Source organism: Esox lucius, chromosome 18, assembly GCF_011004845.1.
Source record: "Esox lucius isolate fEsoLuc1 chromosome 18, fEsoLuc1.pri, whole genome shotgun sequence".
Lineage (NCBI taxonomy): Eukaryota > Metazoa > Chordata > Actinopteri > Esociformes > Esocidae > Esox > Esox lucius.
Genome location: NC_047586.1, coordinates 27,177,534 through 27,321,712, shown reverse-complemented (window position 1 = coordinate 27,321,712; position 144,179 = coordinate 27,177,534). Strand labels below are relative to the sequence as shown.

Here is a 144,179-nt window from a genome sequence, read left to right as displayed (position 1 = left end):
GTATTTAATGCACAGTGGGTCAAAAAAGTATTTAGTCAGCTACCAATTGTGCAAGTTCTCCCACTCAAAAAGATGAGCGAGGACTGTAATAAAAAAAATATAATCAAAACAATCCAGAAAATCACATTGTAGGATTTTTAATGAATTTATTGGTAAATTATGGTGGAAAATAATATTTGGTCAATAACAAAAGTTCATCTCAATACTTTGTTATATACCCTTTGTTGGCAATGACAGAGGTGAAACGTTTTCTGTAAGTCTTCACAAGGTTTTCACACACTGTTGCTGGTATTTGCTTGTTTGTAGGTGACCAAATACTTATTTTACTGAGGAATTTACCAATAAATTCATAAGAATTCCTACAATGTGATTTTCTGGATTATTTTTTCTCATTTTGTCTCTCATAGTTGAAGTGTACCTATGATGAAAATGACAGGCCTCTCATCTTTTTAAGTGGGAGAACTTGCACAATTGGTGGCTGACTAAATACCTTTTTGCCCCACTGTATGAGCGCAAAATTATGTTTTGCCGTGCTGACACTCAGAGGCGGTGCAAGATTTTGGGAAGGCCTTTGAGTTTTATATGTAGGAAAATACCTGCTAATAGTTCTGTTCTCACAATGTTATAATATATCATCATCTGAATATAAAATTGGAGTTGTTATATTTCCGGTTTTCAGATACATAGTGTGTCGCGGTCTAAAGCCTGGTTCAGATCCAGTCAAAGAATATATGTTCACGGTCAATCTGAAACTCAACCACCTGAAGAACTCAGAGTCGGACGTCAACGAGGTGGTGCCCATTGAAGTCATCAAAGGAGACACTGAATTCTACAACCACATGATCAACTCCAACGAGAGGTAGAAAGACTGAGGCACGCACGCACGCACGCACGCACACACACCACAATATAGGCTTTAATAGTTCATGTCTTTCTTCAGCCACTGTGTAGTACAGATCAAAGCCCTGGCAAAGATCCATGCCTACGTCTTAGACACGTGAGTTACCGTTCCCTATGCTGTTCAAATTGATGTAGACGTGCCTGTGTGCACAAGTGCAATGAAAATCTGTTGTTTCATCAGGACCCTGTCAGAGGCCAGGCAGGCTGATATTCGTAAGGAATGCCTGAAGCTTTGGGGGGTGAGTAATAGTGAGGAATAGGGGATAACTGGTCACTATGTACCGCTAGTTTTGAGTATGTGAGCTGTTCAATCATGCAGCTTGATGGCCGTAGCTAGCTCCCTTTGACACTTTTTATCTTCCTTATTAGATCCCTGATAAGGCCAGAGTCACTCCTGCCTCCTCAGACCCCAAGTCCAAATTCTACGAGCTGATGAAGGTCAGATTGTGGCCCTCCTTTCCTTTTCTAGTATGAAGGAATAGATGTGCTTTTTACATTAGAGGATGCGGTACATGGTAACACTGAATTGTGTGCCCATCTAATTGTCTGGATGGTCACAAAACCATTTTGAGTCGTCTAGTTGCAGCAGCTGTGTGTGATCATGTATTACCAGAATTAGATTTTCCCTTTCTGTCTCTCAGGGTTCTGACATTGAGTCATTGAACTCCAAGCCCACGCCTCTGAGTTCCACCACCCTGGATAAGGTGCATCACGTCCTTGATTACCGGTGCATTGTGGGAGGAGGGGAGCAACTCTTCCTTTTAGGTCTTGGGGTAAGAGAGAACTCAAACCATTATGCAACTGAGGCCATGATGCTCTCAGCAGATCTCCACGATGCTCTCAGCAGTAGAACTTATTCAAAATAATCTATAGCTTTCCCACTCTTATCGTGCCTCTCTCTCACTCTCCAGAAGTCACAGATCTACACGTGGGATGGCAAGCAGCCTCTGCGCTGGAGGAAGCTGGAGAACTTCAAGCTGGAGCTGCCCAGAGATACCCTACTCAGCGTAGAGATCGTCCAGGAGCTGAAGGGAGAGGTGAGGAAGGGAACTAGTGGATAGTGAAGAGGGAAACAAATTGGGCTTAAGAAAATAAAGTGGTCAAAGAGGGTTTAAAAGAGAGGCTAAAGATGGCACAGGAAAACAAGAAACCAGGCAAGCCTAGTTCAGCCGGCCCGCAATAAAAAACGCCCTCTCGAGATTCTAACCTGGATCGCCCGCATGAAAGGCTGTGTCTTTAACTACTACTCCACGAAGCTATGCATCTGCCAAGTGTCGGTATAGCCTCTTGACATTATATCATTCTGTCACGCATTGCCTTATACATTTCAATAATGGCTTTTATTGTGATAAAGAAAATCTGAATGGTGCCAGAATAATATCCTGCTGCTAAAATAATGCTTATGAAGCCTCGAATGGCCATCACTAGGTGACGATAAATTACTTTTTCGTCAAGTGAAAAGACGAGAGAATCGTGGAATCCACCGGAAATGGTCGCAATATTGTATAACCGTAAACAGTTTTAGTTGAGGCTTACTACAGTGGATATAAAAAGTCTATACACCCCTTAAAATGCCAGGTTTTTGTGATGTAAAAGAATGAGACAAAGATAAATCATGTCAGACCCTTTTCCACTTTTAATGTGACCTATAATGTGAACAATTCAATTGAAAAACAAACTGAAATGTTCAAGGAGGAAAAATGATAAATAAAAACTGGTTGCATAATACTGGGGATTTGGCTGTGTTCATAATTAACCACATTCAATTAAATCACATTCAAACTCCTGTTAAATAGAAGTCATTACACACCTTCCATCATTTAAAGTGACTCTAATTAATCACAAATAAAGTTCAGCTGTTCTAGTAGGATTTTCCTGACATTTTCTTAGTTGCATCTCAGAGCAAAAGCCATGGCCCGCAGAGAGCATCCAAAGCATCAGAGGGATCTCATTGTTGAAAGATAGCAGTCAAGAGAAGGGTACAAAATAATTTTAGTAAGGAACAGAGACTAGGTTCTCTTGGCACATTCTAACAGTTTTATTAACTATTATGCAAATATGAGAGACGCGTCAACCGCTTACACACATAATCGTCACATAATAAGAGTCTCTGACTTGATACATCATTTCAACAGTATATAAGGGAAGAAAAGGGGTGTGGTAAGATGCTGCCCTGTCTCAAGTAATTAAAACACATTCCCTTTGTTCTATCACACAAGCCAAATGCTGTCCTCCCCCACCTTATCCTTCCTGCCATAATGTTTACTGTTGTGTTTACCTAAGCTTCACACAAAGGACAGCTCTCCTTCCTGCCATAAATAACTTCTTCAATTCTAAGAGTTCTTACAGCATCTGGACAGACAATAGATGCCCCCTATGCAAATACCAGATCCCCCACATTCCTGAGGAACAAAAGACTGACACCCTTCTTCTAGGCAGGAAGACATGGCCCAAATACCTGTTAATCCTCTGATATTATACAGACATGTGTGTCACAATCAAAGTAAAGATTTACATATCAGCCAATGACAGACATTTCTCAAATGCACCTTAGTCAAAAAGTTCCATAACACAAGCCAGAGCCCAGACCTGAATTCAATTGAACATCTGTGGGGTGATCTGAAGAGGGCTGTGCACAGGAGATGTCCTCACAATCTGACAGATTTGGAGCACTTTTACAAAGAAGAGTGGGCAAATATTGCCACATCAAGATGTGCCATGCTATTTGACTCCTACCTAAAAAGACTGAGTGCTGTAATAAAATCAAAAGGTACTTCATCAAAGTATTAGCTTAAGGGTGTACACACCCTTTAGTTTGTTTTTCAATTGAATTGTTCACGTTATAGGTCACATTAAAGGTGGAAAAAGTTCTGACATGATTTATCTTTGTCTCGTTCTTTTACATCACAAGAACCTGGCATTTTAACAGGCGTGTGTAGACTTTTATATGCACTGTATATAACGTAGCTACTGAATGTAGTAGCCAGCTGGGTTTTTGTCTGTCCTGAACCAAAAAGCATGCATGGAGGCGTACTTTGAAAATCTACCAGATATAACTGTTACGTTTTATTTTAGGTTTGCTATAAAGTAGATACTGAAGGTTATAGCCAGCGAAGTTTTTGTCTATTCGGAAATAAATCTAAATACATGCTTTGTTTTGACTGTGAGGAGACTCAGTCACAGAACCTATAGCTTGCAGGTCTGCTTCTCTAACCACTATGCTATTTAGGTCGGTTGGTCATATTCGCTCTTCTAGGCTGGCTCTGCTCACGCGTTTTGGCAATCAATTCCTGATTTGGTAGGAGAAAGGTGGTAGTAGTAAAAGGGTAGTAAATTTTATGTTCAACTTTTTTCTGTAATTTTTGTTGAACGCAGGGTAAAGCCCAGCGCAGGATTAATGCAGTTCATGTGCTGGATGCCCTGGTCCTCAATGGCACAGATGTACGCATACAGCACTTCAACCAACGGTGAGGCATCAACCTCAGAATTCACCGGGAAGAAACATACTCTTTTAGCAGAAGCTCTGAGCTTCTCTGAAATTTGTATAATTCTAACAAGAGAATATTGTTTTTAATTTTTTTTTTGGTTACATTGCTTATTTTTAAAATAACTATTAGAACAATATGGAATGTTTTTTTGTTTTATGACAGCTATTAACCTTCATATAGAACATTGAACAGATGTGCCCACTAATTAATTCCAAGCAGGGATGGAAAGTAACAGCCCACTTATCTGGCAGTGAAAAACAGAAATGTCTATTATCTGTCAGATAACAGTTCAGCTCTCTTAACAATTCAGTTGGAAAGGAAAAATCTGTCCTGATGTCAGCTTGAGCTAGGAATTAATGTTATTAGCACAAGGAGGTTGTGGCAACAAAACAACCTGTCCCTTGCAATACTCACAGTCCAAATGTATTAAGTAAGGTATTTAATGGTTTAGTTATAATGGATTAGCTTGGTCATCCATTCAGCTGTGAACTCCTGTAACTTAATAGAAAGTTAGAGTGGACCAAGGACCCAATGGCCACTCTAACAGAGCTTCAGTTTTCTTCAGAGATTACTTACCAGAAGTTAAACCATCTCCACAGCACTCCATCAATCAGGCCTTTATGGTGGAGTGGCTAGACAGAAGTTACTCCTGAGGAAAAGGCATGTTGCTCAGTTATGGCTGCCTCTTTGAAGGATTTAGAGAATGGGGGGGAAGATTATCTGGTCTGATGAGGCCAAAATTGAACTGTTATACCTGAATGTCAACTGTTACATTTGGCGAAAACAAGGTACTAATCATTTAACTAATACCATCCCTATAGTGAAGCGTGGTGATTGTAGTATCATGCTATCGGGATGCTTCTCAGTTGCAGGGACTGGAAGACTGGTCAGGATTGAGGGTAGAACAAAATGCAGAAAGCTCCGTAAACAAAAACCCTGATCCACAGAGTGTGGGGCAAAGATTCAACTTTTCAGCACAACAACGACCCATGGCACACAGCCAAGACAATGTTGAAGTGGCTTCAAGATAAGTCTGTGAATGTCTTTGAGTAGCCCAGCCAAAGCTCGGACTTGAAACCCATTGAACATCTGTGGGGAGACCTGAAGAGTTCACAGTTCACCGACACTCCCCATCCAAACTGACAGTGCCTGAGAGGATCAACTAGGAGCAATATCTGCAAAGCTAGTATAGGCATACCCAAAAAGACTTGAAAGCTGTGATCACTGCCAAAGGTGCTTCTACAAATGACAGAATTAAGAGTCTGAATACTTATGTAAATTAAATATTCCAGTCTTTATTTTCAATACATTTGCAAACATTTCATTTTGCTTTTCACTTTGTTATTATAGGGTGTTGTGGCAAAAAAATATTTAATTAAAAACTATTTTACATGAAAGCAGGGTAATATAGAGGGGTCATCCTGCTCATCAAATATATTGTTCCTAAACTGTGGTCATGATGTCTTCAGAATCCAGATGGCAGAGAAGTTTGTGAGAGCAGTTTCAAAGCCAAGCCGACCAGACATGAATCCTATCAGGTAACAACAGTACAGTCTTTACATTTTTCTTCTCAAGACTAGATATAAAGGGAAGATCTGGATATTTTTGGACTCTTATTTAATTTTTTTCCAATTTTGAATTTTTCTCTGCTTTCCTCAGAGTGAAGGAGGTATACAGGCTGGAGGAGATGGAGAAGATCTTCGTCAGGTGTGAGATTTTCAAGTCAGATTTCGCTATTGTTAGTCAACATTTTAGACAGAAAACAAAAATGTATGGGTTAATAAATGAATAAATATTCCTGAAACACCTAGACTGGAGATGAAGGTGACTAAGAGTTCAGGCGGCGTCCCCCGTCTGTCCTACACTGGCCGTGACGACCGCCACTTTTTGCCCAACGGACTCTACATTATCAAAACTGTCAACGGTACAAAAAGATGGATTTTAGGAGCATGAATGACAATATTAGAAAACCACAATGTTCATATACAGTGGGGAGAACAAGTATTTGATACACTGCCGATTTTGCAGGTTTTCCTACTTACAAAGCATGTAGAGGTCTGTAATTTTTATCATAGTCTACATGCTTCAACTGTGAGAGACAGAATCTAAAACAAAAATCCAGAAAATCACATTGTATGATTTTTAAATAATGAATTTGCATTTTATGGCATGACATAAGTATTTGATCACCTACCAACCAGTAAGAATTCCAGCTCTCACAGACCTGTTCGTTATTCTTTAAGAAGCCCTCCTGTTCTCCACTCATTTCATGTATAAACTGCACCTGTTTGAACTCGTTACCTGTATAAAAGACACCTGTCCACACACTCAATCAAACAGACTCCAACCTCTCCACAATGGCCAAGACCAGAGAGATGTGTAAGGACATCAGGGATAAAATTGTAGACCTGCACAAGGCTGGGATGGGCTACAGGACAATAGGCAAGCAGCTTGGTGAGAAGGCAACAACTGTTGGCGCTACTATTAAAAAATGGAAGAAGTTCAAGATGATGGACAATCTCCCTCGGTCTGGGGCTCCATGCAAGATCTCACATCGTGGGGCATCAATGATCATGAGGACAGTGAGGGATCAGCCCAGAACTACACAGCAGGACCTGGTCAATGACCTGAAGAGAGCTGGGACCACAGTCTCAAAGAAAACCATTAGTAACACACTATGCCGTCATGGATTAAAATCCTGCAGCGCACGCAAGGCCCCCCTGCTCAAGCCAGCGCATATCCAGGCCCGTCTGAAGTTTGCCAATGACCATCTGGATGATCCAGAGGAGGAATGGAAGATGGTCATGTGGTCTGATGAGACAAAAATTTTGCTTTTTGGTCTAAACTCCACTCACAGTGTTTGGAGGAAGAAGAAGGATGAGTACAACCCCAAGAACACAATCCCAACTGTGAAGCATGGAAGTGGAAACATCAGATGCTTTTCTGCAAAGGGGACAGGTTGACTGCACCGTATTGAGGGGAGGATGGATGGGGCCATGTATCGCGAGATCTTGGCCAACAACCTCCTTCCCTCAGTAAGAGCATTGAAGATGGGTCGTGGCTGGGTCTTCCAGCATGACAACGACCCGAAACACACAGCCAGGGCAACTAAGGAGTGGCTCCGTAAGAAGAATCTCAAGGTCCTGAAGTGGCCTAGCCAGTCTCCAGACCTGAACCCAATAGAAAATCTTTGGAGGTAGCTGAAAGTCCATATTGCCCAGCAATAGCCCCGAAACCTGAAGGATCTGGAGATGGTCTGTATGGAGGTGTGGGCCACAATCCCTGCTGCAGTGTGTGCAAACCTGGTCAAGAACTACAGAAAACGTATGATCTCTGTAATTGCAAACAAAGGTTTCTGTACCAAATATTAAGTTCTGCTTTTCTGATGTATCAAATACTTATGTCATGCAATAAAATGCAAATGATTTACTTAAAAATAATACAATGTGATTTTCTGGATTTTTGTTTTAGATTCCGTCACTCACAGTTGAAGAGTACCTATGATCAAAACGATAGACTTCTACATGCTTTGTAAGTGGGGAAAACCTGCAGAATCGGCAGTTTATCAGAAACTTGTTCTCCCCACTGTATGTATGCATGAGAGATAGGTGGAGGATATCTGCTCTAGGGTGCAGGGCTAGGAATGTTTTCTCACTCATCTTCCTTGCTCTGACATGCAGACCCTTGGACGATGGCCTACAGTAAGAACTCCAAGAGAAAGTTTTTCTTCAACAAGACAACAAAAGAGTCCACCTACGACCTGCCAGCCAACTGTGTAGCACCCTTCCAGTGTGTAATGCTACCATGCATTTGTAATGTGTGGTACATTTATGTTGTTTGTCTTAAAGGGAAATTTCACTGCTGTTCAATTAACCTATTGGACTGGAACTAAGAGGCCTATTCCAAACCCTGAAACACAGTCCAGACCATTATACCTCCTCCACCAAACATTACAGTAGGCACAATGTATTCTGGTAGGTAGCGTTCTCCTAGCATCCGCCACGCCCAGTTTCTTCTATCCAGACAACCAGATTCATCCCTCCAGAGAACATGTTTCCAGTGCTTTACACCACTCCAGCCAACACTTGGCGTTGCGCATGTTGATGTGAGGCTTGTGTATAGCTGCTTGGCCATGGAAACCCATGGACTTATTCTGCAGTGGTAGAAAAGGCTTTCTACATCTCCTGGTTGTAAACATAACATAGTATAGTATTAAAAAATACTGTTTTAGTGCATAATGTCTGAAACACATCCAATCATAATTACACTACCGTTCAAAACATTTGGGATCACTTTCCTTTTTGAAAGAAAAGCAGTATTTGTCAATTTAAATAACATCAAATTGATTAGAAATACAGTGTAGACATTGTTAATGTTGTAAATGACTTATGTAGCTCAACGGCAGTTTTTTTATGGAATATCTACATAGGCATACAGAGGCCCATTGTCTCCAACCATCACGCCTGTGTTCCAATGGCAAGATTGGATGATTGAAAAAAGTGTTATGAACAGACGAATTTGAGGTGTTCGGATCACAAAGAAGAACATTCGTCAGATGCAGAGAATGAAAAGATGCTGGAGGAGTGCTTGATGCCATCTGTCAAGCATGGTGGAGGCAATGTAATGTTCTGGGGGTGCTTTGGTGGTGGTAAAGTGGGAGATTAGTACAGGGTAAAGATCCTGAAAAAGCAAGGCTATCACTTAATTTTGCAACGCCATGTCATACCAGGTGGATGGCGCTTGATGGGAGACTTTCCTCCTACATCAAGACAATGATCCAAAACATCTCCAAACTATGCAAGAACTATTTAGGGAAGAAGCTGTCAGTTGGTAAGCTGTCTATAATCGAGTGGCCTGCACAGTCACAGGATCTCAACCCTATTGAGCTGTTGTGGGAGCAGCATGACCACATGGTATGCAAGAAGTGACCATCAAGCCAATCCAACTTGTGTGAGGTGCTTCAGGAAGCATGGGGTGAAATCTCTTCAGATAACCACAACAAATTAACATGCCAAAGGTCTGCAAGGCTATAATTGCTGCAGTTGTAGGATTCTTTGACAAAAGCTAATTTTGAAGGACATAGTTATTATTTCAATTAAAAATCATTATTTCTAACTTTGTCAATGACTATTTCCTATTCATTTTGCTATTCAAACTCATTTCATGTATGTATTCATGATAAAACAAGGACATTTCTAAGTGACCCCAAACTTTTGAATGGTAGTGTATCTATTGTGACTGAAAGAAAACATCAAACAGGTTCTAGCGGTGGATTTTCCCTTTAAACAAAAAAAACCAAAAACTAAGAGTAGCATCTACACCTATTCTATGTTGCAAGATAGTGGTTCAACAGGATCTTGTGTTTCTAATTTGTGTCCTCAGCGTCTGCCATATGGAGCGTCTGTTCTGGGCATGGGAGGACGGGGTCAGAGTTCACGACTCTCAGAAGCGAGTAGACCCTGAGAAGCTGTCTAAGGATGAAGTAGTCTCCTTCATCCACCAGCACTACCAACCCTGAACCATTAGAGGGAGACCTCTGACAATATCACCAGGAGCAGGCATCCATGTTCCAGGAAAGTGGAAGGGTATGCAGGATTTTGCTTTAACTGAGCTGGAAGACAAATTATGTTGAATTCTGTGAATCATTGAACTGAGTCAATTGTTCAGTTCAGTGATTGAAAAAATCCATTATAGCTGGTCTTTCAGGTAATTTAAAGCAAAATACTACACTCCTTTTAACTCCCAGAACCAGGGTTGAATATACCTGCAGTAGACAATTACAATTTCCTGTGTACAGTGTTTGACAAACTGCCATTTACAAGAATGTGTGTGGAAATAATGTTGGCTTAAAAAATATAGAATAGATAGTGATAAAACGATTGGTGCCAACATGGAAGACAGTTTGCCCAACTCTTGTTGTCACATGTAGACAGACCACTCTAATGCTCTAAGCTCCTGATCCGATTAACTGTACAGAATGTGGCTAAGATAAGATTTTAATACTTTATGAAGAAAAATAACAGTGAAAAGCTGTCACGTTACAAGTGCTTTGCATGCTCCTATTTTTCTATTGAGTTAATGACCCCCCCCCCCCCCCAAAAAACACACCCCATTGGCTTGAATTCTTGCAGTCTCCACGATTTGCAGTGTTCGTGAACAAGATGCAGTAGTGTATCCTGACCTAAAATCTCCAAAACTCTACATACCAGAAAGCTTTCTTCTTGAACTAAAAGCCTTGAATTGTGCCTTTTAAAGGCACTGCACCAAACGTCCCTGTATGTTTGACAAAACTTTGCATCAGCAGTCTAAATCCATCCATCTCACACACCCACTTTGTTTTTTGTTTTTTTACACTTTAAGCTCTACACTCCCAGGCTTCAAGCAAACAACCAAACCTTTGTACAAATGGGAAGTGATGTAATATAGAAAAACAAAGGCCCTGAGTATTCTGGTCAGGAAAAAAATATGGTTCTAATTAAAACACTAGCTAATATGAAATTCAGCCTCTACTTCCTTGCATTCTAGACTGGGGATTTAACAATTAGGAGTGTTTCTATCACTCATCTTCCTGTGTTTATTTTGTTTCATCTTATTGCCTTGCTCCCCTTATCCCAGTTGTTTTATTTGTGAAATATTAAGGATGGGGTGTACTTTGTTTGGTCCCTGTTGAAAATAATGTAATAAAAAGTAGACTGTGTTCTCCCCAGAAACCATTCCCTTAGGCCTAGTTGTTCTTTGCACAATCACTTCAGAAGCGGTGCAACTATGGTATCCCACAAAAAAACAACATGATAGCAACAGAATACTGAGTAGCAATGTTCAGCAAGAAAACAGATTGAGAGACATTCTTTATTTACACTTCTTAGTTAAGACAAAAGGAGAATGGTTATAAATGCCAAGCATGTCATATTTATCAATTTGCTGCAAATATGTAATTGTATTGTTGCCTTAGGTTAACTATCAAAAATGACGCAAAACTTGCAGGTAGGCCTTCATATGTGCATTAGTATCAAACTTTTTATTGTAAATGGTTTAAGCCGGAACACAATCCAAATTGCAGGCCATACGCATTGCCATTTCTTTTAAAGACAAATCATAAATGAGTTAAAACTTGCTGAATTTACAGTCCATTACCCATCTGCAGCATATAACAAGAATTGTCATATCACAATTATAGCCTATAACCTGCGTATGGATTTAATATATTTGGATCCACAGGCTGTCAGACAATAAGAAAATGCAATTCCTGGAGAACAAAAGTGAGAATGATTTTAGCACCAAATACTTGAACGAATTAAGACATGGATAACAACATTATACACCCCATACATAAGCTATAAGTTGGGATTTATGACCAAAATACTACAGTAAGGGGTGTTTGGTGGTATGACGCAGTGCTATGCTCTACTGGGAATACAACACAAACCCTAAGATGCGTATTGCTATTATAAACCGGTCATTAACACAATTACAACTGTAAAAAATGTTGGTTACAAATCAGGTGGTTTTAACCCTGAATACTGCCGTGGTATTAGACATACTATGGGTAAGACTAAAATAAACTGTTCTAATTGCGTTGGTAACCAGTTAATAATAGTAATAAGGCACCCCTGAGATTGGTAGTAAATTGCCAAGGGTTATATCAGGGTTAATGTCTGTATCCAGCCAGTCTATTATGTGTCATGGTTATAGAGCACACAATCTTAAATTCCACTTAATCATTTGGAATTAGGCAATCCCAAATGAGCATAATTCTTAAGTCCTAAAAGAGTAATGCTGATATTTAAATAAATTATACAACTCGGTGCCGTTTTAAACACACTAGTTCTTTTACAAGAACACTTTCTCAAAATAAAAGGGCAGATGTCAGTATGACAGAAAGACAAAGCTTAGACTCAGTGTTGAGAATTGTGTGGATGAATTCCTACCTCCAAGTTGTGGTTGCTCAACAAATTAGGCAATTTTAGCTCAAAAGCTTGACTGAGCATAGGTACCCATGAGCATAGATATCTTTAGCGCATTCTTTAATGCCTTTGTGAAGTAGTTTTTTAGTCCTTAGCTGCCAAAGCAGTCTTTGGTCCTGATTAAGATATAAAATCACAGTCAAATATGCTAAGACAAGCTACATTGCTCATTGATCAAGTAAGTATATCCCCTGAGAAGTTATACATAGGTATGTTTTACCTTGTTCAGTACTTCAGATAATGTAAACCTAATAATGAAAGCTTCAAATTATGAAAACAAATTTAGTGAAGTATTATTCAACTGTTCAGATTGTGCATGTTTACTGCAGAGATTCTATTAGATTTGGTCTTGAGCTTTGACTGCAATTCCATTACTGTCAACTGCTCATTTGTCAAGCCATTCTGTTGTAAAATTGCACTACTATTTCAGTTTGAACTTTTTAACAGCCTCCTGTTCTACTCTAGTAAAATCCGGATTTCAGGGTTGACTTATGGCAAGCTAGTCAGGACCAGAGGCAGTGAAACAGCCTCAAACCATAAAACTCCCTCCACAATGCTTAACAGTATGTATGAGATTCTGTTTAGAGGCACAGAGTTGTTTTTGCCATGTTTTACATAGCGGCCAAAACACTCCATTTTCGACTCAAATTCCCAGAGCCGTTTGGTGAATGAAATGTAATTTCTGTAGTGTTACTTGGTGAATGAGGTTACCTTTATCTGTAAATAGTGATGAAATGAAAATCAAATATCCATATATGCACATATTGTTTTTAAAATACAAAATCTTTCAAGGGGTATACTTGTTTACAGAGTTGATTCTTCAGTAGTGCATAAAGGCGTAGTAGAAAAGCGCACTGACAGCAAATACAGCCACAGAGAGCATCATGTTCCTCCTGTTCTCCCCTCTCAACATCTCCAGCTCTTTATCTAGGTGAGAAAGAATAAGGGTTTGTCCAACACAAACCGGTATCTGAGCAGAAGCCAGGAGACAAAAGTAAGCTAGGTTCTCATTTTCCTGAGACAACTGTATTATTTCATTCTCAAAAAAACTGGTAAGTTGCCTGAAAACCAAATTTTCTGAACCTGGGAATAAGTAGGGGTTAGTTGCCTTACTCAGAGTTTGTACAGAATACTTTTAACCTTGCCAGGTCTAAGAATTGGTCTCAACCTTATGCTTTATGGTTAGATGCTCTATCTGCTAGGCTACCCGCAACCCCAAATGTTATACTGTAATTACCAAATATTGAGTTTTGCTCTGCAACTATTTACAGCCACAAGCCCCCGTATTTACTTACAAAGAACAATTGTTTTACAATTGTTTTTTTGTGTGATAAATGTTTTTACATCCTGATTACTGCTATGCATGCTTGCTTCTAAATTATTTTGTGTGTATTAGAAGTACACGCCCGGGGTAATGTACAGCACTGTGCTAAAGTCTTGGGCACCTGAAAGTTGAACTATGTCCATTTATTTTGTAGTGTTTTTATAAACAAACATAAAACAGTAATTTATTTGTAACAAATAAATTACTTTAGCTCGACTTTCAGGTGCCTAAGCTGCAACAATGCTTGCAGAATTTCTTAATGACAAGAGTAAAGTTGACTTCCAGGCCAGAATCATCTTCTGGCAAGATATTGGTTCATGTTCCACAAAGTCACCATCATTTAGGATTAAGCTTCGAACGGAATTCTACTGCATTGTGTGTAATTTACTATAAAACGTGAAAATGCTTCCTTACCATATTTCTGCACCCTCTCATTCATTATCGTCATTTCATCCTCCAGTGCTTGTCTGTTGAGCAGAGGTATAAATAAGAGGTATACTGTAATAGATCATGAATAATAGCATCACATTATCCTGTTTTATATAGTAGCAAAAGTACAGGGAGAAAGGGGATTGCGCATTCCCATTTTATTTTACTGTTATTTTACCAGGTAAGTTAATTTTGAACCAATTTCAAACTACCAGAGGAATGACAAAATATAATGAAAACAGATTAAAAATGTATATGGTTTTGGTGACATAATCCACGATATTTCGGGTGGGGGGGCTGCACAGGTTGGTGTAGCCCCTGGATGGACTATCACCTGTCCGGATCTGAGAGATCCTCGCGCCGCCGTCGGAACTCGGCCTTCTCCATACTGCCCTGACATTGTAACCGTCGCTCCTCAACACGATCAATCTGTGCAAAGAATATTATTCAGTATTTCTCTAAAAATACCATAAAAGATGTGGCCAATATTTCGCAGTTAAGGAAGGTGTGCTCTTAAGTAGTACGTTAGCTAGCCATATGCTAGCTAACTCCCATGGAGAATGCAGTTTAAGGTTTTCGAGAGAACAGTTACTAAACCGTCTTTGGCTTTTGTAACGTTAGTAATGTAAATACACGCTGGATAATTAGCTTGAGCGACTCCCAAAGCCTCGTATCTTTTATTGCAGCTGCTGTAGATACTACACTTGTCAGTCCAATAGGCCCGAGCATTAAAATGTCTTACTTCTCTAGCAACGCTGACTTTCTCTCTCCTGTCTTTGGATTTGGTCATTTTTTTGTGCCAAAACCATAGATGTTGAAATATGTATAGCTAAATAATGATTCATATAAATTAATATAAAACACACCCAAACGACTTGCGTCTAACAAGCTCAGCGTTTTGTGAGCGACATCAAAGAAACACTTCCGGGTCACGAAAATTAGGAAATTTTCGAAATGAATTAGATTTACGTCACTTAAAAACTGACATAATTTATTAATTGTAAAAAAAAATGTACCTCAAAACATTGACAACAATTAAAATATGATCATATTTAAGAGTCAATCCAAATAAAAAGATTGGGTATTAAAATACGTTCCAAGGGCAAAATTCATACAATGGCAATGGGATACATATTCACTCATAGCTCATAAACTAATGAATATTCCACAGAGAAAGCTAGGTAGGAAATGTTCAGGAGAGTGTGTAGAGTAAGACAAACCTGTGTAATCATGGGGAATGATGTGCTACATCTAGCCACCCAATATTTTCCACAACCTTATTAGCCCCCAATGCAAAACACCATAATAGACTGTTCACGTATATATTGCCCTGTACAGAAAAAAACTATTCTGTTGTTGCTGGCATTATACTCAGACTACCATTTGCCACATTCACTGCGGCGTATACAATCGTTTTTTCTGTGTGAGTCAATATGCATTTCATATCCACAGTTACATTGTGGCCAACGGTATGGGTGGAGTAAAATGCAAGCAACAGCTGCAAATATATAGTGCCCCTTGATTTTTTTTTTTACATATTGTCCCTCTATCCACTCTCCTGAACATTTACTACAATATGGTTTTACCATATACACTAAGCAAAGTGGCAAAATAGAATAATTTAATATTATTTATATTGTGTTTTACCGCAGATATTTACGGCTTTATTTTGAAGGCAAAATCTGAAAAACGGAAGTCTTATTGTTGCTACGGGGCTGGGTGAGTTCCTGAGTGGAAGCTGTAACCTTAGGAAATGCGTCTCCTATCTCTGTGGATTTAAAGGGATAGTTCGTCCAAAATTCAGATTTCAGTGACATTCCCCTTACCGAGAGGGGTCTGGCATTAGCGTCATGCAGGCAACATTAGAGATTCCGTAGCAACAATAAGACTTCCGGTTTTCGGATTTTGCCTTCAAAATAGAAGTCCGCGGTAAAACGCGATTTTAATAATATTAAATGTATCTATTTTGACACTTTGCTTAGTGTATATTGTAAAAATGTACTCTAGGAAATGTTCAGGAGACTCTATAGAATAATTATATGCAAAGAAATCAAGGGGCACTATGTATTTGCAATTGTTGCTGGTGTTTTACTCCACCCATCCTAGATCTTATTGGCCACAATGTAACTCAATGGATATGAAATATATATTGGCCTATAAAAAAAAACTGTTCTATACGCCGCGGTGAATGTATTGTAGGAAATGTTCAGGAGACTCTATAGAATGATTATATGTAAAGAAATCAAGGGGCACTCTGTATTTGCAATTGTTGCTGGTGTTTTACTCCACCCATTCCATTGGCCACAATGCAACTCAATGGATATGAAATACATATTGGCCAATGGAATGGGTGGAGTAAAACACCAGCAACAATTGCAAATACAGAGTGCCCCTTGATTTCTTTGCATATAATCATTCTATAGAGTCTCCTGAACATTTCCTACAATACATTCACCGCGGCGTATAGAACAGTTTTTTTTTATAGGCCAATATATATTTCATATCCATTGAGTTACATTGTGGAAAAAGAGGGTGTGGAAATATTGTGTTGCTAGATGTAGCACACTGTTCCCCATGATTAGACAGGTTTGTCTTACTCTACACATTCTCCTGGACATTTCCTACACTGCTTTCTCTGTGGAATATTCAATAGTTTATTAGTTATGAGGCAATATGTATTCCATATTCTGTCATTGGCATTGTCTGAATTTTACACTTGGAACGTGTTTTAACACCCACTAACACCCACTTTTTATCGAAATTACTCTTAAATATGATCATATGTGAATTGTTGTCAATGTTTTGAGAGGTACATGTTCTCAAACAATTAATAAACTCAATTTATCTCCGTTTTTAAGTAATTCGTTGGTCTCTTTTATTTTGAAAAATTCCAGATTTTCGTGACCCGGAAGTGTTTATTTAATGTTGCTCACAAGACGCAGATGGGTCTGGCTGCTGGACTCGCTTCAGGCTCCACTGTGGGTTGCCTCCGGTTGCAGGCTCTGTTCTCAGCAGAGCTCCACTGTGTTGCTTCCGAAACAGATTTTTTTTGTTTACGTCCCATTCTCTGTTATATTCACTACACATGACAACGATATACATCAATATGTGACTGATTAGCATTATCCAAAACATAGAAACATTTCTGAAGGCATGGGTATGTGCGCTGTCAAAAAAGCTACTGCTATCAATATGTGTAAATTTAAATCATGCAAATGACCGAATGTTACACATAGGCTATATGTCATTGTAAAGGTAGGTGGCTAGCGTTAGCTCCTGAAGTGTTATGGTAGTATTAACTATTTTCTGTGGATAACGTAAGCTAACCGTTTATATATAACTCTGTTTGGGTTTATTGAGTGTTTATGAAAAGAGGTTAGCAAGGGCATAGGTCTGCATTTGTTTTAAGATGTTGACTAAGACTGAAGATGGAGAAAGTGGAACTGGCAGAGGCTACACAGCTATATGGAAAGTTTTGGGTTGAGGAATCAAGTGAGGGCCTGGATGAAAATGAGAGGGAATCAATCTTGGAGACATTCAAGTTTGTATTTCACAGCATTGAAGACCTGGACTTTTGTGAGCAAATAACAGATAAATAAAGGATATCCTATTTGGCGTATTATGAATACCGAAAATGACACTTAGTACAAGTGGTAGCACACTACTATTGTGATATGCTGTGTTGAATAAAGCACAACAGAACGTTTGATAATTTGGTCAGTTTGTGTGTTTTTCGCTTTGTTTTGTTTTTTAATGAACCTCTTAATAATTAACTTTGTCCTATGAAGAACACAAAGTTAAGTTAGTGTACTTTAAGATAAGCCTTTTATTGACCCCCGCCCTGCAGGGGCAAATGTAGGTGTTCCAGCAACAAAAGGACAGAAAATAGCTTAGACAATTAGAACCAAATGTGAAATGTTGGTTTTATTTTCATATTCAATTCAGCTAATTGCAGTAAAATGCCATAGTATATTATTCTGCCTGTTGGTGCCCCGTGGTGGGCTATCAATTAGGGGCCTTTCTGTTCACATAAAAACATGCAGAACCCTCTCCAGTACCGTTCCTGACCATAACTTGACAACCACCTGAAACTGGTCCCTGAGCGCCGATAGAAGAGGAGGCTGCTCACTGCTCCTGGCTTCCCCCAGAGGAAAGACAGCCCGGATGGGGTGTCCTTCCTCCGAAAAAAACGTTTCTTTTTCGTTTTTACAAAAAAAAAAACGCAGGCTCAATTTCACAGTCACACACTCCCTGTGTGTGTGTGTGTGTGTGTGTATTCGCTGCTGCTAGCGCTTCCATGAGTTACATGTGACGATTAAACACTCCTAAAGAGTTCAAAGGGGAATTATGAATGAGAAGTGTGAGTTTTTTAAGAAAGACAGGAAGTGAGGCTTAAGTTCCAATTGTTCAATCAGCAAGCTTTATGTTTTTCTATTAATTGATATCGCTAGGCTTATGGACGGAGTTTATATTCTGTTTTGACAGAATAAATCAATAGCGCATATAAATATGATACTGTTAGGCTACTAGTTAATTATTGAACTGATGTACAGTATTTTGCTACACTGGTATAAATACCCACGTTACGTGCTACATAGACAGAATAAAAAAGTATATGTTTCAGAAGTGACCCAGAGTGGAGTCCGACTGAATGCAGAGCCTGCATCCGGGAAGCGACCCACAGTAGAACCCAGCAGGCAGGTTCTCTTGCCCTTACACCAAGTTTGTCCTTCAGACACTAGTCATTTCTTAAAACAATCCATTATTGAATCCTCTGTATTAAAATGTTTCTTGCAAAAATTGTCTTGTTGGTGAAGTTGTTCCATTGATTCTCCCACAATATGACTCAGTAGAGGCATAGGTATTGTCCCAAATGCAGAGTGTGTAGAATTTAATTAACTTAAGAAAAAATATAGCAATAATATACATTAGTGAAAACTAGCAGACATTTTAAAAAGCTAGGTGAAGCAAGATTAAAGTTCACAATCACCTCAATGACATAACTGCGAAAGAACAGAAGCTGTTGTCCACCACTGGCCTGAGGAGAGACACGTGAAAGTTCGGGTTAATGCGGTAATCGACCGGGAGCCACAGACGGTACGTCACATCATTAACCCTCCTCAGGATCAGAAATGGGCTCACAGGTGGAGAGCCAGACCCGGTCCCCTGGAGAGTAAACAGGCGCCGCGCGCGCTGGAGACTCGTGTGGGCAGCGTTCCAAACATGCTCTGCACACCCGAACCATTCATCCACCACCAGAGCCTCTGTCTGGCTTAGATGCCAGGGTGCCAGGGACGGCTGATACCCCAACACACACTGAAACGGGGTGAGGCCAGTGGAGGAGTGACGGAGGGAGTTCTGGGCATAGTCTGCCCACTCCCCTGGCCGGTCCCGACAGTAACACCTCAGGAATCTGCCCACCTCCTGATAGACTCTCCACTTGCCCATTAGCTTGAGGATGGTACCCAGAAGTGAGACTGGCCGTGGTCCCCAGACGTTCCATGAATGCTTTCCATATGCGGGAGGTGAATATGGCCTTCGCAGTCTGCAGGGCTGATGGAAGCCCAGGCAGAGGGAGGAGGCAACAGGCTTTGGAGAACCGATCCACGATGACAAGGACAGTGGGTGCATCCCCTGGAAGGGGGGAGGTCAGTGACAAAGTCCACCGAGAGATGAGACCAGGGTCATTGTGGAACAACGTAGAGGCGCGATAGGGTATCAGCTTTCACGTTCTTCAAACCTGGCCGGTAGGACAGTGTGAACTGGAACCTGGTGAAGAACAGAGCCCACCAGGCCTGTCTTGGGTTTAGCCTCTTCGCTGCCCAGGTGTACTCCAGGTTCTGGTGGTGAAGGGATTTCCTGATCTCCCTTTTCTGGTGTGGACGGAGTTCCCAGTCTCCAACATCATAGTTCCTCTGGGCGAGGTTCAGCTGTTTGGAATAGAAAGCGCCTGGCCACAGCTTAGGCCCTCCTGTCAGTAGGGAGGTGAACGGCGCAACTACCACGCTGAAACTTCGAATGAACCTACGGAAGTAGTTGGCGAACCCCAGGAATCGCTGCACGGCTTTCACAGAGGTGAGAGTGGGCCACAACCTGACTGCGCTGACTTGGTGGTCTTCCATCTCCACGCCCTTGGTGGATATGAGAGATCCCAGAAAGGACACAGACAGCTGCAAAAAAAGGCTATGTTTCAACAGCCTTCCCAGCACAGACCGGACCAACAACATGTACTGTGCGCGATCAACGGAATAGATTAGGATGTCGTCTATATAGACCACTACATGTCCCACAAGACCTCACAAGACCTCGTTAATGAAGGCCTGGAAGACTGAAGGAGATATTCATAGTGCCCCGTGGTCATGGAAAAGGCTGTTTTCCATTCATCGCCTGCACGAATGCGCACCAGATTATAGGCGCTCCTCAAGTCCAGTTTTGTGAAGTACTGCGCCCCGTGCGTCTGCTTAATGATGGTAGGGATAAGGGGTAATCCCCTGTCTTTCTTCTTCACGAAAAAGAAGCTTGAAGAGGCTGGCGATGCGGAGGAACGGATAAACCCCTGCCGAAGGCTCTCTTGCACGTAGGTCTCCATAGCCTTGGTCTCCGCGTAGGAGAACGGGTAGACGTGCCCTCTCGGGAGAACTGCATCTGACAGCAGGTCAATGGCACAATCCCCAGGACAATGAGGAGGTAGTAGTGTAGCCAGGGATCTGGAGAACACCCAGTGTAAATCTCGGTACTCCTCTGGTAAATCCATTTGAGGGGCATGGTCTGGACTTTCCACCGTAGTGGCGTTGGCAGACACTGCGAGACCCCTCCCAGCAACACTCTGGCGAACAGCCCAGCAATCTCCTCTCTGACCAGCAAATCACGGGGTTATGTAGGGGAGACCTAGCACGACGGGTGTGTGGGGATGTCCAATAACAGAAAAGTAACCTGTTCTAAATGAGCGTTGTGGGCAAGCAGAGAGACAGGAACTGCTGTGTATGGTGGCTCTCAAAAATAGTTTGCTAGTACCAGTTTGGAGCAACATTTGCAGCTATCCAGTCAAGGTCTTTTTCAGGGAAGGCCTTACTTATTTCAGCAAGACAATGCCAAACCACATTATGCACGTATTACTACAGAACATTGCTGTTGTAATACATGTAGAATGTGGTTTATGTATCATCCAATATTAAATTAAAGCTGCAAGCAGCGTTTCAGGGGGCCAAGCGGGGCACAGGAAGCATCTCACTGTATGCTCTCACTAGAGAAATGTTTCGCTATTTAAAAATGCCCAATGTCGCTAGTAGTCAGAATGTCCAATCAAAGAAGAGGAAATCAAAACAAAACAAAAAGAACTTGAAACCAGAAAAAGAACCAGGCAATCCTAGTTCAGCCGATTAAGAGGGATGAATATTGTTGTCGCTGGCAGGTTTCATTCCCTGGTTTTCTATGTGGCAGACTGTCTTTAATCATTACGCTATTTAAACAGCAGAATGCAACTTTTACCTCAGCCATTACATTTTTGCTGAAATAACGTGGACAAAATAACATTTATTAACAGAACTAAAGAGTAGTCTTGCACAAAGACAAATAGCTAATAGCTATACATCCTACTTATAACGAAAACCATGACTCCAATCACTCCATGGCTGATTTGTGTCTTTGGAAAACAATAACAGTATATAAGGGTTACGTAAAACAATTATTCTCCTAAACATGAGAATCATGGTATTACAGAGGGGATATATATTGTTGTGTGAAGAGTGAAAAGTACCGAGTGGATATACTTTTCTGAAATAAAAAATTTGGAACAGGTCAGAGGGGAATCAAACCAGGGGCAGAATATTGAAGAACAGGGATGTCCCCACTACACCACAGGGACTACTGGTTGTCCCTTCAACCCTCTATGTTCTTCAAATGGACATTTTACCCCATCCATTACAATTTTGCTGAGATAAAGTGGGCAACAAAACGTTTGTTAATGGAACTGAAGTGTATTGTTGTACAAAGACTACTATAGATGGCTAGCTGATAGCTATGCAGCCTACTTATAACGAAATCAATGACTCCAATCACTCCATGGCTGGTTCTTTTCTTTGGAAAACAATAACAGTATAAAACGGTCACATAATACCATTATTCTCTCAAATACACTGAACAAAATTATAAACGCAACACTTTTGTTTTTGCAACCATTTATCATGAGCTGAACTCAAATATCTAAGACTTTCTTTATGTACACAAAAGGCCTATTTCTCTCAAATATTGTTCACAAATCTGTCTAAATCTGTGTTAGTTATCACTTCTTCTTGGCAGAGATAATCCATCCACCTCACAGGTGTGGCATATCAAGATGCTGATTATACAGCATGATTATTGCACAGGTGTGCCTTAGGCTGGCCACAATAAAAGGCCACTCTAAAATGTGCAGTTTCACAGTATTGGGGGGGTCCAGTCAGTATCTGGTGTGACCACTATTTGCCTCACGCAGTGCAACACATCTACCTCACTCCATGGCCTACTTATAACGAAATCAATCACTCCATGGCTGGTTCATTTCTTTGGATAACAATAACAGTATAAAAGGGGTCATGTAATACAAATATTCTCGTAAATAAATGAAAACCATGGTATTTCAGATATGTATTTTTGTGTGAAGTCTAAAAAGCACCTAGTTGATTAACATTTATGAGATACAGAATTTAGAATGTCTGAGATGGGAATCAAACTGGGGTCATAATATTGAAGGACCAGGATGTTCCCACTACACCACAGGGCCAGCTGACATTCTGAATAGTCTCATCGGGTTGTGATCTATAATACCCTAAATAGCACACACATTTTTTTTTAAATACACCAGAAACATTTACAATAATATAACTTTTAAAGACAATGGTCCAGTCGTCCTTCACACCAATTGTCATCCAAATCCATTCAGCTGTTGCGGAGGAGATACTGGAGAGACTGGTCCCAGGGTCCATCTCAGCGAAGAGTTTTTCACAAAAGTTCAAATAGAGGCCATATTGTTTGAGATATCAACTTTTCTTATATAACTTTTAAAGACAATGGTCCAATGGTCCTTTACACCGATTGTCAACCAAATCTGTTCAGCGGTCTCGGAGGAGATGTTGTTTAAGTGTGTTTTTATCAACGGCAAAATCATGAGAAACATCGGTTATCTGTATAGCGCCCCCAAGCGGTATTTCTGTATGGGGGTTTTCCTGTCCATTCCTTCGGACTTTGGCTGTCTACAATCAGTCAAAGTTTGGAGCGTTTTGAACCAGAGGGACCAAGTTATGGACCTCTGAAAATGGCCCTGGAGAATATAATAATAATAATAAAACGTACAAACATAAGAGGGCCAGCAACTTTGTTGCTTGGCCACCTAATAATAATGAATGTATATTGTTGTGTGAAAGCTGAAAACTACTGAGTGGATATTCATTTCTGAAATACAAGATATCCTGTTATCTTAGGTGCAAATAAAGTCAATTTCCGCCTAAAATGATGTACCCAAATCTAAATGCTTGTAGCTCATGACCTGAGTATAGTAGAAACATTTATTTGGTACCATTTGAAAGGAGACACTCTGTAGTTTGCAGGAATTATAAATTAATGCAGGAAAGTATAACACAATAGATTTGGCAGAAGATAAAACAAACCAAAAACATACGTTTTTTGTTTTTTTTATTTTTATCATCATGTTTGAAATGCAGTGGGAAGGCCATGCATTGAGATAGGAGGCTGGAGACACTTCAAGTAGTGTCCCTTAGAAGGCAGGAGACTGTAGGTAAAGTTTTAGGCAGCTACATTGAATGACCATAGAGCTGCAGAATATTCTGTAAGAGGACTCCCAAGTGTCCTTCCCGAGTGTCCCCAAATCTACCCAAGTGGCCAAATTGGATAAATGATTAAATTCCAAGCATATGACAACAGAGATTATTCAAAAATACAAGTGTAATAACAAATAAGGTTTACACACTCCCAGAAATGTCATACATGGTGGATCATTGGTTTCTCTTCATAAAGGTACTGACAGGAGGCCCAACGAGAACGCTGATCCAATGCCCCCCAAAATAAGTGAACGATTTACAATAAGGGCTAAGTTAGAAGCCAACACTGATCTAATGTCAAAAGTGCAAACAGCAAACCACAGCAAACAAAAAGTGAAAAAAAAACTTTGTACACATTGAGGGTCCAGATCACCCAAGTCAACCCTCTACATAATGTTATGCTGCTGATGCCAAGTACCATAAAAGTATCTTTCTGTTGTAAAGCACAGGGTGACACCACAAGTTGTGCAGGTAATAGGTGACTTTTTATGGCACAGGGTACAACGGCGCCTTCCAACTGTACCCTTTTGGCCTTGAGGCACATTCAGGTCTGCAACCAGATACTTTGGTATGTGCGCACCACTGGAGGCAGGTCCTGGGGCAGGAGTGCTAGAGGAGGCAGGAATGCTAGAGGAGCACAATCCCCATGTAAATGACCAGTGATATGTAGGAGTACATGTCATTGATGGAAATGGTCTTCCATGCCTCTTTTTTTCCAGCTTGCTTTTTAGTCCCATACTTGTTGGTGTTCGACACCAGCGTCGCAAGAACAGAGGTAGTAATAAACAGCTGGAACAGATGGAGGGGGCTGTATGTCCCAGTCATGTCCAGCTGAGGTCCAGGCTGCCTTTTAGGCCTGAATGTGGGTGGACGTGGCTCCACATCTTCCTCCAGTACTGTGTGCCAACGGTCCTCTCCCTCAGTGGGGGTGTCAGCTGGTGCACTGGCCCGTCTTTGTCTCTGGGCTGGTCTCTTCACACCTCTGGATGGCCGGACGGGGGTAGGTGTGGATGACATCGGACCTGGAGTGATTTTGGAGACAAAAGGTGTGCTTGTTGTAGACCCAGAAACAATGGCAGATGTAGATGCTCCTGAAGTAGTGAGGACAGGACTGCTTGATTGTGGTTGTCTCTTTCAGCCGGCTCCCAGAGATCATCCGAGTCTGAGTCGCTTCCACTGTTAAAAAAATAAAATTTAGATTTGACTAGAATTAAATATGGGGACAAATACTACAATTATATATTGGGACAACAACATGTTATAGCCATATAACAAATGTGTGTGTGTGTGTGTGTATATATATATATATATATATATATTCTAATTTAAACTTTATTTCAACAAGGCATGCAGACTGAGACTAAGATCTCTTTTACAACTGGGCCCAAAACAGGACGGAAAAAACCCCAGACAAAACAAGACGCTCACATATAGCACAGGACAAAGAACAGTTCTTTCAATCTGTATTTATATAACTTTTTATATGAAAGTTTAGCTGAAATATATATTTGTGTATGTGTTTATTTGTACTGTAATTGTATATTTGTAATATATACATATTACTACACTTACTACCCAAATAAAAATATTTTTCAGGTGTACACAAGCATATACACGTACACACATACATATGAACATACATATAAAGAACAATAATTTATTTTACTCACCAATCTAAAACGGGATCCTTTCCTTCCAAGAACAATTCTTCCTCGCCAGAATCAAAACTTTGTTCACTAAGAGAGTCCTTGTCTAGCTCTCGGTCACTCTCTCGCTGAATCTCCTCAAAAATCTCCTCCAAGTATGTGTACTTGGTCTTGGATTTCGCTTTCCCACTTTTAGGAGCCATGTTCAAATTCGAAATGTTTAAAATTATCGAAATAACAAGAAGAAGTAACTACTAAGTACTAGCAACAATGTGCGTAACGAAAATACTAGCGCGCTCTGATGCTCTCTCAATTCGAAATGATGCAGGGGTGTCTGGTTGAGCACACCTCTAGATTCCAGCCCATTCTTCCCACAGTGCACATTCCCACATCACAAGAAAGGCCAGCTCGTTGGCTATCTAGCTAGCTATGTTTCAAATTAATTGGTCGTCATTGGAGGAAGATATTGTCCTTCAAGTTTGTCTTGGTCCATCTTATTGGTGCGTAACGTGAGGCGCGCTACTAGGGTTTACTGAGGTATTGCGCAGCCAATTCGCTGTGTAGAATCTCGGAATAAGGCTAGTTATCTTCCTGAGTGTCTAATCATTACAGACATACCAAATGTCACGGGGAAAATACTTGTGTTACGGTCTGGATAGCATGAATAGTTTGGTTGCATGTTGATCGAGTCATTTTTCATTCTGTGACGCATGGATACTATGAAAATTAAAACGGATTTTACCAAGCAAAAATATGCTTCCCGTCCTCTCTGGGAACAGAGGGATAAGAAATCTGCGGAGGTTCAGTAATGTAAGTACAATATTTTCCGTGATACATGAAAAATGAAACCGAGTGCCTACAGTAAAGTATTTTGTTCTTGTTGACTGTCCTGAAACAATTGCACCGTGTTTGGTCGTCGTAATAGCTTTTTTAAATTGCATATTATAATTAGTTTAACGAGATTTCTGGCGATATAAGACATGCCTATGACAAAAAAAATATATTTTACGAATCGTCGCAGTTTTTACCACATGCCGCAAATGAGTATGAACCGTCCCGTAGACGGGACGCCGGTATGGTTCAGGATATGGAACACCACAGAGGAGAATCAAAACAGGGTCAGAATATTTAAAGAAAGGGATGTTACCTCTAGTCCACCGGAGCTGCGGGCTGTTCTTGCAGCTCTCTAACCTCTCCAAATGTATATTTTAGCCCAGCCATTACACTTTTGCTGAGATAAAGTGGGTGACAAAATGTTTGTTAACGGAACTAAAGTGTACTGTTATACAAAGATTACTTTAGATGGCTAGCTAACAGCTATACAGCCTACTTATAACGAAAGCAATGACTCCAATCACTCCATTGCTGGTTAATTTCTTTAGAAAACAATAACAGTATAAAAGGGTCACATAATACAATTATTCTCTCAAATATATGAATATCATGGTATTACAGATATGCATTGTTGTGTGAAGGCTGAAAAGCACCAAGTGGAGGAACATTTCTGAGATACAAAATTTGGAATGACTGAGAAGGGAATTGAAGTGGGATCACACTGTTGAAGAACCAGGATGTTCCCACTACACCAATACCCCAAATAGCATACACAGATGCATACTTTGAAAATACCCCAGAAACATTCCCAATATAACCGTAAACCGTTTTGTTTTAGGCATACTATAACACAGCTGCTGAAGGTTGCAGCCAGCAAAGTTGTTGTCTATTCTGAACAAATCTTAATACATAATTAGTTTTGTCTGCAGTGAGGCTGAAACAATGGTCAGCTGCATGGCAGTCCGCATCTCTAACCACTATGCTATTTAACAAGGGATGGCCTATCACTCCCTCACTTACTCAGTAAGAGACATTTGCTCTTCTTAGCCGGCTTCCCTTACGCGGTCTGGCAAAAACCATGTGTGTATAGAGTGGAAAATGTGTGTTTGTGTTATGTGTACAGATATGGGACATAGTGTTTGTGGGGGAGGAGTTGGGTTTCTTGAGTGAAAATAGGAATGTCTTTATGCTGAGTGATAGGAGAATGTGTGTGTGATTTTAAGTGGAGATATAAGAGAGTGTGTAGAGAGAGACGAGAGAAAGTGTATTTGGAGGGAGTAGAGGGTAGGGTAGGAACGTGTGTGGAGCAAAGAGTGTGTCTTGTTGAGGAGTGGGAGGAGGAGAGTGTGTATTGTGTGTGAAGAGAGAATATAATGTGCGTGTGATAGTGTGGAGGGAGGAGTGCGTATATTAGCCATCTTATGTTAGCCACCCAGCGTTACCCACCTTGCTTTAGCCACCTTGCATTAGCCACCTATCGTTAGCCACCTGGTGTTAGCCACCCTGCGTTAGCCACATCACATTAGCCACCTAGGGTTAGTCACCCTGCATTAGCCACCTTGCCTTGAGCTTGCTAGCCACCTGAGTGACAGCTAAAATCCTCTTCCTCTAGCACCACATGCACACGCAGTGGCCAAAATGGGCCAAAATGATATGGTTGAATTCCTAATACCATTGACTTTGAAGAATGTTTGGCTTAGTTACCTCATTTAGTGATTAACTTTTAAAGATAATGGTTCAAAGGTCCTTCACACCAAACGGCATGCAAATCCATTCTGCTGTTTCCGAGGAGATGTCGCTAACGAGTTCTTCACAAAAGTAAAATGGAGGCCATATTGTCTGAGATATCAACTTTTCTTATATAACTTTTAAAGACAATGGTCCAGTGGTCCTTTAAAGTGTGTTTTTGATAACAGCAAAATCGTGAGAAACATCAGTTATGTTTATAGTGTTTATAGCAAGGTATATCTGTATACTATCAACATTAGCATAGCATCATCTTCCGCTTATCCGGGGCCGGGTCGCGGGGGAAGCAGTCTAAGCAGGGATGCCCAGACTTCCCTCTCCCCAGACACTTCCTCCAGCTCTTCCAGGGGGACACCGAGGCGTTCCCAGGCCAGCCGGGAGACATAGTCCCTCCAGCGTGTCCTAGGTCTTCCCCGGGGTCTCTTCCCGTTGGGACGGGACCGGAACACCTTCCCAGGAAGGCGTTCCGGAGGCATCCGAAACAGATGCCCAAGCCACCTCAGCTGACCCCTCTCGATGTGGAGGAGCAGCAGCTCTACTCTGAGCTCCTCCCGGGTGACCGAGCTTCTCACCCTATCTCTAAGGGATCGCCCAGCCACCCTGCGGAGAAAGCTCATTTCGGCCGCCTGTATCCGGGATCTTGTCCTTTCGGTCATGACCCAAAGCTCATGACCATAGGTGAGAGTAGGAACGTAGATTGACCGGTAAATCGAGAGCTTCGCCTTGTGGCTCAGCTCTTTCTTCACCACGACAGACCGATACATCGACCGCATTACTGCAGAAGCTGCACCGATCCGTCTGTCAATCTCCCGTTCCATCCTTCCCTCACTCGTGAACAGGACCCCTAGATACTTAAACTCCTCCACTTGAGGCAGGCACTCTCCACCAACCTGAAGTGGGCAAGCCACCCTTTTCCGACTGAGGACCATGGCCTCGGATTTGGAGTTACTGATTTTCATCCCCACCGCTTCACACTGGGCTGCACCGTCCAAGTGCATGCTGAAGGTCCTGGCTTGAAGGGGCCAACACGACAACATCATCCGCAAAGAGCAGAGACGAAATCGTGTGGTCCCCAAACCTGACACCCTCCGGCCCCTGGCTGCGCCTAGAAATTCTGTCCATAAAAATTACGAACAGAACCGGTGACAAAGGGCAGCCCTGCCGGAGTCCAACATGCACAGGGAACAAGTCTGACTTACTGCCGGCAATGCGGACCAAGCTCCTGCTTCGGTCATACAGGGACCTGACAGCCCTTAGCAAAGGACCCAGGACCCCATATTCCCGAAGCACTCTCCACAGGATGCCGCGAGGGACACAGTCGAATGCCTTCTCCAAATCCACAAAACACATGTGGACTGGTTGGGCAAACTCCCATGAACCCTCCATCACCCTGTAGAGGGTATAGAGCTGGTCCAGTGTTCCACGGCCTGGACGAAAACCACACTGTTCCTCCTGAATCCGAGGTTCTACTATCGGCCGTATTCTCTTCTCCAGAACCCTGGCATAGACTTTCCCGGGGAGGCTGAGAAGTGTGATCCCCCTATAGTTGGAACACACCCTCCGGTCCCCCTTCTTAAAAAGAGGGACCACCACCCCGGTCTGCCATCCCAGAGGCACTGTCCCCGACTGCCACGCGATGTTGCACAGGCGTGTCAACCAAGACAGCCCCACAACATCCAGAGACTTGAGGTACTCAGGGCGGATCTCATCCACCCCCGGTGCCTTGCCACCGAGGAGTTTCTTAACCACCTCGGTGACTTCAGCCCGGGTGATGGACGAGTCCACCTCTGAGCCCTCATCCTCTGCTTCCTCAATGGAAGAAGTGACGGCGGGATTGAGGAGATCCTCGAAGTACTCCTTCCACCGCCCGACGACATCCCCAGTTGAGGTCAACAGCTGCCCACCTCTACTGTAAACAGCGTTGGTAGGGCACTGTTTCCCTCTCCTGAGGCGCCGGATGGTTTGCCAGAATCTCTTCGAGGCCAGCCGATAGTCCTTCTCCATGGCCTCACCGAACTCCTCCCAGGCCCGAGTTTTTGCCTCCACAACCACCCGGGCTGCAGTCCGCTTGGCCTGTCGGTACCCGTCAGCTGCCTCTGGAGTCCCACAAGCCAACCAGGCCTGATAGGACTCCTTCTTCAGCTTGACAGCATCCCTTACTTCCGGTGTCCACCACCGGGTTCAGGGATTGCCGCCTCGACAGGCACCGGAGACCTTACGGCCACAGCTCCGAGCGGCCGCTTCGACAATGGCGGTGGAGAACATGGTCCACTCGGACTCAATATCTCCAGCCTCCCTCGGGATCCAGTCAAAGCTCTGCCGGAGGTGGGAGTTAAAGATCTCTCTGACAGGAGACTCGGCCAGACGTTCCCAGCAGACCCTTACAGTACGCTTGGGCCTGCCGAGTCCGTCCAGCTTCCTCCCCCGCCATCGGATCCAACTCACAACCAGGTGGTGATCAGTTGACAGCTCCGCCCCTCTCTTCACCCGAGTGTCCAAGACATGTGGCCGCAGGTCAGATGAAACGACAACAAAGTCGATCATCGACCTGCGGCCTAGGGTGTCCTGGTGCCACGTGCACTGATGGACACCCTTATGCTTGAACATGGTGTTCGTAATGGACAAACTGTGACTAGCACAGAAGTCCAATAACTGAACACCGCTCGGGTTCAGATCAGGGGGGCCGTTCCTCCCAATCACGCCCCTCCAGGTGTCACTGTCGTTGCCCACGTGGGCGTTGAAGTCCCCCAGTAGAACGATAGAGTCCCCAGTCGGAGCACTTTCCAGCACCCCTCCCAGAGACTCCAAGAAGGTCGGGTACTCTGCACTGCCGTTCGGCCCGTAGGCACAAACAACAGTGAGAGACCTATCCCCGACCCGTAGGCGCAGGGAAACGACCCTCTCGTTCACCGGGGTAAACTCCAACACATGGCGGCAGAGCTGGGGAGCTATAAGCAAACCCACACCAGCCCGCCGCCTCTCACCATGGGCAACTCCAGAGTGGTGAAGAGTCCATCCTCTCTCAAGGAGTGTGGTTCCAGAGCCCAAGCCGTGCGTAGAGGTGATCCCGACTACCTCTAGTCGGAACCTCTCAACCTCACGCACGATCTCAGGCTCCTTCACCGCCAGCAAGGTGACATTCCACGTCCCTAGAGCTAGTTTCCGTGTCCGGGGATCGGGTTGTCTAGGCCCCCGCCTTCGACTGCCGCCCGATCCTCTCTGCACCGGCCCCTTATGGTCCCTCCTGTGGGTGGTGAGCCCACGGGAGGGCGGCCCCATGTCGCTCGTTCAGGCTGGGCCCGGCCGGGCCCCATGGGGAAAGGCCCGGCCACCAGGCGCTCGCGAACGAGCCCCAACCCCGGGCCTGGCTCCAGGGTGGGGCCCCGGCTGCGCCATGCCGGGCGACGTCACAGAACACACAATTTTTTTCTTCATTAAGGGGTTTTTGAACCGCTCTTAGTCTGACCCGTCGCCTAGGACCTGTTTGCCTTGGGAGACCCTACCAGGGGCATATAGCCCCACACAACATAGCTCCTAGGGTCACTCGGGTACTCAAACCCCTCCACCACGTTAAGGTGGCAGTTCAAGGAGAGGGACTATCAACATTTCTTATATAACTTTTAAAGATAATGGTTCAAAGGTCCTTCACACCAAACGGACATTCAAAATGAAGGAAAACCCAAGGGGCGAATTTGAAAGACCCCAGAGATTTATTTGGTCAGCATGAGAAGGGGCATTTATGGAACTTGGCTGCATGACTCTACGACATTCAGTTCATGAGATATGCATGCTTAAACCTTCAACATTTGACTAAGTGCTACAGCACCACCATGGGGTGTATAGGTATGGTAATGGCCAAGGCCCTGGTGATTTGCAAATTGAACCACATATGGCCGAGCCTCTGAAAATGGGGCTGGAGAAAAAGAATAATAATAATAATAAAACCAACAAAAACAGTAGGGGACCATACCTACGGTACTTGGTCCCCTAATAATAATAAAACGTACATAAGAGGAAGAGGAACCCGAACTTCGTTGCTTGGCCCCCTAAAAAGAGGTGACAGTGCTAAACATACCCCTGTTCCAGGGGTGGAGCTGAAATGGGTTGCTGGGTTCAAATTCAAAATGGGCATTATTCTTCCAAAGAAATACCAATTCGAAGTTTCAACATTTAATATTTTGTCTTTGTACTATTTTCAATTATATATAGGGATAAATGATTTACAAATATTTGTGTTCTCTTTTTATTAGCATTTTATGCAGCGTCACAACTTTTTTGGAAACAGTGTTGTAGTATTCTTTAGGGGTGTAAATTTTTTTGAAACCAATGTTTTGCAGAAGAAATCGGACTGCTCAATGAAATGTTTTGTGTTTGAGAAATTATTCTTTTGAAATAAATGTATACAGCTCCCCCTTATGTTTGACCCCAAAATAAGAGTCTTGTATATCTCATACAGTGGATAAATGTTTTTATAAGAAAAAATAAATGTAGGCAATTAAACTATTAGCCTCACTGTTATAAAAGTTATTTACATTTTCAATTTAACAAATGTGCTTCTGTGTTACCAAATTCCCTGACACAGTAAAACTGCAATATGAATAAGTAAGTATAGTCTAAAAGCTTCCAAAAGATATGTTAATCCTGACACCTAGTTCTGGAAATGCTTTCCAAAGCTTTTTGTTTTGTCTCAGCTTTTGGTTTCACACATTACTAAAATCAGTAAGGGAGTAGTTTAAATATGTAATACCAAGATATATCCACATAAGGGAGGCATAAACTTAAACTGTAAATACATAAACGTAGGTTGTATATTTTACATTGTGTATAGGTTCACTTGGGAACGGGACTCCCTTAGGTTCTGCAGGATTCTATCAGGAATGGGAGTGAAATTTGTGTTAAGTGTTGGGACAGGACTGGACATGATCAACAGTCCACAGGAATGGTCAGTACAGAAATTATAAAATTTTAATAAATGGGATGACCAAATCCCATGACCCTTAATCATGTGTGGTCCTTGCCCAGTCATTGTGTCAGAGCATAATGCAATGTAACATCAAACGTACACAGCACGCTGGTGCCGTGACCTCTAGAATTCAACATAATCTTAAAGCAAGCATCGACATCAGTTCAATCACTGTGGGTTGATACATTGTCTGCTGTCCAGTAGGTCACATATAGCCATGTGCATTTGAACCATCTACCTTGCAGTGTGTATGGCCCCCACGTGCCTGTAAGTACTCCTGAAAACTTCTGGGAATGCTCCTGATGAGACAGTGGATGGTGTCCTGGTGGATCTCCTCCCAGACCTGGACCTGTGAGCTCCTGGACAGTCTGTGATGCTACTTGACGGCGTCGGATGCACTGATACATAACATCCCAGAGGTTCTCAATTTGGATTCAGGTCTAGGGAATGTGGGAGCCAGGCAGTGGCATCAATGCCTACGTTATCCAGGAACTTGCTACAAACTCTTTGAGGAGCACATAATATGGCTCCCCTGGTTTTGGGAGAGGGTGTTTTAAAAGAAAAAATGGCATTGTAGACAACTGAAGTGGGTATGTGGACTTCCCCTTACATGTGTTCCACTCATGTCTAACATAGTGTACCTCAGAGTGTTAAGCCTGCTCCTTTGCCTTTTAGTAATGTAGATCTGGGTAACCTTATTACACAGCCAATCAGATTCGGCAGTACATCTCATGCCAGCTGCAGAGTGATATGCATGAAAATAGTATGGACAATGAGTCAGTGTCTGCTGAGACACTACTTAGTTAAACCTACCAGACTGGTGATGCAGTCTGACATTAAAGAGCCTCCATGATTTAGAGGAGATGGCAGACAGGCACACAGTATATGAGTGGGAGGATATAGGGGGGGTGTTTATTTTCTGAAGAGGAGGTTAACAATCCATCCCCTGACAACAATCAGCCTGCATGACTCGATGGAACCGAGGCTAGGTGCCAGGCAAAGTGGGCACAGTTCATCTCAAGCTGCACGAAGAGACATTATCATTGGCAGGGTGATTACACACCTGTGGGAGATTGGTGGATCCTTATGAAGGGCCATCATCCTGAAATGCAACAGCAAGTTAGAAGATGTTTCACCTAGTTTCAGTGTTGAAGACTTCAACGTAGTCCAAGCTTTCTGCAAAAAAGATGGAAGTGCGGAACCGCAGTCCTTAGTGAATGCCACCTTTGCAGACTAAGCATCATACATGTCAGGCCAGTCTTTCTTCCAAGCAGCAGCTCTTGGAGTTCATAACATAGTACAATTACTTATTTTCCAGACATTATCTTGTTTAGAGGCCAAAAGGGTTTGTGCACTGCATTCCACTGACTTATGACTGGCCATTCTGTATGCCATAAATGAGACTTCCTCAAGCCCACCACCACCTGACGCAGGTTCTCTTAGAGATGGCAGTGAATAAGATAATATGCATGTCCATCAGCAAATATGCCTTGCATAGGTCATGGTGTGGAAAGAAAAATTATAATTTTTCCTGAACATTTCTAGGTAAGGATGGATGACACCTCGATGTAACTCTGGGTTAGTGATTGGATGGGGCTCGGTAGATATTTAAGGAGTGTATAAGCAAAATACACTTCTAAGCTTCCTCTCCATTGCCTTTGCGTTTTGTTTGAGGATTTAGAACGTTCTGTATATTCACAGCCTATTACCTCAGTGGTGGTAGTTCATGGAGTGAGGGCCTTTGTCAATAGCATACAGCTGCAGCCCCGCAAACTCGGCTAGTTAAAACTCGGCTGGCTAATGTCAAGTTCCATTTGTACTCAGAATTTGAGGTCGGAATTTCTTAGTTCCAAGCCGGAGGTTTCAAATGGCACACCCCCTCAAGTCGGAATTCCAACTCGGAAAGTCGGAATGATCCCACTAGCCCAGAGTTCGTAATCTAACATGGCAGCAACTTGCATCAACAGTAAGTGAAAGCTGTAATTTTACTATTTTAGTAATTCTGTTTATGTGTTTCTCATAAAAATTGTTGTACACTTTTAGTACTGTCCAACTGCTGTATGTTGCTATGGGGTTTTATGCGTGAAATACCACTTAATCCGTTTTGATCAAAAGAAAGGGCAAGCGAAACAAAGGCCTTTCTGGGGCATCCATTTTGTTTTCCAACTTTTTATCCTGTTTTTATTCTTTTTATATTTTATTATTAAATTTTTTATTATTATGATGTTATTTTGATGTTTTCATTTGAGTATTTGTTTTTATGTTATTGTATTTTTATATTTTTTTCTTTTTCTTTGTAAAGCACATCGAATTGCTTTTATGTTCTGAGTTTCACATATTATTATTATTTAATTTCAATTTTTTCTCCCAGCCCTACTGTACAACCACCTACCAGCATTATAACAGTCCCTGCGGAGTCAGGAGAGTTGTAGATCGCCACAGGCTTCCTCCAAAACCTGTCTGATCAGCCTGTAAATTCACTGCAATTGAAAATGTCAGATATACTCTTGAAAAGGAAGCTCAGTGAACAAAATGCAAGTGGTTTTACTGGTCAATATCATCTGGATTGGAAGCTATTAAAAAAGTTCAAGTTATTGTCATGGAAAAATGTGTCTTCTCACCAAAAAGGATGCAACAACTCAAAAAGATGCAATAACTCAGGAGTTTGTGGATACAAATGTGACTTTTAATGAGCAATCATAAAAGTTGAGTTGACCTGCAGGAACAACTGTCTTGCCAACTCGGGACACACACATTTATACAGTGATATCTTGCATAACTTTCCTGGCCATCCCTTTATGCTAATTCCTGGGCGGATCTCTCTGCCCATCAGCCACCATTGTTTCGCAACCTTCCAAGATCCATTCCCTGTTAAATATTAGTGGCGCAGGCTTCAGAAATTTGTATACAAATAATAGAGCCATTAGGGCCCTTTGTGTTACTTGATTATTATATTAGATTTACCCATGCATTATCATTACACTTGATTACCTTTCATTGATATATTAATGATCCATGATCCGGTGATGATTACACTGATACATATACATTCATAAAGTGTGAGTTCAGAAACATCCTATGACAAACCTCTTATGTTTTATATTCTATATAGGACAAACCTACACTCACCTAAAGGATTATTAGGAACACCATACTAATACTGTGTTTGACCCCCTTTCGCCTTCAGAACTGCCTTAATTCTACGTGGCATTGATTCAACAAGGTGCTGAAAGCATTCTTTAGAAATGTTGGCCCATATTGATAGGATAGCATCTTGCAGTTGATGGAGATTTGTGGGATGCACATCCAGGGCACGAAGCTCCCGTTCCACCACATCCCAAAGATGCTCTATTGGGTTGAGATCTGGTGACTGTGGGGGCCATTTCAGTAGCAGTGAACTCACTGTCATGTTCAAGAAACCAATTTGAAATGATTCGAGCTTTGTGACATGGTGCATTATCCTGCTGGAAGTAGCCATCAGAGGATGGGTACATGGTGGTCATAAAGGGATGGACATGGTCAGAAACAATGCTCAGGTAGGCCGTGGCATTTAAACAATGCCCAATTGGCACTAGGGGCCAAATTCTGACTCTACCATCTGAATGTCTCAACAGAAATCGAGACTCATCAGACCAGGCAACATTCTTCCAGTCTTCAACTGTCCAATTTTGGTGAGCTCGTGCAAATTGTAGCCCCTTTTTCCTATTTTTTTGTGGAGATGAGTGGTACCCGGTGGGGTCTTCTGCTGTTGTAGCCCATCCGCCTCATGGTTGTGCGTGTTGTGGCTTCACAAATGCTTTGCTGCATACCTCGGTTGTAACGAGTGGTTATTTCAGTCAAAGTTGCTCTTCTATCAGCTTGAATCAGTCGTCCCATTCTCCTCTGACCTCAAGCATCAACAAGGCATTTTTGCCCACAGGACTGCCGCATACTGGATGTTTTTCCCTTTTCACACCATTCTTTGTAAACCCTAGAAATGGTTGTGCGTGAAAATCCCAGTAACTGAGCAGATTGTGAAATACTCAGACCGGCCCGTCTGGCATCAACAACCATGCTACGCACAAAATTGCTTAAATCACCTTTCTTTCCCAAGCAACTGCCATGTGATTGGTTGATTAGATAATTGCATTAATGAGAAATTGAACAGGTGTTCCTAATAATCCTTTTGGTGAGTGTATATGGCAAACCTCTTATGTTTTATATTCTATATAATCCCCCCTTTGGGGCTCCCCAAGTCCCATAATCTAGGCCTGGGAATAGTAAATTAGGAGGGGGACTCAGTCCTGGGAAGAAGAGCTGAAATCAGCTCCATCAGCTAAAACAATCCCCTCTGTCAATCACCATCCCAGAGGGCAGGAAGCCAAACCTCTCCCTCCCAATTGACAGAGAGGAAATAAAAGACCTCCCAGCCCTGATGATCAATTAATTAAACATGAGTGTAAGAATGTGCTACGTATTCTCAAAGCCTTGCAATTGTGTTGTCTCAAATGATTATGCATATAAATGGTGTATACAATGAAAAAATAACACATTAATCACTTGTAATCAGGAAAATACAGAGTATATAAGAACAAAAAGTAAATAATAAAACCATCAACAACCATGAATATCCCTGTACTAAGTTGGCTACCAGCCACCTAGGTGTCTTTAACCTTCTTTACAATCTTTTTCAGCACATAAGAGACAATCCCCCTTTGACATAACGCACAATCAAAAGGTTCTGGGTAATGATCATGGCCATCCGAGAATACTTTTCCGGTAATCTTCCTTCGATACCCCTTACTACAATATCAACACCAGGTTTCTCTGTAGGGGCAGGGGTAATGCTTTGGACCTAGTCAGGACTGAAGTTCCATTTCCTCATAGCCCTGGTTAATCACACTACCATCCATCATAGAATCATTACACATGTTACCGTCCATGACTGGGGCTACCACAGAAATGTTACTTGGCAAAATAGAATTGCCAATCCCATGTGTGAGCATCTGAGCCTGCATTATCTTTCACTTCCTTCCTCCACTGCTTGAGTTTGATCATGGCTTGCGTAAAGGAACCATCTGGGGCAGTGTTGTTTGGAATGGAAGTACAACACTGTTCCCCAAACATCACGCAAACTCCACCTTTTTCTGCTAAAATACAGTCTAATGCCTGCCTAATTTGCCATGTCATTTTACTTGTAGCTTGTAATTGCTCACCCAGGGCTGTCAGGGCTGCATATGTATAGTTGATAAATCGCTGTTGATTATAGTATATGTAATTGATCCACTCCGCATTCTTGGCTGATGCTATCCATGGAACTATACACTCGAAACCTGCACTAATTTCACTTCTTGCCTTAAACTCATTGGGGATCCCTCTTGGCTGACCTATTGCATCAATGATAACTTGATCTGGCTTGATAACTTGCGGATCGTTACTTTACTGCCTTCTCCTCTGGGTGCTGTATAGCATTTGTTTGTACCTGGACGTGAGGTATTATGGTCACATCTTGGGCTACCCTAACTCTGGCACATGTGCCTGACCAACTGCTCGGTAACACTGAGCGCAGCTGTCTTCCTCACCACATCCAAAATACATCTGCAGTAGCCTGATCTAGCTCCAAATAGATGCTTTGAGTTCCTGCCCCCTGGAACAAAGTAAAGCCATTACCCATTTGAACTATTGATATCTCACCTCTATCCAAGGCAATAGTCGTTTTACATTTTGGAAAATGTCCAACGTCAACAGTTCCTTTTGCTTGAAAACATTGTCTACCCAGTATTCTCAAACCTGCCTCTGGAAGGGTAACTTCGACCTTTTCTAAACGTATCCTTACGTCCAATCCCTCGCACTCCGCTGTTATGGAGGAATTATCCTTCTTAATTTCCGTTTGAATCCGCAAGCTTCCCAGCCAGACTAGACAAGTTACAAAACATGGATCATGGTAGGGATTAACGTCGATTCCCTCACGCCATAGGCTACATTTTTCATCTAGACACTCTTCCCAGCCTTTCTGGATTGGTACTACCACCATACCTCCATGTCCTGCTCTTGAACACACTAAACAATTATCCACCTCATGTTGATTAGCTGTATAATGAGGCCATCTATACCAGTCATATTTTTCAGCTGCTTCCATATGGCCTCTTTCTACTTCTTCTGCCGATTCTACAGTGGTAACCAGGTATGGTACCGTCATTTCTGTGACTGTGATTAAGGCTTGTGCTGGTACTGGAACCTCATCTTCATTCATGGGCACTGACATATGCGGTTGTACTATTGTAGGCACTTGAGTCGACATCTGCTGTACCTCTCTCGGAGTTTGGGTCATCATAATTGCTACTTCCACGCTTCCTGACCCTGTGTCATTGTGCCACCAATCTATCCGTTGTATCTTACTTCCACTCACATAGTCAGTGATAACTAGTTCAAGAAATAATCCTTCTTTACTTTTGTCATGTTCAACCACTATTCTCCACATTCCCCTTGTTTTTATAACCTTGATCTGGCAGGTACCTCCTGACCAGATAGCCTGACCATATTGAGCATCATCTGTCCAACTACACAGGTTGTTCTCACTCTGAGTTCGTGCCATGATGGACCTTTGTGTCTCATATCTAGTTTTCCTCGGAACTGCCACTCCTCTTGCCTCGAGTATAGCTTTAGAGCTTACAGATCTTGTCCTGCGCTTCCTCTCTCTCTCTTGGTCCCATGGTATGTGGGTATCCAATTCCTTGCTGTCTATGTCTCTATCCCATAGCGGCCCCCATGTTTCTCCTTTAATCTCCACTGTGCCTCTCTCTCTTACTGTTGCTGAAGGAGCTATTTCTTCAAAAAGTTCCCTGAGTTGTGTTTTGTTTACTTTTGGTCCTGCTCTGACTTTACACTTCAGTTGTTTACACAGCACCTGATATTCCCCAATTTGCACCTGTTTTCTTCCAGGTGGGCCACAACCGCCTGTCTCACTGCGACCCTCTATCTCTAATCACCGTTTTCCCCCTTCTATATTTCCCAACCAGAGTGTTTGGTTTCGATCCCCAAGGTTGTCCGTGCTAATGAAAACCATTATCCTAAATCTTTTAGTGATTAGCCGATATGGCATTATCCATGCTATCCCTGCTGCCGTGCATACATTATTCCTTCTGTCCAGGTCAACGTCTGAGTCATTTAAATCAAGTAGAAGTTCAGTCACATTACTCCCAGTCCAGGTCTGCAAGGTTGATGGTGGCAAAGTCTTGTTCAGGAATGGGGGCATCTGGTTCTCCTTGTGCACCTTCTGCAGGCACCACCCCTGGGCTTTGTGGGTTACCGGGTTCCAAGGCGTCGGGAGCTTCCCCATCACCTTCCGCCACATCTCTCCTTGGGCTAACAGAATCGGCCATAGCGCGCAACTGAGCAATAGCAGTCAGACCACCATCAATGAAAACAGTTATCCTAAATCTTTTAGTGATTAGCCGATATGGCATTATCCATGCTATCCCTGCTGCTGTGCATACCTTATTCCTTCTGTCCAGGTCAATGTCTGAGTCATTTATATCAAGTAGAAGTTCAGTTTGTGGGCTACCGGGTTCCAAGTTGTCGGGAGCGTCCCCATCACTTTCCGCCGCATCTCTCCTTGGGCTAATAGCGCGCAACCGAGCAATAGCAGACAGACAACCATCATGCCCCATGCCCATGCTTGACGTGCCGGTTATTCCGCTCCAGCAGGCGATGGTGTCCCAGCGGGTAAAGCAGGATGTCCCTGGTCTCCTTCATCTTCTGCTGGTTCGGGTCCATGTGAGTTATCTGCATCGTCACCTTCTCCTTCTTCTCCCTGTGGCCTTTGACCTGCTCCTTGTGGAACCTTGGTGCAGTGGTTAAGGTGGTACCAAGTGTTGCTGCCCTCAACTCGTGTTGCTGTGGGTGTAGCTTGGACCACCTGGTATGGTCCTTCTCGTCTTGGCTCGTTCCATCTCCTCCTGAAGACTCTTATGTAGACTTGATCTCCTGGTTCCACTGCCCTGGGTTGGATGTCCACTGGCTCTGGCGCCTGTGCACTTTCCTGTCGATAAATAACATCATGTATACCAAACTTTATCACTGTTCATGCTCCTTGGTCTTTTGAGGGCACAGCTTCCACCCATCGCCTGAATCTATCCATCACTACAACCATGTACCCTTTTCCATTGACAGGTCTCAGCATATACATGTAGTCTACTACTAAATACCTAAACGGTCCTTCTGGAGTTGGGATGTTGCCCAACGGTGTTGTTATTCCTTTTCTAACATTGTTTTGTGCACATACTTCACATTCTGCCAGAGCTGCGTCCACCGTTGCATGCATGTACGGCGACCAAAAACCATGTTCCTTAATCTTCCTCATTACTTTGCCTCGTGCACAATGGTCGAAACCATGTGCATTTGTGATCAGGATTCGTAATAGAGCAGCTGGTGCCACTTAGTGTCCCGTATGAGCTCTCCAGAGGCATCATCTCTGGTTGCTCCCCGCTTAAACCATAAGTTGCGCTCATAGACACTAGCTCTCTCCTGCATCCTGATAACATCATCCGTCCCGGTGGCCGCCTCTACTAGTATGGCTGGTGCCATTATAGCACTGTGACACTTTGATGCCAATTTAGCTGCTTCGTGTGCTGCATTATTACCTTGAATGATATAGTCATTTCCCTTCTTATGTGCTTGACACTTAATAATGTTTACTTTCAAAGGGAGTAGTTTCCCCTACTTGCATTTGTTGGCCTGTAGTGATTTCCACTTCCTGTGGTTCTCCAATCATTTCTGCAAAACAGAGAACCTTGATTAAATAGTTTTCAGGAGAGCAAAAGATTAAAGGGTTATCTATTTTTTCTCACTGCTCCTCCCTAGATCATTTCATCATTGGGCCCAAATCCTTAGTTTCGAAACCCTTATTTATCAACAAAGTGATTTGCGGGTCTGACCTGGATACATCAAATCTGGAAATTAAATCTGATCCCTGTGAATCACATGCTGCCATCACTTGTTTACCTATCACAAAATATTGTGATGTAATAGGAGCTGGTTTCCCATTTACACAGCTGTTCTAAAAATATATCCTGATATGGGTCATATCTTAATGTACAATGGTAATCCATCGAGGGCCTCCTGGCCTCCAGTTTTTGTGCCACAGTATACTTCCCCCATTTGGAAATATCTTTGCTGACTCCCTCTTCTATGTCCCCTATCCAGTAGACATTTGATAATGATGCCTGTTGTATCATCATCTGTCTTTTAACCCCTGTTTCCTCTATTATTATTCCATCTGGTGAGCCTTGAATCTGTAGTCCCAATTGAAACAATGCATCTCTTCCCAGTAAGTTCATTGGGGTATGTGCTGAAACTAAAATAGGAAGTTTTGCAGAGCGTCCGCTCATAGCTAGGTGTACTGGAGCAGTCAAGGGTATCAGCTGCGTTTGTCCCGAAAACCCTACCCTCTTAGTATATTTTATATAATTTTTCCTGTATCGTTCCACAGCGTGAACAAAATAGTCTCTGAATTCCTTGTGTGGCTTGGATTTCATCAGTGCCACTTCATCTTCCAACTTAGTCTTTACTGGTGTGGGCAGCACATCCACCAGCGCATTTCTGAACCTGAAGGATACCAGATCATCAGCCTCTGGGTCTTTCTCAGTCTCCAGCTGCTTCTGTAAATATAAATTTCTGTTTCCCCCAGGGGTGTTCATTTACAGCCGGGTTCCCCATAGCTGTTGTCGGAAGGGCTCAAAAGACTGTCCATCTCCCACAACTGTCCCTATCATTTCATCCCTTAGCATTGCCTCGATTTTGGTCGTCCCCATCACTCTGGCCAACAGGGCCTTCAGGTCCCCCACCACCCAGCAGTTTCCCCATGGTCTGTCCTTCCAACGTCCTTATCCATTTCCCAGCCGCATTATGAAGGGTGGGTAATTTAGCTATCAGCCACTCTAGGTCCTGAGTGGCCCAAGGCAGGTACTGGGCATTATCCCCTTTTATCAGAATTGGGAACTGCGCAGCTGCCTCATCCTCTGAGGCCTGTGTCTGCGCTTTACTTCGTAATTAATAGCTTTTTTGGACCATTTCCACTCCTTCTGCCCCTTCTTCTGACCGCATTTCTTCATCTGCCTTTTGCAGTAACCTCTTTGCCCAGTCTGTTGTTTTTCTTCATTTCTCTGTTCGCGCGTGGCTCTTAGTTCATCACTAAGTTGTCTGATCACTTTTTCGTAACGGTAACTTTCCTCATCCCTTTGTTGTTGCAGCCGCAATTCCTGCTCCTTATTCTGAGGGGACCAATCCATGTCTAACACCTCCTTTCCCTTTGACTTTCGTTCCCCTTTTTCTTGCCCTTTTGGTTTTAACAATTCAAAACACCCCTTATAGCAGTCCACATCTAGTGTAGGTCCTTTCTTTTCTTCTCTGTCTTTGCCTGGGGTGGAGGCTTTGGCAGATCTTTTTTCCTCTTCTATCTCGATTTCTCCTTTGACTTTTACCAACCCTCTTACCATGGGACACTGTATTCCTCTATATGACGGGGGATTGTCAGTCCATTTCACCTTTTCCTCTGACTTCTCGTCTTTCTTTAGCATACCCCTGGCCCTGGCTATACTAGCCAGCTGACCTTTTCCCTCTTCTAGGAACAATTTAATCACCTCTCTCTCCTTACCTCGCTTTCGTTTCCGCTTTTGTGTGACATCAGTGTTCTTATTATTTTTTACGATAGTGTCTACTTCTTCACATAACGACACATCAAATGTCCCTTCTTTTGGCCACTTTGTTGCCATTTTCCTGGTCCTTTTCTCTAGGGCCTCAGAAAGTGTCTTAATCTCTTCTCCACACAGGTTAAACTGTCAGGGAAATTTCTTTAACTGATGCATTCTTACTGATTAAAGAACTGAGTCCCATTGTTTAGATAAGTAGAGGAATGTGGGAGAGGAGAATCTGGTATTTGTCTAAGGGGCCATTCTTGATTGGTATCATCAGATTATAGGGTTAATCGTAAATCTGCCTATCTGTAGTTTGTCTAGATGCTTTAAGTCCTCAAGGGTTGAGAAGGTTACCCAGGTGGGGGAGGACAACATGTGACTTGTGTGAAGCCTAGGATATGTGATAGAACAAAGGGAATGAGTTGTATTGACATAAGACAGATGGGCAGCATCTGCATCTTACCACACCCCTTTGTCTCCCTTAAATACTGACGATTGTCCTGTGTTAATTTAGAGATTATTCATTGTTACTTTGTAACCTGTGTATTTTCTCCTTGCAAGAATAAACTGTTTATTGTGCATTTGAGTTTTCCTCTGTCTTACCTACCATTTTCTTAAAATTGTTTGGACTTTAGAAATTGCCATCACAAAACCTCTTCATTAAAAACTCAACTGGTGTCCCCGCTATTTTACTTTTTACCTCTATGTTCTAGATTGGAATGCTAGATACTGTTTTCTGCTCTGCAAAACTCCCTTCTCCTTGGGACTCCCTTCCATTGGCTAGTTCTTTTACTGGGACGTCTGACACTTAACTTGGCACCTTCTCTCCTCTGGGACCACTGCCTAGAGCCCCCCTTATCTATCTGAGTGTTTCCAATCAAATCTAACAGTACCACTACTCACCAATAACTACAATAAGGCAAACAGAAGAACTATTGTCGGCTGAAATCTCATTTATTTAACTTTTGCCACATTACAATACACAAACTCAAAATGAGACACTCATCATCACTTCTTAAAACCATACACACTCTCTTGGTCTTTGCATCTGCCTAACGAGGGGTTCAACCAAGTCTAGGTGACTGGACCACACTCACCTACCCCGGTAAGACAACCAAATCCCCTCTCGATCCTGCAAATCCGTGACCACCTTCTTGCTATTATTTCACCTGTATCCTCATACTGTTGTACATACACCTCTTCCTTATATATCTTCGACATAAACAGGGTGATCAAAACATCCTCTCTCCAAGTTTTGTATGTTCTTTGAACCCATCTATCTTGGAGCCTCCTCCTTTCCAACACCTTTCTATATGAGTATGGTCTGATCATGTGTTTTCTCCAAAGTCAATCAAAACCACACTTCTTCTGAAGGCCTCTGCCGTTGTCTAATTATGGGTATGTTTAGGTCAGGATTACTAGACCAGACTCTTCCTCCTGCTACTTCTATCCATGTTACCTGCTTGTCTATTGTGTGTGCAGATTGCAACCTAACTAATACATCACCAGTGTCTGGATCATGGCAGACAGCCTCTTCCTTTTTAAATATTGTTACCGAGATAGTGGTAGCAGTTATGTTGTCTCTCAAGGGGTATGTATTTACAATAATTGGCAGACAAAGTCTTTGTTTTTCTGGCAGTACCTCAAGTAGTACTGGATGGCTAGACCAGACTTGGATGGCTAGACCAGATTCTGATCTCTCCTACCTCTATCCAAACAGCCTCTACTTTTGTCATCCAAGCTGTTTTATACCTTTGTAACTCTTTTGCTGTAGATATACGCCTAACTACGTTCTCTCTTTCCCTTAGTATAGTTAGGGAAAATGTGGTGACTGCAATATTGCTATCACTTCTCTTATACTTCTGTGAAACTATATTCCTGTATTTTCCCTTTCCCTTAGTATGGTTACTTCAAACGTTATGACAGTGATGTTGCCTATACGAACTGCTTACCTCTTTGGGGCCAAACGCCCATATATCCTCAATATATCCTTCTTATAGTGCCTTGTTCTCTTTTCTCGTTTTCTAACAGCCAAACCACTCATTCCTCACACATACACTCAAACATATACTTCAGTGTGCTTCGCAGCCCTCAACACACACTCCTTACGACCTTGGGCAATTCTCTAACAACAACTGTCCACACTCACTCTGCATCCATCAGCAGACCAGCTTCCCAATCCTTTATTTCATGCTCTCTCACACTTGTATTACAGTTTGTTGACCCTGTCTCTTCCTGGTCCGCAGGTAGTCGTCACTCCCCTGGTTTGCAGGTAGCCGTCATCAATACAGAACTGTCCAACACTCCCAAATCGCATCCAAACCCTCAGCAGCCCTCTCTACTATGCTGGGTTGGCATCCACTGTGCCCTGCAATCCCTGTCCCTTGTGGCTTTCCTTCTATCAAGGTGGATTGGGGGATTTCCTGTCAAAAGCAGACCCTTCTAGACGGCCAAACCTAAGGCGGTTGTTAGTGCCAGTGTCAATGTATATGTATTTCGGGTTGTCAACAGGTGGGGGCAGTATGTGCACAGAGTGTTTTTAAACCAGTGTTTTACACATAGAGGGACAGGGGCTTGGTGTGGGAACGCATACAGTTTTTACCACACACTAAGTTGGATATTCACGGTCTCTCAAGTATGTTTAATGTTTGCATTTTGTAAATAAAGAAACAGAAAAGTAGATGTGGACTACAAGACTGTTGATGTGCGTAAAAAAGGCGTTGTATAACCAAGCCGTCGGCGGCTAGAAGAGCTGCTGTTACAGTGGTATTCGACAGACCTCTCTTAGTTGCAACTCTCTTACTTATTTACAAATGTATTTACAGAGTGTTAGTTGACATATACGTTACTTTGAATTCAAAAACTAAATTTTCTCATAAAACATAGTTCGTTAAATTTGGAGAGGCCTTACGTGGTGAGTCTGCCACACAAACTAGTAAATTTAAAGCAAAAACATGCCTACCTCTCAGCGTGGCCACGCGTTGTTTGTGTAACCTAACTCTCAGCGCCTCTGGCAGCCGTCACGGTCTTGCCAATCTCAGCAGTGCCTCCAAGAATATGTCGTGGAAAAATGTGTCTTGCCAAAAAGGATGCAACAACTCAAAAAGATACAATAACTCAGGAATTTGGGGATTCAAATTAGACTTTTAATGAGCAATCATAAAAGCCGAGTTGACCTGTAGGAACAACTGTCTTGCCAACTCGGGACATACACATTTATACAGTGATATCTTGCATAACTTTCCTGGCCATCCCCTTATGCTAATTCCTGGGCGGATCTCTCTGCCCATCCGCCAGCATTGTTTCGCAACCTTCCAAGATCCGTTCCCTGTTAAATGTTGGTGGTGCAGGCTTCAGAAATGTGTATACAAATAATAGAGCCATTAGGGCCCTTTGTGTAACTTGATTATTATTAGATTTACCCATGAATTATCCTTACACTTGATTACCTTACATTGATATATTAATGATCCATGATCTGGTGATGATTATACTGATATATATTATTCTGTCCTAGCAGTTGTGTCCTAACAATGCTTAGGCAGATAGCGAACAAAGCAATGAATGAAGCTGGTTTGACGTCTTCTTAAGATGGAGATTTATTGAAGAGTTCACTCCACGCATTGTTTTCTTTTTGTAAAACTAAGGAATACAAACAAAACTATAATTACCAAATAGCCCTTTCACATTTTCATACACACACATATTAGCCTGCGCATATACACACGCAGAGAAAGCTAGCATACACGAGGAAAAAGAATGAGCTACGCTAACATGAAATTGCATCTTAATAACTATTATATTATTGCATACATATTCACATAAGTGTTAATTATGATATCTGCATACCACTACCAAAAGAACACGTATGGACGTATTGCTCCTAGGATCCGACATGTATAGAACAGCCACGTGTGGGAACTAAACTCATCCACTAGTTAACAACAGTAATGTCTCAAACTGCACTACCCATTTTTCGCCACTAGGCGCTACACTCACAACACCAATGATGCACAGCAGCCTAGCAAAGCAGACTCAAAACAATTACATTACTCCCGGTGGGACGGGACCGGAAACACCTTCCCAGGAAGGCGTTACGGAAGCATCCGAAACAGATGCCCAAGCCACCTCAGCTGACCCCTCTCGATGTGGAGGAGCAGCGGCTCTACTCTGAGCTCCTCCCGAGTGACTGAACTTCTCACCCTATGTCTATGGGATCGCCCAGCCACCCTGCAGAGAAAGCTCATTTTGGCCGTCTGTATCCGGGATCTTGTCCTTTCGGTCATGACCCAAAGCTCATGACCATAGGTTAGAGTAGGAACGTAGATTGACCGGTAAATCGAGAGCTTCGCCTTGCGGATCGGTGCAGCTTCTGCAGTAATGCGGTCGATGTATCGGTCTGTCATGGTGAAGATAGAGCTGAGCCAGAACATATATACATTCATAAAGTGTGAGTTCAGAGTTCAGAAACATCCTATGACAAACCTTATGTTTTAAATTCTATATATGACAAACCTACATGGCAAACCTCAAGTGGATTTAGAGGTCCAAGTCATCTAGATTTGAAGCTATTAAAAATAGTTCATGTAAATTAGGTAATTGAGTTGTAATAACAAATGTAAACATTACCCGAAGGCCACATTAACCGCACCTATGACCATTCGTAAGCATTTCTGTGACGTTACCTGTATCATAATTCACAATGCTGAAAAGCTAATGTTAGGATGACTCCGTATAGCAAAGAAATAACAACACATTTAAACACTTCACAGTGGAATAGATTAAACACCATATTACTGAACATAAACATTTAACAAATCAAACACACAATACCTTGTTCCCGTTCTAGCTAGGTGCTTAATTATCCCCCTTTTGCACTTTATATGATTTCAGAGTGACAAGTGTTTTTCCTCCTTATTTCTGAGCGGCCGTTTCATAAACTAGTCCCCCTTTTAGATGCAAGATTACCGTTCTGCTAGGAAGCGCCAGAATAAAGGACTCATAATATAAAATGAGGAAACTAACAAAATTAAGCTCTTAAGTGGTTACCTTAATACACTTTCCTTAGAGTCAGTTACAGCTAGTGATGGGCAACTGAGGCATTCTGAAACGTTTGAGGCATTCATCAAAATGGTATGAAAATTGGTTTGATTTCTTTGAAACTCACAACACAGTAGGGGTGGGCGATACTGGGAATTTTGGTATCGATCCGATACCAAGTAAATACAGGGCTAGTATCACTGATACCGATACTTTTTACTTGTGACGTCACGATCATTGAATAATTTTGTGATTTTGCCTTTAGTTAGTTGATTATGATAAAACAAGACAAAGATGTTAGGCAAATTTAAATGTTTTTATTTTCTAACTAGAACAATATAAAACAATGTAACGGTATAAATATAATATAACAAAATATAAACAAAGTCAATAACTCAACCAAAAATACCTTCCATTACACAGATATCTGTGAAAAACAAAGTCAGTTGTGCAAAAAAAGTAAACAAAAGCCACAATGTATAAATATGAATATAACAATATAAACAATTGGTGATTCTTTTCAATTCTGACCAAATGTTGTCAGCACTGTGCTTTCCTGAGAAACTACTGGTTTCTAGCACATATGTTTGCATTTGCCAGTCTTCATCAATAATATGGCAAGTGACAGTTAAATAAGCCTCTGTGGCTCTTGATGTCCACATATCAGTGGTCAATACAGCACTGTTAGCAGCATCTAGAAATGTTTTTACTTTTGAGCGACACTCTTCATACAATGAAGGTATTTTCTCTCCCATGAAAAATTCCCGACTTGGAATCCTGTAGCGGGAGTCAAGCGTTTTTATTACACCTTTAAAAACCTTGTGTTCAACCACAGAGAGGTGTTGTAGATCCTTCACGATCATCTCAGCAATGCTCTTTGTGATCTCCACAGCTCTTTGTGAATTATCTCGGTGAAATAACAAAATGATTAAGATAATAAGCCTGTAACTGTAATCTGCATGTAGCTTAAATAGGAATACAAATGTTCCACAATTTAACACAAAGGGTTATTATATTCAGCCATATTCATATTTCAGGTTTGAGGTATATATCTTTATATGTGTGTATATTTTTGAGTTCCAGTGAAACAATTAAGATTTTTTTTCAACTGGCTGAATTTATGATAGTAACTATCAGTCTGCTAAAATCGCCTCTCTGATCACTGTGAACAACATTACTTGCTAGAGATTACCTGGATACTGCCGTTTTTTGGCTGAAAAGCCTCTGCCAAAGACCTCTGTCTCTGTGTTGGGGGTCTGGTTTGGGGTTCTCCCCCCTCCTCCACCTTCTTCAACTTTGTTTGAAGCTCGGAGTTCTCTCTTGGGTGAACTTTAATATGTTTGTGCAAATTGGTGGTGTTACCACAGTGGCGAATTATCTTTTTGCACACATCACATGTGGCAGAGTCTGTATCAGCTGAAGTATAAAAACTCCAAACAGCGCTTCTCTTTCTTCCCACCATCATGACTGGATTCTGCTTCTCTCACTGTTCTGACTCTCCACTCTCCGCCTCCCGCAGAGCAAGGAGGGGGAGGGGCAGAGAGAGAGAGAGAGGTGTGTTGTTTGCACACTGCGCACAGAGACTTGGAGAGATGCTGTGCTCGCATGAGCTCGGAAAGAAAAGTAACAAAAGTATTGATCCCATAACGACAGTATCGATCCGATACCAATACTCATCTTGGTATCGATACTATCGATATTTAGATCGATATGCCTAGCCCTACTACACAGTGGTGTCACCTGTTGGTCAAGAATAAATATACAATGCTGAATGATCATGTAGACGTCTTTCCCACATTATCCAACTAACATGACTTTCCAAAGGGAAATTGTAATGCCCGGTTCGTATCCCGTATTCTTCTTGCCTTTGCAAGTAGCATTTTTCAACTCTGCATCCGTTCTAATATTTTTTATTAATAAGGCAAGAGTATCATAAGGTACACAAAATAAAACAAATTATTATAATTATTATAATACAATAAACAGTATCGTTTGCGTTCAAAAAGTTAAACATGATCTGGATTCGATCTTGCAACATAACTTAGAAACTGGTAGTTAGCATCCCTAACAACTGCATCAGCGCTGGACTTATAAAGCTAACAACTTTTTTGAAATAAATTACTAAATAAGGTATAAAATAAGGTGACTAGTAGAGGTTGCTGTTGAAAAGTCTCAGGCACTTAACCACACCTAACAACCATAGAAGCCTGCATTTTCCATAGAGGCTTTGGAAAAAGCATGTGATCAAACAAGGCTTCAGACTTCAACAATCATGTGGTATTACACCGATGCATTGTTGCCCTATGGATTAGAATGGGTTGACATTTCAAAGCATGCCTCGATCTGAGATGTTGGTTTAATCTCCTGACCAACAAATATTTAAAAACATTTGCATCCTTGGTATTATTGAGGCTGCGGAAGAGAAAATATTAACATAACTCATAAGAAAATAAATATAATAATTTCATTAAGTGTGCTGGCATATAAAACCTAAACTAAACTGGATTCAACACTGTGAAAGTGTTGTCAGATTATTATCTAATCACCAATTTCACATAGGCTACTTAGCTATCCAATATATGCATGGGAAGCACTTGAAAATAACTGGGCATGGAGGAAAGCCCCCGTGCCTGTCAGTAGAGATCAAACAAAGCTTCAGACGTCATTAATCACCTGGGGATTGTGGATACACTGAATGTATAAACTGTCAAACTGTTGTGAGCATTAAAGCAAGATATTGAATGTATGTAGCATAAGCTAAAACTGAAAGTTGCAAGTAGAAAACAGGAAATCTTATTTAGGCTGTTGCTGGGGTGGAAGAGTAGACTAAGCCTGTGTGTCAGACTAACAGGAAATAGAGGGGGACAGATTAACAACACACACACAGTCTGGGCAGGGGTGAATTAAGAATAGACAAGACAGAAACCACAATGGGCAAGATGATGGTTGGGCTGCACGTACACATATAAGGTAAAGAACATAAACTGGACCAATGGCACACATGCTTGGCCGAACCTCTTATTCGCGCGCCCTGTCTTTGCTGTTGAGGTATGGCAGGGTTGGGTTGAGCAACTTTTAGATGCTTGGTGTAGATGGGTTCGTATCTTGTAAGTGAGGATGTGTCATTTCCAACGCATGTTTCCACATGTGCATAAAGTGAGTCAAAAACATGACACATTATGGCGTCCCATGTCGTCAAATGACACGCAAACTATGCCGTTCCCCAGTAAATCGCCATCCAAAACATTTTCGCTGTTGTAAAACGGCGTTTCTAACGCCGTCCAAGTACTGCAATAAGTGCCGTCATTTATGGCGTCTTCATTCACTCATGTCACCATACAAAACGTTGTTTCCCCTGTTCTACACGGCGTTTGAGACGCCGTTGTTGATGTCATTAAACGATGTAATTTACAGCATTCGGTATCACTTAACGCCATTGTTAACGTCTGTTTGGTTTCAATTCCTTATTTGGATTTTGCATAAATCACATGGCTAGATTTTAACCAATCCCTGAGAACAACTTTGAAACACGTAAAAATAACAAGAACAGCAGCAAGTAAAACTGCACCATCTGTAAGTATGTTGTCTGTTGGACATTTTCTTATGATTTTGGCTTACAACATGTAATAATATTGTTTTAGTGCTGTGTATTACTAGCTAGTGTTGAAGTCTAACACTTCCCCGAGTAGGTTTGTTGGAAAGGAGAATAAAACACCAGGAGTCAGGTCAATTACCGTACCGCATATTCCGTTAATTACAAAAGCTTTTGGAGACAAGTGTCGCCGCACAATGTCTAAGGATCAACAGTCAAAACATCATTTTATACTTCCACTATGCCCAAAAGATAGAGGCGTTAAGTTACAAAGCAAGTGTGCCATTGGCCCAATCCCAGTTCTATTCCTTATAAGGATAACTACAAGTATCCCCTTGCCCCCCTTGTGGTTTTTGTGTTGTCTGTCCGACTATGTGTGTGTGTCTCTAACCTATGTCCTGTTTCTCAGAAGACAGACATACTAAATCTTTCTCTCCCCGGCAACCGCTTGAACAGGGTTTCCTATTCTCCTACTTGCACCTTCAGTTTCAGCTCATATTACAAACAATTAATATTTTGTTTCATTTCTTACAACAGCTTACAACAGTTCACTAACTTATACAATCAATATATCTACACTAGATATGTTAGTAATGAAGCTAAAATGAAATTTTACCTCTGAAGCTACATTGAATGGCAGCAACTTTGATCTAACTACAGCTGGTTAGCTCACTAGCTTGATGGTTACTGCAAGTGGCTTTAATCGTTTCATAATCAAGTAGCTAGATTGTCTAGTTTGCTCTTGTATGCTAACAGGCTGTGTCAAAAGGCATACACGTTCTGTGTTAAATTTAGTGTTGGTCACCTTCAACTGTGGAAAGATGGCTATAGCTAGCTAGATAACTAGTGCCTTTGTTTATGACTTAGTTATTTCCAATGGCTTTTCTGTCTTGGTTGCAATACTATACATGTTACATGGCTTTAGGGAATATGGTTGTGCCTATGGCCTGGTAACAGCAAAAATCACTGTGTTTTACAATTCATTGATACTCAAAACAAGGTTTTTCCTGATGGTTATGTAACATGTAACTCTTCCCTACTGTTGGTTTTAGGTGTTGTGCAGAACGTTCTTTGTTAACATTAAGTGTCTGTTACATTCATGAACTAGGTAAAGCTGGCTGTAGCTAGCTAGGTAACGGTTATGCCTTTAGTTGTGAAGCCAAGTACTTTACAATGGCTTTTCTGTTGGTTTACTGTCTTGGTTGTAATAGTACCCATTTTATATGGTTTTAGGGAACATGGCCATGGGTATGGCCTAGCAACTAAACACCCAGCAAAAAGCTGCCTGTTATAGAATTCAGTGAAACAAGTTTTTTCCCTGACAGTCATATGACCTCTCTTCCCTACCTGTACTGCCATGTTTGAAATCCCAGGTTAGTTGGTCTGACTCACCTGTTACTGTACAGTACATCATCTCCAACGCATTGTTCTAAAGTAAGTATTCCCAACTCAAATGCATGCATTTCATCGTCAAATGTAGTACAAAAACATAATAAAGAAAACACATATTCCTATGTATAGAAATGTCACCTAATTAATTAATTACATAAACATGTTACCTGTGTTTACAGAGATGGTGTGGCATCCAATTATGCATCTATTAGGCTTCCTCACATCTCTGGGGTTGAAGGACAGAACCCTGGGCAAACACTTTCATATACGTCCCTCTACAAGTCAGGAGGATCATCAACACACAAGCTAACTTCCTGGACATATGTTTGAGTCATTGGCCCTTTGGATGGTGAACAACAACTTAGCAGAGGTTTCTTCTCAGTGATAATGAACCAGGGAAGCTCTTCCATTCCCCAGTCCTTTTGAAACAATAGACTGCTAACTTAAGTCTCATGATGGTGTATTTAATGACACACACAACTAGCAGGATGCATTGGCCACACAGAATCAACACTGTCTTCACAACTATGGGCATTGGAACTTAAATCGTTAGAATCAACTAACAGGCATGGGGGTCTACTGTATTATTATTATACTGTTTAGAGATGTTAATTCTATATAACAGTTGCAGAATAAAGTATTCTTGAAATAGGGGCCAGCTCTCTCTGTGCATTGACCCTGAATATTGAACCCTGTAGAAGCGGTCCTCAGGTGTTGATATGTAAGAACAACCTTTTGGCATCTTTATCCTGAGACTTAATTCTGTCTGCTGCACATCTTCAGATATCAAGGGAAAAGAGGATCTTCATGGCAAGAGTGTACACGTTCTCTCTAAATCTGAGGAAAAAAAAACATTTGAAAAGGTAATTTAGTAGCAAGAAAATCAATCAAATTTATTTATAAAGCCCTTTTTACAACAGCAGTTGTCACAGTGCTTTACAGAGACACCCGGCCTTAAACCCCAAGGAGCAAACAACAGTAGTGTTGAATTTCAGTGGCTAGGAAAAACTCCCTAAGAAGGTTGAATTTTAGGAAGAAACCTAGAGAGGACCCAGGCTCAGAGGGGTGACCAGTCCTCTTCTGGCTGTGCCGGGTGAGATATTAAGAGTCCAATTGGAATAATAAATACATTTCTCTGGGCTAAATCCAGAGTCCATTTGATTTTAGACTAGGTCAGAATTATGACCAGGTGGACAAGGACAGGGACAGCAACGGGCCCCCCAAACCAGGTAATTTTAAACTGGAGGAGACTGAGAAAAGTTAGAAGTGCATTCCTCATATCCCCCAGCACAATAATATAGCAGCGTAACACCTTGGAACTGAGACGGGGGGGGGTCCGGTGACACTGTGACCCCGGACAGGGCCCAACAGGCAGGAAATCAATCCACCCACATTGCCAGGCATCAACCAAAGGGACACCCACCAACCGCAACCCCCCTGAATGAGGGCCGAGTATTGCCAGCAGCTTACAGCCCAATTGCACAAGTGCGCAACAGTGTGTCAACAACAAGCCAGGAACAACTGTCACTTGTTCACCATTAAACATTTCTATATATACCAAAGTTCAAATGTAATGTTTCAGCCATGATCAAAATGATCATACAAAGACAACGTGCAAACATAGGATATTTTAGGTCAGTGATAGCGAACAGCTTGTAGTCTTAAAGAAGGAGTGTCTCAGTAAATTTACCTGTTGGATTGATAACACAAAAAATAACACAAACATACAAACAATACCGAAGTTGTGCCGCAATTTAAAAGTCAAGAGATATGCAATACAATAATATGAAAGATGCTTGTGTATAGAACACAGACTACTGTAGCCTTTTAACCAAAGTTGGTAAAATTACTTACCCATGTTTCACCAGAGTACTTGACTTTGACTAGGTTTTACTATGACTAGGTTAAGAAGTTTAAGAGTTGTTAGTTCACTGGATCTCACTTGGCTGCCTCCCCAGGGTGTTGCTGTGTTGTCAAAGATGCTCCTGCAGTCTAGTCCACTTCCTCCAGTGCACATGTACTGCTGAGACATGGGTTTGAATCTGTCCCATCCCTCAATGGTCAAAAATAACTTTGACCAATTTTCTGTTTAATAAAGCATAATGCTGGTGTGGTTGCTACTAACTACCAAAGAAGTGGGGTTGTGGCCAGAGATATTTTGTAACACTTTTTAAGTGCCGTTTCCTGCATTCTAGAGCCTGGAATAAAAGTAGAAACAGTGAGTGATTAAGTAATATTCCAAATATTTGAACAAGTACATGATAGTGCTGTGTCACTTCCATTCTTTAGAGAGAACCATGGGTAATAGATTTACATTGTCATTTGATAGGCTATATGGAAGGTTCACCTTGTTGCTTATACATATTATATTAGATCCACAAGTGCATTATGTTTAGGGGTCCACCTGTGATTGGGCCTTGATTTCTGCTAGATTGGCAATCATGTAAGCAAGGATGCTTCTAGGTGATTATGCAATTTCCATGCCTAATATGTTAGGTTTGAAGATTGTATGTATAAAGCATAACCAATGATATGTGCTATGAAGTGAAATAGTGGACATTCCAAATTCTAATATCTATGACAAATATTATTTGAATTTAGTGTTTTTTTTCATGAATCTGAAGATGGAAAGTGTATGAGTTTGTCTGGGCTGGGGGTCATAACAGTAAACGTTGTTAATTCAGGAACTGTAATTAATAAACAAAAACATATTTCAAGAAGATTTTCTATTTCTGAAGTACACTGATGATTTAACTAAGGTACTGTATTAAAATGACACCAGGAACACCTTTTCACAGCACTGTTACCCCCTGTGGATACTCTACAGCAGGGGTGTCCAAACAGTTCCACAGAGGGCTGAGTGGGATTTTGGGTTTTCTATAAATTGGTTCCCAGTTCACACCTAAACAACCAGGTGAGGGTAGAAAATAACCAATTAGTAACATAATTAGTCAATCAAGTACAAGGTGAGAGTGAAAACCTGCAGACACTCGGTCCTCCGTGGAACTGTTTGGACACCCCTGCTATACAGAAAAAGAGAGTGATGGAGTAATAGGGAATGTAAAGAGACAAGGTAATGTCTTCTGAAGACCAAGGTAATGACACCATAATGTATTATTTTATCACAGAAATGTGAATTGCAAATAGGTTAGTGAGCAGATCATGTATTTCCATTGTATGCAGTACTGGTTGCACCAATTTATTTATAAAGCCCTTTTTACATCAGCAGTTGTCACAAAGTGCTTTTACAAAAAACCCGGCCTTAAACTCCAAGGAGCAAACATCAATAATGTTGAATTTCAGTGGCTAGGAAAAACTCCCTAAGAAGGCCGAAGTTTAGGAAGAAACATAGAGAGGAACCAGGCTCAGGGGGGTGACCAGTCCTCTTCTGGCTGTGCCGGGTGAACATATTAAGAGTATAAATTGTAATAATTAATAAATGCGTGTGGGCTGAGTCCAGAGTCTATTCGAACCTAGTCCAGGTCGGAAGCATGACCAGATGGACAAGGACAGGGACAATGCTGGGGGGTGGGATCAGTAGAGTGTCCCTGGTCAGGGGGGGGGGTCAGCAAAGTAGCCCTGGAAATCAAACCACCCACATTTCCAAGCATCAACCAAAGGGACACCCACCAACCGCAACCACCCTGAATCAGGGCCGAGTTCAGCCCAATTGCACAATGTGCACAACAGAGACAACAAGCCAGTGACTCCACCCCCGAATGGTATTAGAGGGCAAGCATCCCGGTGGCAATGAGAGCCCACCTGGTAAGACAGCAAGGGTGGAGAGTAGCAAGCCTTTCTGGTCAGCTTCAAACCCCTGGGCCAGACTACACTTAATCATAGACCATGCTAAAGAGATTGGTCTTTAGTAGACACTTGAATGTTTACAATGAGTCTGCATTTCTAACCTTAATTGGCAAATCATTCCACAGTAGTGGAGCTCTATGAGAGGAGGCCTGCCTCCGGCTGTTTGTTTAGAAATTCTAGGTACAATTAGAAGGCCTGCATCTTGCGATCTAAGGTTATGTGTAGGTATGTATGGCTGGATCATTTCAGCGAGGTAAGTCCATGTATTGATTTATAGTTTAACAGTAAAACCTTAAAGCCCTAACCCTAACAGGCAGCCAGTGTAAGGAGGCTAGTACTGGAGTAATGTGTTAATTTTTTTTGGTTCTAATTAGGATTCTAGAAGCCGTGTGCAACACTAATTTAAGTTTATTTATTAATTTATCAGAGTAACCGGAAAGAATGGGTTAGTTTTTCTGCATCAGTTATTGATAGAAAAATTTATGATTTTTGCAATGTTCCAAAGATGAAAATAAGCAACTCTTGAGATATATTTTATATGTTCATGAAAGGAGAGGTCAGGGTCGAGGGTAATGCCGGGGTTTCTTACAGTTTTTTGGAGCCTTGAAGTGTTCCATCTGGTCGTGGGGGCGGAGCTCATACATGCTTCCAAAGGAGAAAGCAACATGAAGTTTAGTGTGTGGTTTTATGCTGTCATCTCCTGGAAATGTATAGCAACTGCAACTGTGTAATTGATAGATAACAATTTCCTCTGGGCGCAGCATTCAGATTTCATCAGCACTAGCCATTAGAATTTACTTTTGGAATACTTTTGGAATAGCAAACACTACAAGTGACTTTTGCTGATAATTGGCCTCTGTACCCTCTACGTAGATATTCCATTGAAAATCAGCCGTTCACATCAACAACAGGCATTCACAACCAAAGAAATTACTACACCGTAGTTCTGACCAATTGTACATTTTAATGGGCAAAAACAAGGACATTTATAAGTGATCCTAAACTTTTGAACGGTATGTATTTTGCTTGGAAAAATGCCTTTCGTACTTTATGAAAATAGTTTTGCTCTTGAATTTTTATTGCGAACGCCATGGGCGCCCAGATGGACAGTCAGCTGTTTGGGAGTGTTGGCGCTGCCTAATCGCATTATCTGGCCTACGAGAAGGCAAACTAATAATCCAGTTCAATAGGCATTCTTCCGTACTTTTGGATTATTTTTGCTTATTATTAAATGCCACTCTTTATAAACCGAGACCAGATTTTTGCTCACCAAGTTCATCTCCTGGAACATAAGCTGCGGGTATGTAGGCATACCTCCTTTTCATTCGATGTCTACAGGTTTGATAAAGGAATCAATAGATTACTAAATTCGGACTTCTGGATAATTTTTTGTATTAGCTCGTTTGTTATAATACATATTATGACTATGCGAGACTATTTCATGTATTAATTAATCTGTACACAATCAATGCAAATAGAATCAAATAAGCCTTACTGACTATGCAAAGCCAATAAATAATACCAACGACGGCTAATGTGCCATTAACGATTTCAGAGCAGAGAAGAACGCATTCTAGAGTTGGAGACTGAAAATGCCCTTCTTCACCTTAGACTCGCAGAGGTGAGTTAAATCAGCCAATAATTAAAATATTTTTTTTGTTATAGCCTGGACTGTCATTCCTCAAGAGTCCAGTGCCTACAATTTAAGTAGCCAACCTTTGGCCCAGAAAATATACACAATGTAAGGGAAGGATTGGCTCCTGTTGGACAAGCTTACTCCCAGGAGGATTTAGGATTTAGCCCAAGGCTGTAGCCATGGAGTCAACATTGGGGGGACCAAATCAGCCAGAAATGTTTAGAATATTTATAAGACTCTAAACCATCAATATTTACACAATCTGATATCACCCTGTTGGTATTGTTCCAAAAACATCATAATTAATGTTGCTCCAGGACCATTAACTGACCTGTAGTTAGTTGGTTACCCCAGTCCAAAGACAGAATCCCTGCCCCCCACCCTTTGACCTAACCCTAACCTCAGAGACACCTGTGCCTAAACCTAACCTTAGTGGTACCTGTGCCAATATGAATTATTATGTTGTCAGAACAACACTTGGCAATATCAGATTAGTCATCAATATTTGCTCCTTTTCTCACTCAACTCCATGTCACCTGCTCTCCCTGCCCTGTTGGCATCCTATTAACATCTCTCCCTTCTCTTGCTTTACTCTGAACACATCAGAATGAACATGAAAGAAATATCAGTAAACAAGTTTCCTACCATGATGTTCAGGAATGGATTACTAACCATTTCTGATCTGAATTGCAATGATTATTATATAAATAAACATTGACTCACTCAAGTAACGGATTACAAAAAACTGTAACTGTAATCCGTTACTTTACCAACAAAAATATTGTAATCGAATTACAGATACTTGTACATACAAATGTATGATTACTTTTGGATTACTTAAGTTGAAAAATTATATTTGCGCAAAATAATAATGACAAGTTGTATGTTTGAGTTTATTATTTAATGTTATAAAAACATTGTTATTTGAACCAAAATATGAATTGCGCACCTTAGTTATGTGTGATCATCATGCGTGCAAAGGTGGACGCGCATAACCAGTTTAGTGACGGAGGAAGCACTAGTTTAAATTTCTCAGTTTTGGTTGGTTGGATGACTGGTAAAAGAGTCATATAAAATGTTATTTAGTTATCTATTCGAAGCATTATTCCCAGAACAACGTTAGGCAGTAGACCTACCTGGTGTTATATCTTTTTCAAGTTTCAAGGTTTATTTGTCAAATGCCCTGAAGAACACAGCCAGGAGTTGCACCGAATACCTTTTACAGGAATTGTTTAATAGATTAGGCAAATGCCTTCCATATAAAACATTATATGGAATTTACCACAACATTTGAGGAGAAAAGGTGTGTTGGGAAGCACTCTGCCAAAGGATATTTGCATTTGACGCGGCCACATAAATTCTGTCCATACAGGTAGGCCATGTGATTCTGCTTGCTTTGCATTTCTGAAAATTGTATTCATTGGTTATCATTGGTTGCTGACGTCATTTACTTTAAGCTAAGAGTGCAGATTTATAATCACAGTTTATTTCTTTCATTTGCGTTTTGAAAATCCATCACTAGTGGCCATAATAATCGCCGGTTACGTTCGCAAGGGAAAATCGTATTTCTATGCGGGTGTTCAGGATTGCAAACGTGCATTTGCGTGCCGGGGGTTACTGCAACATTTTGACAATGTTGGTTGTGGAGCAAGACTACTACAGATTTAGTTTATGTGCGAAAAGCTACGGATATCTTAATTTTTATATTCAATTACTTTGAGAAATTGCCATTTATTTTTCAACAATGTTTTGAAGCAATTAAAAACATGACTATAACACAAATAATAGAACAAGCTTAAGCATCATTAGATTTCGGGTTATGTTCAGATAAAAAGTAAGATTCTGGAAGATAGAGGTTCATTAGATTAATTGGAATGACTGAATATCTGGCAGACCTTTAGAGTGTAATGTAGAGATGTAGCCCAATCTTATTGAAGTAATAAGCAATGATTTAGAAACCCATTGCCAAAGGCACTGTAGCCTACACAACCCATAAGGTAAAATGAGAATTCTATTTCTGGCCAGCTATGATCCCGCAAAAGATGTTCAGTTGGTTATAGGCTATTCCTATTTGTTTTTCAATGCCTCTTAATATGAAAGTAATCTAAAAGTAATTCAAAGTAATCAGATAATTTTACTGAGTTTGAGTAATTAAAAAGTTACATTACTGATTACAAATGTGGACAGGTAACTTGTAACTGTAACGGATTACACTTTCAAAGTAAACTACCCAACCCTGCAAATAACACATGCAGCGCAACATAAATGATTGACACTTGACTCAGACATCACGTGGGCTGACATTTCTAACAAAATCATTAAAGCACACAACTATTCTTATAAAGCTGACACATTTGTTCTTAAAGGAAACTTCCAGCAATCATTTAAATTGGCAACCTTTTTCAAATAAGATATAATGATGAGGCCTATACAGAGATATTTTGTGTTTATTTTTTTTCAACTCCACAATTTTGTGATATCAAATTCCAACAGACCCAAGAAAGTCACTGTTAAGATGTGTTTCCAATGCAACTGCAATGCTGTTTTGGTTCTTATCACACTGCTTGCTCAACCAAAAAGTCTAGACCAACCTCACAGTTGCCCAATAAATTGCTACAGCATGGTGAGGAAAGGAAGTCCAATGTGTTTACTAACTCTCCAAACCCAGATGGTGATGGCCAGTTGTTCTGCCTTCCAAGAGACCCCTTGACTAATCTGTGTACATGATTCAAAATATAGTCTCCCATTGATGCAGCTAACTCCAAGGCAATGACTAACATAAAGTAAAATATTAAAATAAACATATAAAATCTTTATCCAAACCCGGATTTGTAATAAAGACCCTAAAAATGAAGAACACATATTTGGTCACAGTAGAATTTGAGATAAATTCACATTCAATGTTAAGGGTAACCTCATTTAACAAATCACACAAAATGTTTAACTTAGGATCATCTACAAATGAAAATTCCAGACTACTGGCAGCCTACATAGGACAAGTCGTCCCACAAAATTAAGCCCAAGAGGTGACTGAAAGATGCTCATAAAAGTCTCTAAGGACCCCAGGGTAACAGAAAGGGCCTCTCTTCAGGCCTCTCTTGCCACAATCAATGTTGAAGTACAATATCAAAACACAATGATGTGGCATCTAGAATTGCGTCTGGCATTTCAGTCAAACAACTCCACCTTCTGACTCATCTGTCCAGGGTATATTGCTCCAGTTGTTTTGGTGTTTAACCAGATGCTGTCTGGTCACAATGCCAGACGCCATGTTTGGTTAAAACAAAACACTGCCTTTGAACAGAAGAACCTCATAAATCATGGAGGCGGTGGTATTATGGTTTTGGGCTGCTTTGCTGCTTCAGGGCTTGGCCAACTTGCCATCAATGAATCAACCATGAATTCCATGTTGTACCCGGGAAGTTTTGAGGAGAATGTGAGACCATTCTTTTAAAAAGCTAAAGGGGATGAAGATGACGTAACCAGGAAGTCACATAAGTGAGGGCAAACTCCCAGGTAAGCAATTATAATCCCACATTTTTTTTTAAAGACAAACACACACAAACAGTGTTGGGGAACATTACTTTTCAAAGTAACTAATTACAGATAATAGTAACAGTTCCCATAAAGTAACTAGTTACGTTACAAAGTTTGCTTGCTGTAGAAAGTAAGGCGTTAACTTACTTAAATTGCTTAACTTTAAGATAAGTCCTTTGATTCTATATTCACTTGTTGGTCACTTATGCTCAAAAGCCAGAAATGTAATGGGACGTTGTATAATTACGTAGTCAGGTATTGCATAGTCAGTGTCATTCAACAGCAAATAACATTAGCCTATCAATCATTATACAGCAAGAGTGAGCAATCCAATTATCTCAAGTAATCATATACCATACTGCCAAATAATATTTGCTGTTGGCGCACATTTAAGTTGTTTTGCACACGTGTTTTCAACGTGCTGTTTCCTCTTGGCTTAAATAATGAAATAAAATGAAGAAACTAAAAATAAACTTTCAAAAGTCTGAACTTAAAGCCAATCCATTTATTAACATAACGAAAAATATAACATTTCTCAAAATAAACTTAACTTTCAGTGTCCATGATTTGCCTACACGCCGTGTCTCACGCTCAAAAACCATGCACCTCGCTGTGCGCCACACCTGCACTAATTAGCCGTCGTCTTAAGAAGACTTGTGGCAGATCACAGCGCCAACCCATCCCAATACACGGAATGGCTCCAACATTTGCGTTTAGTTCTTCAATCATGAATCTCTTAAATCAATAAATTATTTTGTGTTGCAAGTGCCTCCACATTTTCAGGCCAGGCTTATTATACAGCCTATATTTGCAGACTTCAATACTAGATAGATCTATTTTGGTGAACAATGAGGAACAAATATAACAACTGTAGCATTGTACACTGATAAAAATACCTTCTAAACAAGAAAACAGCTATTTGAAATCTCTTTGCAATAATGTGCATAATCCATTAATGTTTCATGGCTTAATTCAAAAGTGAATAATTACTAAATCTGTTTTTGAAATTATTCAGAAAAATTGCATTTAGAAACATAACATGTATATAGATGTTAGCTTACTATAAACTATAGTACACAAAAGAAAATGTTCCTCTGCTTATATAAACAACCTCTATAAAACCACTATTAACACCTCCCATATACAAATACAATGTGGGCTACATAACGTTTATTAACAGAATGAAAGCATACTCTTGTGAATCCCAAACAAGCCCTGCTGCCCTATTACTTTTGTTTAAGTGCCATTCTGATTGAACAATCGTTTGCCTGGAAATTATGGAGGATGTTTTGGGATCAACTTTTGTTGTCCTAAAGAGGATGATTTCTTATCAAACTTTGGTTTGGCTGTGGACAGGGGTGCCGACCCCCTGGCAGTGAAGGAGGACTTCGAGTGGCATCTTCACCCCGACATTGTGGCCGAGCTCTGGAGGCGCTTCGGGAGGGCGCAGGTGGACTTGTTTGCGTCCCAGGAGGACGCGCACTGCCCACTGTGGTACTCTCTGCGTGCACAGAACAGGCCCCCGCTGGGCGTGGACGCGTTGGCTCATCGGGCGTAGCCGAGAGTGCTGTTGTACGCTTTTCCCCCTCTGCAGTGCATTCTCCCTGTCATGTCTCGGGTGCGGTCGGAAGGGCTGTCGCTCATCCTGATCGCCCCTTTTCGCCCAGGTGCTCTGTGGTTTGCGGAGGCGGCCCAGATGGCAGTGGGGACGCCGTGGCCGATCCCTTACCGCCACGGGGCGTTGTCGCAGGCGAACGGCTTGATAGGGGCGTTCCCTGTGCTGGGCCAGCCGCTGCGGGCTTGGCTCCAGAAAGGGCCAGGCTGCGGCGTCAGGGACTGACTGCGGAAGTGGGCGCGACCATTCTGGGCGCGAGGGCAGCCTCAACGTTGGCTAGTTACTCTAGCCGCTGGGGTGTCTTTGCCCGCTGGTGTGAGGACAGGGGTGTTGACCCCCTCTGTTGTGACATCGGCAGTGTCCTGTCGTTCCTGCAGAGTCTCTTTGAGCAGCTGAGGTCCCCTGGCACGCTGAAGGTGTACGCTTGTGCCATTTCGGCGTGTCATGAGGGTTTCTGGCGTGTCTGTGTTTAGTCACTGCTTGGTTAAACGGTTTCTGGCTGGGTCCCGCCGTCTCCGACCGGTGGCCCGGCGGACGTTGCCTCAGTGGGATTTGGCGTTGGTTCTGGAGGCGCTGTGTGATGCGCCGTTCGAACCTATTGACCAGATACCGTTGAAGATGCTGTCCCTTAAGAAGGCCCTTTTGTTGGCCCTGACCTCTGCTAAGAGGGTCAGTGACCTTTGTGCGCTTTCGACGCAGCCTGGCTGTCTCACCATTAATGGTGATGGCAGCAGGGCAGTGTTGCTCCCTAACCCGGCATTTCTGCCCAAGGTGATCAAGGCGTCGTTTCGTTCCACGAAGATGGTGTTGTGGGCATTTCCTCCCCCTCCCCATGCGGGTGCGAGGGAGGAGAGGTTGCATCGTCTGTGCCCGGTCCGCGCTTTGGCACAGTATGTGCTGCGCACGGCCGCGGTGCGGTCCGCACCCCAACTCTTTGTGTGTGGGCCAGCCGTTGTCGAAACAGCGTCTGTCTCATTGGTTGTGTGAGGCGATTGATCTTGCCTACACGTCACGTGGTGTCCCTACGCCTAGTGGGTTCGTGGCCCACTCCACGCGAGGTGGCGGCCTCGGTTGCACTGTTTAAGGACGTGGGGGTGGAGGACATTTGTGTGTACTTGCGTGACATGGCCACAGGCACGTTGGCCCACTCTGTGCTCAGCGTGGCTGAGTCTGGGGTGTGAGTTGGGTCCGTCAAGCTACTGGGACGGCTCATTGACATGGGTCCGTTCGCGGCTCCGGTATGCCTGTGCACTTGAATGTGGGACGCTCGCCTTTGATGTGCTTGAGCGTCTACTTGGGCGCCGAGTCCGGGTCTCGGCGTGTTCTCTGGGCTGGCCTCGGATGCTCCGATTCAGTCGAGACTGATTGAGGAGGTACTGGATGGGTTGGTGTTGTGGGTACATTCGTTTGGGGGCTGTGATCAGCGCACAACCGGATGTGCTTGGTGTGATCCGGATGGAAGCGGCTGGGTGGCGTGGGTATTCCACGCCCGAGCAGTCCTGTGGGCACTTATCTCTTTCGTGAGGTGGGTGACAGGCAGGGAGTACATCTTGGGCTCGCTCGCTTTGCCCTAAACCAATAGGAGCGAAGCCCCTATGGGCAAAGCTTCACAATATAGAACAATGGTTACTTTCGTAACCCCAGTTCTATAAGTGGAGCGTCGCCCATAGGGTTCATGCCCAGTCACTGACTGCTTTTCTCGTGAAGAAAGGTATGTCGGGAGGCAGATTGGGGTGTGTGCACTGCTTTTATAGCCATGGGGCAGATGGCCTAGAGCAATGCTATTTGCATATTTAAATTTTCAGTGACTGGCGATTGGCAGAGAGGGGAAACCAATAGGAGCGAAGCCCCTATGGGTGACGTTCCACACATAGAACTGGGGTTACGAACGTTACCATCAAAGGTTTTTACAATGGTTTTGATTGGTCGTCAGCTCTTCCAGGAAATGTTAAGATGCTCTATTGTAGTCGCAAATATAATTTGTTTTTGTGTATTAGTGTTGGCTGCCTGTTGGTACGTAAGTAACACTTCTTGCCCCGATTTTAAAGCTTTCTACCTGGTTAATATCACAGTGTTGTCTTGAAACAATTACAATCAGGAAATAAAGTTATAACCACTTTTTGAGCTAAATGCGAGTAAATAACAGCGCAGTCTGACCAGCCATTGTTACGTTACTGGTAGCTAGGCATGCTAATGGTGCGTTCTAAACAAGACGTTCTAATCACACTGGTGTGATCGCATGCTTCAGGGACCACTCTAGCTTGATCACACTGGTGTGATCGTACGCGTCACACGGTTAACACCTTTTTGTTTTCATTTGGAATCTACTCATATGAAATGGTTCTTTAATTTATATTCACTCAATGCCAAACATAGTTATATTTAATTAATATTATTGCTTGTAATCTGTTGCCTTAATTTTATTAAGTAGATATGGTGTATCTTTTTTTTACAGTGAACTTATTTGAATCATTTTCTCTGAAGATAACTCTTCTGTTTCACTTAGTTGTATTTGCTCAAAGGAATTGTGTAATATACTACGCCACACCTACAATATAATTTCCCAATATGCATTGCCCTTTTAAGTGAACTCTAGAGTTACCACACATCACTGTATTTGTTAATGAGACATGGTTATTTAACACATTTATTATCTATCATGTATTCCTGTTATCAATTCTATGCCAACAGTAATAATATTGAAATGTGAATACTTAACATATTCATGAACCCTTTTTTGCTGTCTAGTAACCCACAGTTCATGGACTATTCAGATGCCCTCAAAATATTCTGTGCTGTCAGATTGGAATCAGATTGGTATCCAGGAAGTGTTGAAGTCTAACATTTCCTGAGTTGGTTTATTGGAAAGGAGAATAACACACCAGGAGTCAGGTCAATTACCTGCTTTTGGAGACAAAGTGTCGCCGCACAATGTCTGAACATGAACAGTCATAACAGCATTATTTATACTTCAAACACGCCTAAAAAGTGGGGGCGTTAAGGTAGCCAAGCAGTGTGCCATTGGTCCAATTTATGTTCTATACCTTACATGTGTAAATGCAGCACAAGCGTCATATATGGGCTTTATGTCTTCAGCTTTGAAGTTCCTCAGTATGTGTGTGCGTTGTCAATCTGTGTCCTGTTCCCTGTTTGTCTGAGATACACAAGCTAAATCTACTTCCTCTTCCTAGCAACTGCCTAAATAATGGGTCGTGCTGTTCCAGTAGAGGCATCAGCATCCCCAGTGGCGGTCCTGGAGCCTTCTCAATGGCTGTAGAGATCACTCTCATGGCGAGCCCTCTTATGCATGGGATACAACAACACCCACAAGTAACCATTATAGCACAAAATGTAGCAAGCGATAAAAGAACAGACATTATCAAACCTTTCCACTGGCCGAACATCGAGGTCATCCATTCCTCCAGTGGATTATCTACCCCAGACCTTTCTCTGTACAGTACCTTGGCTCCGACCACTTTCGGTTGATGACCTTCAGCAGCACCCACTCCGCCTGGGGCAGGTTCTGGTCCAGCGGGTGCAGGTTCCTCCGTTCTCCGACTCTGGACTGGCTGATGCCAGCATTGCTTTAACTAAAATACATTTGTTCAATGGTTAACCGTTTGTCCGTTTGTCCGTTTGACTTCCGGGGAGAGTATCTGCTGGCGTTGTTTCTGAATTGCCGCTTTTCCTTAGAAACTGTCCTTGTAACGTATTGTTTGTCTTTTGTTTTTATGAGTTTGCTTTATGTTATTGTCTTTACCCTCTGGCTATTCTGGATGTGAGGGGTCACGTGAGGGGGGTCTGGCGGAGGAAAGTACGGCTCGAGGAGGGAGGTCCACGCCCTCCACTTGAAGTACTGTGACAAAATGCCCTGTTTATCCGGCTTTTCCGGTATCAGTAGTCCACAGTATATCTCCGCTATTTCACCCTTCACTGGTTGTACCAGGTACTGCCCTTTGCGTGTGGTTTCAGGTCCGCAGACCGCCAATGTCCCGTCCGGTAACGTAACAGTTAGTCCATCTGGAGAACATAAAATAGTAACAGTTTTATCAACAAGTCTCTCCCCAATAAGTTCACTGGTGTGTTTGCCGACACCACATACGGATGGCTGAGGGCCTGTTTACCCAGTATCGTTTTAAGAGGAAACGTCACTGGCAAAGTCTGTCCCACCCCTTCAAACCCCACAACCTCCACTGTCTTAGAGGATAATAGTCCTGTGGCGGAAGGGGCGGTGATGGTGGAAAAAGTGGTACCTGTGTTGACCAGAAAAGGGAAGTCCCTCCCGTCAACATTCAGGGACAGCATAGGGTCTGCCTTTCCCCCGCTGTCCCCTCCCCTCCCTGTGGACCGTCATTCCTGGTCCCACCCTCCCTCATAAGAGAGTGGGTACTGGCCAGGCGCACTAGGTGGTGGGACGGCGTGTGGGTTGGGGACTGGCGCTGCCCCTTGATTTGGGTAACCTCTGCCTCTTCCGGCATTCTGTGGGCACTCCCTGGATCAGTGGTTCGGGTCCCCACACGTAAAACAAGCTCCGTATGGGACTTGGGCTTCCGGAGCCCCTCTACCTCTATCCCTCCCCCTCCCATAACCTACCCTCGGAGTCCCTGGTCGATAGGGCGCGTTGAATGCCCCCCGGCCTTCACCGTGAGTGAATGCCCACCGTGAGGTTGGGGTGTCCATGTGGGAACAGGGTATAAATCGGGTGCGTCAGGTTCTCTCGAGCCTAGGGCTGCCATCTGTCTGTGTCTCTTTCTCCCTTCATTTACTTTCGCTTTTGCCTCTCCCAGCTGTAAGCGCAGCAGTATCTCTTTCAGTTCCTCTATCTGCTTCTCTTTTTCTGACTCCTTGTCCTTAGCTCTCTGCAAATGGTGTACCACATGCCTTTCCCACACATGCCTTTCCCCGGAAAATCTGGGTTAGCCATCAATGCCTCTTTTATTTTCACCTCCCTTCTAAACCACTCCTGCTGCAGACCTCCCTTCCCCGGGTGGTGCCCTGTGTTTTTGGCCCATGTTTCTTTACACGCTTCTAGATACTGTCTAGGGTGTTGGTCTTTTTCCCAAGGTAACTTGGGTACCGGGGCCCCAGCCGGCAAGGGGAATCGTTACCTCAAGGCTGCGGCTATGCGTCCGACCACCTGACTGGAAGGGGTGTCGTCAGGGTTCCGCCCAGGCTATCTCATTCATAGCCTGGGCGGACATGGCTCGGGCAGCTACTGCCCTCCAGTCCCCCAATGCCAACATTTGACCGGCTGTGAGTTTGTCAAATTGCGTCAACCATAGTCCACCTCCCTCTCCCATCGGGGGTACTTTATCTACCAGCGCCTGTACGTCTCCCAGCCCCAATGGTTTATACCGTGGTTAGCCGCCTCCCACTCTAAAGAGAGGCAGCTGAAACTCAGCGTAACTAGCTTCCCCTTTTTCTGCTTGTGATCGTGTGTACCTTTTATTTTTAGTCTTTTGAGCTGATTCTACTGCGTCATGGTGTAATTTTTTTTCTGGTGGGGGCGAACGTGGCAGAGGGTAGTCTCTACTACTGTCTGAGTTGGGATTCTTCGTCTGAGTCAGTCCATCTCCCTACTGCTTTCCCCGTGAGTAACACCCGTCCCTTGTGTGGATTTCCCTTTTTCTGCTTATTTTTTTGTCTTTCTCGCAGTGTCACTCCCATCAGACCCCGAACCCGTGTCCTGGAACCTGTGAATCCCGTGTAGGTTAGCTGAACCGGATCGAATTCCTTCTCCTTTATCCAATCCCGGATGAGCCCCCAAAATTGTTGAAGTCTAACACTTCCCCGAGTTGGTTTGTTGGAAAGGAGAATAACACACCAGGAGTCAGGTCAATTACCGTACCGTATATTCCGTTCATTACAAAAGCTTTTGGAGACAGAGTGTCGCCACACAATGTCTAAAGTTCAATTAGTCAAATCAGCATTATTTATACTTCAAACACGCCTAAAAGTGGGGGTGGAATATGCCAAGCATGTGTGCCATTGGTCCAGTTTATGTTCTATACCTTATATGTGTAAATGCAGCACAAAGGTCATCTTGCCCTTTGGGGTTTCTGTCTTGTCTATTCTTAATCTGACACACAAGCTCAGTCTGCCCTTGTTCCTTAGAAACAGCCTAAATAAGATTTCCTGTTTTCTACTTGCAACTTTCAGTTTCAGCTTATGCTACAGACATTCAACATTTTGCTTCAATGCTCACAACAGTTTGACAGCTTATACACTCAATGTATCCACATAATATTTACTACACTGGGTAACACCCATGCCTATGCTACCACTGGTGTTACTGAAACAAATTAGCAATTAGCATTCCTAGTCGATTCAACTGTGATAACAGATACCTAGCGTATAAAACCAAAAACCAATTACGTCACCATGGGTAATTCTGTGAATGTCTAGTTATGTTCATATACACCTGAAAAGTTATTAAACTATTCAATTTAATGCCAAACGACAAGTCTACAAGAAAAAATCAGAGACTATGATTTCCTATGGGAACAGGTGTGAGATGACATGGGGATTTGACAGAACGGGGAACAACTACACATACTGTACATAGTCATTAGCATATTTTAAATTCAGTATAATTACCAAAGGACCACCAAAAATGTCTAGCGTGTCTGGGCTTCCCGTTTGGTCTATAATCAGCAAATGTGATCAGTGTCCCTTCTTTGTCTTTGAACGATAATTAGTCCATACACACAATTTGTCCAGGTGGCTGTTATCAGAAATGTAAATTTGAGCAGCGGTTATTCACGTCCTGACATTGGGCAATGGAAATGGCACAACTTACACACCGGAACCGGCAACTGCCGACCGAAACACCTCATTTTTATTAATCATCTGCGGCGATTAGGGCGGCATGCAAAGAGGCAGAAATGTTGAGCATTTTCTGTGATGTCATTCACGTTTTGGTCAACATATACTCTGAGTTGTCATTTCAGTTCACCAAGTGTGTTCATATTTTAATTTCAGTTAGTAATACGTACAACAAAAACTAAACAATGTGAAATATCGGTTTGGTATGTGTTGTGATCCAATGAATATAGTCTAGTTTAACCACACACTTTTTTGTGTGTGGAACTAAAATTGTAAACTCAGAGTTTCCCCTGGAACGGACCTTGGAGCCGTAACTATAGCAACCGGAGTAGCCTAGCACTTGATGCAACATATTGAACATGGCAAATGACAAGCCAAACTTTTATGTGCCTTCCTTTGTTTAGGGAATTATGGCAAATTCGTTTTGTTACTATATAATCTTTAGACGTTGTGTAATTTAACTCTGGGTACTCTGACACTAGCAAATCCTCCATTGTCGCGATAGTGACAAAAGCACGATCTCTGATTGGCTACCATCCAGCGGCAAGATGCAAAAGTTGAACATGGTTGAGCTTCGGCGGCAGAACCAAATATTGTCAGTGTTCCCGTGAGCGGCAGCTGTCTTGCTTCGGCTTGCCGCTGCCGCGGCTGCCAGAGTAGGAGGCCAAGCTGCCATCGAGGATTCATTGAACTTCGTGGAGAAGACAGTGGTTGCCAGTTCCGGTGTGTAAGCCCCTTTAGCATTACTTGAGTATGCTAGGTCTCTCCAGTGACTGAGAAGTAGTGTGATCAATAAAATGTGGACGCTTTTCCTTGCCGGCTGTAGGCACTTAAATTCCTTCAGGTTCTGCAACTATGCGTTAGTGACTTGCATCAATCCATGTATCGCTTTCTGCCACTTTCACTGCAGCTGAAGTTGTCAGGAGCACTCAGTATGATCCTTTCCATCTTGGATCTTTACAGCAATTCCTGCATAGGTCATTCACCACCACAAAGCCACCTGACTCAATCCTGTGGCTGCCTGCGTGTTGGAGCGCTGGTAGAGTGGCTTAGACTCTTGTGAAAAGAACTTTCAGAACATTAGTAAGACTATTATAGAATTCACATGTCCTCATTCTTTCACTGGCACGTCAACCTATTCCAGGAAAAAGGTGTGTTAGTCATTCTCAAAAGGTTGTCCAGTCACAACGTCATGAGGGGTAGAGAAAAACAACAACATTGATATTTTCTATCACCCAAGCACATCAGAACCAATGGCAGCACTTGTATCTAGGCAAACCCTGTCAGTCTGTAATTTTGCCAATCTTGATTTTAACATGCTATTAACATATTCTACTGCTTTTCTACCTGAGGCTGGTCATAACTAGCGTGTGTTGACAAATCAATTTTCAAGGCTTCTGACTTCTAACTCAGCCGTAGTGCTGTGCCTGCAAGGGAATGCTTAGACCCATTCAGAAAACACCACTGATTACCAAACAGCATTTCTTACCTTCACAGGGAGTCAACGCAACAAAATCCATCATTAGATATTGAAAAAATTTAATCTGATGAGGGCTGCCCTTCGACAGCCACAGATACACCTTTACCAATATTGTAATTAACACAGATTAGATACCTTTTACAAAATTTCTCAGCAAAAACAATTGTCAACCATCCCTCCTTTTGACACACGGGTCCTTCCTGCCATGTGTCAATTAAGCCAGAAAAAATAAAACAGGACCTCAGTATGGCTGAGCACAAATCCCCAGCCATTCACAAACCAGAGGCATCAATAAGAGAAGACACAGTCAGCATTAGGGATATGAGCTCAATATCCCATAACATGTGCATGTTGGACTCCGGCAGGGCTGCCCTTTGTCACCGGTTCTGTTCGTAATTTTTATGGACAGAATTTCTAGGCGCAGCCAGGGGCCGGAGGGTGTCAGGTTTGGGGACCACACGATTTCGTCTCTGCTCTTTGCGGATGATGTTGTCGTGTTGGCCCCTTCAAGCCAGGACCTCCAGCATGCACTTGGACGGTTTGCAGCCGAGTGTGAAGCGGTGGGGATGAAAATCAGTACCTCCAAATCCGAGGCCATGGTCATCAGTCGGAAAAGGGTGGCTTGCCCACTTCAGGTTGGTGGAGAGTGCCTGCCTCAAGTGGAGGAGTTTAAGTATCTAGGGGTCCTGTTCACGAGTGAGGGAAGGATGGAACGGGAGATTGACAGACGGATCGGTGCAGCTTCTGCAGTAATGCGGTCGATGTATCGGTCTGTCGTGGTGAAGAAAGAGCTGAGCCGTAAGGCGAAGCTCTCGATTTACCGGTCAATCTACGTTCCTACTCTCACCTATGGTCATGAGCTTTGGGTCATGACCGAAAGGACAAGATCCCGGATACAGGCGGCCGAAATGAGCTTTCTCCGCAGGGTGGCTGGGCGATCCCTTAGAGATAGGGTGAGAAGCTCGGTCACCCGGGAGGAGCTCAGAGTAGAGCCGCTGCTCCTCCACATCGAGAGGGGTCAGCTGAGGTGGCTTGGGCATCTGTTTCGGATGCCTCCGGAACGCCTTCCTGGGAAGGTGTTCCGGTCCCGTCCCACCGGGAAGAGACCCCGGGGAAGACCTAGGACACGCTGGAGGGACTATGTCTCCCGGCTGGCCTGGGAACGCCTCGGTGTCCCCCCGGAAGAGCTGGAGGAAGTGTCTGGGGAGAGGGAAGTCTGGGCATCCCTGCTTAGACTGCTGCCCCCGCGACCCGGCCCCGGATTAAGCGGAAGATGATGCGATGCGATGCGATCCCATAACAAGAATTGGCTGTGTAAAGAGGATGGAATCGAAGGAAGAAACACCAGAGCAAAGTGGTGAATAGATTCACCAGTAAAAGGAAGGAAGCCAATGTGCTTCCACAGTATGACAAAATCAAGCATGGCACCAAACGCTTAAGGAGAACCAATACAGATCAAAGTAGATTCATGGATCCAGACTCCAGTTATCCAATACAAGCTCAGGTATAAGCAAACAACTCAACTGCTTGTACAGTAAGCTGAGAGCAGACGTGTGCTCTCCCCAAGGCATGAGCAACAACAACCGCATATTGGAATGGCCAGAAACAGCACAGGAATCTGAACCATCGTAAAACTAGTCAATGGAGATCTCAGTGAAAACGACATGAGATATAATGATTAAGACAATCAGATGTGTATAGTCTTATTCTTTACCAGCCAGCTGTAGGGAAAAGCAACAGGGTTAAGAAAAATTAAACATTGCAACAAAACACATGAAATAATAAAAGTAATGTTCTGTTATTTCAACAGCCAAGTGAGAGACGTGCAGTCCCGGTCTTTTTGATAGAGACATTCACAACCAGGTCAATTACTGCTACTACTACATCAAGTCGTTTAAAACTGTACCCCTGACAGAAAACCATTATTTTCAAATACTAACAGGTGAAAAAGGCAGGGTGATCGGGTAGGCCTAAACATGGCACAGACAGGACCGCATATTTTAGCTCCAGGAAGGCCTTAAACAATAAAATCAGAGACCACCATTTTGGAGGTTCAACTAAGGTCTCTCAGCAGCCACATTAGGGAGACTAAGTCCATGAGCTGCAAAACCCGACCACCTAAACAAACAAACAAATAAACAAAAAAACATAATATGCCATTAAGTGAAGGGCATGGCCATTTTCTGAAAACTTGTGCCCAATCAGTGGAGAGGGAGCGACCCTCAGAATTGACATCATGACAAAGGTACATTATACTAGCGATACAAGGCTAGGCTATAAAGAAAAAAAACTGTATGACTTATCAGCAAAACAACAACAATGAAAATAAAATGACAGTCTTGCAGACATCCATTTAGGGGAAACATAAAGTATCAACATACAGTATCAATGAGCAGCCCTATGGAGGATTAAAGGGCCTCAGATTGTAAAACAGGGAGTGGAAAAAATAACATTGAGCCACAGTGGACACTACATGGCATCTCAAACCTTATCCAACATTTCCTTATTTTTTTTTAGCTACAACACAATACAGGACTGAGAATCAGTTTACACAAAGATAATGAAATAAATCAAAACCCAAGAAAAACAGATAAAACACAATCTACCAGAACGAAAACCTAAAATTGAGAAAGGATGGTAACAAGGTACAAAGGTACTCTATCATTAACAGTTTAATTTGACGAGCTTTTGATTTCTTTTTTCTTTTTTTTTATAATGATAAAAAAATTGATTCTTCTCCTGACCAGAAGAATCAATGTACTACATGGGGAGTCGCAGGTTTCATGGACAGCACTGTGATAAACCAAGGCATCAATACTAGCTGTCAGCTGTTGCACTCAGCTGTCATTGGGATTCAAATGGTGGTCCACATAAGCTAAAGTTGTTTTACGATTTGTTCAGTGTTGCATGTCTTATCAATGTCCGTTTAAGCCTTTGTACAGAGCTTCAGGGAAAAGTGGCATCTGTCATTAAGAAGTAGGAATGTCTTCCTGGGCCTGAGACCCAGTTTGAGGCATGTTGGCTAGTAGCCACATTGGGTCCCCTGCTGGTCATGGCCTCATTCTCATCCAATTCCCCCTTCTTGTTCTTGGTTTTGCCCTCTTCGGAACTCGGTGTCGCCTGTAGCTCAGTCTTTTGGTAAATGTCTTCCCGTGGTAATTCCATTCATGTGTTCTCCTATTCCCATAGTTTCCTTCAAAACATCTGTAACACCTTCATATCGTCATCACATTCCCATCTTCCAGAGACTTTTAACCTACCACCGCTCCAACTCCAATCCCCCACTGCGCCCTGTCATAAAGTTGCTGTGGCCATGCTAAAAGGCCCAGATTCCTGTGAGGACAGAGTTAGGCGGGGGAAGGATGCAATCTGTCTTCTTTATCTCATCATCTCAGTTAAACGTTCCACAGTCTTATCTTAATCACTTTCAACATCATTGCAGCGCCATTTCGGCTTGCGTCTGCCTTTATCTTCAACAAGCTTTTTCCGTCCGCAAACTTACTGCTAATTCACATCCACTTTCTTTTTGCTTTTCTACTCCATCCCATTTACCAAAATAAACATGGTTTCAGAATTTTAAAACTATAGACCCAAGACCATCAGTCCGCATCGGGCGTAATGTACGAATGTAAACACATTAACTCCAGGAGATGCAACTATTAGCCATCTTTTAATGTAGAAATCCCCACTTATTATACATTTTCTAATCTTATTTGGGCTCTTGCACAATAGGCAACTCATTATTAATCCCATCCTTTCTCAACTACTTACAACTTATGTTTTTCAATAATATAACCAAAAAGGATATCTCTAATATTTTCATACTCCATCTAATTAGTTTAAATAATAGTTCTGCAAATGTCATGATAAATCATTCCACATTCGCTATATGTTTGGAAAAAAAGTATAGAATCAATACTCAAACTGTCAACAATTTAACTTTGATACTTCAATGAGGTGATTAACTTCCCTGAGGAAAGTTAGTCTCCACACATGGTAGGCCAACTCCACCGCCACACGAGGTTAAATTGTTTTAAAAAATATATACATAAATCCTCCCCTGATGTATTACATCGATATCACTGCCAATCTCCCTCTTTTTTTTTCACAAGGGTTACATTTCCACATGGAGTACAGAGCAACCAAACAAGAATCAACAAAAGAACCACCAAAACTAGAAAACAAAAAAAGTCACTCAAAAAACACATTCATACCACGCATACCAGGTCTGTTAACTGACTCTGACATGGACAGTTTCAACCTATTGGTATATCAGGACTTCTAGAACAGATGTTTTCGGGGTTCACACAGAAACCCCAGGTACCTCCTGCGAATCAAAATCCCTGTACACTCTTGGGAATCACACAGAAATCCCAGTCCACACAGGACATGATGTTAAAACCGACACTCACACAGATATGTCAGAGTTTCTAAAACTGACACTCACACAGAATTGCCGTTATGTGGTACTTTCATGGCCTGTTAAACTATTCCCCCGAAGCAGCCACCCATAAAACGTCCCTCACCTATTCCGTAGAGAAAGCCGTTCCCCCTGAGCTATCATGGTAATTTTTTTTTAATACATCCAAATTTAACCATCGCTATTCGTGACGCTAAATGTAAAATAAAATGTAATCGGTCTTGAGTCTAAAGTTCTTTGAAGGTTTTAAAATGTTTACACGCGCATGGGATAATCTATATACGGCCACCTAGTATGGCCGCACTCCGAGTAATTAAAGAATCTAGGTACGGCAGGCGTCTTTGTAGCTTCTTCACTGGCCATGCTCCCTACTCAAATTACTCGCACACTGAACACAGAACACATGCTAGGTCATTCTCTGGTCAAGCTAAGATCTCTTCAACATATAAACAGAGGACCCTATTGTCTGTTAATTACTCATTTACCTAGGTCACAGCATGCTGAATGAAACCACCATAGAAATGAATATAAACTCATAACTGCCAATGTACTATAAAATTATAATAACATCAAAACATCATATATTGCTTCTCAATTTCAAATTTCTATCACATCGCAAAATGATATGTCAAGGGAAAACCCAATACTTTCCACCCAAAGAACACCAGGCCTACAGTAAGTCATGGTGGTGGCCGCATCCTGTTGTGGGAGTGTTTCTCTTCTTTAGGGACTGCAACACTTGTCAGGATGGAAGGGAAAATGAACAGTAGACACCATTCGTTTATTGAGGAGAACCTGCTGCTCTCTGCCAGTAGGTTGAAAATGGGAAGATTATTCATATTTCAACATGACATTGACCCAAATCACACTGCCAAAGCAGCCATACAGTGGGTGAAGGACAAGAAGGTGAATGTCCTTGAGTGGCCTAGTCAGTGACCCGGCATAAATCCCATGACTTGAAGAGTGCAGTCCATAAGCGGTCAGCAGGCAATTTGACTGAGTTTGAACAATAATCTGCGAGGACGAATGGGCAAATATTACACAGTCTAGGTATGCAAAGTTAGTAGTTAGTATGCAAAGACGTATCGAAAATGACTCATGGCTGTCATTCAAGCAAAAGGTGGTCCCATCATATCGTAACTTGGGGGTGGGTGTTCACTTATCCAAATAGGATATTTTAAATTGTAATTAATTTAGAGTTTTGTTAAATTTTATTTTCACTTGGATGTTGTGGGTTACAGTGTGTACATAAAGCCAGAGAAAGTCTGATTTCATGAGTTTTAATTTCAGACTGTAAGGCAAAAAAGGTGAACATTTTAAAACGGGGTTGTGACTTTCTATACCCACTGTATATCTAAATTCAAAATGTATTTCATGCAGGCTAATAAAAGAAGTTCATCCAATTTTTAAAAGGGGTGTCTTTGCCATGGCATAGATTAAAATGTGTCATTTTAAATGGTTCGGTGACAGGACTGATTAAAGCATCTACCTTTAAAAATGAATCCATCTAGATTTGATTACAGTTACAGTTCTATCCTCAAGAAGACCCATATCAGATATTACAGCAAATAATATGGCTTAACTCAAATATATTAATAGATAAGGTAAACCAGTTTTCATAGAAAAACTGTATAAAGGTATCATGTTTTATAAAGACATAACCAGTACAGACAGTAAAACGATTTCTTACAAGCTATAGAATAATACAAGATAGAATAATACATTGGTTTATAAAGCAAATGCCTTTTTGCTGGGTTCCTATAAGAGTCCTGTTGTTTACATTGGTTTTCTGAAATGTGGTTTTACATTGATTTTTTCTGCTGATTAAGTGACGGCCAATCAGGGCCTGATGGCTTGGTAATGGTAATTTCTTGGTCCCTTACACTCTTTTCCTTGACCAGTGCCTGGGAAAAATTCGTCGGAACCATGCAGAAGAGGGAGAAGCCCAAAAGCATTTGCAGCACCAGAGAGTTCAACAAAGCACCCGGTCTGCCCTGGCCAAACTTCTGTCTGAAGTACAGGTAAAAGTACATAGAGCTTTCTCAATCTCATCTTTTAGAAGTTTTGCCAGTGTTGCAAATTATCCGTATTATATTATACATAAACATAAGTTCAAGAAGGACACCTAGCAGCACAAATTTAACAAACGGTCAAGAAGGTCACCAGGGAAAAGATTACCCTACCTTCTCCACATGAGAGGCTGCCCATGACTGCTGACACAAAGTACCCCAATAGATTCTTCACCCTTGACTTACACTACTGTTCAGATGTTTGGAGTCACTTTGAAATGTCTTTGTTTTCCATGAAAACATACATGAAATTAGTTTGAATATGACATTTAGGAAAATGAATAGGAATGGTAGTCACTGACAAAGTTAGAAATAATTATTTAAGTTTTTAATTGAAATAATAATTGTGTTTTTCAAAATTTGCTTTTGTCAAATAATCCTCCATTTGTAGCAATAATAGCAGTGCACACCTTTGGCATTCTAGTTGCCAATTTGTTGAGGTTTTCTGAAGAGATTCCATCCCATGCTTCCTGAGGCACCTACAACATGTTGGATTGGCTTGGCAGGCACTTATGGACCATATGGTCAAGCTGCTCCCAAAACAGCTCAATAATGTTGACATCCTATGACTGTACTGGCCACTCCATTATAGACAGAATACCTGCTGACGGCTTCTTCCCTAAATAGTTATTGCATAGTTTGGAGCTGTGCTTTGGGTCAGTGTCCTTTTGTAGGAGGAAATTGGCTCCAATCAAGCACCGTCCACATGGTATGACATGACGTTGCAAAATGGAGTGATAGCCATCCTTCTTCAAGATCCCTTTTACCCTGTAAAAATCTCCTACTTCACCACCAAAGCACCCCCAGACCATCTCATTGTCTCCACCATGGTCGACAGATGGCGTCAAGCATCTTTTCATTTGGTCTGCATCCCACAAATATTCTTCTTTGTGATCCGAACACCTCAAACTTAGATGGGTCTGTCCATAACACTTTTTTCCAATCTTCCTCTGTGTTGCTTTACTCATATTAATAATATTTTTTATTTTCCAGCCTGAGATATATATATTTTTCTTGTTCTTTTTTCTTGAAAAATATATGCCCACTTTGAATTTGATACCAGCAACACATTTAAAAAAAAGCTGGGATATAGGCAACAAACACCTGGAAAAGCTGTGTAACGCAAAAATGTTCCTGGTGGAACACCTCACAACTAATTAGGTTAATTGGCAACAGGTCAGTAACATGATTGGGTATTAAAGGAGCATCCTAGAGAGGATGAGTCTTTCAGAAGTAAAGGTGGGGAGGGGTTCATCACTCTGTGAAAGACTGCACAAGCAAATAGTGCAACAATTTAAGAATAATGTTTCTCAAAATAATATACATAATATCATTAAAATCCGGAGAAAACTGTACACAAGAGATAAAGCCGAAAACCAATATTGGATGGCCTTGATCTTCGGCCCCTCAGGCAGCACTGCACTAAAAACAGACATGATTCAGTAGTGGACATCACTGCGTGGGCTCAGGAACACTTCCAAAAACCATTGTCTGTGAACACAGTATGTCACAAATGCAAATTAAAACTCTTCACTGCAAAGAAGAAACCATATGAACCAAGAATCCAGGAACGCTGCCACATTCTCTGGCCTCAAGCTCATTTAAGATGGAGTTAGGTGATGTGGAAAACTGTCCTGTGGTCTTTGAAATCATGGACGATGCATCCTCCGGACTAAAGAGGAGAGGGACCATCCAGCTAGTTAGCAGCACACAGTTCAAAAGCCAGCATTCGTGGTGGTATTGGGGTGCATTAATGCACATGGCGTGGGTGACTTGCACATTTGTGAATGCACCATTAATGCTGAACTATATATACAGGTTTTGAAGCAACATGTGCTGCCAGATAGGACTGAAGTGGACTGCAGTAAGACAAGAGGTGGGGGACTGTGCATTTATGTAAACAAAATATGGTGTACAAACACTAGTTTAACCAGGAGTCATTGCTCAATCAATCTTGCTCAACATACCTGATGATTAGATGCAGGTCTTTTTACTTGCCTTGGGAGTTTATATCTATTATTGTTATGGCAGTCTACACACCCCTAGATGCTAATGCTAAGCTAGCAATAAATGAGGCTGCAATTAGCAAGCAGCAGACAGAACACCCAGATGGTGTTTTGGTGATTGCTTCAATCATTCAAATCTGAAATCTGTTTTTCCCAAATTCCACCAAAATATCACCTGCCCCACCAGAGAAGACAATAAACTGGACCATGTGTACACAAACATTCCAGAGGCTTACAAAGCCATTCCCCTCCCCCACCTGGGTCAATCTGACCATCTCTCGCTATTTCTACTCCCGAAGTATTTACCCCACATTAAATGTGTGAAACATTCAGTGAGGACAGTCACAAAGTGTGGCCAGAAGGATCAGACTCACTTCTACAGCACCAGTTTCAACACACTGACTGGAGTTTGTTTGCCACTCAAGCCACCCTTGGCTCCTATACGGAGATTGAGACATATGCTTCCCCAACCAGAAGCCGCGGATCAACAGAAAGGTCCGACAACTGCTAAAGACACAGAATGCTGCTTTTAGACCCGGCTATGCAGAGGCCTTACAACTCATCCAGGGCCAACCTGAAAAGGGGCATCAAGATGACGAAAAAGTACCGGAGGCCTTACAACTCATCCAGGGCCAACCTGAAAAGGGGCATCAAGATGGCGAAAAAGTACCACAAACTGAGGATTGAGGAGCATTTCCACAACAACTCTGAACCCTGACGCATGTGGCAGGGCAGCCAAGTCATCACTGACTACCGACTAAAGAACCCTAACCCCAAACAAGTTTTACATATGCTTCAACAGGGTCAACAAAGAGCCAGCTATTAAAGCTGAACTCCCCCCAGAAGCCCCCCCTCAGACTATTCACCACAGAAGTGTTGTTTGCACTGAGCAGGGTGAATGCATGCAAGACTACTGGTCCTGATGGCGTCCCCAGGCTTGTGCTCAGAGCATGTGCTGGGCAGCTGGCCGAGGTCAGATATTTTCAACATATCACTGACCCAGGCGGTTGTCCCAACGTGCCTCAAGTCCGCAACCATTGTGCCAGTTCCGAAACAGTTGACTGCATGTAGCCTGAATGACTTTAACAGGTTGCCCTCAACCCCACAATTATGAAGTGCAAAAGACTAGTTTTGGCCCACCTTAAGTCCTGCCATCCTCCAACACTGGATCCCTACCAGTTTGCTTACCAGTCGAACAGGTCTACAGAGGACGCCATCTCCACAGCTCTACACTCTGCCTTGACCCACCTGGACAAAACCAACACCTATGTGAGAATGCTATTCATAGACTTCAGCTCTGCATTCACCAGTGTCCTCCCCTCTAGGCTGGTCAAAGAACTCCATGACCTGGGGATCAGCCCCTTTCTCTACAGCTGGACTCTGGACTTAATAACCAACAGACCCCATTCTGTCAGGTTAGACAACTTCACCTCTCCCCCCTGAACACTGGTTTACCACAAGGCTGTGTGCTGAGCCCTCTCCTGTACTCCCTCTTCACCCATGAGTGTGTTCCTGTACACAGTTTCAACACCATCGTCAAGTTTTCAGATGACACCACGGTGGTAGGCCTGATTAGTGACAATGACAAGTCAGTCTAGAGGGAAGAGGTCATACACCTGGTGGCATGGTGCACTGACAACAACCTGGCCCTCAACACAAAGAAAACCAAATAACTCATTGTGGGTTACAGGAAGTCTAAAAGCTGCAGCCACGCCCCAGTCCTCATCGATGGTACTGAGGTGGAGAGTGTGTCCAGCTTCAAATTCAAGGGTGTCCACATCTCCAAAGACCTCTCCTGGACTCTCAACACCTCAGCTCTGGTCAAAAAGGTGCAGCAGCGCCTGCAGTTTTTGAGGAGGCTGAAGAAAGCCGTCTGTCCTCCAGGATCCTTGTGAACTTTTACCACTGCACAATTGAGCGCATTCTGACAAACTGCGCCACGGTGTGGTTTAGTAGCCAATCCATAGCCAACCGGAAGGCCCTGCAACGGGTGGTAAAAACTGCCCTTGTATAATGTATACATTCATTCCACACAGACTGATATATTTCAAGTGTTTATTTCTTTTAATTTTGATGATTATAACTGACAACTAATGAAAAACCCAAATTCAGTATCTCAGAAAATTTGAATATTGTGGAAAGGTTTTGTAGACACCTGGTGCCATACTCTAATCAGCTAATTAACTTAAATTTAGCATTTCCTTTGGAAATCAAGGTCCCAGAGTCTGGAGGAAGAGAGAAGAGGCACAGAATCCATGTTGCTTGAAGTCCAGTGTAAAGTTTCCACAGTCAGTGATGGTTTGGGGTGCCATGTCATCTGCTGGTGTTGGTCCACTACCGTCTACCAGGAAGTTTTAGAGCACTTCATGCTTCCTGCTGCTGACCAACTTTATGGAGATGCAGATTTCATTTTCCAACAGGACTTGGCACCTCCACACAGTGCCAAAGCTACCAGTACCTGGTTTAAGGACCATGGTATCCCTGTTCTTAATTGGCCAGCAAACACGCCTGACCTTAACCCTATATAAAATCTATGGGGTATTGTGAAGAGGAAGATGCGATACACCAGACCCAACAATGCAGAAGAGCTGAAGGCCACTATCAGAGCAACCTGGGCTCTCATAACACCTGAGCAGTGCCACAGACTGATTGACTCCATGCCACACCACATTGCTGCAGTAATTCAGGCAAAAGGAGACACAGCGAGACATAACTAATTATTGAGTGCTGTACATGCTCATACTTTTTATGTTCATACTTTTCAGTTGGCCAACATTTCTAAAAAGTAATATTCTAATTTTCTGAGATACTGAATTTGGGATTTTCATTAGTTGTCAGTTATAATCATCACAATTAAAATAAATAAGTATTTGAAATATATCAGTCTGTGTGTAATGAATGAATATAATATACAAGTTTCACTTTTTGAATGGAATTACTGAAATAAATCAACTTTTTGATGATATTCAAATTTTATGACTATATATAACAATGGCACACGGTGGTGTGGTGTGTACCATGTGTTTCTTGTCAGAAATGGTGTAATGAGCAGCCTACTTTCAGAATGAGCACCTCCATGTGGCCTCCCCCCACCAAAACTCCATTAGTCATTTTCAGAACATCAGAGAACACATCATGATCAATGTTAAACCAAACTCACATTTTACAAGAATTCATGTGGATGTGTGTTGCTGGTTGCAGGTAATTTATTAATCTCAGTGGCTGTCAGATGGTCTAGAAATGTTTAGGGCCTATAACAAACAGCAACCATTCAAAACTTGGGTGACAGCCTCAATTATGTTGTACTTGCAAGGATCATTATGGGTCAAGGTTTGGAAGGTATTAGGTTAAGAACACACACAGAAAGATAATCATGTTTATTTCTGTATTACTGTAGGTTTTAAAGCAGGACCTACGAGAGGTGTTTGCGGTGTATGTGAACTTTGCGACTGAACTAGAGAACCAGAGCAAGCTGCTGCTGGAACAGGTTGGCCAAGCTAGCTTAGCCCTCCAGGGCCACCATGGCAATAATTTACACAGTGAGTAACCGTGGTCAAAATTGTGGAGCTGTTGTAATTCCTTTTGTTCTTCATCTTGTGCACACTTCTTTCTGTCTCAATCTTTCACCTGTCTTGTGCAGCTCTGCATTTTCTCTCTCTGTATCACTCTTTCCCCTATTCCCAATAATGTCTATCTGCTGTTCCTATAGGCCTTAGCTAAAAGGCTGATTGCCTTTGGGATTATCCCCTCTCTCTCCAAACTCCCCCACTCTGCCTTCAATAAAGACTGTCAGTGACGAACAGCAAGGTTGTGTGACCAGTCCTCTCAGCCAGTGAAAAGCTCTCTCTGGGGCTTGAGGAATTTATGCCACATCACTTTGTTAATCCTGGCTCACTGTTGTGCCTGTGGCAAAAGCCTGTAGCATATACAGTACCAGTCAAAGGTTTGGACACACCCATTCAAGTGAATGTGTAAGTTTGCCCAAGTGTGTGTGTCAGAACTTTTGGCTGGTACTGTCTGTTAACCTGATCCAAATGAAAATGTCCATTCCAAACAAAACAAAGAGAGCAGTGGTTTAAGGCATCCTTGCGTTTTAAGGTAGAAGCTGCTTTTAATAAACGACAAGTCTGCACAAACCTCTTAAAAGTGAGTTCACTTATTAAATCAGCAAAAGGTATTTTGAAGGACATCTATTGTTAATAGTAATACTTACCTGAGTGAACAGAAAATAGAAAATGCAGCCAGTATATCTCTAGCAGTGATTTCTGTAAAGCTTGAAAATCAGATTTACAGTATGAGCAGTGGAATACAATACTGCATTGTTAGCATTAAAATGTACTGAAAACATTTTCATCATGCAACAGAATTTAAATAAAGCTTTTACAACAGGCTCAGAATTAGCATTGCATGATATTGATAAAATGTAATATTGGGATATTGATCATGAATATTACAATATCAAAATGTATTTCGATATTTTTAAATATATGTAAAAACACAACATTTATAGGAAAATGCAACAAAATTGTTTCATAACATATGAAAACAACACATTTTTCAAACAAGGCTTTATTTCAACTGACAGTCAAATTAGACTGCTACACCATGAAAAAATAAATAAAGACCATGTCTACAGAACAGGACATGTTGTACTGGTGGTATAGCAGACCTGCCAACCCTGTCCAACTTTTTAGAGTACCAGATGCGCTCTTAAGTTTTTCTTAGGATACGTCCCGAAGTTTAGTCTCTACAGTAGAGGAACACTTGTCAGCTCTCAAACAGGGCCAATCACAGGTACTGGCTTTTTAGACACAATACCTAATCAACACTGAAAGTAAAATCATTTTGAAAGCATAAAAACAAATGAACACATGGACACAGACTGCAAACTAGCTATACAAAGCTTTGTAGACTACCACAAAGGGAATCTGAACGCTGTTCGCTATAAGAGTCCAGTGTTTTGGCCTATGTAAAGTGCCTATTGTAGGGGAGACCGCGGATGGTTGTAACACGGGTTAGTTGTAACACTTTTCTCTAATCAGGAACAAGTTACGAATCATCTGATTCACTCTGCACATGCTCTATTTAATCCTTATTTCACATGTGAAAGAGGTAGCACCCTATGGCAGACACAACCATTTTTAAAAGGAAAAAACTAATTTTGAGGTTAAAAAGTTACCTCATACATTTTTGTGATAGTATTACCAGCTATGTAATTAAATTCATCAAACTTAAATCATGTTTATTGTGTGTCTATCTAGATATCACAAACAACTTGCATGAAAGAATGTTTTGCTTGTTAGCTGTGTTAAGAATTTTATGTGTATCAGAACTTCTGAAGAAGGACGAGGCTTCGGTCCGAATGAAAATTTAGCACAATGATTTATTAATATGAATTGATAAGTCAAAATACATGAACTACACTGCAGAGTCAAATATTTGCTCAACCCTCGAGCTTCTACAAAATATTCGCCCCGAATCAAGATCGAACATCGGTTTTGATTCTCCCACCACAGGGGCGGTTACTTTTCATGCCATCCTTATTGGCTCTTCGTTGGCATGGTGACATGTTGGACGAATCTCTTTGTTTTCCCTGTCCAATGAAGAAGGGCATGCTCTAAACTATTCCCATTTGGGGTAACTCTTGGTCATAGATCAACAGGTTCTTGCATACAGGTGTGGAATCTTAACCAGGTTACAGTAATTTACATTCTATTGTCCTAGCCTAGACTAGAACATCAGGGGGCTGGAGACAGAAGGTCTCTTCCTGCTGTATACGGGGCAGTTTCATTTGTATGTTAATTGTGGGGTTTTAATCCTGTCTCTCTATCTGAGCCAGGTGTGAAGTCTGAGTGAGTGTTAGCTGTGTGTAATGTATTGAGTTTTAAACTTTTATCTTTTTTTATATACCCATGGTATACCTTTTCAAATACCACAGCTTTCAGCCAGTCAACATTCAGGGTTTAAACCAGCCTTTTTTATAAAATATTTTATGAATTTGTCTTCAGGTTTGCAGGCTCAGATGGAGGCTCTAGAGCACTCTCTACAGGAGGAGAAGGAGCGAAGCAGGACTGAGAGAGAGAGGAGGAAAATACTCCACAACACCTTGGTGGTGAGGATCATGACCCGATGTGTAAAATGTACGATGTAGAAGTACTCTGCTGTGCTCACCAGTTTTGTGAAGTTCTTAAGGAAGAGCTAAATGACCAGGTAAACAGTTCATAATTAACCAGTGACCTTAATTGATAATTTACACTCTTCCTTTTTATTTAATTGATTACTGGTTAGTTTTGAACTACCTTTAACTGGTTACTTAGATCTTAATTAGATATTTCCCTAAAGTGGTGAACACAGCTGAACCCAGTTGAATACTTTTACTTTGTACTTTTTACACCTCTGATGATGACTATATTTTAATAAGACTTCCCCATTCTCCTTTTTGTCTCTATCTCTCTCAATTTCTCCCATTGTTGCTCCTTAGGAGCTGCGGGGGAACATCAGAGTCCACTGCAGAGTGCGTCCAGTCCTTCCCTTTGATGTTGGCCAGGGATCAGTTTCAGCAATAGGGTAAAAAGCCAGTTAGATCATCCATTTTATAGGTGTACTTTGATTTGCTTTTCACATTCTAATTGTAACAACAAATTCAAACTGTACACTGACATTAAAGTCATGTTTTCTGTTCAGGCCCCTTAACACAGAAGAGGTGGTTCAGGTAGTTAATGATGTAAGTATGCGTGGATACATCTGGTTAAAATTATGATGTTTTGTTTTGCATAGGGTTGGGATGAATGTGACAGCCCTGAAGTTGCCAGCCTCACCTATTTCATGCCTTTTGTATTGCCTGTTTTCCAGGACAAGGTTGTTGTGAATTGTACTAGAGTGGGAAGCCCAGGACTGAGTAAGATGTTTGAGTTTGAGAGGTATTATATATGCTATGATAATAACAACGTTAATAAAAATGAATTCAGGGCTATTCTGTGTTAAATTTCTGTCAGCAGTACTTAGTGCATGTGTTTCCATGATGATGTGATTGACAGGGTGCATGGTCCTGAAGATTCACAGGATGTGGTATTCGAGGAAGTAAAGCCCCTCCTCACCTCTCTGCTGGACGGGTGAGTTATATACCATTGAAGGGAAACACTGATCGGAAATTCGATGCTGTTGCCTGGCTCACAGCATTTCAGAACTTTCAAGTTAAAAAAGCCACCAACGTATGCCTCATCCATACAGTATGTTAACAATATACAATACAGATGAAAGCTAAAAAAAGGATTTCTGTAGTGATGGAACTAGGGCTGTCGGTCGTACAGGGACCTGACAGCCCTTAGCAAAGGACCCAGGACCCCATACTCCCGAAGCACCCTCCATAGGATGCCGCGAGGGACACAGTCGAATGCCTTCTCCAAATCCACAAAACACATGTGGATTGGTTGGGCAAACTCCCATGAACCCTCCATCACTCTCTAGAGGGTATAGAGCTGGTCCAGTGTTCCACGGCCCGGACGAAAACCACACTGTTCCTCCTGAATCCGAGGTTCTACTATCGGCCGTATTCTCCTCTCCAGTACTCTGGCATAGACTTTACCGGGGAGGCTGAGAAGTGTGATCCCCCTGTAGTTGGAACACACCCTCCGGTCCCCCTTCTTAAAAAGAGGAACACCACCCAGAGGCACTGTCCCCGACCGCCACGCGATGCTGCAGAGGCATGTCAACCAAGACAGCCCCACAACATCCAGAGTCTTGAGGTACTCAGGGCGGATCTCATCCACCCCCGGTGCCTTGCCACCAAAGAGTTTCTTGACTACCTCAGTGATTTCAGCCCGGGTGATGGACGAGTCCACCTCTGAGCCCTCATCCTCTGCTTCCTCAATGGAAGACGTGATGGCGGGATTGAGGAGATCCTTGAAGTACTCCTTCCACCGCCCGATGACATCCCCAGTTGAGGTCAACAGCTGCCCATCTCCACTGTAAACAGCGTTGGTAGGGCCCTGTTTCCCTCTCTTGAGGCGCCGGACGGTTTGCCAGAATCTCTTCGAGGCCAGCCGATAGTCCTTCTCCATGGCCTCACCGAACTCCTCCGGTGTCCACCGGGTTCGGGGATTGCCGCCTCGACAGGCACCGGAGACCTTACGGCCACAGCTCCGAGCGGCCGCTTCGACAATGGAGGTGGAGAACATGGTCCACTCGGACTCAATATCTCCAGCTTCCCTCAGGATCCAGTCGAAGCTCTGCCAGAGGTGGGAGTTAAAGATCTCTCTGACAGGAGACTCAGCCAGACGTTCCCAGCAGACCCTTACAGTACGCTTCGGTCTGCCGAGTCTGTCCAGCTTCCTCCCCCGCCATCAGATCCAACTCACCACCAGGTGGTGATCAGTTGACAGCTCCGCCCCTCTCTTTACCCGAGTGTCCTAGACATACGGCCGCAGGTCAGATGAAACGACAACAAAGTCGATCATCGACCTACGACCTAGGGTGTCCTGGTGCCACATGCACTGATGGACACTCTTATGCTTGAACATGGTGTTTGTTATGGACAAACTGTGACTAGCACAGAAGTCCAATAACTGAACACCGCTTGGGTTCAGATCAGGGGGGCCATTCCTCCCAATCACGGCCCTCCAGGTGTCACTGTCGTTGCCCACGTGGGCGTTGAATGGAGAGTTTAAAGTTTTTCAAGTTGCTTTTTAAGAGGCAGGACACAGGTAAATGGAGGACTTTTTATGAAAAGAACCAAGTAACGAAACTAAACAAGACAAAAATAGAACAGAACAATGTTAAAAACAATGACCTGACAAGATACACTAGGGAAGGAGGAACTGAAAAAGGGACAGTGATAGGGAAATCAGGTGAGGGCAATAACAACAAACAAGCGTCCTTGCTCCAAATAAGTGAGAGAGGTTGTTTGATTCCTTGCCAGGATGTGACAGAGAGCAGGGTCAAACTAGCAAGAGTGCAGCATCAGAGACTAATATTACTCTACCCCACTTAAGAACTCACTGCGTTTCCACTGCAGGAACCAGAATCTAGAACCAGGGACTACATTTTACCCCCAAAACAGTCCCTGCTCGAGGGGTAGGACTTTCCCATAGAACTAACAAAATTACTGACATTTCATTAATACATGTTAATCCTGTCTAAACTAGTTAGGTTTCTCTCTCCGCCCAAGGTTCACCCAAATGCAAGTTGCCCACCTACATTTTACAAATACTACTTGAGTTCAATTGTCCACCCATGTCTTGTCCCTCTCTTAATTACAACACCAAGAACATATCTTGCATTCTTCCTACTTGGCTAAATACAGGTTTGGTATCTTTCTAATTAGCCCAATACAAAACCAGCAATTCTTTCTACTCCCCTATACATCTGTAAAAGTCACTAGTACAGTGGGGAGAACAAGTATTTGATACACTGCCGATTTTGCAGGGTTTCCTACTTACAAAGCATGTAGAGGTCTGTAATTTTTATCATAGGTACACTTCAACTGTGAGATACGGAATGTAAAACAAAAATCCAGAAAATCACATTGTATGATTTTTAAGTAATTAATTTGCATTTTATTCCAGATCATCGACCTACGGCCTAGGGTGTCCTGGTGCAACATGCACTGATGGACACTCTTATGCTTGAACATGGTGTTTGTTTTGGACAAACTGCGACTAGCACAGAAGTCCAATAACTGAACACTGCTCAGGTTCAGATCAGGGGGGCCGTTCCTCCCAATCACGGCCCTCCAGGTGTCACTGTCGTTGCCCACGTGGGCGTTGAAGTCCCCCAGCAGAACGATAGAGTCCCCAGTCGGAGCACTTTCCAGCACCCCTCCCAGAGACTCCAAGAAGGTTGGGTACTCTGCACTGTCGTTCGGCCCGTAGGCACAAACAACAGTGAGAGACCTATCCCCGACCCGTAGGCATAGGGAAACAACCCTCTCGTTCACCGGGGTAAACTCCAACACATGGCGGCAGAGCTGGGGAGCTATAAGCAAACCCACACCAGCCCGCCGCCTCTTACCATGGGCAACTCCAGAGTGGTGAAGAGTCCATCCTCTCTCAAGGAGTGTGGTTCCAGAGCCCAAGCCGTGCGTGGAGGTGATCCCGACTATCTCTAGTCGGAACATCTCAACCTCACGCATAATCTCAGGCTCCTTCCCCCCCAGCGAGGTGACATTCCACGTCCCTAGAACTAGTTTCCATGTCCAGGGATTCGACTGCCGCCCGATCCTCTACGCATCGACTCCTTATGGTGCCTCCTGCAGGTGGTGAGCCCACGGGAAGGCAGCCCCACGTCGCTCCTTCGGGCTGAGCCCGGCCGAACCCTGTGGAGAAAGGCCCGGCCACCAGGCGCTCGCATACAAGCCCCAACCCCGGGCCTGGCTCCAGGGTGAGGCCCCGGCTGTGCCATACCGGGCGACATCACGGTCCTCAAAATGTTTATCATCATTAAAGGGTTTTTGAACCGCTCTTAGTCTGACCCGTCGCCCAGGACCTGTTTGCCTTGGGAGACCCTACCAGGGGCATATAGCCCCACACAACATAGCTCCTAAGGTCACTCGGGTACTCAAACCCCTCCACCACGTTAAGGTGGCAGTTCATGGAGGGGGCGGACAGCATCTGAATATTAAAAGAACAGAATATTAGGCCCCCAATCAGCTATTAAAAGAACATCTGAATATTTAATATTCAGATGCGGACTGCATCTGAATATTAAATATGTGAGTCAAAAGAAACACTCTTCTAAGCAACAATTTCAGAGACATAATTGTACTATTCTTTGCTCAGTTATAACGTGTGCATCATGGCATATGGACAGACAGGCAGCGGAAAGACACACACCATGATCGGCTCCCAGGCTGAGGATCCCTCTGGACCCCAGAGGGAGGCCCAGCATGGCATCATCCCCAAAGCAGCCGCGGAACTTTTCAGGTGAGTGAGAATTAGGGAGAATGAAGGGTGTAGTGTGTGGCAAAATTATATTCTGTTCTGTTTTTTAAATGTTTAGACTTGATGGTTAAGTTTAGGCATTTATATCCAATGGTTAAGTTAAAAGGGATTTGTCTAAGTTTATAAATCGCTTGAAATAATTGATGGACTGTCTCTAATCATGTAACTGTTTCTCTCATGGAGAGTTTAAAGTTGCTTTTTAAGAGGCAGGACACAGGTAAAGGGAGGACTTTTTATGAAAAGAACCAATTAACAAAACTAAACAAGACAAAAATAGAACAGAACAATGTTAAAAACAATGACCTGACAAGATACACTAGGGAAGGAGGAATTGAAAAAGGGACGGTGATAGGGAAATCAGGTGAGGGCAATAACAACAAACAAGCGTCCTTGCTCCAAATGAGTGAGAGAGGTTGTTTGATTCCTTGCCAGGATGTGACAGAGAGCAGGGTCAAACTAGCAAGAGTGCAGCATCAGAGAGTAATATTACTCTACCCCACTTAAGAACTCACTGCGTTTCCACTGCAGGAACCAGAATCTAGAACCAGGGACTACATTTTACCCCCAAAACAGTCCCTGCTCGAGGGGTAGGACTTTCCCATAGAACTAACAAAATTACTGACATTTCATTAATACATGTTAATCCTGTCTAAACCAGTTAGGTTTCTCTCTCCGCCCAAGGTTCACCCAAATGCAAGTTGCCCACCTACATTTTACAAATACTACTTGAGTTCAATTGTCCACCCATGTCTTGTCCCTCTCTTAATTACAACACCAAGAACATATATTGCATTCTTCCTACTTGGCTAAATACAGGTTTGGTATCTTTCTAATTAGCCCAATACAAAACCAGCAATTCTTTCTACTCCCCTATACATCTGTAAAAGTCACTAGTACAGTGGGGAGAACAAGTATTTGATACACTGCCGATTTTGCAGGGTTTCCTACTTACAAAGCATGTAGAGGTTTGGAATACTAGCCCTATACCAGAAACCAAAAATCCAGAAAATCACATTGTATGATTTTTAAGTAATAAATTTGCATTTTATTCCATGACATAAGTATTTGATCACCTACCAACCAGTAAGAATTCCGTCTCTCACAGACCTGTTAGTTTTTTTTTAAGAAGCCCTCCTGTTCTCCACTCATTACCTGTATTAACTGCACCTGTTTGAACTCGTTACCTGTATAAAAGACACCTGTCCACACATTCAAACAGACTCCAACCTCGCCACAATGGCTAAAACCAGAGAGCTGTGTAAGGACATCAGGGATAAAATTGTAGACCTGAACAAGGCTGGGATGGGCTACAGGACAATAAGCAAGCAGCTTGGTGAGAAGGCAACAACTGTTGGCGCTACTATTAAAAAATGGAAGAAGTTCAAGATGACATTAAATCTCCCTCAGTCTGGGGCTCCATGTAAGATATCACCTCGTGGGGCATCAATGATCATGAGGAAGGTGAGGGATCAGCCCAGAACTACACGGCATGACCTGGTCAATGACCTGAAGAGAGCTGGGACCACAGCCTCAAAGAAAACCATTAGTAACACACTATGCCTTCATGGATTAAAATCCTGCAGCGCACGCAAGGTCCCCCTGCTCAAGCCAGCGCATGTCCAGGCCCGTCTGAAGTTTGCCAATGACCATCTGGATGATCCAGAGGAGGAATGGGAGAAGGTCATGTGGTCTGATGAGACAAAAATACAGCTTTTTGGTCTAAACTCCACTCGCCGTGTTTGGAGGAAGAAGAAGGATGAGTACAACCCCAAGAACACCATCCCAACCGTGAAGCATGGAGGTGGAAACATCAGATGCTTTTCTGCAAAGGGGACAGGTTGACTGCACCGTATTGAGGGGCCATGTATGGCGAGATCTTGGCCAACAACCTCCTTCCCTCAGTAAGAGCGTTGAAGGTGGGTCGTGGCTGGGTCTTCCAGCATGAGAACGACCCGAAACACACAGCCAGGGCAACTAAGGAGTGGCTCCGTAAGAAGCATCTCAAGGTCCTGGAGTGGCCTAGCCAGTCTCCAGACCTGAACCCAATAGGAAATCTTTAGAGGGAGCTGAAAGTCCGTATTGCCCCGAAACCTGAAGGATCTGGAGAAGGTCTGTATGGAGGAGTGGGCCAAAATCCCTGCTGCAGTGTGTGCAAACCTGGTCAAGAACTACAGGAAACATACACTCACCTAAAGGATTATTAGGAACACCATACTAATACTGTGTTTGACTCCCTTTCACCTTCAGAACTGCCTTAATTCTATGTGGTATTGATTCAACAAGGTGCTGAAAGCATTCTTTAGAAATGTTGGCCCATATTGATAGAATAGCATCTTGCAGTTGATGGAGATTTGTGGGATGCACATCCAGGGCACGAAGCTCCCGTTCCACCACATCCCAAAGATACTATATTGGGTTGAGATCTGGTGACTGTGGGGGCCATTTCAGTACAGTGAACTCATTGTCATGTTCAAGAAACCAATTTGAAATGATTCCAGCTTTGTGACATGGTGCATTATCCTGCTGGAAGTAGCCATCAGAGGATGGGTACATGGTGGTCATAAAGGGATGGACATGGTCAGAAACAATGCTTAGGTAGGCCGTGGCATTTAAACAATGCCCAATTGGCACTGAGGGGCCTAAAGTCTGCCAAGAAAACATCCCCCACACCATTACACCACCACCACCAGCCTGCACAGTGGTAACAAGGCATGATGGATCTATGTTCTCATTCTGTTTACGCCAAATTCTGTCTCTACCATCTGAATGTCTCAACAGAAATCGAGACTCATCAGACCAGGCAACATTCTTCCGCCTCAAGATTGTGCGTGTTGTGGCTTCACAAATGCTTTGCTGCATACCTCGGTTGTAACGAGTGGTTATTTCAGTCAAAGTTGCTCTTCTATCAGCTTGAATCAGTCGGCCCATTCTCCTTTGACCTCTAGCATCAACAAGGCATTTTCGCCCACAGGACTGCCGCATACTGGATGTTTTTCCCTTTTCACACCATTCTTTGTAAACCCTAGAAATGGTTGTGTGTGAAAGTCCCAGTAACTGAGCAGATTGTGAAATACTCAGACCGGCCCGTCTGGCACTAACAACCATGCCACGCTCAAAATTGCTTAAATCACCTTTCTTTCTCATTCTGACATTCAGTTTGGAGTTCAGGAGATTGTCTTGACCAGCACCACACCCCTAAATGCATTGAAGCAACTGCCATGTGATTGGTTGATTAGATAATTGCATTAATGAGAAATTGAACAGGTGTTCCTAATAATCCTTTAGGTGAGTGTATGATCTCTGTAATTGCAATCAATGGTTTCTGTACCAAATATTAAGTTCTGCTTTTCTGATGTATCAAATACTTATGTTATGCAATTAAATGCTAATTAATTACTTAAAAATCATACAATGTGATTTTCTGGATTTTGTTTTAGATTCCGTCACTCACAGTTGACGAGTACCTATGATAAGAATTACAGACTTCTACATGCTTTGTAAGTGGGAAAACCTGCAAAATCGGCAGTGTATCAAATACTTGTTCTCCCCACTGTACATGATTGGATTCGACCTGTGGCAAATTCTGTTGATTAGATATGAAATGGCTTAAGGTGGAGACACACTGCAGCATTTGTAGGCCTTGTAATCACTTCCCTCCCATTGCTAACTCACCTCATGCTGTGCTCATACTATGTTTTTTTGACCACCTAGTGCTTAGCATTTTGCAGTTGGCCTTGCTCAAACGCTAGAAGCGACCACTGGGCCAGTCAGAAAACACGAGAACAAAAAGAGTCAAAGTCAACAAGGGAGTAAAGAAGGGAGGGGGACTGCATGTGTGCAAAACATGTATTTGCTTCGGAGAATGCTGCTTAGAATGGTCAGTGTGAATGCAATGATCGCTGATCAAGACCATCGGGATCATCTGATAGCAGTCTACTTCCACAACCCCTTATTTTTATTAGACCGCTGAAGCAGCCTAGTCTGCATATTACAGTATTTCTTGAGTGTGACAGCTAGTATATTTAACCAGTAAGGTAGAATGTAGTGTGGTATATGGCCAATCAACACTTGGAGCCTGGATACAGCACTTAGCTGTGGAATACTAGCCCTATACCAGAAACCAAAAAAGTGCATAATTGCTTTTTTAGATATACCATAGCATAGCATCATCTTCCGCTTATCCGGGGCCGGGTCGCGGGGGCAGCAGTCTAAGCAGGGATGCCCAGACTTCCCTCTCCCCAGACACTTCCTCCAGCTCTTCCGGGGGGACACCGAGGCGTTCCCAGGCCAGCCGGGAGACATAGTCCCTCCAGCATGTCCTAGGTCTTCCCCGGGGTCTCTTCCCGGTGGGACGGGACCGAAACACCTTCCCAGGAAGGCGTTCCGGAGGCATCCGAAACAGATGCCCAAGCCACCTCAGCTGACCCCTCTCGATGTGGAGGAGCAGCAGCTCTACTCTGAGCTCCTCCCGGGTGACCGAGCTTCTCACCCTATCTCTAAGGGATCGCCCAGCCACCCTGCGGAGAAAGCTCATTTCGGCCGCCTGTATCCGGGATCTTGTCCTTTCGGTCATGACCCAAAGCTCATGACCATAGGTGAGAGTAGGAACGTAGATTGACCGGTAAATCGAGAGCTTCGCCTTGCGGCTCAGCTCTTTCTTCACCACGACAGACCGATACATCGACCGCATTACTGCAGAAGCTGCACCGATCCGTCTGTCAATCTCCCGTTCCATCCTTCCCTCACTCGTGAACAGGACCCCTAGATACTTAAACTCCTCCACTTGAGGCAGGCACTCTCCACCAACCTGAAGTGGGCAAGCCACCCTTTTCCGACTGAGGACCATGGCCTCGGATTTGGAGGTACTGATTTTCATCCCCACCGCTTCACACTCGGCTGCAAACCGTCCAAGTGCATGCTGAAGGTCCTGGCTTGAAGGGGCCAACACAACAACATCATCCGCAAAGAGCAGAGACGAAATCGTGTGGTCCCCAAACCTGACACCCTCCGGCCCCTGGCTGCGCCTAGAAATTCTGTCCATAAAAATTACGAACAGAACCGGTGACAAAGGGCAGCCCTGCCGGAGTCCAACATGCACAGGGAACAAGTCTGACTTACTGCCGGCAATGCGGACCAAGCTCCTGCTTCGGTCGTACAGGGACCTGACAGCCCTTAGCAAAGGACCCAGGACCCCATATTCCCGAAGCACTCTCCACAGGATGCCGCGAGGGACACAGTCGAATGCCTTCTCCAAATCCACAAAACACATGTGGACTGGTTGGGCAAACTCCCATGAACCCTCCATCACCCTGTAGAGGGTATAGAGCTGGTCCAGTGTTCCACGGCCTGGACAAAAACCACACTGTTCCTCCTGAATCCGAGGTTCTACTATCGGCCGTATTCTCCTCTCCAGAACCCTGGCATAGACTTTCCCGTGGAGGCTGAGAAGTGTGATCCCCCTATAGTTGGAACACACCCTCCGGTCCCCCTTCTTATAAAGAGGGACCACCACCCCGGTCTGCCATCCCAGAGGCACTGTCCCCGACTACCACGCGATGTTGCACAGGCGTGTCAGCCAAGACAGCCCCACAACATCCAGAGACTTGAGGTACTCAGGGCGGATCTCATCCACCCCCGGTGCCTTGCCACCGAGGAGTTTCTTAACCACCTCGGTGACTTCAGCCCGGGTGATGAACGAGTCCACCTCTGAGCCCTCATCCTCTGCTTCCTCAATGGAAGAAGTGACGGCGGGATTGAGGAGATCCTCGAAGTACTCCTTCCACCGCCCGACGACATCCCCAGTTGAGGTCAACAGCTGCCCACCTCTACTGTAAACAGCGTTGGTAGGGCACTGTTTCCCTCTCCTGAGGCGCCGGATGGTTTGCCAGAATCTCTTCGAGGCCAGCCGATAGTCCTTCTCCATGGCCTCACCGAACTCCTCCCAGGCCCGAGTTTTTGCCTCCACAACCACCCGGGCTGCAGTCCGCTTGGCCTGTCGGTACCCGTCAGCTGCCTCTGGAGTCCCACAAGCCAACCAGGCCTGATAGGACACCTTCTTCAGCTTGACAGCATCCCTTACTTCCGGTGTCCACCACCGGGTTCGGGGATTGCCGCCTCGACAGGCACCGGAGACCTTACGGCCACAGCTCCGAGCGGCCGCTTCGACAATGGCGGTGGAGAACATGGTCCACTCGGACTCAATATCTCCAGCCTCCCTCGGGATCCAGTCAAAGCTCTGCCGGAGGTGGGAGTTAAAGATCTCTCTGACAGGAGACTCGGCCAGACGTTCCCAGCAGACCCTTACAGTACGCTTGGGCCTGCCGAGTCTGTCCAGCTTCCTCCCCCGCCATCGGATCCAACTCACAACCAGGTGGTGATCAGTTGACAGCCCTTCTCTTCACCCGAGTGTCCAAGACATGTGGCCGCAGGTCAGATGAAACGACAACAAAGTCGATCATCGACCTGCGGCCTAGGGTGTCCTGGTGCCACGTGCACTGATGGACACCCTTATGCTTGAACATGGTGTTCGTTATGGACAAACTGTGACTAGCACAGAAGTCCAATAACTGAACACCGCTCGGGTTCAGATCAGGGGGGCCGTTCCTCCCAATCACGCCCCTCCAGGTGTCACTGTCGTTGCCCACGTGGGCGTTGAAGTCCCCCAGTAGAACGATAGAGTCCCCAGTCGGAGCACTTTCCAGCACCCCTCCCAGAGACTCCAAGAAGGTCGGGTACTCTGCACTGCCGTTCGGCCCGTAGGCACAAACAACAGTGAGAGACCTATCCCCGACCCGTAGGCGCAGGGAAACGACCCTCTCGTTCACCGGGGTAAACTCCAACACATGGCGGCAGAGCTGGGGATCTATAAGCAAACCCACACCAGCCCGCCGCCTCTCACCATGGGCAACTCCAGAGTGGTGAAGAGTCCATCCTCTCTCAAGGAGTGTGGTTCCAGAGCCCAAGCCGTGCGTAGAGGTGATCCCGACTACCTCTAGTCGGAACCTCTCAACCTCACACACCATCTCAGGCTCCTTCCCCGCCAGCGAGGTGACATTCCACGTCCCTAGAGCTAGTTTCCGTGTCCGGGGATCGGGTTGTCTAGGCCCCCGCCTTCGACTGCCGCCCGATCCTCTCTGCACCGGCCCCTTATGGTCCCTCCTGTGGGTGGTGAGCCCACCGGAGGGCGGCCCCATGTCGCTCGTTCGGGCTGGGCCCGGCCGGGCCCCATGGGGAAAGGCCCGGCCACCAGGCGCTCGCGAACGAGCCCCAACCCCGGGCCTGGCTCCAGGGTGGGGCCCCGGCTGCGCCATGCCGGGCGACGTCACAGAACACACGATTTTTTTCTTCATTAAGGGGTTTTTGAACCGCTCTTAGTCTGATCCGTCGCCTAGGACCTGTTTGCCTTGGGAGACCCTACCAGGGGCATATAGCCCCAGACAACATAGCTCCTAGGGTCACTCGGGTACTCAAACCCCTCCACCACGTTAAGGTGGCAGTTCAAGGAGAGGTAGACATACCATCGACATAATTTATATAAACAATAAAAATAACTGGAGTATGGAGTCTGATATACCATGACTTTCAACTGCCTTGTATAGGAAGCAGTTTATACTGAGGTTAGGATAATGAGAGGCATTAGATGTACAGAGAAAGAGGCAAACCTGCATATGGGGTTTATTGTATGTGTTTTTTGCATGGATTCATGCTAGCACATTTGCATATAGAGTTATGTGTATATCTGCATGTGTGTTTGCAACAGGCTGATATCAGAGAAGCCTGTCGACAGTCACACTGTGGAGGTGTCTGTGGTAGAGGTGTACAACAATGAAGTGTTGGACCTGCTGGCTAAAGAAGAGGATGGGGTCGCCCTTGGCGCCAAGAGAGATGTAATCACTACCAGCACAGGGACCAGCGAGGTGCCTTCACTCTCCTATTTGTGAGTGGTCCTTCACCCCAGGGTGTAGTTATTTACATTTCTGTTTATTTTAATTGCATAAATGTTTTTTTTAACCCATAATGTATTTTTCTGTGTTCATTCATCCATTCATTCATCTTCTTCCGCTTCATCCGGGGACGGGTCGCGGGGGCAGCAGTCTAAGCAGAGATTATTTTAATTTTTCTGTGTGATTTGTTAAATTGGAATAACTTTGTGGTTATTAATGTGTCCTAATTTGTAGAAAAAAATACAACTTTCCAGGAGCTGTACTTAATTTCTTTTATGTCAGTATGGGGTTGGCAACAGAATATAGTGACAGTTTGTATCTGTGACATTTGTGTGAGCTGAAGTATGGCTGAGCGACTGTGTTCACCTCCCAGGTTAGTGAGAAGTGCAGCAGATGTGATGCAGCTGATCAGCTCCGTCCTGAGACTGAGGGCCCGCTGCCCTACACTGGTTCACAGAGATTCCTCACGCTCTCATCTTATTGTCACTCTCACTGTCTCCTCCAAGAGCCCGAATGCCCTAGCACTTGGTAAGTCTCTATCTTTCGCACACACAAACAAATGCATACTGGTAACAAATTAAAGTAAAAACCAACATAACGTTTAATTTGCAGAATGTACGTACAAGGAATAGTAGCCACTATGAGGTAGTCTAAAAATGCAAGGTTGCACTCAGATAGCTCCCAGGAGGCACAGAAAATCATAGAATGTTGGTTGCCCAGACAACCCGGTCAAAGACTGAGATATATCAATATGGACATTTACTATATGGGGATTTAAGTTAACTATGCTCTTCCCAATAAGGAATAAAGTTATATTCACCTGTAGGATTTAAGAGCCTGTTCAAGAGCTTCCTCCTAGAGAACAGTTTCTTATGGCGGTTTTATGGCCCAGGCAGAGGCCTGTTTCTCTTACTGCTAAAAGGAGCCAAGGCCCTGCTCAGCCGACATTCCATTCATCACTGCCCCTGAACACAAGACACTGGCCTTATAAGTTGGAGACAGATAGAGAGACAAGTCTTTCAGTATATGTGTAATTGATCAAGCATACAGAGTACATAACCCATCTAATAAAATAATGAATAAATAAGGATATAATATTAAATACATTTTCTACACTGGTAACTGCAAAGGCAATAGCAAGATTCACATAATTTTCATACTCATCATCAAATCTTTAAGTAAACCCTCGGGATGCACCAATCAGTTTTTTTTTTTTCATGCTGATACTGATAGCCGATTTTCAGCCCGCAAAATCGTCCGGTACCGATACCAATTGTATATTTTTTATATGTATATTATTCATTTAAGCTCTGTTTTTAATCCAGGAACCATATTAAATCAAGAAAAGGTTAAATTAATGGTCAATTGACAGCCATTTAATTGACAGCTAGCAAATACAGTAATGTAGGCTATAACGTGACAAAGTGACATTAACTGCAGTTAATTGTAAACTCTGTAAAACAAAGTTTATGCAATATGCTAATGTAAATGTTGTTCAGCATAACTGTCACCTGCATATGGCCTATTTCCCATATCTGAACATGTAGAACGCTTTAATGATGTCAAAACCCTATTTAAATAGATAATTAAAAAGTCAACTAATAGGCAATAAAAGGAAGCAAATTGAATAGGGTTTTTGTTTAATTTTGTTAAACATCTTATGAAACAAATAAATTAGCCTACAAAACCAATGAATTTGCAAATTAATCTCAGCTTTTTCAGAAGACTGTTCCTCTTTTAGTCCAAGATATGTGAAACAAAGCTAAACAAGCATTCACTGTCCACACTTGTGGAGGGTACAGAGCGGTAAGCTCGTGCCACAGTTGCAAGTGCAGGAAAACGGCCCTTGTTGTTCTGCCAGTAAGACAGTGGTTGTGTGCTCCGTGGGATGGGTGACACTGAGAGGTAAACCTGCATCTGTTCCTCTGGAGTTTCACTCAGTATTTTGCTGTACATTGCCAGTAAAGGAACCAGATCGTGGTCTTTTTATGGAAGGCCCGTCTGTCTTCTTGGTTTGTTGCTCTGTGACAGCCTCTTGTTCATCACATTGCCTAAGGCAGGGGTGTCAAACTTACTTGCAATATGAGAAAAAGAAATATCATTTTCATTGTCGGCGGAACTAACAGCATATGGTAGCACTGAGCTTCAGGGTCTGAGTGGCGTTTTTTTAATCAGTTTACCCATGTGCCTGGTGTGCATGCAGCAAGTTTCTGTGCTTAAGGAATATAATATTCGGCGCCACTATGAAACTCAGCATGGCGAAAAATACAACAGCTTGCACAGAGAACTGAGAAGACAGAAAGTAAATTAAATGTTGGTGGGTCTGAGGAAACAGCAATCTGTTTTCACCCGGAGCCAAGAGGCCAGTGATGCTGCAGTGAAAGCCAGCTACCTAATTGCTAGTGAAATAGCATTTGCATCAAACCCATACTGTGAGGGAGAGTTTGTCAAAAATTGCATGCTGAAGGCTGCCGAAATTGTGTGTCCTGAGAAGCGAAAAGCTTTTGCCAATATTAGCTTGACGAGAAATACCGTTGCAGACAGGATTTCGGAACTTTCGGCAAATTTGGACAGCCAACTGAAACGAAAAGTGGAGTCATTTCTGGCATTTTCTGTTGCTATTGATGAGAGTACTGATATTACGGATGTCGCTCAACTGGCCAAATTCATTCGTGGAGTTGACGATACTTTGACTGTCACAGAGGAGTTTCTTGAGTTGGTGCCTATGACCGACACCACAACAGCTGAGGACATTTTCTGCTCCGTCGTTGGAGTGCTGGACAGAGTCGGGGCGGACTGGTCCCACGCCGTTAGCATGGCTACAGATGGTGCGCCGTCAATGATCGGGAAAAAGGCAGGTGTTGTGACAAAGTTCAAAGAGAAAGTACAAGCCGCAAATGGAGGGAGTGATTTTTGGACATTTCATTGCATTTAGCATCAGGAGGCATTATGCTGCAAGTCGTTAAAAATGAATCACGTCATGGAGGTGGTTGTCCGAACAGTTAATTTCATCCGAGCCAGAGGTCTCAATCATCGTCAGTTTGACAGCCTTCTCAGTGACTGTAACATTACCCATGGTCTCACATACCACACTGAAGTGAGATGGTTAAGCAGAGGTGCTGTGCTGAAGCGCTTCTTTGAACTATGTGGGGAAATCAAACATTTCATGGAGGGAAAAGGTAAACCTGTTAAGGAATTACAGTGTTCACTATGGCTGCAGGACCTTGCATTTATGGTTGATATTACAGAGCACTTGAATAATCTGAACAAAATGTTGCAAGGATGCAAAAAAATTGTAACACAGTATTATGACAGCATACATTCAAGTTAAAGCTCACGTTATGGGAGACGCAGATGGCAAGTGGTGACCCTGCTCATTTTCCCTGTCTAAGAGAAGTGTGCGCAGCAAGCGTTAATCCTGACATGAGACAGTACAAAGACGAGATTTCAGGGTTACTGAGGGAGTTTAAGAAACTATTTCAGGTCTTTAGCGAACTCGAGACAGGATTCGCAGTTTTTTGCTCACCATTCACAGTCAGAGCTTCTGATGTGCCCGTTGACATGCAACTTGAAATAATTGATTTGCAGTGTAATGTAGAATTGAAGGACAAATTTGCCTCTGTGGGCTTGGACACATTTTATCAGTATCTCCTGCCAGGCTATCCTAAATTAACAGCACTGGCTGCAAAAATTTTGTGCATTATTTGGGACTACCTAGCTTTATGAGCAAGTTTTCTCAGTAATGAACATTAATAAAATGAAGCTGCACTCAAAGCTCACACATAAGCACTTAAATTTGATTTTTAAATTGTCTGCTACTCAGGACATGATGCCTGATATTGATGCCAAGTTTCAGGGGCAAATTGCTAAAAAAAACACCTGGAGGGTACATTGTGTTGCAGCCTTTTGATTGGCTGGTTTAGCTGTGTCTGAGTATGCGAGATGCAAATGTTTAAAGTAGCGGTAGCTACTACATCACTAAAGCAGCGCTGAGACAGCACCCCATCATGTACAACAAACTGGAGCATGGTAAGCTTCGCAATGAAGCATCTTGCATGCATTTAACCATGTTTCAGGCATTGTCTCATAACTTTTCGTAACCGCTCACAGTGCAAATATCACTTAAATCTAAAATCTGATCAAAGTAACATTGTCTTTCAGTAGGCTGCAACACACATTTGACAGTTTGATATATATGTCGCGTGCATACATTTTCTGTATTGTTGCCTGTACAGTTGGCTGAGCCATGGTGGCATCTGATGGGGCAGCTGTAGGGCTGGGCAATATGGCAAAAACATTTATCACAATAATTTCTCATATCATTCGATATTGATAGTTATCACGGTATACACAGCAAATTTGAATTTTCAGTAGTTATTGTCTTGAATTAAGTAATCTAGCATATCCCAAAAACATTTACTTGCCCAAAGGTGGTTAACTTATGAGTTTATTTTAGTGCAATTCACAGAATATTAAACATAACCAATTCAACAAGGCCATTATAAAACAGTGTGCTGTGTGTTTTGAATCACAGCTATTGCTAGTTTCTAACATTACAGAACATGAGGTAGAACACAAAATAAAAACTGTTGATATTATTCCACCAACTCCTCCTGCTTATTGCACTATGTCTCCGGCAAGAAAGACTAGTCAGTCCACTGCCTTTGGTTTTAAGGCCAACCTATGGCAGGTAACAATGTTACCAGCTGTGCTAAAGATGTTCTGAAGCGAACTGGTGGCAGGAATGCAAAGATATTGCTTTGCCAGATAGCTTACTCTGGGAAAGTTTCTTTCCTTGATCTTCCACCATTCTAGGTGACTCATCTCACTGTCTGCCTCTGGAGCTAGCAGGTAGTTGTCCAATTCCCTTTGGAAGGGTTGCTTTTCGATAAGATGAGATGTGGCGGTGGATGGTTTTTTGAAAAAACGACGTCTTTCTCTGCTTCTTAGCTGGTTCTACAGTAGTAGCTCCTCCCTCTGCCGCAGCCGCTCTCACTGGCTGCCCAGCCTGGGATATGTTTGGCCCTTGTCCTTCTTCCAGCATTTCCGACACTGTTCTGGCTTTAATGGTGTACATTTTCTCTTCTTTTATATATTGTGCTTTAAATCAAGGGTCGACCAGGGAAGTCATGTTTAGGAGTATTTCGATTGGGTTGTCATACTTTTCATTCAAGTAATTGATGACCGTGGTTTTGATGTTCTTGGTGAGCTCTGTGTCATCATTGTCATGTTTTAATACCTCCTTATTAAAGAGGTGCAGTACTGGCACGTACCTGGACACGTGTGCGGTGTCGTTGGCTCATTTCTGCAGTAAGTTTCATTGTCTGTTTATAGCAAGTTTGCGGTGTACGTTGAGGAATTTTTTTACTTCACAAAAATAGGATTTTATCAATAATTAGTTACATGTTTATCATTGAAATAGTATATTTTTTTTATCATGATAAATATTGATTTATCGGCGAGCCCTAGGCTACTGTATTGGCTCTCAGGACTTGAGCTAGCATCTGGCTTATGCTCCTCGAGGTGATGTATTTTCAAGTGCTTATTGAGTTTGTGGTATTAAAATGTTTTGTCTTGCTTCCACCTCGAAATACTCCAGTTTTACACACATTGCAAACTGCATGTGCTACATCCAAGGATGTAAGAGTGACTCTGATATTGGGACACATTTGACTACAGTGTGAATGTTAATGTATTCAACAAAATGTATATTTATTGTGTTGTTCTATGTGTGTTGATAGGTGTCAAGCATTCAGTGTGAATATTCCTATCAGTTTGACTTTGTTTCTGAACATGCAATAGTCCTAACTAGCATTGGTAAATTATACTGTGCGCTTCTTCCATGGTGGGACTTTTCAAACAGCTGATAATGTAACTGGAGTGCAAAATGACTAATATTACAATGATGTTGATGAAATCTCAGTCAGGCATGTTAGTCCAGCTTTAAGGTTTCCAATCTGCTCCTATAGACCGCCATGTATTAATACTTCTCACTATCTTACCTGTTGGTTTGTGGCCACGCTTTCTCTCTCCCTCACTCTACCTACCTTTCTGACCAGTGTTATTGTTATGACAGCTTCTTAAACACACAGTACAATCCTAAATTCAGCTGCTGTCCTTTTATCAGAGATCCTATTCAATGACTCTGATTGATTTACATGACAGATCAACAGTACAGGTGCTGGTCATAAATCAACTTTTTGATGATATTCTAATTTTATTTCAGTAATTCCATTCAAATAGTGAAACTTGTATAATGTATACATTCATTCCACACAGACTGATATATATCAAGTGTTTATTTCTTTTAATTCTGATGATTACAACTAATGAAAACCCCAAATTCAGTATCTCAGAAAATTAGAATATTGTGAAAAGGTTCAATATTGAAGACACCTGGTGCCACACTCTAATCAGTTAATTAAACCAAAACACCTGCAAAGGCCTTTAAATGGTCTCTCAGTCTAGTTTTGTAGGCAACACAATCATGGGGAAGACTACTGACTATTGACTATTGACTATTGACTATTGACTATTGAAAAGACGACCATTGACACCTTGCACTAGGAGGGCAAGACTCAAAAGGTCATAGCTAAAGAGGCTGGCTGTTCACAGAGCTCTGTGTCCAAGCACATTAATAGAGAGGTCAAGGGAAGGAAAAGATGTGGTAGAAAAAAGTGTACAAGCAATAGGGATAACCGCACCCTGGAGAGGATTGTGAAACAAAACCCTTTCAAAAATGTGGGGGAGATTCACAATGGACTGCAGCTGGAGTCAGTGCTTCAAGAACCACCACGCACAGACGTATGTAAGACATGGGTTTCAGCTGTCGCATTCCTTGTGTCAAGCCACTCTTGAACAAGACACAGCGTCAGAAGCGTCTCGCCTGGGCTAAAGACAAAAAGGACTGGACTGCTGCTGAGTTATGTTCTCTGATGAAAGTAAATGTAGCATTTCCTTTGGAAATCAAGGTCCCAGAGTCTGGAGGAAGAGAGGAGAGGCACAGAATCCACATTGCTTGAAGTCCAGTGTAAAGTTTCCACAGACAGTGATGGTTTGGGGTGCCATGTCATCTGCTTGTGTTGGTCCGCTGTGTTTTCTGAGGTCCAAGGTCAACACAGCCATCTACCAGGAAGTTTTAGGGCACTTCATGCTTCCTGCTGCTGACCAACTTTATGGAGATGCAGATTTCATTTTCCAACAGGACTTGGCACCTGCACACAGTGCCAAAGCTACCAGTACCTGGTTTAAGGACCATGGTATCCCTGTTCTTAATTGGCCAGCAAACTCCCCTGACCTTAACCCTATAGAAAATCTATGGGGTATTGTGAAGAGGAAGATGCGATAAGCCAGACCCAACAATGCAGAAGAGCTGAAGGCCACTATCAGAGCAACCTGGGCTCTCATAACACCTGAGCAGTGCGACAGACTGATTGACTCCATGCCACGCCGCATTGCTGCAGTAATTCAGGCAAAAGGAGCCCCAACTAAGTATTGAGTGCTGTACATGCTCATACTTTTCATGTTCATACTTTTCAGTTGGCCACCATTTCTAAAAATCATTATTTTGTATTGGTCTTAAGTAATATTCTAGTTTTCGGGGATACTGAATTTGGGATTTTCATTAGTTGTCAGTTATAATCATCACAAAATAAACATTTGAAATATATCAGTCTGTGTGTAATGAATTAATATAATATACAAGTTTCACTTTTTGAATGGATTTACTGAAATAAATCAACTTTTTGATGATATTCTAATTTTATGACCAGCACCTGTAGTTGGAGTGGTTTGCTAGGAAATTGCTGACCGTCTACATAGATACCCATAAACTCTAAATGATAAATAAATAGATGTTTTGTGTAACTTCCTGTAAAACTGTCATTGTACACTTTTATGGAAATGTTTAACTAAGGTACATTTGAGAAATGTATGCCTTTCCATTGGCTGGTATGTAAATCTTTACTTTGATTGTGACACACGTCTGTATAATATCAGAGGATTATTAGGTACCTTGACCATGTTCTCCTGCCTAGACAAAGAAGGGTGTCAGTCCTTTTGTTCCTTAAGAATGTGGCCCTTGGGGGGGAAGTAGGAGCAGGTGGTCCCTTTAGGTAAACACAACGGTAAATATTATGGCAGGAAGGATAAGGTGGGGGGACAGCCCGCCCTTTAGGTAAAACCTTTGGGACACAAGACAGATGGCTAGCAACTACCACACCACTATTTTCACTATAAACACAAACTGTTCATGTATTAAGTTAGAGACTCCTTGGATGATTATGTTTGTAGGCATGTGACGCGTCTCTCTATTTGCAAATAAATAAATGGTTAAATTGTGCCAAGAGAATTTTGTCTCTGTACTTCCTTCTTTAAGAGTTCTGATTGATGGAATTGCCATCACAAAACCAAACCAACAACAATACATTTTGGCAGGGGTTCTAAAAATATGTTTTCCTGGTTGCAAACACAAAAAAATGTCTTCATACACACTCTTTCAATTAGGTACTTGGCAGTGGTTGAGAGTAGCGCTTGAGCGTGTCCAAGTTTCACAGCTGGTGATACAGTCACTTTCTTGACAAAGAGTGACGCAGATAATACACATACAAACGATAAGGCAGAACTTATCTTTACAGCGTTTCTCTTGAAAGAAGATCTCACTGAGGGTGGTCGAGCGATGAGCGAGTAGGACACACTGATTTTAAGTTTAAAACTTCATTTCGACAAAACCAAGTGAATGACAACTTGAGAAATTTATCAAAATATAGCCTACTTTGAGACAAAAGTAGACCGTGGAAAATGCCGAAAAAGATCAATACGAAGGTGAACTTGAACGATAAGTCTGCTCTATGGGGGCCGCCCATAGAGCAGACAACAACAACGTGCTGGAGGCTATAGCATCGCTCCACTCAGAAATTTGTTTGAAAATGGAGGCTGAGATCTCAGAGGTTAACACTAGATTGAGAGGAGAGATAGCGGCACTAAGAGCCGAAAATTACAGCAATTTCAGTGCTACAAGCCCAGATGGACTTACAAATACAAACTTTGAAAGAGCTAGCTGACTCGGCTAACAGCAGTTCGGACACACTGCAGGAGCTGGAAGACAGAGTTAAGAAACTTTCGGGGCAAGTTGACTCTTTCTCAGACAAATGCCTTTACATGGAGGACAGCTCGAAAGAACAGAACATGAAAATTGCCGGAATTAAAGAGGGGCAAGAAAACGGCCAAAAAACTAGTGATTTTGTGGCTCAGATGTTAAAAGAGATATTACACCTTGACGAAGCACCAGAGATAGATCGTGCCCACAGAACCCTCCGGAGACGACCCGACGACAACGAGCCCCCTCAGCACCTCATTGCGAGGATACATTACTGTTATGCTTACGAAGACATAATACAGAAGGTAATGTCCACCAAAGATCTGACATTCCGGGGCCAACGGATCCACATTTTTAGAGACCTCCCACCTGAAATGGTAAGACGCTGAGCTGCATTCACCCCAGCTAGGACAATACTACACGACAAACCCGGGGTCAGATTTTGACTATTGTATCCAGGTAAGCTCCGTTTGTTACACAACGGGTCTGGGAGGTTCTTCACGGATCCGGAGGACGCATGACAGTATGCCGAACATCACTTCGGAAGTATGAGTAGGAAAAATCATTATGATGGCACCCTGGATAATGTAGACTTTTCATAACACTGGAGAAAAACTGAGAACGAGGTCTCTAAAGGGAGCCTCATGCAGGTGGACATGGAATGCAGATCTTGCAGAGGGTTATTGTTTACATGTAGGGTTAACGTGCACTGTTACTGTCACCACCCACGGGAGGGACCATAAGGGGCCGGTGCGAAGAGGATCGGGCGGCAGTCGAAGGCAGGGGCCTAGACAACCCGATCTCTGGACACGGAAACTAGCTCTAGGGACGTGGAATGTCACCTCGCTGGCGGGGAAGGAGCCTGAGATCGTGCGTGAGGTTGAGAGGTTCCGATTAGAGGTAGTCGGGATCACCTCTACGCACGGCTTGTGCTCTGGAACCCCACTCCTTGAGAGAGGATGGACTCTTCACCACTCTGGAGTTGCCCATGGTGAGAGGCGGCGAGCTGGTGTGGGTTTGCTTATAGCTCCCCAACTCTGCCGCCATGTGTTGGAGTTTACCCCGGTGAACGAGAGGGTCGTTTCCCTGCGCCTACGGGTCGGGGATAGGTCTCTCACAGTGCAGAGTACCCGACCTTCTTGGAGTCTCTGGGAGGGGTGCTGGAAAGTGCTCCGACTGGGGACTCTATCGTTCTACTGGGGAACTTCAACGCCCACGTGGGCAACGACAGTGACACCTGGAGGGGCGTGATTGGGAGGAACGGCCCCCCTGATCTGAACCCGAGTGGTGTTCAGTTATTGGACTTCTGTGCTAGTCACAGTTTGTCCATAACGAACACCATGTTCATGCATAAGGGTGTCCATCAGTGCACATGGCACCAGGACACCCTAGGCCGCAGGTCGATGATCGACTTTGTTGTCATCTCATCTGACCTGCGGCCGTATGTCTTGGACACTCGGGTGAAGAGAGGGGCGGAGCTGTCAACTGATCACCACCTGGTGGTGAGTTGGATCCGATGGCGGGGGAGGAAGCTGGACAGACTCGGCAGGCCCAAGCGTACTGTAAGGGTCTGCTGGGAACGTCTGGCCGAGTCTCCTGTCAGAGAGATCTTTAACTCCCACCTCCGGCAGAGCTTCGACTGGATCCCGAGGGAGGCTGGAGATATTGAGTCCGAGTGGACCATGTTCTCCACCGCCATTGTCGAAGCGGCCGCTCGGAGCTGTGGCCGTAAGGTCTCCGGTGCCTGTCGAGGCGGCAATCCCCGAACCCGGTGGTGGACACTGGAAGAAAGGGATGCCGTCAAGTTGAAGAAGGAGTCCTATCAGGCCTGGTTGGCTTGTGGGACTCCTGAGGCAGCTGACGGGTACCGACAGGCCAAGCGGGCTGCAGCCCGGGTGGTTGTGGCGGCAAAAACTCTGGCCTGGGAGGAGTTCGGTGAGTCCATGGAGAAGGACTATCGGCTGGCCTCGAAGAGATTCTGGCAAACCATCCGGCGCCTCAGGAGAGGGAAACAGTGCCCTACCAACGCTGTTTACAGTAGAGGTGGGCACCTGTTGACCTCAACTGAGGATGTCGTCGGGCGGTGGAAGGAGAACTTCGAGGATCTCCTCAATCCCGCTGTCACGTCTTCCATTGAGGAAGCAGAGGATGAGGGCTCAGAGGTGGACTCGTCCATCACCCGGGCTGAAGTCACAGAGGTGGTCAAGAAACTGAGATCCGCCCTGAGTACCTCAAGTCTCTGGATGTTGTGGGGCTGTCTTGGTTGACACGCCTGTGCAACATCGCGTGGCGGTCGGGGACAGTGCCTCTGGGATGGCAGACCGGGGTGGTGGTCCCTCTTTTTAAGAAGGGGGACCGGAGGGTGTGTTCCAACTATAGGGGGATCACACTTCTCAGCCTCCACGGGAAAGTCTATGCCAGGGTTCTGGAGAGGAGAATACGGCCGATAGTAGAACCTCGGATTCAGGAGGAACAGTGTGGTTTTCGTCCGGGCCATGGAACACTGGACCAGCTCTATACCCTCTACGGGGTGTTGGAGGGTTCATGGGAGTTTGCCCAACCAATCCACATGTGTTTTGTGGATTTGGAGAAGGCATTCAAGTGTGTCCCTCGCGGCATCTTGTGGAGGGTGCTTGGGGAATATGGGGTCCTGGGTCCTTTGCTAAGGGCTGTCAGGTCCCTGTACAACTGAAGCAGGAGCTTGGTACGCATTGCCGGCAGTAAGTCAGACTTGTTCCCAGTGCATGTTGGACTCCGGCAGGGCTGCCCTTTGTCGCCGGTTCTGTTCGTAATTTTTATGGACAGAATTTCTAGGCGCAGCCAGGGGCCGGAGGGTGTCAGGTTTGGGGACCACACAATTTCATCTCTGCTCTTTGCAGATGATGTTGTTGTGTTGGCCCCTTCTAACCAGGACCTTCAGCATGCACTGGGACGGTTTGCAGCCGAGTGTGAAGCGGTGGGGATGAGAATCAGCACCTCCAAATCCGAGGCCATGGTCCTCAGTCGGAAAAGGGTGGCTTGCCCACTTCAGGTTGGTGGAGAGTGCCTGCCTCAAGTGGAGGAGTTTAAGTATCTAGGGGTCTTGTTCACGAGTGAGGGAAGGATGGAACGGGAGATTGACAGACGGATCGGTGCAGCTTTTGCAGTAATGCAGTCGATGTATCGGTCTGTCGTGGTGAAGAAAGAGCTGAGCCACAAGGCGAAGCTCTCGATTTACCAGTCAATCTACGTTCCTACTCTCACCTATGGTCATGAGCTTTGGGTCATGACCGAAAGGACAAGATCCCGGATACAGGTGGCCGAAATGAGCTTTCTCCGCAGGGTGGCTGGGCGATCCCTTAGAGATAGGGTGAGACGCTCGGTCACCCGGGAGAAGCTCGGAGTAGAGCCGCTGCTCCTCCACATCGAGAGGGGTCAGCTGAGGTGGCTTGGGCATCTGTTTCGGATGCCTCCGGAACGCCTTCCTGGGAAGGTGTTCCGGTCCCGTCCCACCGGGAGGAGACCCCGGGGAAGACCTAGGACACGCTGGAGGGACTATGTCTCCCGGCTGGCCTGGGAACGCCTCTGTGTCCCCCTGGAAGAGCTAGAGGAAGTGTCTGGGGAGAGGGAAGTCTGGGCTTCCCTGCTTAGACTGCTGCCCCCGCAACCCGGCCCCGGATAAGCGGAAGAAGATGGATGGATGGATGGATGGATGTTACTGTTTATAACATTGTTCATTACAAAATGTATCAGCATGCTCTGTTCAAGGGCTTGAAGTTTTGTTTACTGGCCAATGAGCCGAGGTGGGTGTTTGGACAATCGCTAACTTAACTACTTGATGCTTACTATTTTTCTCTTATGATTTCCTTACTGGTTGTTACTCGATAGGCAAATAAGCTTACATTTCGCAGCTGTGTTGGAAATTATTATAGGGTGTTACTTAAGCAGGAAACTCAGGGAGGGACTTAATAACTTGTCACAAAACTATTGGCTGAAATATGATTAAGACCTTCACCCTTAAAAAACCCAAGTAATATATAATTAACACCTGTTTCCTTAAATAACCCAATTAATATATTTACCAGTTGTCATGGTTTTGGGTTTATTAAATATCTGTGGAGCTACGCTTAACGGACAGGATGACTGGGATTAAGAAGTGGTGGACTAGCAGGTGGTGGGGAAGTTGGACTTTGGGGAAGGAGGGCTGGTCCCACTTCCGTAAGTTTGTCTAAAGGAGTGTTCAGAGGTTGTTGAGTGTTTTTGTTGGTTTGTTAGACTTGTTCGAGGTGGGATGGGCAGGGGTGCTACTTAGACTACATCCGGTACTGAAAAATGTCACTGCGTCAGAAGTTGCAATAGGAGACTGATCCGTCAGTTTGGCTGCAGAAACGGTTGAGATAGAAGGAGACATTGGAAAGGGGGAAAATCAAACTTTTTGCTTATGGTATGTGAATGGAATTAACGAGCCAGTAAAAAGGGGAAAGGCCTTGTCTCATCTGAAACGGATGTGATGTTCTTACAGGAGACGCATCTAAAAAATGAGGCCCATGGGAAAATTTGAGCCAAGTGGATAAGTGAAGTCTGCCATTCCAAGTTTTCAGCAAAGGCTAGAGGAGTGGCTATAATAATTCGCAGGAATGCGCCTTTTCTACACAAATCTACGATTGCAGATAAAGAGGGGAGATATGTTTTGGTCATAGGTGAGATATTTTAATATGGTCCTGAATACTTATTTGGACAGATTATCAACTCAGAGTGTCGCACCATCTAACGCTTCTAACTTTTTACATATCAAAAATACAAACCTATTTGATGTGTGGAGAACATTAAATGCGACCGGTAGAGACTGTTCTACCGGTCGCATTTAATGTGCATTTAATGGTGGACTAGCAGGTGGTGGGGAAGTTGGACTTTGGGGAAGGAGGGCTGGTCCCACTTCCGTAAGTTTGTCTAAAGGAGTGTTCAGAGGTTGTTGAGTGTTTTTGTTGGTTTGTTAGACTTGTTCGAGGTGGGATGCAGATTTTAATATGGTCCTGAATACTTATTTGGACAGATTATCAACTCAGAGTGTCGCACCATCTAACGCTTCTAACTTTTTGAATACATATCAAAAATACAAACCTATTTGATGTGTGGAGAACATTAAATGCGACCGGTAGAGACTGTTCTTTTCACTCTCGGGTTCACAATGTATACACCAGAATTGATTATGTTCTGTTGAATGTAAACATACGTCTGGAATTTATAATGTCAAATACCACAAAATCATCATCTCTGACCACTGTCCTGTTTCTGTTTCGTTGGGGCTGCTTGGGGGTTCAGGAACTCTTAGATCCTGGAGGTTCGATCCCCATTTGCTGACATGGAAATAGTTTTGTGAGTATTTAGAGACTCAGATAAATTTGTTTTCGAGACAAATGATAAAGAAGATGTATCGCCAAATCTGTTATGGGGGACTTTCAAAGCGTATGTCAGAGGATTTGCTTTCAATCCTCACAGAATAAACGCAGCAGGTTAGAACAAGCACAACTAGAAGAGCAAATACGACAATTAGATGCAGAAAATGCCGCTCGCCCATCTATGGAGACGCATAACAGAATCTCAGCCCTTAAATACCAGCTCAATCGGATACTTTCTGAAAAGAATTCTAAAGCCTTTACATTCATTAAGCAGACCTATTTCAAATGTGGGGATAAACCACACAAACTACTGGCAAGACAGCTGCGGAAAAGAGAAGGTGATAGGATCATCCACACAATAACATCAAACTCAGGTGCTCCTCTTACTTCAAGGATATTAATAATTGTGATGGCAATTTCATCGATCAGAACTTTTAAAAGTACAGAGACAAAATTATTTTGGCACAATTAAACAGTTTATTTATTTGCAAATAGAGAGACACGTCAAACGCTTACAAACATAATCATCTGAGGAGTCTCTAACTTAATACATGAACAGTTCGTATTTATAGAGGAAAAAGCGTTGTGGTACGATGCTGTCCTAACTCAACAGAACACGTTCCCTTTGTTCTATTACTACCTAGTCTTCACAGAAGAGGAAAGCTGTCCTCCCCCACATGGGTAACCTATTGAACTCTAAAGAGCTCTTACAGCATCTGGACAGACAACAGATGCCCTGGTGAGTTATACAGATGCGCAGATTAAAGAGTAACCATTTCATCTGCTGATACCTGTCAATGATGCCCCATAGGCAAATACCAGATCCCCCACATTCCTTTTCTAATTTAAACAAGGGGACTCAGTCCTTTAATCAGTGAGAATACATGGGTTAGAGAAATTTCCACAACAATCCATCCTCTTGATACCAAATCAACCCTTGGTATCAATACTTAAACAGTTTACTCTTTAAGATGCAGTTTGCAACAAAACAGTACTCTTTAACAACATGACCCTGTCGATATCATTACCCTAATGATTAGAGAACGGAACATATCTGAAATGTCTGGATCCTCATGTACATGCTTCTAGACCATTACCTCCGTATTAACTCCAAGACCACACATGTTCCTTACACAGAACTATAACATAGTACAGCAAAACTTTTTATGTTAAAATCACTGGTCAAAGGAAATGAGTTCAAGTGACACATATACTGACAGTATGGGGTATGTAGCATTGACACATGGGTGTGTAAACACCTATCACTGAATACATCTTTCAATTTGTTACTGGTACAAAGTCCTCTCATGGTTCCAATTAGTTGTACTTCCAAAGTCATCACAAATGTTCTGCTCCTCCAAATGTCAGACAATCAGTTATGAACCATTATTTGGCAGGCCAGTGTAACAAAGCGTGAAAGTCAGATGTATATTCCAAGGTGTTGTCCTTCATAGCTCAACCGGAGATTTCCTTAGCCTCCATCCTCTCGGTTGGAGGTTGCCTTCTCCATCTCATGGCAGAATCATCAGGACTAGAATTAGTCCAGCTCACAGGAACCAGGCATCACTGTAGACGTGCGGCACCCCAGGGTAGAGTCCGCTCGTAGCTGTAGGACAGTCTGTGTGTGTGTGTGTGTGTGAGATCCATCTAATCTCAGCCCACCTCACAGTTGTCCTTTAAGCCAAATTCAGTCTCCCTGGGGTCCAACCAGTCTTATTGCAGAATCGCTTCCAAGTGTCCTGTACCTGTCAGTGAATTCTCCTTGAGAAAATCTTTTGTATCTGCACAGTACACAATCAGAAATATGTCCATTACATTAGCTTGTTGCCTCTTGCTGATGCATTAGAACCCAGTCTTACCAAACACTCAAACCTATATTTCCAATGTCTTTCTGCTTCCTATGTTTAAATAGATTAGAACAGTTGTAAACAGGAACAGTATAGTTAAAACATTAACATTTCTGGTGCTTCTGTCCTGCTAGTGTAGCAAAATAACAATTCCACTCTTTTTTATAGTTAACAAACAACAAATAAAAAAGAACAGAAGAACAAAAGTTTCCATTTCCTATTACTGTTCCAATTACTCATCATCATTTAAGATACTTCAATGTAAGCATCCTATCACTCTCAAAGAGTAGCTCATGAACAATTCTCAGTTCACCTAACCAGATCTCAGTTGGTTTATAATTACATCTGATTGTCTCGGAACTACAGTCAAATTCACCTTTGCTTCACATAAATGATCAAATACCTTATTGCAAATCAAAACATTTCATACCATATCAAAGGTCAGCTAACATAACTGTTATTTAGTCTAATTTCTCTACAATATGATTTCTCTAAATCTCTTCTTATTATCCTAGCACATCAAAGATCCTGTAATCCTGTCATAAATCATGATCCCCCCCTTTATGCCCTATCTCCCCAGAGCTCACCCTGGAGTGGGGGATGGTTAACTAACCAAAGGATAACAGGCCCTAGTCTTGAAGAATGGTCCCCTTATCAATTAGGGACAAACCTTTTTGTCTCATCATTCACACCCTAAAAAAACATCTGTTACCCATTAACATTCCAATGATTGCCTACTAGGACATAAATGAAGTACATAGGTATACATGTCTATAAAAATAATCAAGAGTCACTGAATATGTAAATAAACATGAAATTGACACTTCCGGTTCCTTCAAGTCAAAACCAGAAAACTTAACACCAAGTATTTAATGTAGCCGAATTAGAATACCCAATTTTGATTGGTCTGTTTCTCCCTTTTAAATAGTTCAAACCAGTCAAAAACCCATTTCAAACACCCCCCACCCCACACACTGGTGTTTGTGTCAGTGAGTTGAGCACTCCAGGGGGTCTGTACCTCTCTTTACAATTTAGACTATGTAAAACTTCTTAACTTGGTTTTCTAGAATAGAACTTGATGCCGAATTACTTTCTCAGTATCAATTAAAACATGGCCAAACTTAGTAAACATGTAAGGAATAACAAAATGTGCTCCCTGCATCTTTTTACCCAGTTATTCCATAATGCATGAGATTAATATGATTACTTCTAATCAAATATCACACATGAACAAGTTCTCATATTCACTATTCATCCCAACAAATTAGTTATTTCTTAGCTAAACCAAATCAAAATGGTAAGATGTATTCTACTCAACCATAATCATGTAAGATTTTGTATAAAATGTTTCCAAAAAATCCAAATTAGACAAACACTGTGTACGGACACTAAGGGATGCTGATTTTAACAGATGCCAATTTTCTGTTATAACTATGGAAACAGAAAAACTAAATTATTCATGTAACTCTTTAAATACCTTTTTTATTTGCTATTAACTCTAAGTTCAAGTATTTTTCATTATAGATAATCATTTCATACCTCCTCCCCAGCTTTCATGACAGAGTCAACAGAAAACGACTCCATGCGTGAAAGCAGAACCATTACAGGACGGACATGAAAAGAAATCGATAGTTGGGATGACGCTTTAACATAATACATTTCGTAAATTTAACAAAAAATAATACACTTCCCAAGCATGTGCCTCTGAGGCTATGAAACAATTTGTAGATAGATGTAATTTACCTACATTGTCAGAGAGGGATCTGAGCGCATTGGAGGGGGAAGAGATACGAAGAACAATCAATTCCTTGAAAACCGATAAGAGCCCGGGGCCGGACGGGAAATGCAATGGGTTTTATTCAAAATTCAGTAACATAACAACATATTTACATGTACAAGAAGGCCTTTGAGAGAGGCGCACTACCACCAACATTAATTTAAGCTATCATAACGCTTATGCCAAATAAAGGGAATGACTTGCAGCAAGCAAGTTCATACAGGCCAGTGTCTTTATTAAACACAGACCAGAAAATCTTGGCTAAATCCTTAACAAGAAGACTCAGTCCGCATGTGGCCAAATAGATACACCCTGATCAAACAGGGTTTATTCCAAACAGGCACTTGTTTCATAATGTCAGGCACCTCTTCAATATTATGTACTCCCCCAGACACCCTAAGAAAGATTTGCTAATTTTAAGTTTAGATGCCGAAAAGGCTTTTGATTGTGTAGAATGGTCCTATCTTTATGCTGTGCCAGGAAAATTTGGATTTGGGTCAGAATTTATTGCTTGGATTAAATTACTATACACAAATCCTAATGCTAGAATCCTTACTAATCAGACAGTTTCGGATACATTTAATTTGCACAGGGGCACTAGACAGGGGTGCGCTCTCAGTCCCTTGTTGTTTGCACTTGCATTAGAGCCCCTTGCTATGACGGTTTGTGGAAACCATGAAATACACTTCAAACAAAACATTGCTGTATGCGGACGATATTTAGATGTACATAACTAGGCCATAGACTTCTATGCCGGTTCTATTGGAGACAATTGCTCTGTTTAGTTCCTTCTCAGAATATAGGCTAAACTGGGGGAAAAGCGAGCTCATGCCTGTGCGTTATGGAGACCCAGCTGTGCTTGAACAGGTTCCATTCAAATTGGCTTTGGACAAATTCACATTCTTGAGGTTGGAAATCACAAAGAAATATAACTCCCTATTTGAAGCTAATTTTATGGTTGTATTGAAAAGATTTTGGAATAAATTAGAGTTTTGGAAAACACCCAATATCCTTGATAGGCAGAGTAAACGCGGTTAAGATGGTCTGTCTCCCTCAATTGCTATACCTCTTTCAAAATCTACCTATATACCTTACTAAAACCTTTAAAAGAAAATAGATTCTATAATTCTCCCATTTATATGGAACTATAAATCCCATAGGATAAGGAAGGGGCATCTATGCAAGCCTAAGACGAGTGGTGGGCTGGCCCTTCCGGATTTTATGTGATATTACTGGGCAGCAAGCGTGCGTTGCGCCTCCTACTGGCTGGATGAGACCATTGGGCTCTCCAGCTGGCTGGACATGAAAGGATTGTCTTTCCTGCTCGATTGGGGCTATCCTAATGTCTCCCATTCATCTCAAAAAATCATACTCCAAATATAATCAGACTATTCATAGCACCATTCAGATTTGGAAACAAATAGCAAAGAATTTAAAGCTTAGAGCTCTATCCTTTACAATGCCAGTATCAGCAAATCCGTCATTTGTTCCTTCAATTATGGATGGAGCCTTTCATCAATGGAAAGAGTTTGGACTTTGCTGTGTGGGAGATTTATATATTTGGGGGGTGTTTGCGTCTTTCCAGTAGCTTCAGGAGAAATATGGACTGTCAAAGAAAGATTTATTTTGATACCTACAGATCAGACATGCAATTTCATTTATATATGATGTGTTACAAGAACACGAGCAAGTGAATATGGAGGGTATAAAAAGGACTGGGAAAAAGAACTAGGGATGGCAATAGCAGAGGACAACTGGGACAAAGGTCTGAAATATGTCAATATGTGCTCCCTTAATGCCAGACACTGTTTGATCCAGATAAAATTTTTGCACAGGTTGCATTATTCAAAGGTGAAGTTACATAAAATCTTCCCAGATGTGTCCCCAATTTGTGACAAATGTAACCAAGCGAATGCAGATCTACTGCATAGTTATGCACTAGGCCCTAAGCTACAAGAATTCTGGGTGGCAATATTCTCATTATTTTCACGTTTAAGGCCGGACCCACTTTGGGTTTTACTGGGTGCTTCAGAACACTCTAGAAAACTACAGACCGCACAGCACTATCTCCTGTCCTCCTCTGCGCAAAGAAACTTATTATTTTGCTCTGGAAAGATAGAGGTACCGAATTTTAAAGCTTGGATTGGGACATTGACTGATTCCCTCCACCTGGAAAGGATTCGTTATATCCTTACTGATAGGCTGGAGGTGTTTGAAAAGATCTGGAGACCGATGATATCATTTATGGAACAGATGAACGGTTAAGATTCACTACGCAGGAAATAGTCTTTAGTGCATCTAAGTGGCACTACAATGGGATGAGAAGGGATGGGGTACTCTTTGGTAGGCTCCTCTTACCAGGTGGTTTCTTTCCAACACCTTGAGTCATAACCATCAATCCAGATCCATTCTGCTGTTTTGTTTGGCGTGCAATAACATTTCTGACAACCTCGCCAACTATATTCCTCACTGCATTTTTCAAATGTGGTTTTGCTATTGAGAACCCACGCTTCAACAAAGGTATTGCCATCCATAAAAGCCCTTGGAAAAGGCCTCCTAGACCAGCCCCATACATTGCAGCGCTACCATGATACCCCGGTAAACCGTCACCAGCCTATGTTGTGTAGTATTCAACATACCTTTGAGGATCATTGTAGAGTTTCTGAGGCTGCATCTTATAGTCTAAAAGATTGTTTGACGGTTCTGAATTTTGCAATCACCTTTCCCACTACGAATGAAACCAGCTGATTCTGATCAGAATTTACATCAATGCAGATCTCATCAAACTGACGCTTGGTGTAGGTTATAAGCCTAATATCTGTTCCAATTTTGCACTAAATTTCAAGCTGAAATGGGGCTCGCCTATTAGAAACATTCTATTTTTAAATTCATCATACCCTGCCCATACACCATGTGATTTTATATAAATGTTGATATCTGCCACTAGTTTTCCTATGCCATTGTAATAACCGGTGTTGAGTTCATTTTTCCAAGTTTTGTAGTTCAATGTTTTGTAGTTCAATGGATCAAGCCTACTGGTCACCTTCACGCCCCCGGGCCAGGCTACACCTAATAATAAACCATGCTGTAGAGATGAGTTTTTAGTAGACACTTGAAAGTTTGCACTGAGTTGGCATTTCTAACCTTAATTGGCAGATCATTCCATAGTAGTGGAGCTCTATGAGAAAAGGCCCTGCCTCCGGCTGTTTGTTGAGAAATTCTAGGTACAATTAAAAGGCCTGCATCTTGCGATCGTAGGTTACGTGTAGATATGTATGGCTGGATCATTTCATTAATAGGTAAATAGGAGCAAGCCCATGTATCAATTTATAGGTTAACAGTATAACCTTAAAATCAGCCCTAACCCTAACAGGCAGCCAGTGTAAGGACATTACACTGTTAAAAAAAGTTCAGTTAAAAAACGGAAAAAGTGCTGGTAATTAATTACCAGCACTTTTTCCGTTATTGTACGGGCACTTCCGTAAACCTTAAAACGGATATTTCCGTAGATTTACCTGAGTTTTTCTGTACCATTGACGGACACTTCCGTCAAACCTAAAATGGAAAATTCCGTATTTTCCGTAAATGTTTGCGTTATTGTACGGACAATTCCGTAAACCCTATAACAGATATTTCCGTAGATTTACCTGACTTTTTCTTAACCAATTACGGACACTTCCATCAAACCTAAAATGGAATATTTCGTATTATTAAAGTACTCAATCCGTACCATTTACGGACACTTCAGTCATCCCAAAAAGGTAAATTCCGTACAGTTCTCTATACCATTTATCATCAATAAAGCACAAATGTAGAATCACAATAATTATTTATTTCCTTTAACAGCTGCCAGTGCTTTAAAGTGATTGCACTTTTTGTGGTGAATGAATTGCAATATTTACATTACAACCATTAAAACATTCAGAACATCACCTTCACATTCAGAGCAATTTTACATACATAAACCAGCTGTTCTCTCAAAGAACTACAGCCATGTCCTTTAACAGGGAGCTGCCAAATCTAGCAACTTTTTAGCACCCACAGGCTGAGAGGCATTAATAACAATTGTATTTGTTAAAGACATTGACAAAATAAGACAATAAAACTGCCAGCATTGCTGTTGCTGTCTCACCTGTCAGTGCAAAATGAGGAGCCCCCTCCAGGAGGATGCAGAAACCTACACCTCCAACTCCACATATCACACCGACAGGCAGAGCTCTGCAACCAGTGTCTGACCTTTCTACAAAAACCAAATAGAACATTAGAAGTATTACATTATACAATTTTTCTATAAAACATCAGTGCAGCAATAACAACCATGGCGTTAGAAGGATGACTCTGTGCAACATGCCATAAAGAGATTTCTGCAAAAAAATTAAACTTAAAACTTACACCTCCAACTCCACATTGACAGGCAAAGCTCTACTTGGAATGACAAATATCGCCCACTTTCCCTCCCCCTTAATATGGGGGATTTGAAACTGCAGCATGTGTGTTGTGGGCATTTAGTTAAAACATCTGAACTCACATAATACTGGATTTGCCTGTGTGTGTATGTGTGTGTGTGTGTGTGTGTTTGTGTACATTCAGTCCAAAAAGGTATTTTCTGAGCTTTGAGAACAGCTCAAATGGCCCACTCAGATTCCTTCTGCTTGCATTCAAATTCCTTCAGCTGAGAAACCAGCTTGCACACCTGTGGAGGAATGAAGTGCCGTTTCTTCCCCTTCTTCTCTGCCTTGGAGCCTCGCTCAGGATTGATCCCAAAGAAAACTCTGAGAAAAAAATTATAATGATTGTGAGATGCAGACAAAGTTTGCACATGTAGTGTGGCTTGACAGGAGTGGAGCAGTTCAATAAAATCATACATTTGTTTTCTTCAATATGCCCCTGTGTGTGAACCTCTCTATCATTCTAGTTGACCATCTGTCTAGTACCCAATGTTGTTGTGGTGCTGGTGCCAGTGGCTAAGCTTATCTATTCCTTTGTCTTTTCAAGACACATGCATTCACACTGCGCATATACAGAAATGTTTGCAAGGGCGAGAAGTCTGCTTATCATCAACACATGACAGCATGCATCCTCAACATGTGTGCAGGGATATTATAAATGCACAGAACACAGAAGGGGATAGAAAACACAGTTGACATCGTCCTATCAAAAGGTGTAACAGCACATTTGAACACGGACTGTCCTGGGGGTTACTCAAACATGGAGTGGAGCAACTGTGACATTCAAAGTATTTCCAAACAATGAGTGCTTACCTCTGCATGAATTCGAGAGTAAAAGCCATCTCCGGTGGGTATTGGATGTTGCAGACATAAAACATGGAGAAGACATAGCTCAAGGCCACAATGGGAGAGGTGATGTGGTCATTGACAAGTAACCCATCAAGAGCAATCTTGAATTGCTGGTCACCTTAAACACATATAAAAAAAAAAGATAAAGAAAAAAAATAACAATTCTGAGCACCATGTACAAAAAAAAAATAATCCTATATTTTAAGGCATGCAAAACATTTCTTTAATAAATACGACAAAACAACAGCTTATAAAACAGCTCGCTGAGATACAAAAAATATTTAACTACAAACCTCTGAGTTCGACTTCAGGATCTGCAGAGATCTGTTTTGGTGACAGACATGACAAATTAATTAATGTTTCCAGTGCACACAAACCTGCTGTTAAATTGACTATCTGCTAGTGTCTTCATCAGACAGAGGTAGCCATTAAGCACAGACATTAATGTAAATAGTTTATAGAGAGAGAGTTTATAGAGAATATCAGCAGCACAATTAGGGGAATCTATACTTCATACTATGATTGGTTACTTGGTTCACCACTGGATGCAAATAAGTATCTTGCACACAGTTTAAAATTTAAAACATCTACCTCTTTTTTGTCGAAGAGTTTATAAGAGTCTTCCTTGAAGTATTTTGCAATGCCACAGATGAGCTGTATTGGACCTTCGCCCATCTTCATCCCTTTGGAGTCAAGGAAGTCATTGATCCCCTTTTCTTTTTTGGAAAGTTCCTGTTCAAGGTTCAAGGTGTTAATTTTGTACAGGTACATAAGACGAACACTCATTTTCGTTTGGCCTCCAAAAAATGCAGCTATGGAGAGAATTTTGAAAAAAACAAAATTCGAATTATTTCATTTTCATTTGCAACCTGTTCTGTTTTGATCTCAAATGTTCTGCTTTTTTGGTTGCCACTTCCTGATTTTTGGTCTCAAATCTATTTTATTTGATTGTTCATCAAATTTATTCTATTTGATTGGTTGCCAGTTTATCTTTTTTAGTCTCAACTCTTTTTGGTTGCAAATCTTTTTTTTATTGATTAATAAAGACAAAATTCTCTCCATATGGAGCAGCACAGCACAATCATAATAATAACAGTAACAACACACCTGTGCCAGCTTGTTTTGTACAGAGAAGCCAAGAAGTTTAGATGCATGATCAAACAGGTGAGGAACTTCAAACAGGAACGGCCACTCGTCCTTTACAACGCCAATAGGGGTATCAGCATCGTTGAGGATTTCACGCTGAATGGGATATGTTTCAGTCATCAATTTTCGAACAGATGACTCCTAAAGATATGAGGCAGTTAGTCAAACAGTCGAACAGTTAGTCAAACTAACCAATTAAAATAATAAAACAGGGTATCAATTTCCATAGACTATGGGCGTAGTGATGTCCCACGATCTACAATTTCACAATGTGTCCTACAATTTCACGTGTCCTTACAACACAAGAAAATAATGGATGATTGCAGACCCACCTGAAGATCCCGGGTTTGAAAGGCACGTTTCAAGTCATCTCGTTTAGACAGCAGGTCTTCTCTACACACAGTCCCCTCAATGATTGGATCCCACGCCACACATCCATACAGATCTGAATTCCTGGGCTTTTCTTTGTTGAATTTTCACCCCCTACTCGCCTCCTCAGTGAGCTTTGTGGCCTCTTCATATTTTCAATTCTGTGTTCCAGCTGACGAAAGACAGTTTCAGAACCATCTTTTGCAAAAGGTTCGTTTCCAAATGGCTCTGTCAGCTTGAAGGAGGCAGGATATTGTCCTACAATCATACTGGCGAGTTCCCTCAGCTTTTGTCTACCAGGTCTTCCTGGGTGTTTGTGGAGGTAATCTTCAGCGACGATCCGAACCATCTCTCGTCTGTCTTTCCCCATTATGTACTTCTTTTCACGCAAGTCATCCATGACTTTTGAGGGAAATTTGTGCCATGGAACAGAATATGTGTCTTGGGATGGGGAGTCGGCTGTCTCAGGTGGTGTTGAGGGCAGCTGTAACCTCTGTGGCTCAGGTGTTGATGAGGGGCCAGGCCTGGTAAACTGCGGTGGAGCTTGTGAATCTATGGATGACATGACACACATCTCCATAAATTAAACACATCACGATTGTTACGAATCAATTAATACATTGGTCCTCAATGTCCAGTTTGGGTCCACCAGGAATACAAATGGACCTAATTACGAAAACCAATTATAGGGTAGTTATTGCCATGTACAGCTGATGGCAAACTTTTTTTTGCATTTTTTGAATAAACCTTTTTAGTCTCAGAAAACTTGCATTAAAAAAGAGGGGAAAAAACTCACCTGCTTCCAATGCTTTGACAGCTCTGACGAATCTTTTGCACTGAATGAATGGCAGAGTGTCTTTAATGTCCTCCGGGTCCACAAGGCTCAGGTCATCTACAGAGAGAACTCTTAATTCCTCCAGTTTAGCCATTAGTGTATCCATCTGATCGCTACTGAGCGATGGCATTGCTTTCTTGACATAGTTTTTCACAAGTTCCATGTTGGTGTGTGTTTAAGAGGAATGAGCCACCGAGTACCTCTCTGGTAAGAATAAAGTGGATGATAATCATCAATTTTGTTCAAATCATGGCAACTGAACAGGTCAGAAGCATTTTCATCAATTTCATAGAGTCCAAGCTCAGGTACCCAGCTGGCAGTTTTCCCCCGAAGCAAAAGTAGGACAGTAGTTTCATTTTTTACAAAAATGCTTGCTATTTGTCCTAACTGCAGTTGGCCTTTGGCATAGCTCAGTAAGACTAGCATTCCATTTGCATATGTAGTGCCTTTAACCTGCACTCTCTCTGTGACAACTGAGTTACTTGAGTTCAAATCAAATTCTTCAACCACTGTCTTTATGTTCTGGTCATAGAGCTCTGGATAGAACCGTGTTGAGTCTGAGACACGAACCTGGGGACTAAACAAGGTACCACAAGACTGATAAGCCTGAAGCAACTGGTGCCGTTCAGCCAGAGACTTGGTTACATTTATGAAGTTCTTACTTGCCCTAATGCACCTTTTAAAATAAGAATGTTTTGATTCAAAGCGCATTGTCCAAGTATATATGAGTGGGCCAAATTGTAAAGTCAGGTGTGCATAGTGAAGCAGATAGTGGTGTTTCGGTCTAAGTTGAACTCTTGGAAATAACTCTTGCCTCAATTCCACATACAGTTCAATCAGTCCCTTCATGAAAGCAATCTGCGACTCTGAGAGCCGAGGTGCACAGACAAATTCAACAAGCTCCCTAAGAAGTAGTACCAGTCCCCATACTTCATTATCAGCATCTTCAATTGCGTCATGCACCAAAACAGGCAAAAATCTCAAAAGCCACCTATTTTGGGCTGCCTGCCCTCCAAGCCTTGCTCCTGTAGTGGGAATAGTGTTTAGCTTGTCGCTGCTTTCACCAGGAAATGATTTGATTCTTTCATTAAGAACCTCATAACTGAACCACTTTTGTGTTCTGATTAAGAACTGCAAAAACAATGCCAAATCATAATCTACTACCCCCTCAAACAGATCATGAGCTAAACAAGCTGGTAAGCCTGGCTGACAAACATGAAAGTTGGACAGTTTGTTGAAAACACTGTCACATTTCACACCGTGATGAGTGTGTACTTCATCGTTACTTTCCAGAAACCGCACAGTCTCATTATGATCAGCTGGATTTCTATGAGTGAAAACTGTGAGAGGGTTCGACTGAAATTCACTTTTTGTTGCCAAACAGTATCTGCAGAAATATTGAGCTGTGCTGAAATTTTCTGTAAAGCCACCAATCATGTGGGAGCCCAGATTATCTCCCATTGTGCACGCAACAGTGCCTTTATATATCTTTCCATTGAAAGATATGCCCCTTTCCTCCAGCTCACACAAGTCTGACACTAGCTTATTGAAAATCTTATCCATTCCAAAGTATTTGCAATCTTTCTCTACACAGAGTAATGCCAACTGTATCTGATCAACAGTTGATCGTTGGTGTGGATGAAAATTTCCAAGTGTGAAGTAGACAGCCAACACTTTATGCTTTGTCTTGGCAGATCCGAGTGGATTAGCCACCTCAAAAGCATCCTGAAAGAGCATTACCTTTAAACTGTCTGGGTCTGAGGAAAACATGGCATTGGATTTGATGGCCCACCCATCAGTGACATCACAGAGTACATCATCTTCAGAATTTGAACTAGGACTGTGCTGATCTAAACCTTGCTGTTTCAGAATTACTTTGAGGGTTTCCAGTATTGGGATGTAATGATAGTGCCTCTTCTGGCCACTGCGATTGCGTCCAAGAAAGACTTCAACAGGTTCAACATAATCATAGTGTGACTTGTAATATTTCAGCCTCTTGTGTTGCGTAGTTAAATGACCCTTTTCATGTAATGCCTTGTGCATAGGGCTCTGCTCATATACACTATTCCCAAGAGATGTTACAGTCTCCTTTGGAACACCATACTGCCCCAGTTCACGGGCTAGTGCATCCACAGTATATTCCTGTTGAATATCACTTATAGTTCTCATTTCATTTGCTATATCTGTTATTGTGGAGGCTGGGACCAAATATTTTGCCTGTAAACCCAAGTAAAACTGAGCAAGACTCTCTGTGAAGTTGTCTTTCACTTGATCACTGCAGAAATTATCACTTTGTTCTGCATCAATGTTAAAACTTTCAGGTTCTTCAAGTTCTACAGGTTCTACATGTGATCCTTCACCTTGGAAAGACCGTTCTGTTAGTTCACATATATGAACTGGGGCTATCTTGGTAACATCCCACCCTTTATGGTATCTGGAAATATGCGTTAAAAAGGATGACTTTACATTGAATGTCTTAGAACATCCATCAAAGGGACATGTTACAGTCAAACCCTCATCTATGTGACCACTCAAATGACACTTTAACTTTTTAAGATCAGCATACTCACTGCTGCAAAAATTAAACGAGCACTTTAACTGTACAGACACATTGCGGTTCCATGTTTGTGTGCTCCTACTGTCTACATGTGCTCGTGACATATGCACAGCAAGGCTACTGTATGTGTTAAGCTTCCTTCTGCAATCCCTATGGCCACATAAAAAAAATACATTATAATTATTTCTGTGTGTTCGGCAGTGTTTCAAGTAATTAGTCGAAGACCGGGCGTTAAAGCCACAAATGTTACAAGTCAACATGTTTAAGAGATTGAATTTGCACTTAGAGGCTTTTGCATATGAACTCTTCAAATTCAGATCAGCACAGTGAAGCACATTCACTTTTCAGATACCTTCAAATAAGCAATCTGCTTTGGGCTGCATGGGCCACTCTTTGGGCTGCAATGTTTTCACTTTAGGGAATGGAAAGTCGTATAATGCACAGGGGAAATCTGATTCTACTTAATCATCACCCCTTTTAATTATTGCAATTTTCAGTTGTATGGTAACGTAAAAAAATGGCTTTTGACGTACTTATGGAGCGCAGGCGGCGGGCTAATGCTAGCGCAGCTAGCAGCAAACGTCCACTCACGCTTTAAAATTACGCGAAACGCACACATTCAGATATCGACATGAAACACACACGACTACCAACTGCCTATCGAGACCAATTTAATGTATGAGGGGGAACAAAAAATTGGCTTTTGACGTACCGGTACTTAGGAAGCGCAGCCGACATGCCAATGCTAACGCAGCTAGCAGCAAAGGTCCCGTGCTCAGCTGCGAGCCACACTACCCTATATAGCTCCGGTTGGAATGCTGCTAAAAACCTAGAAACCTTCGAGACAAAATTAACCAACTAATAATTTGTCCTACATTTCATTGGGGAAAGGCGACTGTCTGACGAGGGGTGCCAGAACAGAACGCCCGCCATGCAGACGTAAATGAACAGAAAACGTGCTTAACATGTTTAACTCAATATATTTTGTTTGAGAGGTGGTACTCCATTCCTATTCTCATTACACACAACCAACCTGTTTCCAACTTTCCATGTGACTCGCAGAACTTCAGGCTGGCACTGACCGCACTGAGTGTAATGGCGTCGGAAAATTCTGGCTGGGGGAGAAAATTCTACCCATACTGCCTTGCGCAACAGCAAACTTTCCGTATTTCGCAAAACGGAGCGAATCCGTAGCAAATTCACGGTAAAGGGACCCCTAAATTTACGGATTTTTTTAACAGTGTAGTACAGGAGTAATGTGTTCAAAAATTTTTGTTCTAGTTAGGATTCTAGCAGCCTTTTGCAGCACTAATTGAAGTTTATTTATTTATTTTATCCGGGTTACCGGAAAGAAGAGCATTTCAGTAATCTAGTTTAGAAGTAACAAAAGCATGGATTCGTTTTTCTGCATCAGTTTTTGATAGAAAGTGTCTGATTTTTGCAATGTTTCGAAGATGAAAATAAGCAACTCTTGAGACATATTTTATATGTTCTTCAAAGGAGAGGTCAGGGTCAAGGGTAACGCCAAGGTTTTTACAGTTTTTTGGGATACGACCATGCAGCCGTCAAGGTTCACAGTGAGATCTGCTAACAACACTCTTTGTTTCTTGGGTCCTAAAATGAGCATTTCTGTTTTTCTTGAGTTTAAGAGCAAGACGTTCTCTGTCATCCACTTCCTAATATCTGAAACACATCCTTCCAAAGTAGCTATTTTTGGGGCTTCTCCATGCTTCATTGAAATATATAACTGTGTGTCATCAGCATAACAGTGAAAATGTACATTTTCGGATTACATTGCCCAGAGGGAGCATATAGTGAGAACAATAATGGGCCCAGAACCAAGCCTTGAGGAACACCAAAGCATACCTTTGACTTGTCAGAGGATATGCCATCCGCACATACAAACTGATATCTTTCCGGTAAATAAGATTTAAACCAGGCTAGAACATATGGGTTTCCAGTCTCTCTAATAGAAGGGAGTGATCAATAGTGATAAAAGCAGCACTAAGATCAAGAACCAACAGGACGGATGCGCAACCTTTGTCTGAGGCCATTAGAAGGTCATTTGTTACCTTCAAGAGTGCAGTCTCAGTACTATGATGGGATCTGAAACCGGACTGGAGGATTTTTATTTGTCTTCAAGAAGGCATTCAGTTGTTGGGAAACACATTTTTCTACGATTTCTCAGAGGAACGTGAGGTTCGATGTTGGCCTATAATTGTTTAATATGTCAGGATCCAGATTAGATTTTTTTAGAAGAGGCTTAATTTCCGCAATTTTTAGTGAGTTTGGTACACATCCGGAGGAAAGGGAGCAATGTATTATGTTTAACATTGGCTGACCTAGCATAGGAAATAGCTCCTTAAGTAATTTTGTTGGAATCGGGTCTAGCCCCACTTTTGCTCCAATTTTCTGGAGACTTGCTTAAGTGCTCTATTATTGTCTGTGTACCAGGGAGCAAGTTTCTTGTTACGTATTTCTTTTGTTTTTAGTGGTGCAACTGTGTTCAATGTGTTTTGCAGTGTTGAGTTTAGATCCTCGATTTGATCTTTATAGATTTATTTACTCTGTCGTTAATGAGCGAACTTGTAATAATATCAAGGAATTTATTTGTAGTCCGAGAATTTATAGTACTTTTGAAACTCATTGTTTGCGGAGCAAGTGGATTTCTTGTTTTAACGGTAAATGTAATAAGACAGTGATCCGATAATCCTGGATTTTGGGAGGAAATTATTTGATCTACAATATCTATTTCTCGTGACAGGACTAAATCTAATGTGTGATTGTGGCAATGTGTGGACCTGAGACATGTTGGATAAAACCCTTTGAGTCAATTATGACTTCAAAGGCTTTTTGAAGAGGATCATTGGACTTTTCAATATGACTATTGAAATCACCAAAAATGTGAATACTATCTGACTACAAGGTTAGACAAGAATTCTGGAAACTCATTGAGGAACATTGTGTATCTAGTTTATGATCAGAGATTAATTCATTTACTGCATCCTTTGGAGCAAGGGATCTAACATTTAGGAGTCCCATTTTGAGATGCAAGGTGATGGTCATTTTTATTTGTGACCGAGGTGGAGAAAGGCTTTATCTTAATAAGGTTGTTTTTGTTAGCACTACCTTGTTTAACTTTTCTCAGCCTGGAACGATTCACAGTGGCAATTTGTAAAGCTGTACTAACTACTCTGGCTATGCTATCGACAGACTCCACTATGCTAGCAGGCTGGCTAACAGCCTGCGGCCTGTCCTGCACCCTGCACATCTCATGGAGGCTATAGGAGTGAGACTCCTGTCAATGTTCCTAGATAAAAGAAGAGCACAACTCCAGCTAGGATGGAGTCCGTCGCTCCTCAGCAGATCAGGCCTGGCCCTATTTCTGGGAGAGTCCCAAAAAGAGAGCCAGTTATCTACAAACTCTACCTCCTGCGACGGGCAGAACTCCATTTTCTACCAGCGATTGAGTTGCGCAAGTCTGCTGTAGAGCTCCTCACGACCCCTAGCTGGGAGGGGGCCAGAGACAATTGCTCGATGCCGACACATCTTTCTAGCTAGTTTACACGCTGATGCTATGTTCTGCTTCATAACCTCTGACTGTTTCATCCTAACGTCGTTGGTGCCAACGTGAATAACAATATCTCTGTCCTCTCTATACTTGCCAGTTTTAGACTTCGCTAGCACCAGCCCCAGATTTGGCGGCCATGTCAGTGGCTCTGCCCCCTGGTAAACAGTGTATGATCGCCGGCTGATTCTTTAGTCTAATACTGCGGGTAATGAATCACCAACGACTAAAGTTTCTAGTTTTTCAAGGCCACCGGTAGAACATGCCTGCCGATCATTCCCCTCCGAAGACGGCTCGGGCCTTGACTCCAACTCCAGTGGGGAAAACCTGTTGAAAGTCTCAGTTGGATTTAGCAACGATTCAGGTTTAACTGGTCGATGGCATTTCTTCCCAGTGACCAAGAGAGAGTTCTTGCCCGGCTGCAGGAGCTGTGCCGGGGGACTAACAAAACTATAGTTTCTTCCTGGTATCACTGACGCAGTTTTTTAAATTTCTACACTAACATAATCCTTGCCTGACATTTGCGTCAGAAGCCGAGCCTCTAACTCTGCTATCTTTATCTGAAGACGATAGTTCTCCTCCGTGTTGTAGCTACAACAATTACAGTGATAAGGCATTTTAATGATACTTAGCATCGGGTGTTCAGGGGTGAGAAGTTCCGTTAATTATGTCCAAAAAGAGTCCCGGTGTAGTAAAGTTGGGTAAGAGGTCAACAGATAAAAAAAATTTGCATTGGTAAAACTCTTAAAGCTGAATTTTGACCAATTAGTTTATGTAGAATAAATTCGAAAAAGTTTGGCAGGTAGTCAGGTAGGTAACAGCAGGCAGCGTACAGCACGTCAACAATCCCACAATGCAACAGGTGGAATGATAATAATTATGGGGTCCTCATAAGTGTTCCCTCACAATTTCAATATTGTCTCATTCTTTTACATCACAAGAACCTGACATTTTAACAGGGGTTTGTAGACTTTTTATATCCACTGTATTGATATATTTTACAAGGTAATACAATACCAATCTGCTGTATATGATCAGTCAATAGCTCAAAATTAAATTTGCTATTATCTGTGATTCAAATATACAAGTTCATTTGTAGGACAAAGACTGAGAAGATTAATTGAAATTAGTATATTTTTACAAATATGTAGCTCACCCATTCAAATGTGTGTGCTTCGATAACGTCAGTAGTAAATGTAAGGTATAATGTGTCAGAATGGTGATTTATGGCCCTGGAGGGCGGGACTTCCAGATTGATGTGACAGGTGGGCGGGACATACGATAAACCAGAATAGTGTTATATCAGGTGGGTTATGTTTGATGTTTAACAAATGGGTCCTAGGGTTCCGTAATGTTAAATTCCCAGACATTAAACAAGTGCTGTGTCAGCGGCAAGATGATTGATGTTTAACAAATGGTGTTTGGCAATTCTATAAACCCCCCCTACGGTGTTTTATCTTCTGACAAGTGCTACAACAGATGGCCTACAACCGGTGGTTGTTAACCTCTCATGTTTTATGGGATGATTGGCGTGGTCTGTGTATTTAAACCATGCAGACATTGGTGATGGTCATTCAGTCTTGCCTGAGTAAACTTACCTATAATACAAAACATGGCGGATTGTGCGACGATCAATGTTTTGGGTGAAACACCGTTGAAAGCTAACATCTTAAATAGGGTACATAGATGAATATTCTACAATAACAGAATGCATTTCGCGGGTACCTCCTGTATATAGAATAAAAGATTACGATGGTGATGTGATAGTTGGGACCTTTTATGAACAGGAATTATTGAAAATAATCGTGGCTAAGGATAAAACTTTTAAAGTGGAAGCAGTTCTGGATGAGAAAGTACAGAAAGGGAAGATAAAGGGTCTTGTGAAATGGCTTGGTTGGCCTGAGAAATTTAACAGCTGGATACCATCGAAACAAGTGCTTGACCTAGAAACTGGATAAAACTCCAGGATTTTCAGGATCACGTCATTTACATTGACTGCGATCAGCATGGGTGAAGGTGGCTTCTACAAAACGCTGCCCAGTAACTCATCGAGACAAGTTTGAGCTATACCACATGCCAAAGGTATAGATTTGAAAGGTGCCAGGGAAGTATCTTTGATAGAATTCCAGTACCCATATACGTGGAAGACTTTTACATGGGGTGAAAACGCATTTGAACTACATGACTTGAATAACGACAAAACTTGGAAATATGAACTCAACACTGGTTATTACAATGGTATAGTAAATTGAGTGGCAGGGCTCAACAGTTATATAAAACCACATGGTGTATGGGCAGGGTATGATGAATTTAAAAATAGAATGTTTCTAAAAGGTGAGCCCCATTTTAGTTTGAAATTTAGTACAAAGCTGGAACAGATATTAGGCTTAAACCCAGGCGAGCGGTGGTACGCCCCATGGTATGGAACATTCCCCACAGATATTCTGGCAGGGTTTAACACCCTATACATCTACACAGATATAATTGATTATTAACGTGTTGGTGACAGTCATGTCCCGCTGTTGCGAACTGTACATATTGCAGGGGAAAAGAACAAAGTTGTCACAGTGACGTACGACAAGCCACACTACGTACCTCTTAGTAAGAGTCAGTTTGATGAGATCTGTATTGAGGTCAAATCGGATCAAAACCAGTTGGTTTCAAAGGTATGTTGAATACTACACAACACAGGCTGGTAATGGTTTACCGGGGTATCATGGTAGTACTGCAATGTATGGGGCTGGTCTAGGTGGCCTTTTCCTGAGGGCTTTTCCATATGGCAATACCTTTGTTGAAGCAATAGCAAAACCACATCTGAAGAATGCGACAATGTAGTTGGCAATGTTGTCAACAGTATTATGTCACGACAAACAAAACAACAGGACGGTTCAGGATTGATGGTTATGACTCGAGGTGTTAGAAACAATGTGTTCATTGTTGATATGTATGTTGTTACTGCTGGCTGCAATCTAAATTGTCCCTTGGAGATAATAAAGTTACCTTGAACCTTGAACCTTGAAAGAGACCACCTGGTAGGAAGAGCCTACCAAAGAGTAAAAAACGCAAGAATGAGACAAAAACAAGAGCCACGGTTAAAAGAAGACATACAGCTCAGAGGACACTCAAAGGGAGCACCTCCTGAACAGGGTCGTTGATAAGATAGGGTTGAGGCCTGGCGCCTTGGTTGTGGCCCTAATTGCTTCTAAGAACAGGGCATGCTGACCTAGGTCTTCTTCTATATGTGGCAACCATGAACAGTCTAGAGCAATTTCAGGCCTAGTCTAAAACAGTTTATTTATTACAGTTAATTTACAGAATAAAGGATATAATAATAATAGGGTAATAAATGTATCCTTAACACTCCCCATAGCCCATTTATATGAAGAATACAAGAGATTTTTTGTCACATGTAGCACACAGTCAGTACTTGCCAGAAATTCCTGCAGTTCCTTTAATGTTGCTGTAGGCCTCTTGGAAGCCTCCCTGACCAGTTTTCTTCTTGTCTTTTCATAAATTTATAGGGACATCCTTGGTAATGTCTGTGTTGTGCCATATTTTGTCCACTTCATGATGACTGTCTTCACTGTGTTCTATGGTATATCTAATGCTTTGGAAATTATTTTGTACCCTTTTCCTGACTGATATCTTTCAACAATGAGATTCCTCTGATGCTTTGGAAGCTCTCTGCGGACCATGGCTTGTGCTGTGCGATGCAACTAAAAAAATTACTTTAAATGATGGCAGGTGTGTAGTGACTTCTATTTAACATGAGTTTGAATGTGATTTGTTCATTCTGAACACAGCCACATCCTCAGTTATAAGAGGGTGTGCACTTATGCAACAAGGTTATTGTAAGGTTTTTATTTTTCATTTTTCACCCTCGAAGATTTCAGTTGTTTTTCAATTTAATTGTTCACATTATAGGTCACATTAAAATCTTTGTCTCATTCTTTTACATCATATACATACCTACACATAACCATACATACCTACACGTAACCTTAGATCGCAAGATGCAGGCCTTTTAATTGTACCTAGAATTTCTAAACAAACAGTTGGCGGCAGGGCCTTTTCTCATAGAGCTCCACTCCTGTGGAATGATCTGCCAATTAAGGTTAGAAATGCAAACTCAGTGCAAACTTTCAAGTGTCTACTAAAAACTCATCTCTACAGCACGGTTTATAATTAGGTGTAGCCTGGCCCGGGGGCGTGAAGGTGACCAGTAGGCTTGATACTGTCCACCCTTGCTGTCTTGCCAGATGGGCTCTCGTCGCTACTGGGATGCCCTCCCTCCAATGCCTTTCGGAGGAAGAGTCACTGGCTTGTTGTTGACTCTCTGTTGCGCACTTGTGCAATTGGGCTGTACGTTGCTGGCAATACTCGGCCCTCATTCAGGGGGGTTGCGGTTGGTGGGTGTCCCTTTGGTTGATGCCTGGCAATGCGGGTGGATTGATTTCTTGCCTGTTGGGCCCTGTCCGGGGCCTCCCCCGGGTAGGGCCACAGTGTCACCGGACCCCCCTGTCTCAGTTCCAAGGTGTTACGCTGCTATATTATTGTGCTGGGGGATATGAGGCATGTACTACTAACTTTTCTCAGTTTCCTCCAGTTTTAAATTTTAGAAGGAGATGAGGTCCTGGTCCACACCTGCGGATTACCTGGTTTGGGGGGCCCGTTGCTGTCCCTGTCCTTGTCCACCTGGTCATACTTCTGACCTAGTCTAAAATCAAATAGACTCTGGATTTAGCCCAGAGAAATGTATTTATTATTCCAATTGGACTCTTAATATCTCACCCGGCACAGCCAGAAGAGGACTGGTCACCCCTCTGAGCCTGGGTCCTCTCTAGGTTTCTTCCTAAAATTCGACCTTCTTAGGGAGTTTTTCCTAGCCACTGAAATTCAACACTACTGTTGTTTGCTCCTTGGGGTTTAAGGCCGGGTGTCTCTGTAAAGCACTTTGTGACAACTGCTGTTGTAAAAAGGGCTTTATAAATAAATTTGATTGATTGATTGACATCACAAAAATCTGGCATTTTAACAGGGGTGTGTAGACTTTTTATATCCACTATATGTAACTCAGCGTTCAATAAATTTCAGTCCGATGTCGAAAGTTTTTTTGATCTTACTTTGTTTCAGGAGTTCATCAAATTATATTAAAACAATTTCATAATCCACATGTTTTATTGTCCAATTCAGAGCATTTAGCTTATAGCTAACACCCTTTGAAAGAGAGTTGTTGGTTTTCCTGAACGAGAACCAAGCCACAAAAAGTATTAAGATTTCACCTGGCTACAACATGGAATGGCAGTTGTCTCACCTCATGTGCAATTCACATTTGCTACAGCGCCATCTAAGGACACGGCGGTGTTAAACACAGTAAAGAACTGTCCCCCAAGAAGCAAGTGAAGTAGAGGCTATGCGAATAGTTGAGCCTGTACCATGTAGTGGAAAAGATTATGGTAAGCAACGGTGAGAGACTGCTGTTTCAATGTGTTTACGGTACATATCTACACAAAGGTAAAAACAAGCAGATACACAGCCCACACCACCTCATCGACGGCTATCCGCCAGCGTAACAGCAGTCGGGCCTGTGATGGTAATTCTATCGATCAAAACTTTTAAAGGAGTAAGTACAGAGACAAAATTCTCTTGGCACAATTAATAGTTTATCTGCAAATAGAGAGACGCGTCAAAAGCTTACAGGATAATCATCTGAGGAGTCTCTAAAGCATTTGGAAATACATTCAATACTTACAGAGTAATAGGTGGAGATAAGAATCTGCATGGTCATACCATAAAAACAACCTATGTTCCTTATCCATTGTACTAAGCAAATTATACACATAGCTATTCGAATTGCACAACATGCAGCATTTTCACAGCACATAATACTTCAACCCACAAACCCCGCCCAAAGTCGTAAAGTCCAGGGCTTGGCACCAAGTGAGTGCTGGATTACTCGGCCAGGGGCTACGGGCCCTCAGGCTGTGTCAATGGAAACAAAACCGTCTGGACTTTGGGGTTAAACACCAGTGTTTGCCACCAGTGGAAACAAGGAATTTGCTAATTTACTCCGATTTTTCTTTTAATTTGTCACACATCTGTATGCAACATGACCTAGAACTAGGTAGATTGCTGCCTAGGTTAGTTTTTCTGTCTTATTTTGTGTGTTAAATCAGTGTTCTGCAACAATTCATGGACATCAGGGAAACAAATCCTGTGGATATATTCCTAGATTTTCTCATAACATCCATTGAATTACTGGACATTCTGGTCAAAGCTACATCTGCTCTTTGTCAAGCTGTAAAATACGCCACTGGAGAGGTAAGCGCGCCAGGACGCTAGCACGTTCTAGGATCCGTGGACTACGGACTCCGCTACCTGGAATATTCCTCATCAATGTGCAATCACTGATAATCATAAACTGGACGAACTTCACTTGCTTTTGGACAAAAACCAAAAATTGCTTGGTTTTTCAATCTTCTGGGCGGAGTGCAATACAGAACTCTCGGGTAAAACAAAAGGGGAAGGAATATGTTTCCACATCCCACAACGGCTGGGGCAATAATATCCCTTGACCTGGAATAATTTTTAGCAACTGTAGACCTTTCTACAACCCGAGGGAATTCTCATCATGTATCCTGGTTGGTGTCTACATTCCACTATCAGCCAGCGTGCACAAGATACAACGGCAGCTGGCCGAACAGATTCTCCAGGCAGAGCAGTCACATCCAGTCTCCTTAGTGAGAGTTCTTGGTGACTTCAACAAAGGTTACCTAAACCATGAACTCCTCAAATATAAACAGTTTATTAAAATCTGGACCAGAGAGGCAAAGTTTCACCCAAAGGGCGGGCTGTCCCCCCACCTTATCCCAAGGAACTAAGGACAAAAGAAAGCACTCTTACAAAGAAAGCACATCAGAGGATGTACTTCCTGCGACAGCTGAAAAAATTCAACCTGGAAACGACTATGAAAGTGCATTTCTACACTGCCGTCATAGAGTCCATCCTGACCTCCTCCATCACCGTCTGGTAAGCTGCAGCCACTGCCAAAGACAAGGGCAGGCTGCAACTCATCATCCGCTCTACAGAGAGGGTGATTGGCTGCAGTCTCCCATCTCTTCACGACCTACACACCGCCAGGACGCGGAGGCAAGCGGCAAAGTTTGGGGGTGATCCCACTCAACCCGGAAATTGACTATTCATTACTTTTCCGTCTGTCAGAGGCTGAGGTCTATCGGGACCAATCAGGATCAATGGATCCCAGGATTTTCACTCTTTTCCAGGGGGTCACATTGAACTGTCTGTAATATTGGGGAGTCATGAACTCCTGTCCTCCCCTAATTCTACACCCCTGTCTGTTAGTTATTATTGTTGATAGTACGGTTAAAAAATTCAAAGAGCATTATGTGGTCCGGCACTGATGAATAAAACCAACTAATTTAATATATAATAATGCTCTCTAGCTCGTAGATTGCAAAGCATCAAGAAAGACATGCTGCGCAAGGAACAGAAGGAGTGGTGGAGTCCCCGCTGTCGCCGTGCCAACCCCACTGCCCGCCAGTCAGGGGACGAGCGCTCCACTAGCTCCTCCTCCTCGCCCTACCACTCCCCCAGCCACTCCCCCATTCACTCCTCTTGCCCCTCCCCCAGAGACAGCATCACCCCAGCTCCCTTCAGGACCAAACTACAGCTGGTGGACCTGGCAGGTAGCGAGTGTGTGGGTAAGTTGTGAGAACAACATCATATATTCACCCAACATGTTCCATGATTCTTGTGTAGCAACTGTGTCCAGTGGTGTGTTCATGCTTTGAGTAACAGTGTGTGCAACTGTAGGTATGTCAGGGGTGACTGGCGCAGCCCTGTGGGAGACATCGTGTATAAACCGCAGTCTGTCTGCTTTGTCTGATGTGCTGGGAGCTCTAGCAGAGCATCGGCCACACGTTCCCTACAGAAACAGCAAGCTCACACATCTACTGCAGGACGCCATCGGTAAAAAACACACACTCATCCAGAGTTTGTTGATTTCCTTGGGTGCAGTTGGTAGACACTAATCGTTCTGCTCTCCTTGTTCCCTCTCATCGCCATCCCATTCTCCTCCTTGTCCACTAGGTGGCGATGCAAAACTGCTGATCATGCTGTGTGTCTCCCCCACCCAGAAGTATATGACTGAGTCTCTACAGTCTTTGGGCTTTGGCACTCGAGCTCGCCAGGTTCAGAAAGATACACCTCGCAGGAAGAACACTGCCCTTAAACTGAAATAATATATAGACTGAAGTATATAGACGAAAAAACAAAAATAAGAATACAGGGGAAGAATGTTCCCAGGCTGCAACAGCATTGTCAAGGGAAGAACACTATTTCCCTTCAAGTCAGAGTTCGTTTTTATAAATCTCTTTCCCTACCATCTCTATCCATTAAAGCGTAAAAATACCCCTGATTATCTATATTTGAAAACATAGGCATGTATGTTAATATTAAATTATTTATAACGGGATGTTGTTGCTTTACTTTTACATGTAGAGTACATGTTCATCTATTTGAACACCTGCTTGATTTGGTTTTCAAATCATTTTGTTCACAAATGTTAAATTATTTTAATCTGTTAACTTTCCTCTCCCATCCTAGCAATGTCCTTCTGAATAATATAAAATTACCATCTTCTTTATGTTGTAGAAGTTATTGATAATATATCTTAGCATGTAATCCTTCAATTGGCAAATTCATTATATATTGTTACAATTGTAATTCCCTCAATTATGTTTAATCAAAGGTTTTAAACCAATGGCTGCTTCTATCTTATTGTTATTGTACAATTATACAGCTCTGGAAAAAATTAAGAAAAAGGAAGGTTTTGAGTGAGGATCAGAAAGGTTAACATTATGAGACCACTGCTAACCACTTTCTAATTTTTCAAACTTTCCTTTTCAACATTTTTGTAAAAGAAAGAAAAAGGCACAGTGGTCTCTTAATTTTTTCTAGAGCTGTGTATTAGGAACTGGGTGCCTCAAATCATGAATGCTGAGTGGCAGATTATAAAGCCCTTTTTACATCAGCAGTTGTCACAAAGTGTTTTTACAAAATTAAATGTAAAACTGTATACCACAAGTAGGATATAACCACAATTGTTACTGTTTTAATGTCATTAGTAACCAGTATATAATAGCAAAAAGCCATCTTGGAGAATTGTGGCATATGGCCAGTATACCACTGCTAAGCACTGCATTGTACCTAAAGACAAATTAGTTGTGGTATATTGGCCATTCCCTATTTCCTCATGCATTATTGCTTAATTATGTAATTGTATGCATACACATATACATACATACACATAATGTAAGAAATGTTTGGAATAACTCGCAATGCCTTTCCCAAAACACAAACATCTGTGTTCTGTATAACACAATATTACATGTATTTTTGTTCCATTCAAAGGTTGAATAAACACTTCACTAAACTGTGCAATCATGTGTAACCAATCAGGATTCACAGTTTCCGTCGTAGCTACGTAAATATCATGTGACTCGAGGTGATGTAATGTCGATAGACACATCTATCCCTTGTAATCAACATCTGAAGGTTTTATAATTTCTGTTTCATGCAAAATTGTTAAACATTAATCACATGTTAATAACGGTGAATACAAGGTTAGCAATGTTTTTAGTTTTCGCTTCCTAGTTGTTGTCGTAAACATTGACTTCCAGTAAATTGCATGTTTTTTCTTTTGTAATAACCTGTTTGTGTAACGATCCCAGCCTGAGGGAACCGTTCCACCTCTTGTTTTCTGTTTGTCCTTGTCTTGTCCTTGTATGGTCTTTCCTGTTCTTGTTTCGGTTAATCAGTATATTCATTTCACCTGTGTTTAGCCCCCACCTGTTTCTGTTCTCCTCGTTAGTCTGTGTATTTAGTTCAGCCATTTTCTCCCTGTCACTGTTGGTCATTGTGCTTGTCATGTTTTCTGAACTCCTGAACGTTTTGTAGTGCCCGGCACTCCCGTTTTGCTTTTGTTTATTAAAAAGGAAATGCCTCAACATTCGGCGCCTGCCTCTGTCTCCCTTTATGAAACGTGACAGTTTGCAGGTTCCAGTTGCTGGTGTGCGAGATAAACCTTGAGCAATTGGACAACTCAAAATTTTGCAAACAATTGGCCAAGCCCTGTGTGGAATCTGAGCATTAACAATTACAATATGAATGTACGTTTCATTGGAAGTGAATGTGCCTAGATAATGAGAACCACAGAAACCTCTCTGTTTAGATTATCTCTCTGTAGGAATGTTTACGATGGTCATATGGCATGGGGGGTTGACTTCTAAAGACATGGTCTTAGTTAGAAACGCCCTTAATGTATAGGCTAGCTGGTAACCAACATTACAATGAGAAGGTAATGGAACGTTCACCGAATGACATCTGTGCTGCAATTTTCCAATAAACGTGAACGAACTTCTCCCTCGATTTGATACGGGTTCTACATTATTTGACCACTATACGAAACCGCCGATTTCTAACACTTTGGTGCTGTGAGCCGTATGGTTGGAGATTTAGATTTTACCAAAAAAAAAAAGTTTTTTGTTGTCCTGAGACGAAGCTGGCTGCACGCACCCGCAACGGACAGCTGGTTGGTGAGTCTGAAATCCACACCATTTAACGAACAAATCGAGTATTTCAAAAGCACAGGTAGTGATAGGAGACCTAGTTACTCCCTGACTAGGCCACGAATTGCAATCGTGTACAATATCTCTAGGGGTGGATAAATTGGAGAGAAGACCTAGTTACTCCCTGACTGGGCCACGAATTACATTGTGTAACGTGCAAAAATCTCTAGGGGTGGATAAATTGGAGAGAAGACCTAGTTATTCCCTGACTGGGCCACGAATTACATTGTGTAACGTGCAAAAATCTCTAGGGGTGGATAAATTGGAGATTAGCGCGAAACTGTATTTCGTTGACAATGTGAATTGCTTTAGGCGATTATACAGTGACTTGTACAAGTAAAATATAATGCCATCCAGTTGTACAAATACGACGGGAAAAGGAGTGCAGCCTCTGGCATGACGCGTTCATATTTAAATAGAATGGCGCGAATAGGATACCACCAAGAACGAAAAGGATCATTAACAACGATGCCTGGACTCGAAATGGACAGAAAGAAAAAGAATGTTTTCCGGCTAAACAAGATGGATTCCGAGGAAGTTGTATATGGACAGATGGAGCGTGTGGTACAGACGAAGAGAGAAGACAGAGGAAAGTTAAGATGGCCGAGAAAGGACAACAGTTGAAAGGCGCAAAAGGAGACAATCGAAATGGACGAAGATTAATTCTGTTTGACCACCTGGCTGACCGACAGTAGTCTCAAGATGGAGTCTCTCTTATGGGATCCTGGAATCATGGATGATACTAGAAACTGATGTGAGCTTTCATAATCATTGATTCAGAGTTCTTAAATATTCATTTTCTAAAATGTATTGTACCTAACCATTAATTGAAGCTGGAACTTATCAAGGAAACCTGATCACCTTCCTCGGTAATAGCCAAGCTTATTTAATTAAATATTACATGTATTTTGAGAAGCACTTGAATGTTATATAGCATGTTTTAATAGGCATTCGAAATAGCCTGTTTTTTTCTGTCATGCTTGAACATGTTGTAATAGGTATTCAAGAAATAACCTGTTTAGTTGTGCTTTGTCATGTAAATTTTGTAATTGTATGTAATTTTGAGTCAAACGTATTTATTGCGTTGATGATAATGTTTAAAACCGTAAGGCCTCAAGGGGGGTCTCATGACAATGTAGGTAGGCCTCAATCAAAGCCCACCACGTGGTACTTGTCTGTTGCTTGCTGAGCTGCTTGCTAGCACAAGTGAGTAAGTCTGAAACCTATGATGAATTAGAATTTGGTACAATGATTTTCTAATCTGGTAAAATAGTCTCAAGGTTGTCTTACAAAAAGGTTAACATATTGTGTTTTCGCTCTCCTTATATCAAAATGTATTTATAAATCAAATCAAATCAAAAAATGTATTTATAAAGCGCTTTTTACAACAGCAGTTGTCACAAAGTGCTTTACAGAAACACCCGGCCTTAAACCCCAAGGAGCAAACAACAGTAGTGTTGAATTTCAGTGGCTAGGAAAAACTCCCTAAGGAGGTCGAATTTTAGGAAGAAACCTAGAGAGGACCCAGGCTCAGAGGGGTGACCAGTCCTCTTCTGTCTGTGCCGGGTGAGATATTAA

The 144,179-nt window shown here is 42.7% G+C and overlaps 3 protein-coding genes and 1 long non-coding RNA gene across 8 annotated transcripts in view; 2 read left to right on the top strand and 2 right to left on the bottom strand.

The window, feature by feature from the left end:
• The window catches only part of cmtr1 (cap methyltransferase 1), an 18,102-nt gene extending 7,001 nt beyond the window's left edge, over nt 1-11,101 (top strand). For all 3 annotated transcript variants that reach the window (XM_010864343.5, XM_010864342.5, XM_020044694.3), the window contains 12 exons: nt 680-859; nt 941-997; nt 1,082-1,139; nt 1,270-1,338; nt 1,542-1,673; nt 1,812-1,937; nt 4,276-4,367; nt 5,858-5,926; nt 6,048-6,095; nt 6,200-6,312; nt 8,069-8,177; nt 9,771-11,101. In XM_010864343.5, the coding sequence (XP_010862645.3) occupies nt 680-859; nt 941-997; nt 1,082-1,139; nt 1,270-1,338; nt 1,542-1,673; nt 1,812-1,937; nt 4,276-4,367; nt 5,858-5,926; nt 6,048-6,095; nt 6,200-6,312; nt 8,069-8,177; nt 9,771-9,906 (1,189 nt within the window). In that variant the 3' untranslated portion in view covers nt 9,907-11,101. The remainder of the gene's footprint in view (nt 1-679; nt 860-940; nt 998-1,081; nt 1,140-1,269; nt 1,339-1,541; nt 1,674-1,811; nt 1,938-4,275; nt 4,368-5,857; nt 5,927-6,047; nt 6,096-6,199; nt 6,313-8,068; nt 8,178-9,770) is intronic.
• Nucleotides 10,971-15,026, bottom strand: ccdc167 (coiled-coil domain containing 167). Its single transcript, XM_010864340.5, has 4 exons — nt 14,848-15,026; nt 14,440-14,534; nt 14,091-14,143; nt 10,971-13,279 (listed from the first exon to the last, which is right to left on the bottom strand). The coding sequence occupies exons 1-4, from the start codon at nt 14,893-14,895 to the stop codon at nt 13,173-13,175; spliced, it is 303 nt and encodes a 100-aa protein (XP_010862642.1). The 5' UTR covers nt 14,896-15,026; the 3' UTR covers nt 10,971-13,172.
• A 9,530-nt stretch (nt 15,027-24,556) lies between these two features.
• LOC117593287 lies at nt 24,557-26,528 on the bottom strand. The gene is made up of 2 exons (XR_004574720.1): nt 25,591-26,528; nt 24,557-25,096 (listed from the first exon to the last, which is right to left on the bottom strand). It is a non-coding gene; the product is annotated as an uncharacterized LOC117593287 (long non-coding RNA).
• A 31,855-nt stretch (nt 26,529-58,383) lies between these two features.
• kif25 (kinesin family member 25) lies at nt 58,384-141,819 on the top strand. Of its 3 annotated transcripts, XM_029114698.2 has the most exons (15): nt 58,384-58,913; nt 59,169-59,234; nt 79,028-79,147; nt 84,599-84,740; nt 87,210-87,313; nt 87,683-87,768; nt 87,886-87,925; nt 88,054-88,121; nt 88,239-88,313; nt 91,977-92,120; nt 99,898-100,074; nt 100,455-100,609; nt 139,416-139,673; nt 139,786-139,941; nt 140,062-141,819. In XM_029114698.2, the coding sequence occupies exons 1-15, from the start codon at nt 58,845-58,847 to the stop codon at nt 140,211-140,213; spliced, it is 1,812 nt and encodes a 603-aa protein (XP_028970531.2). In that variant the 5' UTR covers nt 58,384-58,844; the 3' UTR covers nt 140,214-141,819. The 3 variants fall into 3 exon arrangements, with proteins under 3 accessions (XP_028970531.2, XP_034143776.1, XP_028970532.2); XM_034287885.1 differs by lacking the exon at nt 59,169-59,234; XM_029114699.2 differs by lacking the exons at nt 58,384-58,913; nt 59,169-59,234; nt 84,599-84,740 and having other exon boundaries at nt 79,103-79,147.
• The last annotated feature ends 2,360 nt before the right edge of the window (nt 141,820-144,179 follow it).

Bases quoted from the DNA above. Each gene is read 5' to 3' on its own strand.
- ccdc167 (XM_010864340.5), bottom strand. From the start codon at position 14,895: ATGACCAAATCCAAAGACAGGAGAGAGAAAGTCAGCGTTGCTAGAGAA. The intron at 14,535-14,847 runs GTAAGACATTTT...TTCTTTGCACAG, and splicing joins AAGTCAGCGTTGCTAGAGAA to ATTGATCGTGTTGAGGAGCG. The intron at 14,144-14,439 runs GTGATAGTCCAT...TCTGCTCAACAG, and splicing joins GATCTCTCAGATCCGGACAG to ACAAGCACTGGAGGATGAAA.
- kif25 (XM_029114698.2), top strand. From the start codon at position 58,845: ATGCCACTCTTTATAAACCGAGACCAGATTTTTGCTCACCAAGTTCAT. The intron at 84,741-87,209 runs GTGAGTAACCGT...ATTTGTCTTCAG, and splicing joins CCATGGCAATAATTTACACA to GTTTGCAGGCTCAGATGGAG. The intron at 100,610-139,415 runs GTAAGTCTCTAT...AATGCTCTCTAG, and splicing joins CCCGAATGCCCTAGCACTTG to CTCGTAGATTGCAAAGCATC.